We start from the raw sequence: 144,179 nt of genomic DNA on the forward strand, positions 1-144,179 counted from the left end.
CCTCTTAATCCTTCCCAAACAGTTCCACTAACTGGGGACCAAGCACTCAAACATTCAGGCATCTGGGGACCATTCTCATTCAAAACATCCCACCAACTAAACCTTTTACACTTATGTGGAAGAATGCAATTGACTATCATACTGTAAACCCCAGAGATTTTTTTCCCCTTAAATTTCAAATACTGGTTAATAGAAGCTCATCCTGAAATCTGTGTCAATCCATATCTACTGCTCAAGAAAAGTAATAAGGAAATATTAAGAGCTGAAATTTTCTTAGGTCATCAGAAAGAGCTAGTTTTCTTCTGTGTGTAGATGAGGCAAATTTTGTTTGGGATTACTTTTTGGAATCTGGTAATGAGAAATGGCTAAAATACATGATAGCATTTGTCTCAGAACTTCAATGAACTTCTATCATCTGCTGAAAAAAACCTAAGCTACATGTGTAATCAAACTGTAATAGGTTGGTTCACAGCAGTAGCTGCTAAGGGTCAACAGAAACACGAACAAGAATCAACAGGACCCAGATTCCCTTTCTCATCTCTGCCAATGAAGCAATCTGTCCTGGAATGTGGCTGCCATAAAGGAAGCTCTGGGCTCCATGTTCACCAGGAAATGAAAGAGGAAGGAAGGGAGAAAGAAAAAGGGGGAAAAAAGAAATAAGAAAATATCTTCCATGCCTTCTTTCATCACATTTATAAAAGGGAATATTGTTCTTGGGAGAAACCAGGAGAGCCAGGAGGTCTCAGGGATTCCAAGGTATAGAATGTGGCATGTTGTATAAGCTTTGTTTAAACAAGCAAAATAATGCAAGAAGAGATGGCCAGCATTTCTCCAGGACACGAGGCATTTAGATACCCAGTGTCCACCTTAAGGAAGCTTGAGCCTTCTACATAATGCAAAGTTTGAGACCTTTTGGATGTATTGCTTGCCCTCAGAGGAAAGAAAAAACCCTATACATTTATATTTGAAATTTAATAAAAGGTTACTGTCTTAGTGACCACCACAGAAAGCCCAAAAGGGGTCTATATAGGTGCTATAAAGTTAGAGTTAACCTTTTTTTTTTTTTTTTTTTTCTTGTTCATGGGAATTGCTGTGGCTCCAACAATTGTGGCGTTGTCTCAGTGGGCAAATGCTTCCCCCACATACATAAAAACATATGTTCAGATCCGCAGCATTCATGTAAAATCCAGGCATGGTGGTACATGCCTGTAATCTCAGTAATGGAGAAGGGAAAAGAACAAGATCCCAGAGTGGACTCCAGATTCCATGAAAGACCCTGTATCTAATAATGAAGTGGAGAGCAGTTGAGGGAGAAACCTGACATCAGCCCCTTGCCTCCACACACACTTGCACACACGTGCATGTGACAGACACAGGTACATACAGCGAAATGAGGAGAGCAACAGACAGAGACAGACATGTTGGTCATTGGACAATCACAGATCTACAGGTAAGTTAATAAGCATGATGCAGTAAATGATCAAAGCAACAGATACGGGTAAGAAATAATTCGTAAGTGACGGGGAAAGTGAAGAGCAGGTTTTATAGGAAATGAGATGGAATGCTTCTTTAACAAAAGAAGGTAGAGTTATAAGAGTCAAAAAACTTACCACTATTTTTAAATTGTGCTATGTTTTAAATAATCAAAAATTCAAAAAGATCATTCAGAAAGTGCAACAATGGAAAATAAATGTTTAAGCATTTTAAAAAGATGTTGGAGAGTCCTGGATCAAACAATTAGCTAATAAAAGTTCTTGGACAAAGAACTATAGACACCTAGGGGATGCAGAAGTAAGAGAAATGGTCTTTCCCAAGGAAGACCATATCAACTGTTTATCCAATACCAATACGGTCAGTCCTGAAAACATACACACACAAATAACATTATACAGACTGAGCAGATTGTACTTATGTATTTAGGAAAACACATGTACATACATAATGCATGTAATAAAAATGCATGAGAATATAGGCTATTAATTTGAAAGAGAGCAAGGAGGGGTATGTGGGTGGGTTTGTAAAGGGAAAGTGGCAAATGAAGTAACTATATTACAGTCTCAAAAAATAAAAGAAATACCTTTTCTAAAGTTCCTGCCAAAAAGAAAGAGGGGGAAAATAAAAGAGGGAGACACAGAGGAGTAAAGAGAAGTTATAAATAAAGTATTAAAAGTAACAATAATGTGAAATTCCTCAGACCCTGAGATCTGGGGAAAGCAACATAAAAGAAACAGAAAGGAAATATGCAAAGTACGGGGAGCTTCAAGAGTAAGCAGATAAAGAAATGCAAACCTACTTGTAGAAAGTTAAAAAGGAATAAGTGCTCAGGGCGTAATTTACGCAATGTATGTGTCACAGTGGAAGAATGTTGGATGTTTGGTCTTTACAGTCCCGTGATGCTATTTAGAATCATCTAGGAGCCAGGCCTCCTCCGGGTATGCTTGTGAGACTGAAGGGGGTGGGGCTGAGGGCCTACCCTCAAAGGAGGAAGCACATGGCACCCACTAGGCAGCCCAGGGATCAAAGGAAAAAGAAGTGAGGTTCTGCCTGCCTTACTCTTCCTCCCCTTCCAAAATCTTTGGATTTCGCAACAGCAGCAACTTTCCAGGGAGGTTCCAGACTTTCCGCATCTGCATGTACCCACTGAGACACCAGCTTCTTAGAGCAGCTACAGGGTTCTCTGTCTCTCCAGGGCTCAAAGGGCAGAGGGGCATTGTGGGACTAGCACGCTCTTAGCATGGGAGACAACCTAAGAAATCACACCACACACACACACACACACACACACACACACACACACACACACACGAGTCTGTTCCCACAGAGGACCCTGACCTTGAGTAGTTAGGAGATGGCGCATAACTGAAGCATAAATCTGAAGTCTCAGCACCTTGGAAGGCTGGTGGTGCAGCTCAGTAGAGCTGAGCCTACCTCCTGGGATGAATCTGAAAGAACAGACTGGAGGCTCTATGGTGTGTTGTCATTACACTGCGCCCCCTATCGCCCTATCACAGCATGGCTGTCTATTTCTTACCAAAACTAAACCTTAAATTTACCAGGCTTGTCACTGAGCTGTCCGGCCCAGTTTCTCTTTTCTCCGAAGGCCTTTTGTCTTCCTGTCGCCCTACCCCCACCCCCAATCCCCTCTCTCCCCAGGTCTGGTCTCCACCCTTACTTCTCTCTCTGCTCCCTCTCCTACCTTGTTTCCTCTCTTCACCCCGCTACATCTGTCTATTCTATTTCCCCTTCTGAGGGAGATTAAAGCACCCTCCCTTGGGTCCTCCTTGTTGCTTAGAAACCTAAGTCAGAATAGGCTTCTGGGAGGATATGAAGGAGACCCTAGCTGAGACTCCTAGTAGCAGGGGCCATGGAGAATGAAGAGGACACCCTCGAACTAGACAAGACTCTAGTGAAGTGGGGAGAGCACCGACCCAGCCACAGAAATTTCCTGCCTGGAGGACGTGCAGGGATAAAGACAGAGCAGATAGAACAGAGATTGAGGGAATGTCCAACCAATGCCTGGCCCAACCCTACAACCCAACCCCAGGGGAGAGAGCCAACCCCTGACACTGTTAACTATGCTCTGCTACATTTTCAGACAGGAGCCTAGCAAAGTTGTTCTTGAAGAGACTCCAACCTGCAGCGGTTCCAAATAGATGCTGAGAATCACTCACAGCCAAACACTGGGGGAGGCTTAGGGAGTCTTGTGGAAAAGTCAGGGGAAGGATAAAAGGACCTGGAGGTGACAGGTGCTCCACAAGAAGACCAACAGAGCCAACTAACCAGGGCCCAGAGGGACCTGTGGAGACTTAAGCACCAACCAAGGACCGTGCATGGACGGGACAAAGGCCCCCTACACAGATAATAGCCAACGAGCAGTTCAGTGTTCATGTGGGTCCTATAGTAAAGATAGCAGAGGGCTGTCTCTGATGTGGACTCTGTTGCCTGCTTTTTAATCACTTTTCCCTGACAAGACTGCCCTCCTGGGCCACAGGGGAAGAGGATGCACTCAGTCCTTTGTGACTTGATAAGTTGGGGTGGGAGTGGGGCTCCCTTTTCTGAGGAATAGGGGAAGGGGATGGATGAAGAGGGATGGTGGGTGGGACTGGGAGGAAAGCAGGGAGGGGGCTATGACTGGGATGTAAAGTAAATAAATAAATTAATTAATAATAATTAAAAAGGGATAAAACATTAAAATTAGTTTTCCTGGGCTATTTATTCCATAAATACTTTAAAAGTTGGTCATTACATTTTAAATATAATGAATACAGCTCTTCTGTGCATATGAGTTTATATATTTTATATAGGTTATATTTTAAATACAATAACTTAAAATTATTTCTACATATTTTTAAAGTTTAAAAACCATTACACACTAACTTCATTGGCTCGATTTCGAGGGGTTTGTTGTGAAAAAAAAAGATCTAGAGTAAAATGAACAGGATGGTTTCTACCGTGCATGGTAATTAAAATATTTGGCTAGAATGTTGTGGGGGGTGAGTTCTGGCAACCTAACTCAAACCTAAACATACCTGGGAAGAGGGAACCCAGGCTGGGGAATGGCTTCCATCATATTGGCCTGCTGGGCATTTTCCTGATTGCTAATTGATGCAGAAGCACTCAGCACCTGTGAGTGCTGCTACCCCTGAGCATGTGGGCCTGGGCTGTATAAGAAAGGGAGCTGACAAGCCAGGAACAAGAAGCCACGCAGCAGCAAGCAACCCTACAAGGTCTGTCTCTGCTTCCCTCCCAGCCTCTAGTTCCTGTTTTGAGTTCCCTCTGTGATGACAACAAGCTGTAATCCAAGTCAACCTTGTCCTCTCCTGGTGGCCTTTGGCTATGCGAAATATCAGCAACAGAGGAGCAAACTAGGACGCATGCTAACACAGTTTTCAGGAAGCGGCTTTGTCTGCGCTTGTGTTCCGCCTCTGTCTGCTCCCTTCTGAAACAGCCTTTGCCCAACAAAAACTACATCTCAAACCAGAATGTCATTTTTTATATATATATATATATTTTTTTTTTTTTTTCCAAGACAGGGTTTCTCTGTGTAGCCTTGGCTATTCTGGAACTAGCTCTGTAGACCAGGCTGGCCTCAGAATCCACCTGGGATTAAAGGCATACGCCACCACCACCTGTCTTCAAAACTTATTTTAATATTACTTCATTTCATACATATTTTTTTAATTTTTGCTTTAATTAATGGATAGTTAGCATATTTGAAATCTGTATATGTTAATGGTCAAAATGGGTTCTTTTTTTTTTCTTTAACTGTCTCTGAATCCAGTGACATTTCTTGGCAACGTTTTTCGTTTTCAACCTTATAAGCCACAAACTGGTAGTTTGCTGTGATGGGTTTCAGTGTTTCTGCAGCCTCTTCCAGCGTTAGGAGAGTGTGAGGACAAAGTTGCTTTTTTATTGAGATGAATTGAGTTCCTCTTCCTGAAGCATCCAGCGATCAAGCAAATGCTGTTTCAGAATCCCAAATACTCTTAATGGTGCTCATGGGGTCACACAGCTTGGAGACAGGAAGACCCACCTGGCCCTCCCGTGGCCCCTGGAGAGACTCAGTGGCCTTTTATTATGGGGAGAATCGTAAACTGAGGACATGGGCCACAATTTACCTCCCTGATTAGTGAAAACTAAAATGGCCTTTGATCCCTGCTTTAGCCTGGGGTGAAAAGGAAAAGATTCTAATTCACTGTGGTTAGGAGTATAAATTTATCTTAAGAGAGAGGCAGGGCCAACTATAAATTATTATATGTAACTATTACATATCTATTTCACATACAATATGTGTGCACAATATGTAGGACTACGTAGCGAGCACTACGCAGATCTTGCATTCCATCTGAATTACTGAGGAAGCTCATGATGAAAAGAGCTTCTGACAAAAAAGAAACACGTAAATCCCATCACTAAAGTTCTCTTTGGTAAGAGAGTCATTGTTTTGTCTTAATAATGGACCCTTGTGTGTATGGGCAAGGCCCTGGACAGTTTCATAATGACTGTAGATTTAGTTCTTAAAAACCTAAATCTTATTCAGTATGGCCATGGTACCTGGTCCTGTGGTGACTCTGAGTGTTTCATTTGGTAAGCAATCAAAAGGAAAATAAGTCTTAGTTGCCCTCAGATATTTAGAATACTACAGTCAGGAAGTAAGCTTTCTCAGGCTGTTACGGCCAATAGCATTTGGTCTTTTGTTAGATGTCTATAAACTAAGGATGTTAAAAAATTAGTGAACCCTCTCCCCAGAGATAACGTTCCTATGCACAAATAAAAACCAGTTTACATCAAATTTCAAGTGTCCATAGAATCGCTTCGCTGTGCATAATTTTAATTTTAATTTATTGGATAAACAGGGAATGTGAAAAGAATTTACTTCTAACACAGCACGCTTTTTGACAAGTGCTGATTTCTCCCCTCCGGGAATGGCTCAGTGAAGATGGCCAAGCACACTTTGGAACCAGACTGGCAGACATGTGACAAGGTGACCTCAGAGAGGACTTTAATATCCTATTATTAAATCTCAATAAAGATAATGTGTTTAATTCAATAATAGGAGAAATTGAAATACGTATTGTGATTGTGGAGCAGCCCTGTGCCACTGTCTACTCTGAGTGTCCTTTCTCTTGGTTAGGACATCTGCTTCAGGATAGTGGAGGGTCGCCCACACGGGTCCCTTTCCATCCCTAAACAGACTCACCCGGTAGTAAAAGCATTGGAAGATATGAAGTACACCACAGTGAAGAAAACAGCGAGAAAGCGACCGTGAAACTTGTACATTCTAGCAGAAGATAAAAGTTAAAGGGGGGGGGAGGGAGGGGGGGGAGAGGGAGAGCGGGAGGAAGAAGAACTAGAGCTCACAATGAATAGCGCAATAAGGGAGGAAAAAAGCTCCCGATGACAAGGTTGAAGAGAGAGTCAGTCTCCCGTGGGACTCGAGCGGCTTTGATGCAGGGGCTGGAAGGTGTGCAGAGAGTTGCTCCCTTCCACCCGGGCTAAGTGAGCCTCCTACCAGGCACTTAGCCACAGATGAAAATCACAGAAGCTTCTCCTTTCAGACCTGTCGTCTCTGGACAATCGACGCAACCAGAGGACAAAAACCTGCCAAGTGGCGTTTCCCCATTCCGCCATTTAGAGGCTTTCCCGTTTAACGGCCACTTACCCTGACGTGACTCTCCTGAACTTCACCACACCGTTTTCTTCCTCAGTGTGATCCGGAAACCAAGAATCAGCTTGGGCTGGCAGCAACTTGGAGAGGAAGGGGCAACAGAAATATTGTTTGTGTAACATAATAATAAAATCAAATTTCATCAGAGAGATGAAAGAAGATACGACGCCCACAAAATCAGAGTATATATTCATATAATATAATACTAATAATTCAAGAGGTCATGAATTTGAGACGAGGAATGGAGGTGTTAGAGTGGAGAGAGGAAGGGGAAATCGAATACTACGGTGTTTGTATATAAAAATTCTCAAAAAAATAAAGCAAATTAAAATAAGAAAAAGAATGGGGTGCTATGGAGAAGAAATGATAACTTCATACTAAGAACAACATTCGAAGATTAATTAATAGGATTATGCTAATAAAGAAGACATCATAGAATGCATGAAATAGATACATTTCAGTAAGGATTTGTCAGAAACTATAAAAGTAATGAAGTTTTTTGTTGTTGTTGTTGTTGTTTTTTGTTTTTTGTTTTTTTAATGCACAGCAAGTTTAGCACGTACTTTGAAACTAAAATAAGAAGGGAAGACTGTCAAGTCTCCTTCATGACTGAAGTCTCCCAGGCTGCTAGGTGGCTGGAATTCACAGCATGCCTGAAATCTCAGCGTGGAGAAAGGAAAGCTGTCCCCTGTCCTACGATAAGTTCCGTATGTAATAAGCACTGTCTCACAAGGGCTCAACTAACCTCTGCCACAAACCTTCACACTCTTTACTAGTGAGTACCATCCCTGCAGGCGGCAGGAAAGGATGCAGTTTCTTTCCATCGTTTGCTTTTTTTGTTTGTTTGCTTCCCCCCCCCCCCCCCTTCAAGCCAGGGCATCTCTGTATACCGCTGGCTGTCCTGGACCAAACTCTATAGACCAGGCTGGCCTCGAACTCAGAGATCCACCTGCCTCTGCCTTCTGAGTGCTAGGATTAAAGGCGTGCACTGCCACCACCAGCTGGCCAATGAGTACATTGTTTAGCTCAGCTGGGAAGTTCAGGTGATTCCTGTCCAAGCTGCAATTTTTGAAGCAACAAATGTGGCTATGAAATAATAATAATAATAATAATAATAATAATAATAATAATAATAATAATAATAATAATATCAATAAATCACAAGTAAGGTATCTCCGCTGTTACAAAGAAACTGAGCTTTCCAAGTGAGACAGGAGCGAAGGAAAAATAAGGGAATACACCATACTTGCATAATTGCATGGTGATTTTTTTCACTGGTTTAGAAACAACTACCTTTTTTTCCTACAGAATCTATCCATTATCCATGTTTGTGTCTAGAAGTTTGGGGTGGTAGGCTAAAGAAACCTTTAATTTTAAACTCAATAAAGGCTAAGCAGCTTTGTACTTCCAGGCCAAGAAATGACTGATTTGGTTTTAAGGCAACGGATAGTCATTTCACGGGTTCTCTGGACACTGGATACGGAAGGGAGCAAGAACGGCCGTCAGGGTTGGGAGGGACTCCAGGCTTCTGCCCAGCTATATAGCACTTGGCACCGCACCTGCACCTCCTCAGCAGCAAAATAAACCTGGCCTTTCTGATGTGGGTGGGGTGGCTCTGCCCCTTGCCAGCTGTGGCACTGGGTAAGCTAGCGGGACAGTGGTGGAGAGCTCGCCCTCGTGGTGTGGCTGCGGAGAGCTGGAGGGTTGACCAGCTCAGCTGCCACCCAGATCCAGGGCTTTGAGTTGGCCCAGCCCAATATCTACCCCATCTATGAACTGCTGGAAGGGGCCGTCCTCCTTATCCAAAGCGACAGGATCTCAATGACACAGGGCAACGACAGGGTGGGTATCCGAGAGGAGTGCCAAGGTTCCAGTGCTGGTCGTGTAGCGGAAGCCAGAGCCCTGGTACCAGGCCAATGATCCTATCGACCCATCCATAAGTGAACATTGAGATACAATCCTAGGAAGTTGCATCTTAAATTAGAGTTTTGCTTGGAGTGTTTGTGTTTGACAAACAGTAAAGAAATAACGGCCTGATCCTTCAGTGTTTCCAGTGGGTTTTTTTGCACTGACCACTAGAGGGCAAGACGATCTAGCAAATAAGAGTAAGTCCGATTTTACCCAACAGAGGGCAGAAACACCCACTCTAGGCAAAGGCGCCACTGTGTTCCACCAAGTCCCAGCTATTCGCAACTGCCTTTTCTTTTGGGGCTGATAGAAGAGAGCAGGGGAGTGGGAGGACAATCCTCTCAGTCAACAATTGGCTGCTGACTCTTCTGAAAACTATTAGGGAAGTAAGTTTAGTTAAACAATTTTATTTTTGTAGATTTAAGTAGTTTAAGACAGAAGTGAGAAAAGGGAAAGTTTCAAGTTAGAAGATAAATCTTCATAAAAGAGAAAACATGTGAAAAGTATTTCCAATCAAAGGGACCCAGTGTTCCGGCTTGCTTGCTTGCTATGTAAACACGAAGCATGGGTTTATCCTAGAAGTCTAAGTCTTGAATCTACTACATAAATAACCTCCAGGGAAATAAAGGAAGGCTAGCAGGGAAGAAGTTAGCAGAGGGAAAGCGCAGGGTCAGGAACCTCAGACGAGCACCTCCGTCAGTGACAAGGGGCAGCTTCCCTGAGGCTCGCCCTCAGTGAGCTCGGAGGAACCTTTACTGACCGGAGAGAGGTGGTTTTCAAGCGTGGACATGCCTGCCTTTCTCTACACTGACTTACCCCTGCTGCTCCAGATGCAAAGCTCAGCAGTGTCCCCTCTGTTCCAAGAACAGGAAGTACCTCTTCTTCCTATAGTGTAGAGGCGGAGAGGAGTTGTGCGCATGCGCACAAATGCATAGGCGCAGTCCTATGCAATTCTCACTAACAAGCTTACCAGAATAAAAATGAGGCTAAGTGGTGCTTTACGCCTTTAATCCCAGCACTGGAGAGGCAGAGGCAGGTGGATCTCTGTGAGTTCGAGGCTAGCCTGGTCTACAAAGAGAGTCTAGGACAGCCAGGGCTACACAGAGAAACCCTGTCTTGAAAAAACAAAAACAAAATAAAACAAACAAAAAAAGAGCTCAGTGAGAGATGATAGTTTATTTTCACTTTAAAAGTCTGTACCTTTTTGGTTACTTGCATAAATCATTACAACTGTTATTTGAATATATATTTTTACCCTTTCCTCAAAACAAACAAACAAATGAACAAAAGGACCCTTCTGTTAAAATTTTCTTTTTAAGAAAGAAAACCAGAGCTTGACTGGCAGGAGCATGACACGCTGCTCAGCGGCACTGTGGCACAGTGAGTAAATTAAGAATTTGAGACTAGACACTCAGAACCGTCTCTGACCCTCCCCTCGCCAGCCGCTGAGGGATGTCCAGTCCGCATCCAGAGAGGCAGGCCAGCCGCCAAGAAGCCTGGCTCAGGCCTTGGGAGTTCTCCCAGCCTTGTAAGCTGCTTTGGTTTTTATTGCACCGTCGGCCTAGCAAACATTTCCCTCATTCTTCACTCTTCATCAAGTCTGCTATCAAAACATTAGGCTTAGCTCTTCCTTGGGGGTCACCTAAAAATAATACGAAGTAACTTTGTGTGTGATCTCTGGTCGATCTGTCTTCTCACGGCAGTCCGAGCTTCCGAACCTAATATCGATAAAAGGAAAAGATAATTTTCCTCTCCTGCAAACTCAATGGGACCAATTTGGAGATACTTTACAGGGTTCTTTGACACTTTTTTTTAAGGCTTTTCCTCAAAAATTTTTCTCTCTCTCTCTCTCTCTCTTTCTCTCTCTCTCTCTGAATTATTAATTGATTGATTAATTGATTGATTGGCTTTACATCCCGGTCATAACCCCCTCCCTCCTCTCCTCCCGGCCCCACCCTTCCACTCTCTTCCTCTATTCTCCCTTCCCTTCCCCTCAAAAAAGGTGACCCCCCACCCCCACCCCAGCACATCAAGTCACATCAGGACTGAGTGAGTCCTCTTCCTGTGGCCTGGCAAGGCAGCCCAGCCAAGGGAAAGTGATAAACAAAAACAAAAACAAAAACAAAAACAAAAACAGGCAACAGAGTCCATGTCAAAGACAGCCTCTGCTACCTATAATAGAGGACCAACATGAAGACTAAGCTGCCCATCAGCTACATCTGTGTAGGGGGCCTAGGTCCAGTCCATGCACGGTCCCTGGTTGGTGCTTCAGTCTCCACAGGCCCCTCTGGGCCCTGGTTAGTTGGCTCTTTTGGTCTTCTCGTGGAGCTCATGGCACTTCCGGGTTCTTCTATCCATCTGCCCCGCCCACCCCCCACCCCCACTTTTCTACAGTCGGCCTATGCTTTGCCCCATGTTTGGCTGTGAGTCTCAGCATCTGTGTGGATACACTGCTGGGTGTAGCCTCTCAGAGGACATCTATGCTAGGCTGCTGTCTGAAAGCAGAGCAGAGGATCATTAACAGTGTGTGTGTGTGTGGGGGGGTGTTGTCTCTCTCCCATGGGGTGAGTCTCAGGTTGGGCCAGGCATTGGTTGGACATTCCCTCAATCTCTGCTCTATCCGGCTGTATCTCTGCACCATCCCATCCCCCCCACCCTCCGCTTATATTTTCCACATCTTCTTGTGGTTAATTTAAATGCTATGGCCTAATAAATTTTATTATTAGGCTATAATTACTACAGCGGTATTTTCTAACCCACTATATATCAATAAAAACACAGATACCTGTTACATTTCATTAGAACAAGCCTTTACCCGGGGCATGGCAGATATTAACCTTCTGAACTAGCTTTACCTCCCAGCCCCATCTCAGGCTACCTCCCATCCAAGATCCCAAAATACTTAATGTCCTCCATCTCTCCACCCACGCGGACCCAGCCACGTGCTCCTTTCCCGTGCTAACCCATGCTCCAGTCTGTTTTCTTCTCCACCGATCCTCTCTTGCTTCCTCTTCCTTTTCCTCTTGCCTCCTGGCCCTCCGCTTTTTCTGTTTCCCAAGATCCCCCGCTCCCCGAGCCCCTCCCCCCCCCCCCCCCCACCCCGCCCTTTTCCATACCTACCTTCTTCCAGCCCCGTCCTGGTTAGAGAGGCAAGGTTATGCAGCAATATTTGGGATAGACCAGAGTGTGCAGCAAGCAGACCTTGGGAGCCAGTAATTAGTGTCAAAATACATCAGACCAACTTCCGAGGACTTCCCAGGAGAGCAAGGTGGCTCAGTGATGAGGGTGTTGGCTGCTCTTACAGAGGGCCCAAGTTCAGTTCCCAGCACCCACATGGTGGCTCACAACCATCTGTAACTCCAGTTCCAGAGGTTTTGAGGCCCCCTCTTCTGACTTCCTCAGGCTACTGCATGCACGCAGTGTTCATATAGACAAGCAGGCACACAGAATCAGAAATGAAAGTAAAATTAAATTGTTAAATGACCTTTTCATTTTGGGCTGGAACTTTGACACATCTTTCTATTTCAAGATAGGTAGAAGTCATTCTCCTGTAATGGCATCAAACTATAATCACAAAAAAAATGAAGGGAAATCATCAATATTTGAACAACCATCAGGCATTGTTTTATAGCAGCTCTCCACCAACTGTTTGAGTTTATTCTAAATATATGCTGGTTTTCATTGGGAGAGCAAGCTGCATTTTATTATAATTCCATTCACTTTTCTGAAATCATTTTTAAGTACATGTGTTGATCTGCAATGACACATTTTAGAATTAGAACATACAGTGAAAAACAAATGAAAAAGTTTCTGAGTGCTTTCAAATGCCTTGCATTGATTACTCTTGAGACTCGGCAAAAATCAAGAAGCATGCCCAGGGAGTCTCAGACTTTTCAAAATGATGATATTTTACACATCCTACCGGTAATCTTAACACTCTTATTTAAATAGCCAAAATAAAGAAAATGCACCAAGTCCAGCAGTTCTTACAAAGAACCACAGCGTACAGTCAATAAAAACGCAGTTAAAAATTCAGGTTTCCCAGTAAGCCGACAGCCCTTCCTGGAATCATCGCAGGTGGACACCTGGAATCGCAGGTGGACACCTGGAATCATCGCAGGTGGACACCTGGAATCATCGCAAGTGGACACCTGGAATCATCGCAGGTGGACACCTGAAATCTCAGGTGAACACCTGGAATGATCGCAGGTGGACATCTGGAATCGCAGGTGGACACTGCCCATTTTAGCTCTTATTTTGCATTGAAAAAAAATGTTACACCTTGAGAGATCATTCTGGACTTACAGAACGTATACTGTATAAGCTCCCCAGTATGCGCTTTGTCTCATTTAAATTTCCCTTTTTTGTTCTCCTCTCTAAATGCACTGTGCCCATCGGTTTACTTTTATAGATGTTTACATTTTAAGTTAGCCTGCTTTTACAAGCAAGAACATAAAACACGGTTCTTTTTTTCTTCTTTCAGAGACTGTGTGACCTCATTCACTTAACGTTATGTATGCATTCTAAGTGCTTCCATATTCCTGCTAATTTTGTAATTTTTCTCTTTAGAGCTGAATAATATTCCATATTTATATATACCATATTTTCACTATCCACTCATTCATTGATGGACAACTAAGCTGGTTTTTATGTGACAGTAGGTACCTAGGAATATGAAATATCTATAAAAAACATTTACTGATATTTGTAAATAAATTTATTTTAAAATACACATTTAATATGTATATTATTTTACTATTTATTTAAAATAAAAGTAGCTGTGTTTACTAAGATAGTGTGGTTCCTTATATATTGGTTTAAAAAATTAAAGTTTGGTCAGGTATTTAATACTGTAGGGCATAGAGCGTCTTCAATACTTTCATAGTTGATTGATATCTTGATTTCATAATAATGGATGCTGAAAATATTGCTTTGCAAAAATAGATAAATAAAGATGGGGAGAAATGTTGGAAAAGTTGAAAATCCTGCTCTAATGCCAAGACAAAATTAATGCTTTTTTGGTTGTAGGAGTCAAGCCAGTAACTGAAACGACAATGCTTTTATGTTTAAATTCTAGCGCAGTGTGAGCTAGGACGGAGCAATTCAAGTCTTACGTTCTGAGGAACGGCGGTAGAAAGATTTTAAAGTCTTTGTTTTCATAATTAAGCAATTATGTTTCCCTAAGAGCAGAAAAGGTAGGGTGTGCAGAAAGACAGCGAAGTTCATAACATGCCAGCGACTTGAGTCCGCGTCAGTGTTTCTGGAGGCTTCCTCAGTATTGTGTGGCCTGACTGCGCACAGTGCACAGTGCGCATGTGCAGTGCATAGAGCAAAGGCTGGAGTGAAGCCGTGTGCCTAACATGAGCGAGCACTGTCAGCGACACCTCCGATTCATGGCATGTCTGAATTTGAATTAATTTTCAGTCACTGGTGCACTCAGAATCTTTCCTGCTGCTGTTTCGCCACCATCAGTCACGCTGCCCCGTACAGAGGCAGAGCTCGCGGCTTAAGAAGCGATAATCTACCTCCTGATTGCACTCTGATTCACTCCTCCACGGGGCCCTATTCTGAATCTTGATTCCGAACAGGAACATCAATGCTCCATCTCCTGAAACTGACATTCTCTCTTACTTCTCATCTTTCTAGTATTTTTCCTCCTGTTCCTAAATACTTGATGTGAAAAAGCCCAGGAGCCACAGGAAGACAGAGAGACCACCAGCAAATCCAAGGCTACCGAAGAAGCCTGAAACAGCAGTGTGCTGCCACCTCCTCCTGAAAAGCACATCTCTGTCAGTGTGACAGGAGGCACCGAAGTACATAAAATTTCCCATCTATGCACCACACACTGTCTAGAAAAGTGTGACTTATAGATGGCATCTTTTGTGGTTTTTAAGATTTGTTTTTATTTTTATGTGTATGGCTGTTTTGCCTGTATGTATGTATGTGTGTACACCATGTGCATGCCTGGTGCCCTGGAGGCCAAAAGAAGGTGTCAGATCCTCTGGAATTGAAGTGTCAGATGGTTGTCAGTGCTGGGTCCTCTAGTCCTGTACTCTTGACCCCTGAGCCATCTCTCCAGCCCCTATTTACTGTTTTAAATAATAGAAATCCAAATGCCAGTGTCCTGATATCACTTCTTTTTATCTTTTCTTCAGGTCTATGTAGTAGAGCAATCTTTTAGAAAAATCTGGAAATGGGGAAGCATGAAGACAAATTCATTCCCCGGAGCCCGCATAAAGCAGGCACACGGACCTGGAGGCCCGCTGCTGGGGAGGCAGCAACAGTGTCTGGAGCTCGCCAGCCAGCCATTCCAGCCAACGTAGGGAGCGCTGGGTGAAAAGAGGATGTCTCAGAACAGGTGGATGAGGCCAGTCAGAGGCCTCAGCAGGTAGACATGGGCACTTGCTATAGAACCCTGGCTACCTAGTTTGACCCCTGCAACTCACATGAAGTTAGAATAAGAACCAACCTCACAAAGTTGTCCTCTGCCTCCCACAGAATGTGCTGTCTCATGTGGAGCCCACACATACGGTGCACGCATGCGCAGTAATAGCACGCTATAAAATGTATTATTTAAAGGGTGGGGAACAGGCCTCCACACAGATGCACAGGCACCCATACATGCCCAAACACATAAACACACACAAATAAATCTGTCTTAGAAAGGTCCTCCAGGGAGTTTAGATCACTTATTTTATTAACTACTGACCTATTACTGCGTGGACGGGACATGTATCTTTTGAGCTATTCGAACACAGAGTTGATGCTCCTGAGCTCTGTTATCAAAGTGTCTGGGTTGTAGCCAAGCATTCTCATGTGCTTACAACACTGAGCCAGGAATTTGCTTTGCTTTCCTACAGTATGGGACCAAAGAAATTGTATCACAAAGCTACCAGGCTGCCCTTGTCGTTTGAATGCAAGGTGAGTCCCCCGACCCAGGCTCATATGCTTGAAAACTTGCTCTTCATTTGATGCTGCTGTTCTGGGAGGTTTGAGGATCCCTAGAAGGTAGGTGGGGTTTACCAAGAGCAGGAGTAAGCAGGACTTGAGGGTGACAGCCACTTTCTGCCTAAGCTCCCTGCTTGTGGAACCGCTGAGATGTAAGCAGGCGGAGTCAGGCCCCCCGGCCCCCGCTTCCACATCCGCAGGTCGCAAAGTGTGCTGGCCCACCAAGATGGACTGTGCCTAGTGAAACCATGGGCCAAGATAAATAATTATCCTCTTAAGCTGATTTATTCAGGTAGTTTAGCACTGCAGTCAAATAATAGAACTACTGAGGTACTAAACGTGGTACCAAGTATTTACTAAATGCCCTAAACACTGTCACTTGCATAAGCTTTATTTGTTCCTGTCTCTACTTCTTGCAATCAAAAGCCCAGAGGCGGTCTCAGTATCTGACTCACCCAATATTAAACTGGTGATCAGTTGGGAGCTGACCTGGAGCAATGGAATGCGCATCAAACAGAGGTGGTACTCTGGCGGAGGACGGGATAATCATCTCATTAATTAAGAGCTACGTGATCTTAAGCAAACCATTTAAGTGCTTGAGGCTCAGCCTTCTCATACGGAGAGAGGAGTGTATGCCTGTCACATACTTGTCATGGGAGTTAGAAGAGATCATTATAAGAAATTATTAAAAGCTATGAACACTGACCTGGGAAAGGTAAAATTTTCTTCACTTGGGACACAAAAAGAAAGTAAAAAAAAAATACCCTATTTGAATCTTCACATGTTCAGCCTGAATTCTCCTCACCTCTCTGAAGCCTTCCCTGCTTCTAAGCATCCATGGCCCCTGGGGGGTCATGATTTATTGCTCCGCTTTGTTTCCCTGTAGCAGGGTTCTCATCCGTCCTAATGCTGCAGCCCTTTAATACAGTTCCGCATGTTTGGTGACCCTGCCGCAGCCACGAAATTCTTTTTTGTTGCTACTTCATAACTGTAGTTTTGCTACTGTTATGAATCATAATGCAAGTGCCTGTGTTTTCCAAGGGTCTTAACCCATCCCTGTGAAAGGGTCCTTTGACCCCTCAGAGAGGTCGTGACCCACAGGTTGAGAACCACTGCCCTAGAGTAACCCCCTTTTCCTGCCTGGAAATCAATTGCTCACAGGTCTTACTTGCTCATGCTCAGCACCCATCTTAGAGACAAACACTGAATCATTCATGCTCAGCAAATAATCTTCTAATTATACAACTGGTTTTGAACCTGACTTGGATTTTACACACATATACACAAGTATCTCGTGTGTATGCACCATTTTGGTGCATTATTAAAATTAATATAAGACTATTTTGTAAAATAAAATAATAAGAAGCAACAGAAACAGCAGTTTATGTCTTTAAAGTATGTGTTTATTTTTTTTTCTATTAAAAAATATAGGGCTCTGGATCATGTGAAAATAAATGATTGGATATTTGAGGGAAGGAATAAGTTCTCTTAGCACTAATGATAGAATGATGGAATGAGCAGTCAAGGAAAAAAATCTTCCAACACCATTAATTTCTAAATATGTTGCCTTCAACATGGTTGTCTCCATTTACACAAGTGTTAGGTCGTCACAATTGAAAATGCCACGGCAACCTTCCAGAGACAAGCAGACATCTTTTTTTTTTACTGGGTAGATAAGAATTCCAGACTGCTGGTTTAGTTGGAGCTGCACATCAATCCACCAGGAAGACTGGGGAATGTGGAGAAGCCAAGGAGGGCCTTTTCCTCAGGAGTGTGGAGCTCGCGGAACACACTGCAAAGAAACTAGCTTCGAGTCAGACTGCGTTCTTCTTTGGCCCATCTTTCTAGAGGAGTTTATTGGTTATGTTGGCTACAACAAGAGACAGAGAAGGGCTTTTCTGGGCAAGCAGAAGGGAGGATGGAATGCTATTTAAACTAAACTTCCAGACTTGTTCTCAAGTGAAAACTCAGCCACTCTTGTGTGGACCCACACCAAGAGTATTGTGGCTTTTCTGCACGTGTCAGACTGCAGACCCTACACCCTGTGGTCCCCCACCTGTCTGTGGTCTCACGTGAGGCACAGAAGCTTGTAGTGCCACGACACCGTTTAGCAGAAACCCAGTCCTTACATCCAAGCAGAACATCCAATTTCTGTGGGAAATCCTGCTTTGTACATGAACAACATCAAACAAGCATTAAGAGATGCTTGCTTAAAGGTTCAAATCTTCGTGGATAATTGCGAAACAGATAATAGTCAATAAAATATAGGGTCTTATGATTTCAGTAACCACATGTTAGACTTCTCAAAAGCAATCCAGCTTCATGGCTAGACAAAAATTGTCAATATTTTAGTCAGCTAAGCTGAAAGAAAATCCAAACTGAAAATAACTTCAGTGTTGTTGGTGTATAGATGAAATGCATTATTACACATCTCTTCGAATACCACCTGTCTGATTTTTTTTTTTCTAAGTTGAGACAGGGATAGAGAGACGGCCAGTGGTTAAGAATGAATACTTCTCTTTCAAAAGAGCTGAGTTCAATTCTCAGGATTTCTATTGCTATGAAGAGACCACATGACCATGGCAGCTCTCATAAAAGAAAGCATTTACTAGGGGCTGGCTTATGGGTCCTGAGGTTTAATACATGATTATCATAGCAGGGAGCCTGGCAGCATGTAGGCAGACACATGGTACTGGAGAAGGAGCTGAGAGTTATACATCCAGATTGTTAGGCAGCAGGAAGAGAGAGAGTGACAGTGGGCCTGGCTTGAGCTCCCAGTGACATACTTCCTCCAACAAGGCCACATCGCCTAAGAGTGTCACTCCCTGTGGGCCTATGGTGGCCATTTTCATTCAAGCCACCACCCCAGCCCACATCAGGTGGCTCTCAGTTGTGCAGAAATCCAGCTGTGGAACATCCCACATCTCTGGCCTCCATGGGTGCCAACACTCATGTGCACCAACCACACACAGACACATACACACATGACATCTGTTCAATACAGAACTCATTAATGCTTAGTAAAATCTGAAAAGTAGCTATCAAGAGTGTAAAGACACTGGTCTCACTAAAATGCAGGTCTCCTCATCTCAATGTACCTTTATAAAAGCCCAGGCAGAGCTGGAGAGATGGCTCAGTGGTTAAAAGCATGGGCTGCTCTTTCCAGGGACCCGGGTTCGATTCCTAGCCCCCACACGGTGGCTCACAAACTTCTGCAACTCCAGTTCCAGAATGAATGCACTCTTGTGGTTTGCTCCTGAATCAGGCACACATGTGATGTACAGATATGCATGTAGATAAAACAGATGGGAATAAAATAATAAAACACAAATTAATAAAAAGCAGAAACATTACTGAGCGCTGCAAGTGTTGAGCGCATTTATGCTCTTTACATTTTCCCTTTAAACACCCACCACTGGTCAAAATATGTCTTTGTAGTAAACCTGTCTTAAGTGAGCAGAAAAGAGGTAAAAATGGTGGAAAGACTAGAAAAAAAAAAACCACTAGTGGCTGTGGGGTATGTAGAGAAAGTCAACTTGGCCATGAAGGAAGGGAGGCTCCCGACACTCATGAAAGGAAAAGAGCAAGTAGTAGAACTCAGTTTTATCACAAGATCAACCTATCCATTTATAAGGAATTTCCCAAGGGAGTTGTTTAAAATCACAATCAATGAAAAGATCTTTAAGGAAGAAAAAGGAAATGAATCACTTTAATTCGGCCCGATAAGGGCTTCTCTTTATTCTCTGTGTAATAGATTCTCCAGACTCTCCAAGGCCAGGTCTCCATAGTCAGCAAAGAGTGAAGTTGAGCAATTATTTGTTGAATTTTAATTTGAACAGCTGTAGATCAGAATAATTTAGGTCAATTATGATCAAGGATTCATGTCAGTGTGATGGCCTCAAGTATCTGAGTTAATGATCCCTCTCTCGGTGTAGTCCTGAAAAGAAAACTCAATAAGAGGTCAGAAGAACTTACTGACCCTTTTTCCTAGTCACCATCTGACTAGTAATTATTAATCTCCCTGAGTTATGGTCCATACTCTGAACTCCACAGAAAATATATACAGTGTAGCTGTTTGCTAAGCAATGAGGAATTATGCCATAAGCAAGTTTGTAAATATGAGATGCTAAGTGGCCAATAAATTTGTTGACATAGGTCAATAAATAAACTCTTGCCACTAAGCGTTAGGACCTAAGTTCAGTCCCTGGGACCCAAATGGTAGGAGGAAAGAACTGACTCCCACAAGTTGTCCTTTGACCTCCGTGGCTCATGTGGGTTCACACAGAGAGACGGGGGGGGGGGGGGGGGCAGGGAGAGAGAGAGATAACTAATAAATAAAAACTCTGAATGTGAAGCTGTGAAGTATCGTAAGACTGTGAACCCTCACACACCATTTTTACCCATCACCCTGTATTCAGGTTACATGAACATTTCTTTAATACGACAGTGAAGTACATATGGCCACAAAGGCAAGTCATACAATGTTAACACACAAAAGCAGGCCTGGGAAGGGGGTTTACCGGCTAAGAGCACTTACTCTTTTTCCAGAGAGGAGTAGGCTTCAACCACAAGCACTCACATGATGCCTCAGAGCAGTCTATAACTCCAGTTCTATCCAGGGGGATCCAATGCCCTCTTTTGTCTCATTGGCAACAGGCATGTCCGTGGTGCACAGACACATCAGAAAAATGATGTTCAAAAATACAAAAGTAGATGTATTCGAGAAGAAAAACACGATACAGAGGCACTTATTAGAGCATTTTTGAAAATGTGCATTTTTGAAAAAAATGATTTAGAATATTTTATAACATATAGTACAATAATATTAATGATAATGTACAATATTTTTATTTATACATAATGACTGGGCTTTCCCCCTGGTCAATGGAATAAAAACGAAGGGCTTTTTTTCCCCCCTTCAATTTATACATGCTAAAATATAATCTAACTAGCCTAGGAACCCAGTATGATCAGACTCATCTGCCACAAAAGTGGTTCTTTCACAAGTTGAAAATGACCTTGAGCTTGACTGGGGCTTAAACTGTGTGCCTCTGACCTGTGCTGCCTAATTAGGAACAATCATAATAGTATATTCTAAGAGTGGCCAATGGAAGCAAGGCTACCCAATCTTCTTAAGAAACTTCGAGTTTCCTTGACCGCTAAGCTACGCTAAATAGAACTAGAGCAGGGTGAAGCCACATGAGCCAACTCCCCAGACCCTGTGGATTTCCCCCCAACAGTTGCTGCTTGCAGCGCACAGGCATGTGACCTTAAAACAAAAGCATTATCACGAACGCCAGGAGGTAAAAGCAGCCCACAGTCCTTCAGTGGGAGTGGTCTCCTCTGGCCCTCTGCTGCTGCTTGCTGTTGCTTTTCTGTGTTTGCTTTTGGATTTACTTGTTGGATACAGGGAAGGAATGAGGCTCATGAGGACAAGTTTAGAACTGTCCCGAGGTGACGAGGACATCGTTATGCAACTAAAGTGCAGGAGGGCTTTTAGACCCTTTCAGCACCACTTCTTAGACAGGGATGAAGGGATAGTGCTATTTTATTTAAATATTAAGACTTCCGTTTTTCCGCCCTCTTGAAAGAGCACAGGCAGATATAATCATGATTGTTCATGTAAACACATTGTTAAGATCTACCTTGAGAGGAGGGTCTGCCTGAAAACAAACAAACAAACAAACAAACAAACAAACAAAAACTATATTCTAGTTTTAATGTTGATAATGTTTCATTGCCTGTGGGGTGTGTGTGTGTGTGTGTCTGTGTGTGTGTCTGTGTGTGTGTGTTGAGTATATGTATGTGTGCATATGTATGCAGAGGGGAGCACCCATATGTACACAACGTAGGCCAGAAGCTGGCATCAGGTTACTTCCTCTATCACTCTGACCCTTTTATTTATAACAAGAGTCTCTCATTGAACCTAGAGCTAGCCATTTCAGCTAGGCTGGCTGGACAGCAGGTCCCAGAATTTCTCTGTGCCCCCGGTACAGAAATCACAAGCATGCACCTCCATTCCCAGATTTTCATATGAACACCAGGGATCCAAACTCAGGCCCTCTCCTTGCATAGAAAGCCTTTTACTGACTTGGCCATCTCCCCAGTTCTCCTTAGCAATTCTATCTAGACATTTCGGTTATTAGGAAAACACAATTTTTTTCTATTAAAAATATTGACTTTTCTATCACAAACAACCTAGTATTACAGAGCTCTACTGAAAAGAAAAGGAAGCTGGGGCCAGAGAGATGGCTCAGCAGACAAAAGCCCTAGCTTGGCCAAGCTGACGCCCCCAGTGCAAACCTGTGACGTCACAGTGGGAAAAAAAAGCACAGATTTCTGAAAGTTGACTCCTAACTTCCACAAGGACCAAGGTACCTCTTGTACCCCACAAGCCCCCACATGCACTAACAACAACAATAGTAACAATTATAATTATTTTAAAAAAGAAAAAGAAACCTAAATGTACAAAATGATTTGAACAGCTTGAGATTCTCCCTCTGACTCGAGAGGAAAATGCATATTTACTCTTTCATCTTAAAGACTAGTATAACAATTATATGTGTTGTCACTTCCTGGAATGGAAAGGTGGACATCCTGGTATCTCTAAGTATCTGGCTCCTGTATGCCCATGTGCATGCTTCTTCATAAAGTAAAACAATGGCTGAAGGACAGTGCTCTTCTGTGTTGGTTAAAATAGACTTTTTAGTCTTGGGAGTAAAACAGGAGAAAGATTTAGGAATGTCGAGTCAAGTTGCAAACATAGAGAGCTAAAATCCACGCTGTGCCCACACGGGAAGCCAAGAAAACACAAGGAGTCAGCGGAGGAGCAGGGAGAGAAAAGGAGCTGAGATGCAGAGCCCCACAGAAGCCACGAACAGCAGAGGGACGTGGCTCGGACCCCACCTAGTTTTTTCTGTTTCCTCCTTTCACAAACCAAGGCAGCACTCAGCTGAGACAAGCCAACCTGGCAAAACCTCATAGTGCCCTCACCGTGGTCGCCGGGAAACAGATGTAGCAACGTTTTACCCGTTTCTTTTTTTGCCTTGGCGTGCCTGTTTTATAGAAATCTTTGCCCACAGGGCTGAGTATGTCTACTTGGATCAGTTGGTAAAGTGAACTGGCTCAGCTCATAAAGACACAAATGCTAATCTGGTAAAGTCAAATTCCTCATCAGAGGTTTACACTAACACTTCCAGGGACACATAAACCGCACGCACACACTGCCTTGGACTCCTCACAGCACTGGCTGTCAAAATAAGACATATTTATATCTTCTACTTTTAGAAGCAAAATGAGCTGGCTTTCAATTTAAAAAAAAAAAAAAAAAAAAGCTCATTATGTTGTTCCCTGGCTGTAAAATTTTATATATGCTTCTGTTAACAAAAGTTCAGCAATTGCAAAACAAAACAAAAAAAATCCCAACAGATTTCTTAACTCTCTTCCTTCAGCACGTATGTGAAACCATTGTGACAAATCACCTTCAGACTCTGTCCTCCTTCATCCAAAAATTCCCTAGATGAGACTATGCTAAATGTGAGAGTCTAGTGGTGTTTTCATACTTGCAGACATTTTTTACTTGTTGATTGGTTAGTTGGTTTTTGTTTGTTTGTTTGTTTGTTTGTTTTTTGAGCCAGGGTCTCTCATAGCCTACCTGGCTTGGGACTCACTAGGAAGCAAAGGCTAACCTTGAATGCCTATCCTCCTGCCTCTACCTTTAGGGTGCTGGGATTCCAGGTGCGTACCACCACACTTAGTTTTTCACATTATTTTAGTGGGTATGATCTCTTTTTTTTTTTTATATTCCCATGTGTTTCTTTAACCACGATGTTTATTGTGAAAAATGTCTGGTTATTCCAAGTCCATCCCTGTTATAAACAATACTCGGAGGAATCCCTGCGTGACCATATTAGCCATACTTTTTCCATCATTTGGGAGTCACCGCTTTAAGAGGATGTATTTGGCGTGATCCCCATGTCTAACGTCAGGCACATACTAACGTGGACTTCGACACGGTAACAGGTAGCTCTTGTTTTTAGAACATTTGACTTGCAAAAATGTCTAACACTGACAATAACATGAAAAAATTGATCTTTAGTACTAGGTAATCTAAATCAACATTTAGATAATATGAATTTATGTATATGGCAATGATTTCCAAATGAACAATGAATGAAGTTATAAAATGCAGCCTAATAAATGATCCATGTGAAACGCGAGGGAGGCTGAGCGTTTTAGACAAATGTTTTCGATTACTCATTGTACACATGACTGCAGAATCTGCTCTGTGCCAATTATCCAAGTTTATACAAAGAGATTGTTAGGCCATTCTTTCTAGCCGCAGATATAAGTGGGCTAAATATTTTTATGAACATTTCAGCCAAAACAAGAGACTGAAGCAGATGTAAGGCTAAAGCAGACATAAGGACCCAACCATGGCCCATCAGGCTGACATTTTAGAAATTTACAAAATTGTGAAACAGTGTCACTTTGTTTAAATATTTAATTTTGAAAATCTATATTTGAAAATATAAAAACTCCCCAGGAGGTTCAGAGATGGCTTGGCAGTGACAAACATAGCGCTCTACCAGAGGACTGGAGTGCCACTCTCAGTACAGTGGTATACAACCACCTGTTCCTCTGTGCCAGGAGATTTGATACTTCTGGTCTCTACCTGCCTCTGTGCCCATGTGTACATATACATATAGACAGACACAACTATACACATAATTTAAAAGTAGAATTAAACCTTAAATCTTTTTTCATAAACCAAGCATCAATGTTTAAAGGCACTAGATTTAATACTGTAATTTAAAATAAAATCGAAGCCATATTATAAGTTTTGAGTTTTTATTTCTCATAAGGCAAATATTTGTATGTAACATCTACATAAGCAAAGACCTCTGAGGTCTGGAAATAAGAATTCACACAGTGCTGAGTAGAAAGGTGCAGGACACCTAACAACATAATTCCCCACCCCCTACTTTCCCCATCCCCGACTCCCCCACCAACCCCCTCAACCCCTACTCCCCCAGCACCCCCTCCACTCAAAGAAGTGCAGCCTTGAAGTGTCTGGTGCTCCGAGAAGTCTCACAGACAATCCACAGCACTCCGGGTGAGTGATGGATGCCCAGGAATGTTTTTCTTCCATTTCCAAGTCTTGGACATTGTACAAATTTATCTTGACAGCATTTTTTAATTCATACTTGAGAGAATTTTTCAAATGTTCATTGAAGCTGAGTCCTTAAAGAACAATAAATAGGATCACATCTGCTTTAAACTATAGTTTATAGTTAGACTCTGTAAGCCAGATGACGATTGATTCTGAGATGCGTTTTTATAACAATAAACCGCAGAGCCACAAAGGGGAACCAGACACTCTCAATGTCGTTCCTCAAAACACTGACATCTTGAATTTAAAAAGAACAGGTCATCAATGATGGCATACTTATAGCAAGGCATAAAAAGGATGATAAGGAAAGCTGGCAAGGAGAGAGAGAGAGAGAGAGAGAGAGAGAGAGAGAGAGAGAGAGAGAGAGAGAGAGAGAGAGAGAGAGAGAGAGAGAGAGCAGTTTCCCTTCCCCTGATGGAGGTAGGACATCTGGCCACTTTAACGAAACATATGGAGCCTAAGCACTGGCTGAGCACTCCTCCTGTTGTCTTACAGAAACTCTAGAACTCAAAAGGCTACAGTTTCTTATTTTAAAGCAAACAGGAAGACAAGGGTTTTTTTAAACTATAAATTTCATGGTAGATTGAAACCACAGACCTGACTCTGAGGGCATGTCTACCATATTTATATGCCCAGCATTTACACTTCGTGACAGGCAGGAATGCCAGGTTATTAAGATATGGGTCCTAATAGTGGTAAATCTCCCGGAGCCTGAAAACAAAGGAGGTTAATGTAAGTTCTCTAAGATTAGCTAGTATTCAGTGGAGTGAATAGTAACCAGCAAAGAATGCACTTGTGAGAGCTCGGGGGCCAATTGTTTAAATCTTAAGTTAAGCCTAAATTTAAGCAAGCAATTTAAAGTCATGGGAAAAAAATCACTTGACAAGAAGCCCAGGTACACCTGTAGAGGTTATGGGATGACTAAGGCACACCCTTCCTTCCTACATACAACCAAAAGGACACATCTGGAGACTCAGTGCAGGCTCTGGGGACATTTAGGATTCTGCTAGTCGCTCATCAGTCTTCACCAGGCACTTCTGAGGAAGGGATTCATGACAGAGAAATGCCAATCAAGAAAGACGCTTTTGTCCTGGCACCTTTGCTAAGCACCCCCATCTTCACACCAAACAAAACAACACAGCTGACTTATCCAGCTGGCACAGGCAACATCAGGCCTGTCTGAAGACAGCAACACCAAGAAATGCAGGATTACAGGGCAGGAACAGGATTTCAGCTCAAACTGATTTACCTCTTTGGAGATCTCCCCCCCTCCCTCCCTCCCTCTCTCCTTCTTCCCCTTCTCTCTCCTCCCTACTCCCTCTCTCTCATTTCTCTTTCCTCTCTCTCACTTCTCTTCCTATCCCTCTTTTTTCTCATTTTCTTTTTTTCTCCTCTCTCGTTTTCTCTCTTCTTTGCTCCCTTCTCCATGTGCCTCCCTCTTTCTCTCATTTTCTCTCTCCTCTCTTATTTCTTCAATCTCTCTTTCTCTCTGTCACTTTCTCTCTCTAGTCCCCCCCCCCTTCCCTTTCCTTCCTCTTTTCTTTCTTCCTCTTTCTCTTTGCATCTTTCACCTAGCTTGTGTAAGTTACCAAAGAAGATGGGAAAACATAAAGAGCGGTCTGGGGAGGACCAGTTCCCGCTGAGCTTCGAGAAGAGAGTCTGCGGGTCAAAGCTATGGCAGAGCCTGCCAGGCTTGCGTATGTGGGCGATTTTGAACTTTACCCACAAGAAAATAACTTCTGTTTCTAGGAAGCAGGCCAATCTGAGGAAAAATCTGAGATTCATAGACACCAGTATGCATAAATATAAAAGCATATACACATGTGTGCGTACACACACATGTAACCATACACGCATGGGTGGGGACACACTCATACACATAGTCAACTTAACGCTCAGTAGGAAAAAGATCCTTATCGCAGAAAACAACCGTTGGAGGAGAAACACTTTTTTTCAAGTATGTGTGTGTGGATGGATGGATGGAAGGGATACCTACACAACAAGCTCCAAGCTTAGCTTAAAGGGGACATTTACAGGTATCACTTATGTCTGAGGGGAACAGCTGAGTTTGCCCCTAATTACCCACCTGTGCACACCAGCTTCAGGGTATCCAGCATTGCTGGTAGCACTGTTATTCCAAATCTTAGGTCTTTTCATAGCTCAGCGGGCAGGAGAGAGCCACATGGCACACTATATGTCATCTCAGCTTGGTTTCTCTTGCTGTGATAAAGACATCAACTTTTGGAGGAAAAACGCTTAGTTCATCTTATCCTTTTAGGTAATAGCCCCTCACTGAGGGAAATCAAGGCAGGAGCGTAGAGTCGGGAACTAAAGCACAGTCCAGGAGAGGTACTGCTCGTTGGTTTGCTCAGTCTGCTTTCATATACCAACCAGCACCACCTTTCCAAGCGTGGCCCTACCAACAACGAGCTGGGTCCTCCCCCCTCAATCATTAATCCAAAAATGCCCTATAAAAATTGCTTATAAGCAATCTGATTCAGGAAGTTTCTCAATTACGGTTCCTCTTCCAGTTAACTCTAGCTCATTTCAAGTTGAAAAATGAACCAGAACAAATGACTCCTTACCAGTTGACATACAAACATGTCCTGTTTATGCATCTGCAAGATCTCAACATTAGTGACACAACACGTCTTTTTTGTTTTTTAATGACCAAGTCTCTTAACTGTGAGCTAATGTAAAATGAAATATAAGTTAGATGCTTTGCTGCCCCAAGAGGGAAGAACCATGGCAAATTCACAACTAAATCAAAGCAAAACATCACTCCAAAGGTGCAAATAGCTTGATGTCTGAGACTCACCACCTTCCGCTCTCCGAAAGTCCTGGGCAGCTCCAGGCTCTGCCACTCATAGCTCACTGAGTTTGGTTGGAAGGCTCAAGTTGGTTCTATATCTGCTATTGTCTTTGGTGGTCATCCATGGTACTGGCTGTTAAGTCGCAAACCCTGGGACTAATGACTGAGGTACCCATTTAACATATCAAAACAGACATAGCCATCAGGTTCACTCAGCATCCTTTAGACCAGGATCCACCTGACTTCTGTACCCTGTACCCTACCCCGCGCTCCCAGCTTCTCCTCCCCCAGAGGGTCTTTACTATATAATCCGGACAGGTTGGTCCTTTCTCTCTCTCTCTCCATTTCTTATCTCCTCTCTGTAAGCTCAGGCTTTCTCTCTCTGCACCACTCCCACCACCCTACCACCCCTCCATGCTCCAGCCCCACCTCCATCCCTCACTTTTCTGTCTCCCTCCTCATGGCAACTTCACTGACCACCTTCCTGTGAATTTGGTGAACCCACCCCACAGCTGCCCACAATAAGCCTGCCTATATACTATAGTTTGTACTTAATTGGCTCATTTAGTCAGCCAGAGAATACCTATCAAATACCCCACATACCAATGTCTTAGGCAGGTTTCTATTACTGTGATAAAGACCATAGCCAAAATCAGACCGCAGGCAAAATCAACGAGGCAGCATTTCATCTTGAGTTTCTGGGTGATAGACTCTCGCTAAGGAAAATCTAGGCAGAAACTGATATCTGGACAGCAAACTGGAAGCAGGAACTGAAGCTGATGACGTGAAGGAGGACATCACACTGGCTTACACATCCCAGGACTACCTGCCCAGAGGAGACACCAAATCACAGATGGCTAAGATTTCCTACGTCAGTCATTAATCATGAAAACGTCCTACAGATGTTCCCGCAGGCAATTTGATGGCATCCTTATCCACTTTCCTGGATAACTAGCTAGCCTCACGCTGACAAAAATACCATGACACTTGGCTAAAGTAAAATCCCAAACTACTGTGGAGGGAAATGTTGAAGAAAGAGAAATAACGCTATTACTAGTGTCAAGCTTTAGTGATAGTGTGTGGGTAATGGCCGTAACAGTGTCTAAGCCATGGCTACTTACATACTAACAATATATACCCAAATTTTTCTTTAATGCAAAATGTAAAGTGCTTGGGTAATTGCAATTTAGAGGTAGGCAGGTTAATAGGACAGAAGGATTGCCACTAGCTACATGGTGGCTTCCACCAGGCATTTAAAAGTTTTATTTCCATAACTGTAAATTTAAACCTAAAACTTCTCACTTCACCATTTGTGGAGAATTTGTTGGGGTTGAATTATTTAAATATAAAAAAGGGCTTTAATCGAGTGAAGCAAAAAGCTGTCATGTAAAATACAAGCAGGATCTTGATTGACAATAGAGACCACCCTGATGCGCATATCTGTAAAGCTGGTAGCGGTTTTGTAACATCACGTTGATGCTCTACTTGATGTGTGTTTATGGGATCATGTATCTAAATAGGGTTATTAATGTCCAGCCCCTTGAGTTTCAAGATGCATTTCAATATTGCCTCTTTATGGAAAGTAGATGTCTGTTTTCTTTACAGTCTTTCATCTTAGGAAATAAAAACTACAATGCATAGTTTCCGTAATTCATCTCATGTAAATTAACACTTTGTTAGCTAAGACCAAAGCACTGTATTTACTGTATTTATTAGCTCATAGTAGAGACCAACATATTATATACAAAAGCATGTTGTTTGCAACATGAATACATTGCCCTGTGGGCTCAATTTTCTTAACCAATATATTTTATTACAACTTATTAACCGAGCATACGTCACTTATAACCCAACTAACCAAACCAATAGGAAAAGAGGATTAAGGAACACAATAACAAAACTGTAAGGATATCAGTTCTGAGGAGCGATTCTCCTGGCGTAATCAGCAGGATTTCTTCTCCTGGAACCTGGAGTAACCAGAACCCAGAACCTCAGCAGGAGCTGGAGCCCCGAAGCCTTCCCTCGAGCGGTTCTCTCTAGGAGCGTCTCAAAGTGCAGCGATGAACAGCCAAAACTATCTGAAGTCTCCCAAAAAGTCCTGCCTCCAGTTTCAGCTCATTTACATATCTCCTCCCAGAGTCTGTTCACGGGATCTTTTCAGCTGGCAACAATTAAGCTCCCGCAGGAGACGGTTGGTCCTCTAGTGGATTAACCTCACCTGCTCTCTCACAAGACTGTTCTGATCCCACACTTGGGAGCCTAAAAAACAGGTTGATCTCTCCTTCATTGCCCATATCCTTAGAGCACCCAAAATAATTGAAAAGAGTTCATTTGTTAAGAGATGATTTTAAAATTTTGGTGTTATGCCACCCCTACATCAGGCCAGGCTCAGGGAGAAAGTGGGTGGGGCAGAGAAAGTTTGAAACAACCGGAAGTAAGAAAGGGCTCCTGTAAAACAATACCTCTGGACACAGCAGGGCCAAGGCACCCAGGAATCTACAGTAGTAATGGTGTTTACAGAAGACCTGAGCAAGCTTAAGCCAGCCAACATCCCAGCATAGGTCAGAGAGGGGCCCATGAGACTTTACCGCTGGCTGAGGAGCTATGGCAGTTGATGGCTACTCCAGGAAGGAGATTAAATGTTTTTGCAGGAGTGTGGCCTCTGGCAAGTTGGCCATGCTCTACTGGATGGCCCCACACCCATTTCCAAAGCACTGATTGCACTTAATAAGATATGTGTGTGTATGTGTATATATATATATATATATATATATATATATATATATATATAGAGAGAGAGAGAGAGAGAGAGAGAGAGAGAGAGAGAGAGAGAGAAGATGGGGAGGAGGTAAGAGTTGGGGGTAGATATGATCAAAATACATCACATTCATGTACAAAAGTCTTATTTTTTTTTTAATTCTAGTGTTAAAAAGGCATTCATGAAGTGCATTGGGCACATCCTCAAGTTGTGTGGAGTTCATATTCAGCTTTTCACAAAAAGGGAATCATTTTAGTATTGGTGGTGGGTGTGTGGGGTTAATAGTAAGATACTCCATTAGGATGATTAAAACTCTCCTGAAGTCACTGTAGGTGTAAGGTTATTGTGTAATTCATATGCCAACTTCTGTGCTCCCCATACCTGGTTGCAAGCCTTGTTCTGAGAATCTCCTATCTCATTGTCATATAAACTCTGCTCCCCAACTGCCCCCCTGGATGCCAATAAAGTGGCTTACAGCCAATGGCTGAGAAGAGGAGGGACTAGGGCTGGACATCCTGACAGTGAAGGGAGGAGAAGTTGGAGAAGGAAGTAGAGGATTCAGCCACAGGCAGAGGTGCAGGAGAGATGAAGAAGATTCGGCTGGAGCAAAGAAAGAACTAAAAAGCAAGTCACTTGGGGAATTGGTCAAAGATGGAGTCAGGATAACACAGCAGGTTAAGAAACAGCGTTAAACTGCTCAGGGTTGGGTTGTAAAGCTCTGTAAACAAATATAAAGGAATCTCGGTAAACTAAGAGAAATAAACACTGGTTTATAAAAACAACCCTTCAGCATGTCATTTTTGTGTGTGTGTGTGTGTGTGTGTGTGTGTGTGGCACCATCTCATACTTCCAATTTATAGACACTAATGTATCTATGTGGACGTGTCTGTTACTACAGTTGGTGCTCCCTTACTGCGGGATCCACCTCTCTGGATGCAAGAAGCCTAGATCAACAGTACTGTGAGAAAGATTGTGTCTCTACTGAATGTACGGAGTTGCTATTGTCGTTACTTGTTACGTAAAACAACAACTGTTCACAAGCCCTTCCAGTCTGTTCGGCACTGGGAGTCCTCTAGAGATGACTTAAAATATGAGATGCAGATAGGTTATAAGCAAGCTCTGTGACATCCTACAGAAAGGGTCTGATCAACCTCGGCTCTCACAACACTGGGGGAAGATGTTCTAGAGCCAGTCCCCGTGGATATGGTGGCAAAACTGTCACCTTCAGATGCATAGAGTCAGAAGATGGCCTCGCCGTTCTGCAGCAGCATGTGGGGGGCTACTGCTGGTGTTATTCTCCAGGACAATTACATTCTGTTGTAAGAAAAGAGTAAGTGAGGTAGGAGGTGTGTGCTTCATCAGAGAGTATTAAAAATATTGCTCCTGATATTTAGTCAAAGAGTAATAGACATAATATAACCAGAGTATAGAAACAGATTGAGTTTAACCACACAGATTATGAATGAGGTCATGTGGTGCTCGTGGGCTGTGCCTCCAGGGGAACTGCCATAGGACCTGGCAAGGTGGAGCGTGTTCAGACCTCGGAATCTCAAACTTGAGATTTTTATTTGTTTTTTGTTTTTTGTTTTTTTTTTTTAAAGCTCATCCTAAAAATGAAAGGTGTGGGACAAAGCTCGCTCTCTGTTTCTGTGCCTGCACCAGGAGCACGTGACACAATCCCAGGATGGTTACAGGTGGTCAGTCACTTGTGTGAGCTTGTCACCTGTTATTTTCCCCAGGTAAATAGAGCATCGCCAGCACCCTAGTCCCAGCCAATGAGATGCATTCACCCCTAAGCCCCTCCCCACTGCCGAAGATTTATAAAGGCTCTGTTCACATGAAATAAAGCGAACCATCCATTTCATCAAAGGTCGTCTGAGACAGCTGTTTATTCCAAGTGGTAACACTGTAGAAAGAAGGGCACCCCTTTCTCCCCCAAAGAATTCATTATCAGATCCCCCAGACTTGACCGCCAGCTGTCAGTGCGGCACCACTGCCTGTTCCTGAAGCAGCCATTCTGTTTGCCTGAATCGGGTCAGGCTTCTGCGGCCACCTGTGTCAGTTTCAGAGCCCTAAGCTCTGCTGCCAACTGAAAGAGCAGTTAACACTTAGCTATGGAGACTTCTTTTTCTCCTGCGTCACCAACCAGATCGGAAATCCTGTGCACTCTGCTCAGTTCCTTGCTGCTTGTCTCCCAAGAAATCTCTTGTGTGAGGTTTGTTGTGCAGTGTGACTTGGCGGTATTCCTTGGCTCCGGATTGCCAGGACACCTCTCTGAGCAGAACTCTAACACTTTTTTTGCTGGGGAAAGATCGCCCTGCCTGAGCAGAACTGTTGCACTTGCACTGGGGGAAACCTTCCCCTGCGGCAGCCAGAACGGAGAGGTAACTCTTCTGTAGGGGAGCCCTTTATTTACAGGAAGTGTTCTGCATTATGGTTATCCACAATAGCTTCATTCATTCCTAAATTCAACTTTGGGATTGCTTCTGTTTTTCAAATGAAGATGCTGTGGGCATCCACATGTAAGTATCCACAGGAGAGTGTCTCATTATTGGGCAGCAGACCCTTGACGGGCATGCATGGTGTGTGTGTGTGTGTGTGTGTGTGTGTGTGTGTGTGTATGCTAGTGTACATGCACAATATACACATGCACACAGACGTGTTGATTCTCAGGAGCTGTTCACCATGTTCTGAGACAAGGTCTCTCACTGGGACCTGGGAATCTCCATCCTACTGCCAGACTTTGGGGGATTTCTTGACTCCATCTCCCCACGTTTTGGCAGATTCCTCAGAGTGAAATGGCTGAGTCATATAGCTTATGAATGTTTAATGATGCTAAGTGACGAATCTATCACACTTTTTTAAAGCAGTTTGCCATCTTACACTTTTGCCAGAAGTGTATTAAAGATGTAATTCTTCCCAAATACTTGCATGGTCAACTATTTTATTAGTTTTAGCCAAGCTAGCTTAGCAGCAGCTGAACTGTCTGTTTAATGTATTCAGTGGTCTAGCTGTTGCTTTCTGCTAAATTCAATGGTGTGTCTATGCATTTCTGGGAGATATGCAGGGTGACATGTGTGGTCTTCACCCTGGGATTCCTCCTTCTCCTGGTCCCGATCCTGCCCCTCAGTCGCCAGCTGCTCCTGTGTGATGCTGGGATCGAACAACTCTCGCTTTCTTCTAGAATCCTGTGTACACCATATTAACAGACTAAGTCATAAGCCAACGGTTCTTAACGTTCCTAATGCTGTGACCCTAGTGTTTTGCTGACCCCAAGCATAAATTATTTTGTTGCTACTTCATAACTGTAATTTTGCTACTGTTATGAACCATGATGTAAATATCTGATATACAGGATATCTGATCTATGATCCTCAGAAGGGGTTTCAACCCACGGCTTGAGAACCATTGTAAACACACATGATCATGGGCCAGACCTCCGCTCCAAGGGTGGGATCCTCATAAGATTTCATTTGCTTTTGGTTGTTTGTCATTTACTTTCTAATAAGTAATCATGATAACAATTACTTTTATTCAATTATGAAGTCCCCCCCCTCCCCCGCAAGCTGTTAGCCATTAATAGTTAGCGTCTTGTCTCCCCCTGCCCCTCTCTCTCAAGTTCATTGAATTAAATTTTTCCTAGAGTGGGTTTACTTTTCTTGCCAACCATTACATATTTAATCTACTATTTAATGGCTTAATTTTGTACTGCTGTATTAAAATTACTCATCTGGAAGTCAGTAATGGTGATTCCTCAGTAAGTTGAAAAGCACTGTGAGATGCTTATAGAATTCCATGCTGCTCGGCCACTTCCTAAGTCTATCAACCCCTGACTTCCAGCTTCAGTATCCAAGTTTAATCCTTTATTTTTTTTTTTTTACTTATAAATAAAAAATATTTAGGTAATATTTTTTAAAGATGGAGCTGCTAATCATATAAGGTTTGAAGTTTTGGATTGGGATATTTGTATTTACTGGGTGTTGGTAAGGAATAGGCATCTCTCTGTCTATTGAAATAATTGTTATAAAGCTTTCCAATGTACACAGATAGCTAAACTGCAAAGATGAAACTTGAGGTTTTTATGTATTTCCTCAAATACCTCTCAGTTGTCTTTTATCAGTTTCCTGATATAGTTTTTAAAATTCTTGTAAGGGGAGAGAGAGAGAGAGAGAGAGAGAGAGAGAGAGAGAGAGGAGTAGAGAGAGAGAGAGAATAGATAGACAATGGATACATAGATAGATAGACAGACAGACAGATAGATACAGAGACATAGACAGAGGGAGCTCATATAAGGGGAAGCCTATCCAAGAGAATATAACAGGGCATTTTTCATTTTTCAGGATCTGGCTTTCCCTTTGGAAAAGAAACACTTGCACCAATTAGATCTTGGAATTTACAGTGAGGTTTTTGTTTGTTTGTTTTTGTTTTTGTTGTTTTGTTGTTTTTGTGTGTGTGTTTTTTTGTTTGTTTGTTTGTTTTTGTAAGCCAGAATGGTCAAGTTGGCTCAAAGGGAAACTGTAGGCAAATTTATAGTGAATGTTTCACCCCAGGGTTTCAAGTCTATCAAAAGCCAGGGTTGAAGTTGAGCCACAAGTGGCTTAAGACAGCCGCTGCCTTCTCATCCTGAAACATTCCAGAAACTGGTAGTATGGGCACACTCCTGTGGCTTCCCATACGATCTTTAGTGACTCTCTGATAATTTATCAATATGCAGTTGAAGCTGGGCATGTTGGTGTGAGCCTGTAATCTCAGCACTTTGAAGGCTGAAGGCAGAACGATGGCAGGTTGGAGGCTAGCCCAGGTTATGTTATAAGATCCAGGCCAGCCTGGACTATGTAGACAGACTCTGTGTAAAATAAAAGCGCTCCACGGGTAAAGGTGTTCGCTGCTAGCCTGAGAGTCTGAGTCTGAAGGGGAGACCTGCCAGCTGCCCTCTGACCTCTTTGCCTGGGCCTTGGCTAGCGTTAGAAGGTTCATAATAAATAAGGTTCAATAAGTTAGAAAGGGGGAGGGAAGGAAGACTAAGGAAAAGCAAATAGACTGCAGAGTGACAGACTTGACTTGGTTTAATCTCCAATAAAAATTCCTAAAGTGCTCCCAACTTCACATGTGCTTATCACTAACTAATCAACCTGACAGGATGTGTACTGTGGGATGTCCAAGGCTCAGAATTAGACATGCAAAAATGTTCAGAGAACATGGAGTTACAGAGGAAAATCCTACATACAGGGACCGAAAAGAAGGGGAGAATGGGCTTGCTTGGAACCACCACAGAGGAAAGAGAGTTGGAAGGAGGGGTAGGAGTTTGTCCACGCAGAGGCAGAGAGCATACCGACTACATTCGTAGGAGGCTACGGTGGCCTCAAGAGCAGGAGAGCAGAGAAAGTTCTGGGGCCCCAGCCTCTGGGACCACCTACGGTGGAGCAAGGAAAGCAGAGTAAGGTTGCAACCTTAGATTCATTGCTCTCGCCATTTTTGAGATGGATGATCCTAGAATTAGTAAGAGTTGTTTAAAAGGTACAAAACTCCAATCAAGAACAGGAAGGAAATTCTCTGGAAACGTTTGTGGATGGAACGAGTGGGCAAGGATTATTAAAGGGAGGAAATGATGTAATCATGTCATTTATACATGATGTATATGCATATCACTATATAAATAAAAATAATATATATGTAATTATATCTAATCTCAACAACTAAAAGAAAATTATATTTTAAACAAATTTAAAGAAAATGAAAGTGTTGGGACAGAAGCAGATGGTAAAGCTTGGGCCTAAAACACCAGTACTTTGGCCAGTTTTGTGAAATAGTGTGTTAGAGACACCAGGTCAGATCGACTGCTGCCTTCCAAGGGAGCACACGGTTGATGTAAAGCATGAGCAAGAAGCCTAATGGTAAAGTCCAGCCTCCCAAATCTTAATGTCTTAGCTGACTTAGTTAAACGAGTGATTTTAACCTCAGGAAAAGTGTGGCCTGCTTGGAATGTCACTGGCAGCATCACTGTGCAGTTTCCAAAGCTGCAGGAGTTAGCTCAGCCTTCCAGGTACTTAATACCCCCTCTGTGTCTCCTCCATGCTGGTGTTGCAGGTGGCCACCAAGTCTGCCCAGCTTACGTGTGGGTTCTAAGGACCTGAGCTCTGGCCTTTCATGCTCCCTGCATGTATTTTATCATGGTGCTGTCTTCCCAGACCCTCGATTCTATGGTTTTTATATAGCACTCAGCGCTGCTATTTCCTTCTACCTTCATGATCTTGGCTCAATTAACAGCTAACATTTTCTGATAAGCTCAGTATTCACATGTAATTTTCCTTTGATTCATAATGTTGAAACTTCACAATTTTATCTGTTGGCAATTATGAATATGTAAGTTCATTAAATATTAAAGCAACGTCTTAATATGTACTGCAAATTTATTCCAAATATATTGCCTTTATTATATTTTATTTATATACATTTTTATTTTAATTCTATTTTAAAATATAAACACATCTTCTCTACTCATTTTATTATGTGTGTTATTTAAAAATTATTTATGTGATATAGATATTTTGTGCTGAACAGAAAATTCAGGATGTGTATCCAAGAAAACAGAGCAATCAAAAATCAATAAATGATCCAAATGCAAAAAGACACACACCACATGTTTTCCCTTGTACATGTGTGTGTATTTATATATTGCGAGGGGAACCAATGAGAGCAAACCATAGTTATACATATTCATGATGACATCATGATGAAATCCGTTACTTTGTATGCTAAACTAAATGATGATCAAAGAAACACTTAAAAATACAAGCGCTGGTAACATTAACTAAGAATTAAGAAGGCAGAAATCACAACCATTGCACTATGAACAAAGCTTCAGCCCATAAATCGCACTATGCACACAAGATAACTCATTTTATAATGGTTCATAATCTCTGCATATGTTCGTATTGCCATGCCCTTTGGGGTTTGTCAAGAATTTCAGTAGTGGTGCTGAGGAAAGTGGCAGCTCGGTGGCTTGGAGCTCCTGCCTCTCTTCGAAAGAACCTGGAACCTGGGTCCCAGTCCACTGCTGAGGTGGACCCTCTCACTGCTGCTTGTCATGCGAGCTCCTGAGGATCCACTGCCCTCTTCTTCCCTCCTTCAACACATACATGCAGCATACAGACGGCAGCACACACATGCAGAATACACATGTGCAGCACACACATACTGAATAAACACACATGCAGCACACATATGCACATACACGCTGCATACACACATGTAGCGCACACACACACACACACACATACAAATACACACACACACAAACACACACCTTTTAAAAATGTCTCAGCCTGGTTGCTTGGAAGGCTCAGATAAAACTCTTATTAAAAACCCTTCCACCCTGAAGCCTGCTGGCATTTCCTCATCCACTTTGTCATGTCCAGTGGTGTTGTCCTTGCTTAGCTCATGTTTGGGCAGTCATGTGGGAAAGGCTCTGTGGGTGTAGTTTCTGATATTACCAAGAGGCACACCCTCGCAGTGAACTCCCTGATCCTCTGACTCCTACAGTCTTTCTGCCCTGTCTTACACAGGTTCCCTGAACCTTAGGTGTGGGACTGTTTAGTAGGTGTTATCTCTTGGGGCTGGACTCCACAACTCTGCATTCTGATTTGTTGAGGCTTTCTGTAGTGGTCTCCAGCTGCTGGGAGGAGTGAAGGCGACACTTAGCTGTGGGTACAAGGACAAATGTTTAGAGTGCTGTTAGGGATCATGTCAGACACAAAGAACTACAAGCAACTGAAGAAAGCTGAGAGAGGACTGATCTTCACCCAGGAAGGTTGCCCAGTGCCAAATGGCCACCTGAAACATACATACAGTAACATTACACAGACTTAGAAGGCTATATATAGGAATATATATGTACTGAACATACATATGTACATGCAATAACAATTAATGAAAAAAGAGGCCATGAATTTGAAGAATATTTGGGAAGGGTAAATGGGAGGGGAGTTTAGAGAGGGGAAATGGAGGGGGAAATGTTGTAATTATTTAATAATCTAAAAATAATTTTTAAAACTATTGATAAGTAAATAATTTAGAGCAGGTCTGGAGAGACAACTCAGTGACTGCGAGCTGATTAAGACAGATCTTCCAGAGGTCCGTGTTCCATTCCCACCTCCCACGTGGTGTGGCTCCCACAGCCTGTATTTCCAGTCCCAAGGGATCTCGCTCTCCCTTGAGACCTGTCTACGCATCCTCTCCCTGAGCAATGTCAAGCAGCTACCAGGTTCAGCACACACCTGGGATTCCTGGAATGCCTCTCTATGTAAATGAGGCTTCTCAACCTTAGCCCTCCAGCCAATGACTTTTTCCCACACTGGAAATCCCTCCCCTTCCCCAAGGTTCTGTAGAATCCTCATTCACTTGGAATAAAGTTGAACTGCCTAGATGAAGCTGCTCCCGGAAGTCTGTCATTTTTGTTCTTGCTCACAGGCCCTCCGAATCCCCTGTTTGTCACTTCTACTCCCTTTGCTCTCACGGACTAACAATCCCCAGGTGGGAAGGGAGGGTCACAGTGAAAGAGCAGTAGCACCAGGAGGACCTGAAAGTGGAAAATTTCACACATTCCCTGGTTTGACATGTTGTAGCAAAAAAAAAGGGGGGGGCGGGGCGTGCACATACACACACACACACACACACACACACACACACACACACACACACACACACACACACCCTAAAGGCTATGTTTATGTGGTGTACACAAAAATTAAATGAATTTGGTGTCTAGGCTGTGCTCTGTGTCTCTAGTATTTCTCATTATATAACATATGCAAGGGTTTCAGAATTCTCCCAAATCCAAATCGTAAGTATTTCATAGAAGACATGCTGAGTCATGAGTTCTATACGTAGGAGTCTTAGAGGCAGACTGACAGAGGAAAGGAAGAAAATACAAAGATGGCCTCCTCTTCCTTTGTCCCTTCAATCTTTCCAGCAATAACTCTTTTCCTGGGCAGCTACATCTGACTCTTATGGCTAAAGATACCTTTTCTTCCCTTTCTCCATGTGATGGTTTTCAGGGTTTGGTTCCTTGTTAGTGGAAATGTTTAGGAAGGGTTAGGAGGTGTGGCCTTTGTAGAAGAATTTTAATCCAGCAACATGGCTGCACTGTCAAGAAGTCACATCCAAAGACCCAGGCCAGTGTGATCCATCTGGAATACAGACACACCCTTAGTACACACTTCTAATCCCAAACAATGATGTCTAATTGAGGGGCATACAAAGTGACAAATCAGAGGAAGATTTGACAGAATGAGTCAGAGATAGGATGTGCCTAACTTTCACAGGAAAGACCTGCTACTAAAGTAGCAGGCAGAGAGAGAACAAGGGACGTTGTGGCAACAGTACAGTAAAGTCTGGGAGTACAATACAATTCAGTGCTGTTGAGTTCATGCAGTTCAGTTCATGGAGCTCAGAGGCAGTTTTTCCAAGCAGAGAAATTCAGTGAGAAGTCAGAAAGAGAAGCCAGATTGAATCAGTCATCTTGGAGAGGATGTTTGGGGCCAAAACAGCTGAGATGAACCAGCCAGTCAGAGTTCAGAAACAGCTAGAAAGAGGGAGCTTAATCAGCAGTAAGTCTCAGAGGCTGAAAACTTTCTAAGCTTTGGTTAGCAGACGGAGGCTGGCAGCTAAAGCCTTCAAGGTCCACACTTGCAGATTAGATTGTATGGAGGCTAGAAGCTGACAGGCCTAGCGATATTTAGACAGACATTCTCTGTGGTCAGCCTAAGCCATGTATTAGTAAAGCTCTCATTTCTTCCACCCATCAGAGGAAAGAAAAAAAAACCAACATTTTTTACAGGACTTATGTGGTAAGTCTGGCCTTGTCTCTGGAGTGGGCTTTGAAATTTTAAAACCCATGACAGACCCAGTCTCTCTCTCTCTCTCTCTCTCTCTCTCTCTCTCTCTCTCTCTCTCTCTCTCTCTCTCTCTCATTTCTACATCTCTATCTTGCAGATAAGATATAAATTCTCAGCTACTGTTTCAGTGCCCATGTCTGACTGCCCTGACATTCCCAGCCATGAAGGTCTTGAACTAACCCACTGGAACTGTAAACAAGTGCCCAATCAAATGCTTTCTTCTATAATTTGCTTCAGCCCTGGTGTCATTTCACAGCAACAGACAGTAATTAAGACAGTCAAGGAAGGTTGCCTGCTCACATAGTGTCAGCAACACCAGTGGAGAATGTCTTCTTAAGGGCCTAGAACACGTTCGGTAGGGGCATCATGGACTCCACCAAACTCTTCCACTTAGTTCCTCCTGCTTGGGGAGTAGCTTTGAACGTGGTGACCGTTTCCATGACCTGAGGACTCTTTAGGAGATTGATGCATTATTCGTCATCAGCACTGGGTCAAACACCAAGGTAAGGCAATGGTTCCCCAAGTTGACTGCATATTACAGTCTCCAGAAGAGCTTTCCAAATCCCCATAGCTTAACCACACCCTAGACACGGTGGCTTCCAGTCTCTGAGGACAGGCACAGCATCGCCCTGCTTTGTTTTAAGATCGATTCCCAATATTCAAGCAAGCTTCAGATGGGAACCGCTAACCTAGGGGTTGAGTTCAACAAAATACGATAATTAATTGACATAACGTATTTTCCCATGAGATTGCACTAAATTCCTGCTGGTGACAAAAGAAACGTGTTTTCTTTTCTTAGTGTTGAGTGACCTACATTTCAGACATTGTATGAGGGCCTAGAAAGAAAATGCATTCCTTGAATTCATTTGGTGCATTTAAGAAAACTTCATCCTTCGGGAAGGTGAAAGTGTTAAGAGGCACTTTGGGTGCCCGTAGGCCAGTTGGGTTGTTTAGAATGCCTTATGGGTAGCGTCCAAGGTGCTCAAACAACTGCAATGCTCAAAAAATGTGAAACTCTTTTCTGCTTTTCTAAACAGTAGAGAAAATATCACCTTGGCATCCAAAGCTTTCCACCCTGCGCTGAGGATCAGACAGAGGGACAAGGACTCAGTGCTCACCAAGCAAACCATTCTGTGTGCAGACACAGAGATGGAGCGAACACACAATGCTCACCCTGAAAAGAGGATGAAACAAGATGTAAATTCATTTGAATCACTTGGAAAAGGCTAAATAAAAAAAAAAAAAAAAAAAGTTTTGAATGTTTGGGAAACAAGAAATCAGAATTTGAAGTGCCTTGATTGCATTCTTGCACATTCCGGTCTCCCAAATCAGAGGAAACTAAAAGCAGAGGATAAAAGCGAAGGGCAGTCGGCACACTTCCTCTGCATGATGAGGTATTCTCCTTAGTGAGCACCTGCTCCTGCAAGTAATTAGCTGAGTGTGATCTCAGAATGAAGGAACAATGCTAAGGAAAATAAGAACTGACCTGGGTCCACAGCTGCTCATTGAGGGAACACAGCCTGTGCCCCTGTAAGCCTGGGTCCTCCCATGCAAACAGCTCTGGGCTATGCCCAGCTAATGCAAACAGAAAGCGCAGTGCCTAGCTCAATTATCAGAATGTTTCAGGAGAAAATTATTCTTTCTTGTGTTTTCCATCTCATTTGCATACACAGCTTAAGATAATGTATTCACAGACACATCTCTTTTCTTTGTATTTTTCTTATAATTTTCATATGACCTGAGTAAATATTTGAGGGGAAAAATGCCCCTTGCTTAATCGCCATTTTATTACTTCATGTTCTTCCGATTGAAAGGAAAATACTGTATGGTCTGTTTTCTTTTTCTTTTTCTTTTATTTTAGAATCATGTACATACTGATCAATGCATTTGTTCAGTGAACAAATTTATATTATATACTAGACATCTGGATTACATTCAAGTGCAACAAATGAAAACGATGGGGATGTGGCGAGATGATTTGTCTATATAATTAATTTATTATTAATCTCCCTAGGTTTTTCCTCTTTCTCCCATAATAGGCAGTAGCCAGACGCACAGGTTCTTGGAGATTTTGCAGATTGGAAATGGAACATTCGATGCTTCTTTTGCAAACTGAAATGGTACTGGTTCTTCAGGTTGTAGTGTAGCTAGATAGAGCACGTGGCAAGGTCCAATTCGGAGACAGAAATGATTAGAATTTGAACTAATACATTTCACAGTCAAAATTACTCTGTTACTTGTAGCAGTGGCGCGACTTTGTGACTTTGTGTCGGAGAGAGGAAAACTCTAAAATAGAGGTCAGTGAACTTTATTCTATGAAAGACCACAGGATGGCAATAGTAGAGGCTTCCTAGAGCGTTCAGGCCCTGTTACAAAGCATCAGAGGCCAGAAAGAATGAGTGTGGCTGTGTTCCAGTGTCTTTACAGAAATTGTCACTGGACCATAGTCAAGAATCTCCCCCAACTCCTTGTTTTGTTTTTGTTTTTGTTTTTTTAAGCGAGACTCTGTAGCTCAGAGAGCATAGGAGGGGACTGTAAGAACAATCTGGGACAGGGACCCCCAGGCCTGCTGAAGAAAAGATGCTGCTGGTACCCAGGCCAGAGGAGGTTTTCGCTGAGCAAGCCAACACACCTTCTCAAGGAGGCAAGATGGGCATGGTGGGGTGTGCAGAGGGAGCGAGGCTAGGAGGCACAGCGAAGCTGTGGTGGGTTGACACCGCACAGTCTCCGGGTGTGGCTGGACAGAGCCTCTCGCAGGACTGACTGGCTGTGAATGAAGCAGGAAGTGATATCCTGATAGCAAGCAGGAAGCAGAAAAAGAGACGCCTTCCAATCTGAAACGGCCCTCTAGCGCCCCCTGCTGACAAGGTTAGTGCTAGGCTTGGTACACTGGAAGCGCCTCTATTACAAGGGTAGACATGCAAATGAGAGACAATAAATGAATGATTGCCACGCTCCATAACAACTCTAAACGTTACCAGACGAATCTTTGCCCCATAATCTCAGGTGGATTTTTCTACAGCAGCACAGTTTTGTTCAGCCCATTCTTCTCCACACAGCTAGGCATCGTTTGTTTAGTGAAACAATCACTTCCAGCTGTGAGGAGCTCCCAGGAGTCTGACCTTGTACTGAGCACTCCGGAGAGAAAAAGCCCAGTGATCCTCTGTTTTCTGGCCACAGAGGTCTCCACCATTGTGTCCAACACTGCTCTCCACAGGCTTTGCCTTCTCATGAGGGTTCAGGATTAGTATCAAGTTTTGGCTTGGCTAGCAGCACTTATGTTCACATTTTCTAAGGACCCAAACCTCGTCAATGATCAAAATAAGTTTCTGCCTTCCGGGGAGCTATCTCAGGTGTTTGCAATGGTGACTAACACAGAGGACTTATGGAGGTGGTGTGTGCAGGCTCTAGTGGCAGTGGCTGGGGCGTAGAAAGCTGCGCATGCGCTGTTTGCTCCTATCCCTTGCACACACCGAATGCAGCTTTTTTTCTGAGGTTCTGGTTTATTCCTAGAGGGAGCTCAGTAATACACTACATATTTCTAATATGGCATTACAAACATATGTAATGGTATTATAAACATATATAGTATAAACAGATAATATAGAATGTTCCAATAAGTATTTACAAAAATTGTCACTGGATCATAGGCAAGGACCCCTTTTTAAAGCAAGACCCTACAGCTCAGATAACTGATGATAGCTGTTTCAGAAGACTGCAAGACCGGGGAGAAGCAGCAAGGTTAAGCCCACTCTGGAACAAATAGGATGAGGAGAGATCTGGTCCCGATTCCAAAGCACGCCCCCAGCCTGCCTTGCCTAGGTCACTGCTCTAAGGCCATCCAGGAACCCATGGCTGAGGCCAGCAGTGCTAAACAGCTTAGGCACCCTGTAGGTCTCCCTCCGCTTAACCCATGGCATGCTACTGATTACAGAGGTTTAGGTCCTTAGTCATTTGGGTCTCTTGTTTTGGGACCTGCAAGAAGTCAGCACAGCCTTGCAAAAAAGTCCCATGACTGAGGAGACCGCTCATCTCAGAGGTGATAAGAGAGACAAGACAGGGATGTGAAGAGCATGCCCCCACTAACCCCCATCACTTACAGGTCAAAGCACCTCCCAATAGTGCCTGAAAACCAAGCCTTTAGAACACAGACCTTGGCAGGACGGCCATTAAGACCCAAACCATAGCATCTTCGTAGTATTCCAAGATAGTTATTATTCCCACTTCACAGATGGAACAACTGAGTCACAGCTATTAGGAGACTTTCCCAAAGTAAGCAGCAGTGATAAATGCAATGGAGGCACCGAAGCTTTAGCATCTTCACTAACGGCTCCAACAAGCAAATGGGATTGGAACCTGTATCTATTGTGAGATGTGAACATTTGAGTTGTATGTTTAATGTTGACTCAGTGACTATATAGTCAATTCTGCTAATATTGTAATTAATTCTATTTAGTCTTGCAAATTTATAAAGATGAAGAAAATGTCCACTTGGGATTTTACAACACCTTTGCATCTGTCAGATCTTTTCTTCTAAGTAATGGTTTGACTCTTATGTATGGGTCTGGGAGGTCATCAGCTGGGGCCGTGAATGTACTGGTTTGTGGGGAGCAGAGTGTCTCAAAGGAATGAGGAATGTAGTTGCTGTGGGCATTCTCGATACCAACCAAAAATGGTATCTCAGAGTCTAGGATTCTATATCAATGATACAGGATAGACACATAGATAGATAATAGATAGATAGATAGATAATAGATAAATAGATAAGAGATAATAAACAGACAAAGATAAAAAAGAGATAGATGATAGATAGAAATATGATAGGTAGATAGATAGATAGATAGATAGATAGATAGATAGACAAATGAAAAAGAGATAGGTGACAGATGATAGGTATATAGATCAATGATAGAGATAATAGATGATAAACAGATATAAGATAGGAAGATAGATAATGTGTAGATAAATAGGTAGCTAGATGATTGGTTGACTGACGATTGATAGATAGATATGTAAGAGGTTATCTAATAAAGCAACATATTTTTTAACTAGCTAACTCCCCAATGACTGACACAGAAAGACGGTGAGTTATCATTAAGCTGTAAGCACTATGCTGGCAGATTTTGAGCTACTCTAATCCTAGTAACTTTAAACCCACGTAAAAGCCAATCACTTGCCATTCCAGGTGCCTTCTGCTCCATCAATCTGTCCTTACAGCCATGTGCTCATCTCCATCCTGCCTCACAGAGACTCCTCTCTCTCTCTCTCTCTCTCTCTCTCTCTCTCTCTCTCTCTCTCTCTCTCTCTCTCTCCCTTTCTCTCTCTCTGGCTTCCTCTCCCCTGCTACCTCTTCTGCTCTCCCCCTATTCTCTCCTACCTTGAACCCAAAACCAGGAACCTAAAAGTCCACCTCCCTCTCTTCTACCCAGTCACAGGCTTCAGCCTCTCCCAAGTGCTAGATTGCAGGTGTGTACCACCACGTCCAGCTACCCCACTGTCCTCTTAGAGTCTACAATTGTGATATAGTCCCCAAAGAGGACAAATACAGAATTATAATGAAAAGTAACATTAACATCAAACTACATAATTTGAAAATTTCAAAATGACAACCGAGGAAGCTGACCTTTCCTGCTGGAAGATCACACTGAGTCTCCTAGAACTATTTGACAGATTAACAGTAGAAAAGCCATGGTGGAATGTGCTACTATGCCGAAGAAAGCATGGAAATCATATGCCAAGTATAAATAAATGGAACCCACAAAGGGCCAGATGGCTGAGGCTTAAATATTTTTTTTTTTTTTTTTTTTTTGTAGGAAAGAGGAATATGGCAGCTGTGGGAAGTTTTAGAGGGGTTGTAAATATAGACAGGTCTGCACTGTTAGCAAGAGTTTTCAAGAATCTGACCTATAGAAAGAAGTAATAAGTGATGAGGGAAGTTCCCTGAGTGGACTGAGAACAGCTTACACACTGGCAGTGGGAGTAGCCTGGGGCATCATGGGAGCAACACTGAGGAATCATGGGAGCAGCTCTGGGGGCATCTTGGGAGTATCACTGAGGCATCTTGGGAGCAGCACTGGGACATCATGGAAGCAGCACTGAGGCATTATGGGAGCAGCACTTGAGGCATCATGGGAGCACCATTGGGACATCATGGGAACAGCACTGGGGGCATCATGGGAGCAGCATTGGAGGCACCAGTGGAAACAGGCCTGAAAGCATCAATGGTAGCAGCATTGTGGGCATCCATGGAAGAAGCATTGGAAGTATCGATGGGAGCAGCCCTTGGAGTTTGGCCTACTGGAGACGTTAAGTCCACTGAGTAAACAATGTTAAAATGCTCTTGGGCTATATACAAACTAAATAGCTTTATACCTGACTGGGCTTGTGCCTCTCCATCACAGACCCAAGACCACCCTGTCCATAATAATCTCTGCTTGAGTGCACACAGGAGCCTCATATGCAATCTTCTAAAAACCTTCAGCATCTTACAATCTAAATCACAGAAAGATCAAAAGCCTCCAGCCAGTCTCTGATGTGGAAGCTGAGATGTGCCCATCTGATCCCTCTTTCCCCATCACTCCCATCAGAGCTTCTGAGACCCAGAGGCACCACGAACATTTCACGATTCCATTGACTTCTCTCTTCCGCTTCTGATGGCGGCAACTCTAGTCACATGAAGACATGCAGAGGGTCACAGTCATCGGATGCCACAGATTGTGAGATTTAAAACGAGGAGAATAGATTAGACCTGCTGTTATGGGGTCCTGAGAGACGGAGCTATGACTGGCTTTGGGAAGCTTAAAGAAAACAAAAATGCCCTTACCATTGAGACTCAACTCTCCAATGGGAGAGCAGGCTGTACAAAGACGTGAGCTGCCTTCAGCAATGAGGGTTCTATACAGATGCACACCTGCTGCAAAGTTAGTCAAGGGGTTGCAGATAGAAGGAATCTCTCGGGACGTGTAGTGTTCAGTCTCTATGGAAAATAAAGACTTCTCTTCACCGTTATCTTTCCAAATCTTTTCTGTTTCCTTTCTAATGTCCCAAGAGCCTCAGCAAAGATGACAAAGACCACTCAAACTGATGCTTTTAGTCCTCATGTCCTTTGCTTGCACCTCACGACTTGGCCCATGAAGACGCTAACAGGCATAATGTCCTCCTAAGAAAGAAAAAATAATATATTCATGTTAATCATTAATTAAAATGCTTTGATCAATTGGCATATTCTTCTCATATATCTGGCATGAGCATCTATATTGTATTCCAAAATATTAGCACACAGGCACGAAGCCCACAAAGTTGCTCCTATTAGTGATTAAAAAATAAAAATTACAGCATGTTACTGGGAGAAATTAGTTTCCAAACAGTTTGACTTTTCCATGGCATTTGACATATCAGGTTTTCTAGCTATTTTGAATTCACTTCTCACTAATGTTGGGCTGGTATGGCTTTGATTTCCAGCACCTGAGGAAACTACTTAAGATGCAGTATCTGTTGCAATAATGAAATAGTCCAGAAGTTAAATCTGCATCCTGGATTTACGAGCAACTCTTCAAATGGTCCAGCATAGGGCCTTTGCTTTGCTCACAGGCCACTTGAAGCATTGTAACATGACATGACCATGAAAATGCTTCAAGTTGTGTTTGTGAAATGGAATCACATAGGTGAGAAATTGGACACCAGAAGCATCGTTAACCATGGACAAGTGGTTTATTGTGCGTGACTTCAAGGGGAGCCTCTAAGTGATGCTTAGAAGAAGCAGGCATTCCCAGCCCCCGTCGCACAGTGGGAGCAGCCGTGAATGGTCGTGTGGAAGGTGGTGAAGGGAAGTTTAACTTTTACACCTGAAAATATGCTGCCAGATTTTCAGATTTCAGACTCCATAAACCAGGAAATGCTAAGACTGAATGTTTGAGAAAATGTAAGATAGGAGGAGCTAAAGGGAAATTACTGGATTGGAAAGAAAGCTCCTTCAGCCGGTCCTGTTTCCCTGCTAATCAGCAGTGATCCTGCAGAGAGCTTGGGCTTGACCTCTGAAAAGATGGAGAGAAAATAAATATGGTTACATGGGGCCAGAGAGTTCTTCCTAAGTTTTATGACTGAAAAAAAAAAAAAAAAAAAAAAAAAAAAAAAAAAGACCCAGCATTAATCGCACACAACCATCACTGGAGCTCTTATATGCTTCTTCCTTCTTGCTTTTTCTTATTATATTAATTTTCACATCAATTATAAAAATGAAATATTGCACAAATGTCAGTGTTTAGTGGTCAGTCAACTACAAATGGATAATTACTAATACATCAGGTTCATGCTGTCAATTTTCACATTGTGAAAATGGGATTAGTGTTCTCTCAGCTGCATTTGAATGTCTCATGTTTTACTCACCCCTCAACTTATTCACAATATATTATTTATTGAACACTTGACTTATGTTTTAGGAAAGAGTACAAGTAAGTCATACATGGTCATGAGCATTAGCACAGCTGTTGCTGTGTTGGAGTTCATATTCTAACCATGAGTGATAGAAAATGAACTCCGGGGTTCAGAGGAAACAGAAGCCATGCAGAGTCAAAGAGAGCTGTCAGCATTTACAAGCAGAAGCTGGAGATGTCCCTTCACACCGATGTGGTTTAGACGTCATTCGTTCCTCCATGTTTCGTTAGGAGTAGCTGCCGCAGGCCCGTGGCTTCAGGAAGCTTATAGATTTCAAAGCGGACCTGTAACCAAGAGCCTGCGGCCTTGAGAGCATGACCTTTCTCCAGGCTCTTCCATGTGAAACTTAAGGTCTTCCTTGACTACCAATACCCTTTTGCTATGCTTTAAGCTACCCGACTGGACCTAAGGCAGTGTAGATAGACAAGGGCTTCTCCATCTTCTTCACTCATGACATCTTTTTATGCAAGAGATTTTTATGTGACTGCATGCATAGGCATATGAAATAAGTATGTAAGAGGTATGTAAGTCAAATAATTATTTATAGAAAATCATGAAGAAATTTATTTCAAAATGACTCTTTGGTATAATTTATTAAAGACAGAATCAAATCTACATGCAAGTGGATATGCTGCCTTATTTTTACATAAAAAGCTAAATCTTGACTGGATATTTGATTCTGAGGGATACAGAGCCTCTTCAAACTTTTAAAAAGTTTAGCAATATTTTTAACTTTAAAATTGCCAGTGCTGTGAGTGCCACTTTACATAAACGCTGAGTATAAGATGGCAGAGGTATGTTTAGCGCCATTTCCGAAATCATTGGAGAATCTACCCTAATCCTATGTTGAGGTCATGAGTCACTTCCCTTCTTCCACCGTGTGATCTCCAGGGATGGAACCCGGGTTCTCAGAGTTGGCAGAAAGCACCTTCACCCCATAAGCCATCCCACTGTCTCACTTAATGATTTGTATGTGTGTGAAACTCAATACAGAAACTCAATCAGTGATTTTTTTTTTTTTTGAGCAAACATTCTAACACAATAGAATTCAAAGATATACTCATTTGATGGTTAAATTATAAAAAAAAAAAAAAACATGGTTGGAAAATCTTAAAACATTTTGTCTTTTGTAACTAAACCATTATATTCCTGTAAGAGCAGAAAACATACGTATGTAGTAATACACACATATAGTATCTTGAATTGAGCTGAGGTATGTCAGTGTTCATTAATGCCACGTGGTTGGATGCCATGCACAGCGTAAAACGCACATACGTGCTCAGAATCAAAGCTGCGGTGAAGGTGCATGGTACAACACAGGTGAGTACCACCAGAAACGCCTCAGAGTCATCACGCCTTTCATGTCGACTCAATCTGTAGTCGTTGAGAATTAAAAACCTTTATCTCCTGCTCACACATTGGTACCCAACCCCATTTGTGCAGTGGCAACCTATAGTGGATGAAGCTGAGTTCCAGAGAAGAGCTGCTTAGCTCGTTCTGTGGGGTCCCAACTGGATATAAAAAGATGGAGGATATGAGGATTTCTTTTTTTTAAATACACTTTATTAATTTATTCATATTACATCTCAATTGTTATCCCATCCCTTGTATCCTCCCATTTCTCCCTCCCTCCCACTTTCCCCTTACTCCCCTCCCCTATGACTGTGACTGAGGGGGACCTCCTCCCCCTATATATGCTCATAGGGTATCAAGTCTCTTCTTGGTAGCCTGCTATCCTTCCTCTGAGTGCCACCAGGCCTCCGCATCCAGGGGATGTGGTCAAATATGGGGCATCAGAGTTCGTGTGAAAGTCAGACCCCACTCTCCACTCAACTGTGGAGAACGTCCTGTCCGTTGGCTAGATCTGGGTATTTCATAGTTCATCTTCATCTCCTCAGGACTCTCTTTCCTGATCCTTAGAGTGACTGTTACATCCGCTTCATGGCTTATTACAAAGAGTAGATAACATGAGTACAGATACACTCTCATGCTGCTGGTGCCATGTAATAGTTTATCCCTTCTTTGTTTTCCAGTGGGATTGTTTTTTGTTTTGTTTTGTTTTGTTTTGTTGTTTTGTTGTTTTTCCCTTTCAAATCTCACTAGCATTACCTTTCTTTTCTGCCTCCCTCCCTCCTCTTCTCCATTCCTCCTTTCCCACTTCTCCCTTCTTTTATTTTTTTCTTATTATTTTCTTCCTTCCTTTTTTCTCCCCCTCTCCCTTCTTTTCTCCTCTACGCTCTCCTTTCTTTTATTTCTTTCTCTTATAAGACACTATAAAAAAAAAAAAAAAAAACCTGTCTTAGTCACTGTTCTATTGCTGTGAAGAGACACCATGACTCAGCAATTTGCTTGGGGGCGTCCCAGAGCAAATCATTAAAGCCTGGTACTGCCTTTGCCTCCTCTTTTGTAAGTAAGAGGTAAGAGTGTTCATCCATGGGAAGGTTCTGCTCAGTGCCTAGTACCTATGTGGTGCCCGAGTCATGAAGAGGAAACAGCAGCAACAACGAAGAGTAGACAGCTGCAGAATGAGGGGTGCAGTTATAAACTCTGTTTAAGAATCCAGCTAGTTTTCACAAATGCTTCCAGGATAGCTTTTGGTAGAAAGAGGCGCAGCAACAGCCACAAAGAAAGGACATTTGTTCTTGAGCCAATAAGCTGAATAAGTCAGAGATTTTTGTTCAGTCATTCCTATAGATAGGGCAGATATTAAAATGTATATGGCTGTGATATATATATATATATATATATATATATATACATATATATATATATGGTTATGGGAATGGCCGTGATACCACACTAATGCGGTAAAGGGATGTATTGGGGGTAAGTATGTTCCTCTTTTGTTGAGTCACACTAAAGGACACTAAGTAATAAGCGCTGCATGTACTTTATTATAATCCAAGCATCAAGTTTTTTGTGAATTTTTATAGAAGAAACAAGATGGGTCATAAATCGATAAATTGGGTAACAGACACATGAGAACCCTTCAAACTCATCATCTATGCTTTTGCAAGTATTTTTTTTTTTTTTAATTCTGCAGGTCTTGCCTCACAGTGTGATGTCCCCATGAAGCCATCACTGAGTAAATAAGGATGTGACACCAATATTAAAGAAGGGTACTGAGTTCCCTGCAATTCCGTACCCAAATGTTTCCCTCACTTACTGTGTTAGCAGCTCCGTATATAGGGGACCTTGGAAAGCTTCCTTTCCCTGTGTGAAATCAGTGGGAGTGGCAGGTAGAGTGCCTGTGATGTGGTCATTCACAGACAGCCCTAGCCTCCTCACTTGGCTCCACCAAAGCGTCTGAAATTCTAGCGTTCTTTCGAGATTTTTTTTTTTTTCAAGATTGGAGACACAGAAAGGAATTAGTCTTCATGAGCCTCTCCAGACTAAAGCAGCTCCCACGCGGTTACCTCAGCCTACGCATTCACAGCTGCTGTCACTTTACCTGCCTCCTGCATGTCTGTGTTTAATACCCCTCTACAGATGTCTTAATCTGCATTTAATTCCTGCTCAACTCCACTTTTCTCTTTTGCTCAGAGTTCCAAGCTCTTTAGGTATAGTCAGGTAGTTTCTTTATACCTACTGATGCTCGCCAAGCCACCACATTTACCATCATTAAGATTTCTGTCGCTGCGCCATTGTCTTCCTTTTCTGGGTCATTACACGGAAACACACGTGGAGGCAGCAGTGACAAGTTGCATTCTGCTAATTAATCAATGGAGAATAAGCTTTCTGATGCTAAAAGCCACATATTCCTGTCCAGGTGATGGTATGCATGTCACTCCGAGTTTACTCATGCATCTCATTATGACGTTCCATTACTATCCAAAAGAAATGTGGTTTGGGGCATATTTACGAAAAGGTTCGTTAAAAATGAAAAGGTAGAATAAAAGAAGAGCAGCAAATGGTAGCAAAGCCAGATTCTGTTCCCTGGATGATGGGGCATGGAAGGGGCGGGGTACCCTGGAGATGCACACTGATGTCTGACAATGTCTGTCACTGCCTCTAAGTATTGAAATAGCAGTGTATTTATATGCAGAAATAATTCAGGTTTTTTTTCCTGCTTACAGTTCACGAAACTGGTATGCTGGTTTAAAGTAGACACTAATATGTCATTCAGTGTTAAATACTGATATATCCAAGTAAAGACTGCTGATCCCAAAGATGTGAGGAGAAAGAACATCTACCCAAATTATCATCGTGGCCAAATTAAAAAAAAAGCAAGCCATTAATTAAAGGAAGCATTTTTTCTTTTTTTGTGTACATAGGCAGTCTCTCCCTAAAAGCGTGGTTCAAGAGATCAGCATTGGATGTGAGGAAGCCAAAGATTTTATAGCTCAGGGGTAGAGAGCTTCCAAGTGGGGAATTTGGTGGGCAAAAGAGGTGGGGTTACAGCACAATCTAGTCATGAGAACGTCCTGAAACAAAGACACGGTCACAAAGTGGTCCTAACGAGGTATATTTTGAAATAAAAGTAGGCTTGCAAGATGGTCATAATAGCTTTTTGAAACAAAGGCACGGTTGCCATTTCCTGAAAGAAGCAGCACAGAACCATGTGTACTTAAGGTTACAGGTGGGGCAGAGCCTAATCCTTGAGGAATACAGGGTTAATCATAAACTAGGAATAAACCTAGTTTGTTTTTTACTATAAGATGGCTTTCAAGCCTAAGATGGGGACAGGATGGTTCATCAAGACACTGTATCTATGTCTGTATTTCAATCAAAGGAAAATACATATTATATAGCATGACATTCCACACTGAAAAAGACCTGAAGAACAGCTACAAACACAAAAGGTACAATTGCATATAAATATTTGTTTATTGTATATCACATTGCATGTGAGTGCACACATATGTGTCCATGTGTATGTGTGTGCACATGAGTGTGAAATTCAGTTAGTATGATTTCCATAAACAAAGGATATATATATATATATATATATATATATATATATATATATACACACACACACACATACACACACACACACATACATACACACACACACACACACACAAGAATCAAAAATATATTAATTCCTGTGCATTTATGTATGAATAAAGCAAAGGAGAAGCCATTTCAGTCTGATCTAGCAGGCAGACCCCATGAAGAGAAGAAAAAAAATTTCAAACAGAGCTTGCTGATGGCCAAGCAGCTATCGACTGCTGTTTAAAATACCCCACTAAGTGCTGAGTAATCAAACAGCAGAGAAAACCTGCCTCTTTGCCACTGACCCCAGGTTTCTGCAAATTCCTCTGGAATACAATGACCAATTCTTTTGTTCTTTTATTTTTTTTTTTTAAAGCACTTTTAAAAAAATCAATTCCTTTTTTTAGCCTGGTATATGGTGCAATGGGCTTCGTGGTGGGATTTTCATGCAAACATGAGATTTGCTGATCCTTGTCTTAATTAGGGGTTCTACTGTTGTGTTAAAACACCACCACCACAACAACAACAAAAACAACTTGGGGAGGAAAGGGTTTATTTCACTCACTCACATGTAGCAGTTCATCATCTAAGGAAGTCAGGACAGGAACTCAAACAGGGCAGGAACCTGGAGGCAGGAGCATAGGCCACGGAGGGTGCTTGCTCCTCATGGTTTGCTCAGCCTGCTCTCATACAGAACCCGGGAAGGACCACCGGCCCAGAAATGACCACACCCATAATGGGCGGGGCCTCTCCATCAAATTAAATAAATGCCCGCCTCCCCCCCCCCCCCCCCCCAGGCAGGTTTGTCTCTAGCTTAGTCTCATGGAGGCGTTTTCTCAATTGAGGTTCCCTCCTCTCAGATGGCTCTAGCTTGTGACAAGTTGACATGAAAGGAACCAGGATAGTCCTGTTCCGGCGCTCGCCTTTCCCATTCTCCCTGAACTTGTGCCCTCTTCCTGCTGTTCTGTGCTCCACAGCCCCCACCACTAAGCTCTCCTCTTTTTTTTTTTTTTTTCCTACAGGCCCTAAGATGCCTAACTACTTTGCTCCCAAAAGGCACTCTCAATACCTTTGTGACTTTATCCTGAGGTCTCCAGTGACTGAAACCGCTGAGCTTTAATGGTTCGCCCATGTGCCTGATACAGATGCTGCTCACGTTCAGGTCTTCCTGTGAAATGCTGTACGTTTCCTGATACCGAGAAGTAATTCTTAGCCTTGTTCGCCTCGCCCCACCACTCAGCATACCTTCAGGTCTCTCACACCGGTTTCTCTTCAGCATTTCGCCCAGAACTCTGTACTCCTGCAGGGCCCCACAGGAGGAGTTCCTGGGCTCCGCTCTGAGAAGCATTGCATTAAGGATCCGGTCCCAGGGCTCCTGGCCATATTGCATTGCAAAAACAAGATTACCGACTGTGCCACAGCATGAGGCCAAGGCAGAAAGTGCATCATAAATAAAGAATAAAGCCACTGGGAGGCTTTCTATCCCCCAAAGCAAGGAGTAGCCTATGAGACTAACTTTCTATGGATCGCATTCAGCTGTTTCGAAATTTCTACAAAATACATTTTTTTTTCTCATTACAGCCTTACTTTACTATTGATGGGGCCTCAGCAGGTAGAGGAACTGTATACATAAACATCTCCCTGCCGTCATGTAGAAGCAGGGATCACAAAATGGCACACCACGCATCCTGGGGTCACAGCAATCAACAGTAGGGAGGTCAACTGAGCTGCCAAGAAGTGGAACCAGAGCCACCTTGAACAATGGACAGAAACTTCGTGCTCGCTTTCAAAATAGACACGGAGAGATGAGTTACAGACAACGGGAGGGTCTTCGCTGGATGATATGGCCGAAGAACTCGCCACCAGACCTGATAGACAGAGGTAGAACTGTGAGAGAGGAGGGAGCAAAAGAAGAAAACTGAGGGGACGGGGTTGTTTGGAGACAAGTCCTGAGCCTGCTGGGTTCCTTTTCCTTGCTAACCTATGCCACGCAAGTTCGCTTCAACACTTGAAATGGACACTCCTGCCCTAGCGCTTCTAACACATCCCTGGCTGCTGAGATGAGGTGTCCTTTCCTTCAGGAAGGCTCTGCGCTTCTCTCCTGCTGGGTGTCAGTGACCTCCTCTCCCCCGTGTAATGATCGCTACAGCCCAGTACAGCCTGCGATGACGTGGTCTTGGCTGACTGTGATGTAAGATCAAGGGTTGTCTTTGGTGCATTTCTGTCCCTGTAAGCTCTCAGTTTAGGGACATGCAGACTTCCCGGTTGTTACTCAATATCCATCCTCTCATGAACCCAACAGTCATCTTTTTAGCTCCCCCTTGAAAGCCAGCTGCACTTTCTTCTTCACTCACTGAGTCCTACTTCAGTTTGAGAAGCAACGATGTGGGTGTTTAAGAGAAAAGAAACACTGAACTAAATCTCTGAGTTGCTCTACAGTATTCTGGCAAAAACACAACAGCCAAAGATAGCTGGGCATCAGGCGGTAGCTCCTAGTTTCTGTGGAATCCCATATTTTTCAGTTTTCCCCTTTTGTCCCAGAACACGCATGTATGTGGTCTCCCTGGTCTCTAAAGGGAGGAGCCATTGCTCAGAGGAAGAAGCAATCCAAGCGTCAAGTCTACGGCTGTTTCCTTATTGCAGTTTGACGATGAAATGTATCCCGTGTAGCCAGGGCTGCAAGAAAGATGGTGGAAACTTTGGGAGGAGGGGTCGAAGTGGAGGGAGTGGCTTTGAAACTTTGAAACTTCTACCTGCTCCGGTTCATTTCCTCCTGTCTGCTTCCCATCTGCTGTGAGGTGAAGACTTGCCTCCAGCCGCCATGAGATTCTAAATCTCTTCAGTCCTATAACAACAGGGCCAAAGATTGTGGACTGAAAAAAAGCTTTTGCAACTCTGAACCAAAACAAGTCCCTCCTCCTCAAAGCTGTTAACGCCAAACACTTAGTCGCCATGACACAGAGCATCTTACGCGTCCTAGACTGACCATACAAGTCCCCCCCATACACATATTTTTACATGAGAAAAAGAAACATTTCTTAGTGCAACTATTGTACTTCGGCTTCTGCCTGGCAGCTGGATGGAGGAAACACGTCCCAGGACTGTTCATGGTCCAGTTACTCTTCCCCCATCTCCACTTTGTGCTCTAAAGAAGAATGTGTCTATATGGGATGCACATTTACCAAGTGGGGGGGGGGGTTGTGTTCCACCTGTGTGAAGGGGTGGGCAGCCCAAGCTTACTCATGGGTGTGACTATTATCCTCACAAAAGTTCTAGATCACTTGCAGTGAGACTGAAGGAAAATGCACAGAGAGAATAAGGGGAAAGTGTGTACTTAAGTACGGCGGACTGCCATGGTTAGTTAGGAGATTTGCGGGGAGGGGGCAGTTGTTGTCAAGGAAGGGTTGTTTGGGACATGAGAAAATGCCTCCATCGGTTTGGCCTATGGGCAAGACTGTGGAGTGTTTTCTTTATTGTTGAGAGATATCGGATAGCTCAGCTCACTATAGTTGGTGCCAGCGCTGGGCAGGTGGTCCAGAGTTGTATACAAACAAGCAAGCAAGCAAGAAAGCAAAACAAGCTGAGCAGGCCACAGAGAGCGAGCCAGTGAGCAGCACTCCGGCACTGTCTAGCGATTCTGCTTCAGCGCCTGCCTCCAGGCTGCTGCTTTGCCTGGGTCCCCGCCCTGACTCCCTCAACAATGGACCACCATCAGGACACATGAGCCAAATAAAACCCTTTCCTCCTCAAGTTGTTCTTAGTGGTGACATTTATCACAACAGGAAGCAAACAAGGACCCTGACTGAACGAAACCACATGCCATCACTGTTCCTGGTTGGTTTGTCCAGCGATGAATTACTGGACGTGTTGTGACCTACGTAAGGCTCCCAAAGAGCCGTACAAAAGATGAGAAATGGCCACTCTATTTGAATCATGTGTATTACGTTGAGAAGTGATTTCCAGGACAGCACAGTCTACAAGTTAAACCTTTTGGGCTCTGCCTTCAGACACACGTGTTCAAAGTCCAAGGTCCCCGACTTTGTGCCTCTGTGTCCATTCTCCATCCCCATAGCAACTACTTCATGGGAGAGCTCTGAAAATACACATGAAAACACTTGGAAAGCCCCCGGACTCATTTCTCAGCACTCAACAATCACAATGAAAAATTTTTTAATAACCTTTTTTTTTTCAGAGTTTACTATTCACTAGCCCTTATTGCAAACATTTTAAATGTGCACAAGGAGGGGGGTGATAGTTTAAGCATATGCAATTTTTTAAAGCAGCTACTTAGAAAAGGCACGTATTGATTTGTGATGTTTTGTTTGCCCTGGACAGGTAACATTGAGTGTGGCTGTTATAATTTGGGTTGGAATTCTTTCTTGTCCAGGGAGCTGCCTCTTCATCTGCTTCTTGTCTCAGCTGCCTAGAGCTTTCCTATGGTAAAGCTAGTTATGAAGACCTTTAACTACGAGGCGGCAGATGTGCTCACCTGTCCACTCCCTTTGTATCGAAGGATCACCTTTGTCACTTGGGCCTGAAGTGCTCAGCACTTGGTTGCTTGAGCGCTGGCTGTACCAGAGTCCTGGCCACAGCAAGGGAAACTCCTTGTTCAACGTGGGCACTCCATAAAAACAGAGTGGGCTAAAGGCTTCTCTTTTCTCGGGGCAGCATTCTCCTGGAGCCAGAGAAGTGATTAGATATTTATTGACCTTGTTTGCTTACAAATTCAGGTTTAGGCTGAGTCTCATCAAGAATCAAAACAAACAAACAAACAAACAAACAAACAAAAAAACCTGACTTTCTGGGAAAAGGTTCAGTTCTCAGAGCATCTTAGTAAGTTCTGTGCCAGGATGCTAAAGAAAAGAATAGGTCATTGTTTGTGATGGAGTACTGGTTGGAAGACCCAGAGGAAACATTTGACAGAATTAATGTCTTTTCCAAGGATCCTGGAGCTAGCTGGACATGCAGCTGAGTCATCAATGGGCTCAGAATAATGGCCATTTCGAATGTAAAGGCCTCCTCCCCAGGCCCTACTCCATAGAGAAGTGCGATAGGTAGACGTGGGCCAAAGAGCACATTTACTGCTTCATGTCTAGATTATAATCATTTCAGGGAGGATGAAGTAAAGAGGAAATCTTTAAAAGACCAGGAGATCAGCAGATTATCACTCTTTACCTGTTTCCACTTCAGTTTGACCCTTTTTTACTTGACAACAGACACTAAGATTTACTCTTATTGTGAAAGCCCCAAGTAAAATATGAACAGAAACGAGGACTCATGCTTAGTGTCCTGATCTCTGACACCACATACAGCACACATGCTCAGTGTCCTGAGCTCTGATGTGCACACACAGCACACATGCTCAGTGTCCTGAGCTCTGACACCACACACAGCACACATGCTCAGTGTCCTGAGCTCTGACACCACACACAGCACACATGCTCAGTGTCCTGAGCTCTGACACCACACACAGTACACATGCTCATTGTCCTGAGCTCTGATGTGCACATACAGCATGTGTGCTCAGTGTCCTGAGGTCTAATATCCACAAATAGTACATGTGCTCAGTGTCCTGAGCTCTGATATCCACAAATAGTACATGTGCTCAGTGTCCTGAGCTCTGATGTCCACATTTTAATGTACTCAAAGACATTTGAAGGTATTCTTCCCCCAGCTGAAATAGTGATTGGGGGACTTGTTCAGTTGGAAGGAGGGAACCTCAGTTGAGAAAATGCCTCCACCAGGCTGGTGGTGGGGAAGCCAGTGGCTTATTTTCTTTATTGGTGAATTTGATGTGGAAGAGCCCAGCTCACTGTGTGCAATGCCACCCCTGAGATGGTGGTCCTGAGTGCTATGACAAGGCAAGCTGAGGAAGTCACAAGGAGCAAGCCAGTAAGCAGCCCTCCTCCGTAGCTTCTCCATCAGTTCCTGCCTCCGGGTTCCTACCTTGGGTTCCTGCCCTGACTTCCCTGTATGTTGAAGGATAACCTGAGAGTTAAAAACTGAAATAAAACCTCCCACCTCCAAGATGCTTTTTGTCATTGTATTTTTTCACAGCAGCAGAAACCCTACTCAAAGCAAGACTTTAAGACTAACATCATTGAAAACAGTATTAAAAGATGTAAAACTAACTTCAATTGTTGTCTTGGAGGATTACTGTCTCTGCCTGGTATCCTATGCCTAGTTGAAATATGAAAAATAAGATGCAGGCAACAGACATGATATGGAAAACTTTTATTATCTGGGAAGAAATACCAGAGAGAGAGAGAGACAACTGATAAGAAAGAGGGACAAGGTGGGTTTGTGTTTTTATATACTCCTGGGCAGGGGCATGCCTAGTAGCAGGTAGGTAGTGACATCATAAGTTGCTAGGCAGACTTGGTCAGCATGCTAACATTGCTCCTTTTTCCTATAATTAAAAAATGAGGACATTTGATAGCTTTTCATGTAAGGTAGGTTGAAGTATATAAGCATAGGTTCATTGGAAGCAGCTCTTGGCTGCCATGCAAGGAGGGAGAGAGCGAGAGAGAGAGAGAGAGAGAGAGAGAGAGAGAGAGAGAGAGAGAGAGAGAGAGAGAGAACAAGAGAAGAGAAGAGAAACAAGGAAAACAAGCAGTAAGAAAGAATGACGAGGTGGCTTTGTCCTTTTATATACTCCTGAGCAGGGCCATATCTAGTGGCAGGTAGGTAATGATGTCATAGGCTGCTAGGCAGACTTGGGCAGTATGCTAACACTAGTCCTGAAAGGTTCTAGCCTCCTTACAATCTAACCTGGGCCTAGAATGTTTTCAGCCTCTGAGACTTACTGCTTAATAAGCTCACCCTTTCTTGTTGTTTCTGAGCTCTGGGCTGGCTGGTTCAACTCAGCTGTTCTGGGTCAAACTCCTCTCCCAGCTGACTTATTTAATCTGGCTTCTCTCTCTGCCTGGAATTGCTCTGCTTGGCCTCAAACTAACTTAGCAGTCTGCTCTAATCTCCTGGCTCTTTCTCATTTTTCTGGCTCATTCCATCTTCACCTGAGTTCTCTCTCTGCAGCCCATATCTCTATTACTGACCTGATAACACTGCCTCCTCTCTATTTCTCTGTGTTGCCCCTGAAGTAGCTTCCCTTTCTTTTCTCTTCTCATGAGAGTTGGGCGTATCCTATTCTGTCAGATTCTTCTCTGATTCGTTACTTTTTCTGCCACTCAATTAGACATCACTTTCAAACATGGATGCTTCCTTCTACAAACTAACTTTAACTTCGTTTGAGATTAAAGGTGTGCAGCAGCACCACCACCACGACGTGTGGATCTAAGCTTTTCTTTACCTGATACTTGCTCTATACCAGGCTACCCTTGCACTCAGATCTGTTCACCTCTGTCTCCTGGATTAAAGGCATGTTTGTATTCCAGCTGGATCACACAGACCCAGAAGGTCTTTGGATGTGATCTCTTGCTAGAGCAGCCATGTCCTGAATTAACTTTCCTCTACAAAAAGAATCCATTCACTTACTGCATAAGTCATACAAGGTCCGCTCTGGTCACTGTTATCATTGGTGCAACTAAAGACACAGGAATCTAGTGAGAGATCACAGCCATGAAGCACCGTCTTCACCTGTGTGGTCTTTGCATGACTTGGAAGAAATATTTTTAGGATTTGCCTCTGGCTTCCAAATGCCAAGCTACTATTTGTTAATTCTTTCTTAAGTAAATCACAACTAATTTTCACGTAGAGGACTCGAGATATAGCCCAAGTGCTAGCCTTACACTCATTTCAATACCCAGAAATCAGAAAAGAGAACCCCGAAACACAACATTCCCACACAGACACATACATACCATCCAAGGCAAGTGAATAGGCATGCACACGCTCACGTGATGCTCTGGGAATTGGCATGTTTCCATTACACAAAAAGAACTTTCGATAGGTTCACAATATATTAGAAACATGTAAACTTCCCAAAATAGGACTGATGGTGAATCCATGGCAAGCCTGACTTGGAATAAATGTGCCGAGACATCCTGACAACTTTCTGTAGTGTATTTCAAAGCCTTGCCCAAGAAACAGCCCCTGCATGCATACTAAAAGGTATCCAGGAGAGTGAGGTATTGGGTTTGGGTGGAAGCTGAGAAAATTTCCTTCAGAGATGGAAGCTTCAAAATGAAAGCACTCCTGTGTAGCGAGGGGAGGGCTGTCTCTGACATGCTTTTTTAAATCACCCCCCCTGGCAGGGCTGCCTTGCCAGGCCACAGAGGAAAAGGATGTGCTCGATCCTGATGCAACTTGAAGAGCTTGCGGGGAAGGCTCCCCCTTTTCAGAGGAATAAGAGAAGGGGGATGGGGAAGAGGGAAGGAGGGGGTAAGAATGGGAGGAGAGGAGGGATATCAAATGAACAAATAAGTACATTTATTTTTAAAAAAAATATGAAAGCTTTCTTTTCTGCATGCACAGGGAGGCGGCCGGTGTGGGAATCTGACCTGAGTTCCAGAAGGGATATTGTACACCATTTTTAAAAGAATAGGACACAAAGCGACGGGGAATAGGGTGGGCTGTTGCACTGACCGCTCATAGTAAACACGGGTGACTGGGCCTTACCCAGGCCACCTGGTTTTAGAACCCTTGACTCAGCTTTGTAGTCAGGTCCCCTCTTGGAACTTTGGCCCAGAATTGAGACAGATAAGGGAAGAAAGAAGTAGCCAAGCTGCCCATGGTCAGTTAAGTCAGGACAGGCAACACATTTACAACTTGTGTGCCCTGGTTTTGATAACCGGCAGCTTCCCTCTTTACCCTTTACTGGTTAACAGAGAAACATGAAACACCTGAAGGAGCAGGCTAGGCGCTGGCTCTGGGGTCTGGGAACATGAAGGAAGTGCTGTCCCTTGACAGTGAGACGGAGGTTGTTCCTGAGATGGCTGGCTCTGGCAGTTTGCTCCAAACAGAGGCAGACCTTGTGAAAGAAGGAATATAGACCATGTCAGAGATGCCTGTCCTAGCTAAGGGTCTTGTCAGCTCTTTCTTGAGAAGTTCCTGGAACGTGAAGACATGCTTTGCCACATTTGTTCTGTAAATGATTGTGTGGTCTTTGCTCTGCTACAAGAGACCAGTGGAGTTAGGAAAGGCAGGTAGACACGCAGGCACATTCGAGAGTTTCTATTAAGGTTCTTGTGTTTGAAGAAAACACGTTGCTATTGAAGTGTCTGATATATTGGACAACTCGTGTGGCCCTTGGAGAGGATGCTTCCTACCTCTTCAGCCGCAGAGAAAACTGGACCCAACTGGGAAGTTAAGAAGAATGGTAACAATCTTAAGTATTAAATTTGAGGCTGTCAAAAGAGCCAAAACTCTAAGAATGTAACATTGATATAATTCCTGACTGTGTCATTGTGGCGCCCGCGCCACCGCGGTACCAAGTCGAGGGCCGGGGACTGCGGATTTAACTCATGCGCGCGTGCGCACACACACACTAACACAGCGGGTCCTTCGTGCTAAGAGAGCAGCAGCCGCGGCATCAGTTTATTCTTCTCCCAGAGTTCCAAAGAGCCTTCTTATAGGCAGCAAAACAGGACGCCTCCTCCCAGGTGAAATCCCTCAAGAGGTGATTGCACACAGGAGGAAAAGTCTCGAGGAGGGGAGGGGTGCGTTCTCAGAGCAGTAACCATGACTAGCTAACCAAGATAAACACAGACATGGAAGCTGCTAGAGACAGGACATGAAACAGCAAGACAGGCAGGCAGCCCAGTCGGGCCTGGTTCCTACATGTCATGGTTCTGTAGATAGTATATTTGTATATGTGTGTAATAATATAAATGTATATGTCAAAAATTAAAAAAAAAACTGTTTAATAAAAAAAATCAAAAGCTAAAAAAATAAATAAAAAATAAAGTATTGAATTTGATTTCTTTTTTTTACAGACTATAGAAAGCCAAGTTTTCAGGGTGAGTATCTGTGCTGGTGTCTGTAGTGTTCACAGAACAGTGGCAGGGGAGTGGTGATGACGGAGAGTGTGAACTTTGCACTAACTACAGTAATGGCTACTTCCCAGCAGAGCTGACAGGAGGGGGCATCGCTGCTCTGTCTAATATACTATAGCTGTTGCTCCATCCAGATGTACCGGGCTGCTGTCAGTGCTGATGGGAAAAGGTCCATGGTTTAACTCAGGCAAAAATACAAAACTCTATACGCAGCAGAGTAATTCAAGCAAAAACAAAACAAAACAAAACAAAAAACAAAAAACAAAAAACCAGAAAATTCAAGCAAAAACAAACAAACAAAACAAAAAATCAAAAAAATCAAAAAACCAGGCTGACTCCGAAGCTATTGCCGGCGGCTTTTCTCAAAGGCTTTCAGATGGCAGTCAGACTTTTGGTATCTTACAGTTAATTTGGTGGTTGGTAAACTTCACCCTTCTCATGGGCTCCTTACCAAGGCATCTCCCCTTCCAAAATGCAAAAGCAAAGTGTCTGTCCTGGGAAGTTTACAGCCATGATGAATTCATTTTTACTTTTCTTGGATAGTATTCACGGCGGAGAGAGTCGCAGACAAGACCAACAAGAATGGAATATCCCAAGACAGGCAGTTTCAATGATGTGGTTCCAACAACGAGCTTGCCAGAGATCCCATGGCAAGTCCCATTACTGAGACACTTCCTGCCTGGGGGAAGAAAGTTTGGAAAGGCAATATATGCAAACGCGCCGTTGGTTCTGGGCCTCAGCTGACGTTCCTCCACGGCCTCTCTGACCCCCTCAGTTGAGCAGTTTAATTAAATGGATCAGAACAGTCATCGGTGGTTCCATTTTCAGTCTGGAAATAATGAGCCCGAGAATCCGTGAGACCTCCCAGACACCTCCTGCGTTGACGGACAGGTCTCGCTGCCGTCTGTCTTTCGCTATTTGGAATTGATGAGGCCTGCAGCCTTTGAGGGCTGATAGCCTCTCTTAACGTTTTGAGAGGTCCACGATTTGAAATGCCGCCTCCGTTTCCACCAGCTCTTAGTTGAGCCGTCGAGGAAATTGTAAAGGGGTGACGCTGCTGCTCCACACTCCCCGGGAGCATCTACCGCTCACTCACTCGGTTGCTGCGACTCTAACTGAGTAGCGTACTTAATTATCTGTGGGTGGCAGGTTATGTGGAGTCACCCTAGCTCATTAAGTGTGTGTTTCCCGCGTCCGAGTATACTATGAAACCATGGCTGGGTTTCCTTCTGGAGCTCAGAGTGTTTGGAGGGCCTTGCCTTGTTCTTTAAAGCCTGCCTGTTTCATATTTATGTTTGACCGATCACATTTCAAATGCAAAAAGCAAGCACAAAACGTGGTACCTAAAAAAGTTAAATCCAAACCATGCATCATTTGAACAAATTTCTGACGGACACAGTGGATTCGCTCAGCCCCCCACCCCCTCCTTCAAGGCCACAGAGGAATCCGTGTTCGCCCCTCCAGCTTCCATCACCTTGGCTCCTTGCAAAGGAGAATTCTTTGTGCATTACGAAATCGTAATGGACCCCACCTGTGGCTGAAAACAGTTAATTTGGGGTTTCAGTTCCTTTAAGCTGCACTACCATGCCTTGCCTGCCATCTCTCTTCCTACCTCCTATTTATTTTCAGTTACCTCCAAGATTAGCAAACTGATGGCGTTTACGTTCTCCTCAACAGGCGCTTTGCTATTAGATTCCATGAAAAGAAGCTGGCTGAGTCCTTCTAGTGCAAAAACACCAAGAAAGCAAATGGTCCTCTGCGCGACTGCTACTAATTTTCTGTATTCTGCGCATGTGTTTCAGACCACAGGGGTGGGCTGGAATCAAGCTAGACTGCTGCCCTTATTTTGGAAAGGGGAAGAGCTCCGAGTTAAGCTTTTCTAGTGCGAATTTTAAAACAAAGAAAATCTGCGCCCCCGCGCCCCCGCCCCGCCCCCTTTGTTCTTGTTTTAAAATTTCTAATTGTACATCTATTTCTGGCTTTTTAGGAAGGTTATAGCTCTGCGAGATCTGGAATCAGAACCTAATGTGACCTACATAAAAGAAACGCTCTGATTCCCTAATTAAACCAAGCTGCGGCTGCAGGCTCTGCAAATAGCTGCCAAAAACTCAGCCATTCAATCTTCCTCCAGGAATGCGGAGAGGAGGGGGGAGGGGCGGCGGGGAAGCGGAGGCCCGGGGAATGTCCTAGCTCACGTATTTGCTTTCCTGAGAGGGTCCTGCGTCCCAGGACATTCGTCTGGGGTTGGAAAGGGGGGGGGGGGGGGGGAGGGGGCTGGGGACCAGCAGGGGATGAAGAGAAAAACAGACTAAATGTTTTAACAGCTGCTCTATTTTTCTTCACCTATTTTGCCCAGGGATCTGATTTCCTTCGGGACGGGGTGGGAGCTCTCTGGGTCCCGACTCACCCAGCGGGGCCTGTTTACTCGGGAAGGCAATTGTCCTCTTTCCATCTTTGTATAAGTCCTTACTTTTGAGGAAACACAAAGTGGAAAGAAGAAACTGGGATCTCTACAGTTAAGGAAAATACAATACATCCGAATTTTAAGTAGAAACTAGGAGCAACGTAAATAAAATAAAATAAAAGTACATCCCCTCCCCAGTGATTCTTGGACAAGAAAATTGTTCTTCAGGAAAGATGCTCCTCAGTTCCACATAGCTCCCTCTCGCTGGATGTTGCAGAAGGTACGCTAATTGAGAAGGATTAAAAAGATGACGAAGCTCCTAAAATCGGAGGTAATAAAACAGATGCTGCTATGGGCCAAACATTCTGGGCTTCCAATACCAGAAAAAGGTCAAAACCTATTGGGGAAAGAGCATTGTTTATTTTTTCTGAAAAGCTTCTGTTCTGTCACTTGGGGGTTTGCTGTGGAGGGTTTCCCCACAGGAAACATTTCCGGAGGCAGCCCCTCCCCTCAGTTCGCTCCCAGGTACCACATCTAAATATGTGTACATTAGCGGGTAGTTCAGTCTATCAGAAACGCAAAGTTCCCCGAGGAGTCCCGTACAGTCAAGTGTAGCCTCCTTAACTGTTGCCAGCACTCAATTATTGAAGACTTGGGGAGACCCAGGTGACCTCAAAATGCAGTTCTCCTCAGGCTTTGTATTCACAGCATGCATTTGCTCCTCACTAGGGTCACACCCAGGGCAGGCAAGCCGCAGTATTTGTCAGGGTTTCGCCCTCCCACCTCTTCTTGCCCCCGTCCCTGCTTCAGCCCTCCCCGACAGCCAGAGACTCCAAACTTCTGTCTGAACAGAGCATTCGCAGCAGTTCGACACTTTGGCAAAGAAGCCTTCTGTGGCGGGCCCTTCTCACTCCCAGTTTCAGATCACTGCATTTCTTAAGCTTTGGACCACATACCTTCCTGCATCATCATAATTGTTAGGATTCTGCTTCAGTCCGCTTACCTATGATGTCATTGCTTACCTGCCACAGGAACATGGACCTGCCCAGGGCCATATAAAAGGACAAACTGTCCACATCGCCTCCCCCCCCCCCCCCCCACTCCTCTTCGTCTCTCTCCTCTCCCTTCTGTCTCTGTCTCTCTAGAGTGCCTCTTCCCCCTTTCCTTCTCCCGCTATGCTCATTTAATAAACTTTGTATAATATACTATCTGGTACCTTGTAACTATCATATTTTATTCTCATATATAAAACTGGTCAAATATATTTTAAAAATAATAATAAAATTGTGAGGTTCTCATCATTGTCTTTTAAAATATTTTTGTTTGTTTCTAGCGATTGAACCCAGAGCAATACGGTGGTGGTGGTGGTAGCAGGGTGTGTATGTGTGATATATGTTTGTGGGTACACATGCAAGTACATATGTACATATGTGTGCAGTACCTGCAGAGACCAGGAGAGGTCACTAGATGCCCTGGAGCTGGAGTTACAGGCAGTTGGGAAGCTGTGAGCTGCCCGACACAGGTTCCAAGACACAAACTCATGATGGAATAGCAAGTGCTCTTATCTATGGAGTGTACTACTTAGAAACAGGCCCACCCATCTTGTGTTCTTGAACTCTGTTACTGTAAGTTTCCTGGGTATGCTTTATCTTCCAGGACCCATTAGAAGCCTTAATGATAGCTTCCGAGACATGAATATTACTCATAATGTTATCTTGGAAGGTTACTTAATCTTGGTGGACTTGGCTGATTTTCCTAGTATTGTAAACAATGATACTATTACCACATATTATGTCTTTGTTTTGTAGTTTCAATAATGCAATGACTTTGCCAACCATTGGCTAATCTATCTATCTATCTATCTGTCTGTCTGTCTGTCTGTCTGTCTATCTATCTATCTGTCTATCTATCATCTATTACTATCTAAAGAAGTCTTAGTCCATATGCAGGAAGCCGTAGTGTAGATCAAGCCCCTGCCATTAGGGACTCACAAACAGGTGTGTGTGTGTGTGTGTGTGTGTGTGTGTGTGTGTGTGTGTCAGGGCTGGGGATAGATCTGAACCTTGGAGGGATTGCTGTATCAGAAAGGAAAAGCCACTTGAAAGTATTGGAAGGGCTAGGAGTAAGTGGCTGATTAATTTTGGCTGGACTCTCTGGAAAAAATAAGAAAGCTGGTTAGAAATTAAGAAAAAGACATTCATACCGAAGAGAACCATGTGTGTATATATAGATTAATAAAGCCAAGCCACAGAAACAAGAGAACAGAACCTTCTATGTAATGAGGGGGGGGGATGCAGGAAGAATGTGAGGGTGTGTGAGGGCCAGGCCAGCATCGCAGCAAGAAGTGGACTTTTGTAAAGCTCTAGAACTGGGAGACCAAAGACGATGACTGATGCTGGCTGAGCTCACATGGAGCCGGATGCTTTCCTATGTGGTTTGCAAAGGTTCTGTCTACAAATACACACACATAAAAGTAACTCTAAGATTTTTGTCGGGGGCGGGAAAATAGGCCCAGAGAAGGAAATAGTAGTGCTCCCCTCCATACTGTTAAAAAGCTGCAGAGTTAAGACCCAAACCCAGAACAACACACCTACAAATTCAGTGAGGTGAACTCTTTGCTTTTCACCCATACAGTTTGGACTCTGTTAGGAGTGCAAGGACTTGAGAAAAGAAGGAGAAGTCATGAAGTTCATTACATGGGATGCAACAGCAGGTGCAGAGACTAAAATTGGAGAGAGAATAAAAGGAGTAATCATGATTGGAGTATGGGACACACACACACACACACACACACACACACACACACACACACACCAACACACAAAACCCCCAGAGGCTTATATGCTGAGGACTTGGTTGTGAGCCACTGGCATTAAGAGGTAGGGTCTTAGCTCTAGGAGGTGTGTCATAGGGTAATATTTTGTGCCTGGCCCTTTTTTTTGTCTCTGCTTCCTGCCTGCTGTGTCCTGAGCTGTTTTGTTCTACCATGCTGCAGCCATCATGATAGCCTTCCATTTCCAAAGCATTGAAACCAGCAGACCATCAATTGAACTTCTGAGACGAAGGGCTAGAAAGCCTTATCCCTCTGCATTGTTGTTTTAGAAACAAAATGCCAGAGTAGGCCAGGCAAGGAACCCAGGAAAGCAGAGCACTAGAGAGAGGCTTCAGAAGTGGCCTGGCTCTATAGTTAAGCAGGTAACACCCTGAAGCCACGAGTTCATTGGGCACAAGCCATAGGTAAAGGGTTCTGCAATCCAGAGCCTGTGAGAGTCCTGGTGTCGTGTGTCTATCAGACTGTGGGAAACAGCAGGTAACCTTTTTGTAGGATTTTAAAGCACACAATCTTTGTTGGGTAAATTACTTTGTTTCTGATGAAGAAAACAGTCATGGGAGCATTTACTGTATGCAAGATGTAATTCAAAGTGAACTCTCTCATTCAAGGTTTTACCCCGAGATTTCTGGGTATTTTTTTTAATCTGTTGTGATCCCATGGCTGGTGAAAGAACTTTTTAACATAGATAAATATGTGTTAAAAGAGTCAAAACCTAGTTGTGATTTAAATATCAAAATGTGAAATAGCTTCTTACCTATTTTCAATACTGGGGTGGAGCTGCGTCAGATATTTTATTTCTGAGGTGAATTCCACAGTAGAATAACAAATGTTATGGGGTTTTTTTTGTTTTGTTTTGTTGTTTTGTTTGTTTGTTTGTTTTGCATTTTAAAGATGGAACTAATGTAAGGATAAAATCAGAACTTAAAGGAATAATGGTAGAAATCTATCAGGCTGTTTTTGGTGCTTGAGAATCCATGGTTCCAACATAGGTCAGCTGTGCAGTGAGGCTATCCCTGACACAAGTGCCACCAGACAGAGAGCAGATGGTGGAGTGGCCTCTGGTGAGTGTCTGCCCATCTCTGTCACTGTGCAGTGTTTGCACAGAGAAATGATCACCAGTCCCTAGCTTAATAACGAGATGATAGTGATAATGACCCTAATTGATTAGACTCCAGTTTTATGCCAGGCATTGTACAAATGCCTAACACGTGTTCTCATTTTGCCAGGGAAGAGGCTGTGTGGTGAAGACGCGTTGCCTCCACTTACAAGGTGAGGGCAGGAGTTCGAGAAGCTTGAGGAATGGTCCCAGCCAACGGTCACTTGCCACAGAAGTCGTATGAGTAGAGTTCAAGCACAGGCAAGTCAGACCCTTTTGCCTGCCACTCTCTTCTACCCAATGGAAGCATTCACCTCCGGCAGCGTGTTAGACACCATGGGGAGCGTTTGCCAAGCGCCAGCGTGCAGCCTTTCTCCCAGAGATTCTCCTGCCGTTAGTTTGGGATTAACCCAAGTGCCATTCTTTTTGAGAAGCTCCCTCAGACAAGGGGCAGCAACTCTGACAGACACAGAACTGTGTGACGCTACCATCAGTGCTAGGGTCGCTGAGGGACACGACTCAGAAAACTCTGCCTAGCTTGATTATTTGCCACCCAGAGTCATGCACACGCTTTCTGGAAGCAAATGAACAAAGCCCCATCTGGGTTAAAGAGACCAGGATACCACAGATAACATTGAAGTTAACTCCTGGCCTCAAAGAGAGGGTCAAGGCACAAGGTGTTTACGCATCGCTGGTGGTGTTCATTCAGCAATTGTCAACCCAGAACCCTAGGCAAGGTTTTTTCAACCAGAAAGAACATGGTGCTTAGGGATCCCATAGCATTAATTTAATCTTAAACCATAAACTCTGTCTTAATATATTTGAGTCATCTTTCGTACTTACCCTACAAGATACTTAAAGGAATTTATACGTTTCTGGAAAGGTAGCTTAAGCAGTTAAGATCAGCAGCTGACCTTCAAACAGTCCTGAGCCAATCCCCATACCTACGTGGCAGCTCACACTGTCTATCAACTCTAATCTTCTGGGGTCCGATGCCCTCTTCTGACCCAGTCACCATAGCCATACATATAAATAAAATTTTTTAAAAAAGAAATGTGCAAAAGGAAAGACCAATAGAGAATGACCAAGGGTAGAAAGCTCTAGTCCAGTCATAACAATTGCAAGTTCTGTGGGGCCATGTGGGGAGTCTAGAACACCAGACTCTAAGGAGGTGTGCCTAGTCCTGCTGCCGTTCTTCTGAGGAACATTTCTTTTGTCCTTGAGGAACAGCCTGTTGCAAAAATCTGAGGATTAGAACAGCTTGAGCACCCTGAATCTAAAGCAATCGAAAACATTTTGAATGCCAACATGATGCCGCCCAGTGAAAACTCCCATGCACCATCAGTAGACGGGTTTAAACATGCCCTATGCTGAAAATAGCGCATGTATTAACTTTGGGCCGTGCTTATAAGATGTGTATACAACATAAATTAATTTCATGTTTAGGCCAGAGTCCTTTCAATAAGATAACTCATTAAATATACAAGAACATTTTAAAACTTGGGAAATGTCAGTTCTAAAACTATTCCAGTCCCAAGCATTTCAGATAAGGGGCACTGGCTTTTAATTCATCTTTGTGAGTTTACTCTTTCTCGGTGCTGTAGACACCAACAGCTTTAGTTATGTGTCCCTTATATTCAGTAGACTGCCTGGCACAGGGAGCGGGTTTGAGAGAGCTTGTTTTGTTTATGAAAGATTTAATTTGTGGATGATTGCAAAAAGTATTATCGCATGCAGTTCGGAGTATATGAATGTAGTGCTGGAGAAAAAGGAATGACTCCAAAATTAAGAATAGGTATGGCTTTTGTAGAGGACGCAAGTTCAGTTCCAGGTACCAACATCAGGTGGCTCAAGCCACTTAGAACTCCAGCTCAGAGGACCCTTCAGCCACTGCTGGCCTGCACTGGCACATGCATACCCCATAATTAAAATAAAATCCCTAAGTATACGAATAGGTACGGACTTAAGGAACAATACATATACGTATACATCGCCCCGTATTGAAATTGAAAAGCTCTTCAACCCCTTTCCTTTGTTTCCTGACCCAGACCCAAACCATAAATATACCCAGTTCACACCTCTATGTTTTCAAAGCACAACCATACACAGGCAGATGAAGATGCTGAGAGACAGCATCAATGATTCCTCCAGGCCCTCTGGACCTGGCTCTTTCTAGCGCACAGGTGCCTCCCCGTCTACCAGAAGGCAAATCCAAGAGTGCTGGCCTCTTTTCCAGCCTTCTGACCACCAGGCCAGGAGGCAAAGGAAGTGACATTCACAGACTCCCATCAGAGTGAGTTTGTGTAATGACAGACACAGCCTGAAAAGAAAACAGGGGTCATCCCGACCCCTTTCCCTCACTTCTGCTCACAGATCTTAATCACATGAATTGTTTGGGATGAAAATATAGGTCGGAGATGAAAAGCATTGAGTTTGGACCCAGAATTCTGTCATTGGGCCCACGTTTTCTCATTGATCTGCTGTACGGCCTTGAGAAATTGATCTAACTTCTCAACAAGATGTTTCCTTATCTGGAAAGCCGAAATGAGAAGGTAGCGTGCTTCTGTAGGCTGCTACAGTGGTTCAAAAAAGGTTTGCCTGAGAAACACTTAGCATAAGCCCTGTCCATGCCTGCGATACCTGTTCCCGGAGAACTGAGCCCAGCCCAGGGGTGATTAAAGGTACATCCGCCATTATGGCAGCTATAGTCTGCTGAAGGGAGACTGAAGAACACCAATGGCAATGTAAAATGTACTGAATGTTGGCTGGAGAGAAAACGCACAGGACATCTAACCTATAAAAAACAGCCGAGGAAACAACAGAGATTTAAAACCATGAAATATACTGGCAGTATGTAGACATAACTGCAAAGTAAAAAGATCAAGTTTTCCTCCTCCTAATTTCATCTATTATAGACGTTAGAGGAACAGATAGATACATCGGATCTTTTAAAGGAATCGCTGAGCCAAAAATCCAAGCTGCAGTAATATCCACTAGACTCTCCAACTAACACCATAAGAAGGAACTACAGGTGGCAGTACATGCAAGCTTTCCCCAGAACTTGTATAACTCCAAGGTGGGACCAGGAGGCACTTTCCCTTAGAGGCATTTGATGCTGTCTCCGTTTCTGCTTGTGCCATGGCCAAATGTGAACAGCTAATACCAAGTACATTGTGTTAAATGGAGTTCCTGCTCACTCCTACAAAGACACACACACACGCACACACACGTGGAAAGGCTTTTAAAGTTTTACTTCATCAGTGAATATTACTAGCCAGTCTCTGTCACTTCAAGAAACGCATAGATATTGCACCAAACACTTCCTTCATCTTTTAAATGGCTTGGAAGATTTTTTTTTTGTAAACTAATCATAGATAATATATTTTGCACTAAAAGATATCAAATATCACTGTTTCAATATAAGCATAGCTGTGTAGAAGGAATGGAGTCCCTACAGAGACAGAATAGTGTTTATGAGATGACCCCAGCCCCACCCCAAAGCTTGGTTCAAGATGTTATGGGGACATCAGCCAGTCACACACAAACAAGCTGAGAAGGTTTCAGAAAGGCTCAACAGGAAATACTGAAGGTACAGCTGCACTCAGCAGCTCCAGCTGACGGGCTGCGGCACGCACTGCCCTGCGGCCGCTGGCACCGTCCCCTGCTTTCTGCCTGGCAGATCCCCAAGGAGAGTGTTAGCAGCCAAACAGGTTTGAGCTGTGAAACTGTGAGTTCATGTTATACACAGCATTTACATGAAATGAGGTGAACAGCGGTAAGCGGTGGCGAGGATTTGCCACGTGGGGGCAAAGAGCGTCTTAGGCCTCTTTTCCCAGTACCAGCTCCCTTCACGTTTATGCTTTGACTGTTTTTCCGTGTACCGCACACGAACTCAGGCTCTCTTTCCCAGAACTGCCCAGTATCTCATCTCAACTCTTGACTTCCTCTTTTGTTGAGTAGACAATATCCCTGGTTTTTTTTGTTTTTTGTTTTTTGTTTTTTAATCATTACAACTAATTAGATCTGGGAGGAACAGCATAGCAGAGTGATTTAAAAGGTGAAGTTAGAGCCCTGCTCAGTAGGTCCGAGACCTTGGATAAATGCTCTAATAGTTTTAAATGCTCTAAGTCTCCATCTCCCTGTATGGAAACTGGGGGCACGGGGGTGGGGGGGCGGGTGATGCTATTTTTGTGTGCGTCACAACTCTGCTGATAGAATTATGATCTAATGCACAGAGCACTTAGCAGACATTTGGCGCTGGATGGGGGGATCTTAAGGGAGCTTGCTTTCTTTAGGGCGTATAGTCAATTGATGGGTGACTTTGGAGGGATTATTCTGTGTGGTTAGGAGTCTAATAATATATCTGAACACAAAAACAATATCAACGTGCGTGTGTGTGTGTGTGTGTATGTGTGTGTGTTTAATTGAAGGTTTATAATATCCTTGCATTTATCACACATTGGGTCTGAATGTCTGCCAGTTTCCGATTATAAAACTTTAGTGTGGGTATGGATAAGTATAGGTCTACCTAGCACACATGAATATGGAGATATATTACAGCTTCAGCCTTTCCCTGCCTGGAGCCCCTTGGGATTTTTGACCCTATATCATGGAACAAGAGTCGGGGTTGGGGCCTCTACTTCTGCCCGGCTGAGCCTGCAATAATCCCCGCTTTCATTTCTCTTGTTGACTTCAGTAACAGGCCTGTCCTCATTTCCAGCTAACCACTCTAGTGTGTGTCAGGCCTCAGGTGGGAGCTGGTTTTCCAAGCAAAGTGCAGAAGAAACCAGCCCACTCAGGAATCATCTCTAAGCCAAGGAAACACTGACTTTACATATTTCAGACCATTAGTACAGTAACCAGTCGCCAGGAGTCTGTAAATCACTTGAAATACATGCTTTGGGCCCAGCTCTACCCATGTCTATCCAGGATTGCCAGCTAAACAATTAAATGTATTAAAAAAAACATTTCTCTGCTTTATCGTAACATACTTTATGAAAACACAAATAAAATATACAACTAGAGGATGTTATAGCTAGAAGGCAGATCATTTTTCTAAGACTGTATGAATGAGAACGTTAGTTTTAATGAAAGAAAACCAACCCAAACTTGTTTGGGGGGTGCTATTTTTGTTGGATTATAAAAGTTAAAAGCATAGCAATATACTGCCTTCAGACACAGGTGACTATAGGCAAGAAAGCAACAGTCCTAAAGGCAATTCTTAACTTATCGTATCTTTCTTCTTCTCCACCCCTCTGTACCCAGCTTTGTGTTAGATTCAGTGTCAGCCAGTATCTCCACATGGTAAGAAAGATGGTCCCTTACAGTTTTATGCCTTCATAATTATTTCAGCTTATATACTTTAAAGATAGAAAATAAGCTCACTCCCCACCCCTGGCCCCACCCCAGTCCATATAGTTTATGGTTTTATCCCTGGAGAACCCTTAGACTTGGAGATGTGGAAAATTCTGGAAGTCCTTAGGTGGAGTTAGTACTGGTAGCTGTGTGGCCAGCTTCTGTAGTAGGTTGGGAAAGGGGCTAGGAAAGTGGCCCTTCTTGCTTACTGCTCATTTGTTGACTTAGGGAGAAGAGATAACTCACCCAAGGGCAGTGAGCCCTGACAATCTCGGAAACAATTCTGCCTTTATGCCTCCTTTACTGCACTGAAGCTTCCTAACAATCAGGAGGCGGGAACAACAGGCGGCACCGGGAGGGTGCAGAGGGAGGGGGTGGCGTGCAGAGAAGCCAGATGTTATACAATGCCAGGACCACGTCCTTGGAAAGAGCTCAGCGCTCCTGTGCCTTGCTTTCTCCTTTTGTTGAGCATACACAAACAGCGCTGCCTAATGAGTTACACTGTTGCAAGGAGTAAGTAAAACACTGCATGTAAAGCATTTCAAAAGTGTCCAGCAGGTAAGGAGAGTGGGTGCTTTTGTCATTGCTATGACCGAATGCTTAGTAATAAACACTTTGGTGGTAAATCCTATTACTAAAAGCAGGTTGCACATACATTACACTACGTCATCTTCATAATAACTTAATGAGATAGACATGACCATCCTCAATTGACAGGAGGAAAAGCCAGGTGCGCAAGAAACTCAAAAACCTTCAGAAAATAAGCTCTGAGACAGGATTCAGGGCTCCAACTTCCATCTGTCAGGCAGCAGACCCAAGCTTTAATAACAGCAAACTCTGTGGGAAAAGGAAAAGGTTCAAAGAAAGTTATGTGAGCATCTGAATTAGATAGGGATCACCTCCCACTGAAGGGTTAAAGAAGCAAGCTACTGGTCTAGCTCCCGGTAGATTATATTTCAATCATTCCATTCCGCAAACATTTACTCTCGTGTGCCCATCCTACTGAAACACACAGAGAACAAAACCGACAACAGCTTGTTAACCCCACATTTGAATTGTAAAAGAGTAATTGGGCAATTTAGGCAAAGAGCTCTGAATGCCAAGATAAGAACAAAGGAACAGGGGTGTGGTGTACGGAGGAATATGGGCTGTGGCTGTGGTGTGTCTCACAGGATGTTACAAGGGGCAGGAGCAGTTGGCTATAAACGTGGCATACACACACACACACACACACACACACACACACACACACTAAGCATGGCTATATTGTACATGGAATATAGAAAAGTGCCACTAACATCATAGAAAGTGACAGTCACCAAGAGGAGGAAAAGAGGAAAAGTGTGGTTTTGCCCAAAGCACACATATCCATCTGTCCTGGCGTCTCCTCAAACTGGAATGACCTCTGTTTAATGACAGTGAACACATTCCCTTGTGTTAACTGTTGTGTTCTGTTCCACAAAAGTTCACTTGTAAGCCTTTTCTCTTCCTAGAGAAACACACCTCCGCTTAATTTTTCTCACCTTGATGACTTGGCTGTACTGATCTCAAGAAAATCTGTCGTTGGGAAAAAGACACAAAACGTCACTCATTACTTGTTAGGGTTAACACTAAGAACAAGTAATGAGTAAAGTTTGGAGTGGTAAACTTTAATATTATTCTTACAGACTAAAGATTGCCCTAGTTCTGGGCCTGCAGAGATGGCTCAGGGGTCACAAGTGCCTGCGGTTCTCCCAGAGGACCAGAATGTGATTTCCACAACAGGCAGCTCACAACCACCTGTAAATCCAGCTACAAGCAATGGGACGCTCTCTTCTGGCTTCCTGCACTCAGGTGGCATTTCCCCATCAGACAGAGACACATGAACATAAATAAATATTTAGCAACAATTTTAAAAAGATTACTCATTCTTATGACAGAAGGGGCCTGAGTGGGTTTGCCATAGTTTCTCATAAAAGTAAGAGGAAAAGCAATGATAGCTTGGGCTGAAATGTATTTCTTCATCCGTGGGTTAAAATCCCAGAATACTTCGCTGTGCAAGAAAGACACATTGTAGCAGAAGAAGGCGTGTTTCTAACAACTTCAATTTTAAAACAGACACGTTAGCATGCGTCTCCTCCCCCGGTAGTCAGTGTGAATGGTCTATCAATGTGGGTCTAGATCTAAGAGCGTGATACTGTCATGTGCTCACTTTAATGTGCTAGATTTCATTAAATATTTAAGCTCAAATAATCCCAGCTCATTTTGCAACTGAGAAAACTCAAGTTATCTGATTTGCTTCCGGATACATTGCTGGCTGGTGGCGCAGTCTAAACTAAGATCTGAGTTTTCTGATCCCACTCCCTGGAATGCTGTCCAATTTTATCAAAAAACTTCCATTTTCTCATTAACTACTTCTATGTTTCCACTTCTGTCATATTACTACAAAGCAGTGCTTAGCTAACTAACCAGTGCTTGGAGCAGCCCTCTCACTGTCAACCTTATTACCCAGCACTTAAGGAAACAGGCAAGAACACCCTGCCTCACAAACATTGCGTTAGAAGTCAGCCACGAGCAGCTCTGTGACCTGACTCGGGGTGACACTGATCTAGATTATTGTAGAGATGGCCTAGAAATCTGGATATAATCAATGATTTGCTGTATCTAAGCTACAAAGACAAAACTGTTGAACTAGCCACTATAAATGAGAATTCCAGAAAAGCATGGCATGGACTGGCACTCCCCCAATCAATGAAGTTACGGTGTTTTTCTTAGGAGTTGAGGACACACCCGTGTTCTGGGAATGAAGTTCCTCTCCCTCTATCTGGCACCTGGTTTCTCTCGTTCACACACAAAGACTCCACGCCTGCCAGCCACACCTGCTGCCCCACCCTGCCCTACACCTTTCACAATTGCCCCATATTCAGGGCCAAAGAGAGCCATCCCAACCAATCCAAGAACTACCTACGGTTTTAAGGTCGATTTCAAAATGGAAAGGGAAGGGTTTGTGCTGAATGAATAGCTCAGAGAGTGGTTGTATCATCTCCAGTTACTGAATAATAAATACAGAAGCACCAGGGTCATTCACTTCTATACAGCACCCTTGAGAAGAACGGGCAAGCAGTAGGAGAAAAGAAACATGCATGGCTGGGACATTTAGAGTTGATCACAACTACAATTTGTCCATTGCACTATCTTCTGGTGCCAGACTATTGTACCAAGTCAGTTTAAATAACGCTTACGGCCTACCTTGGAAGGAGCCAATAGAAACAGCCTTGAGTGTATTCCTAATTTCTGAGTGTTCATCTGGAAAATCTTCTGGAGTTCTATGTCCATAGAATTAAGTTATGACACATTTTTCCAGAGACTGCTCCAGGAAATCCTGGGAAAGTAATAAATGTCGATAAAAATGACAAATGGAACATGTCGTCTCCTAGATGGCTCAGACACTTCTAATTCCCGCTTGCCATGCTCCCGGTTACAAGATGGCATTCCGGAGGCTTAGTTTTCCATGATTTGGAACATGTGCTCTTTCAAGGTAGTAAAAACGGGTGCTGAAAGGTTGGGGGTGTCAATCATAGCTGAAAAGGACAGCCATATTCACTAAGGAAGGGAGATTGGGATCCACCCCTGCTGGTGACACCTAGCACAGACCCTGAAATCTGAGGCGCCGTCGAGTTGCTAATACATCAGCGACCAACAGCCACCTCTACACAAAAACCAGATTCCATGAATATTTGTTTTACACATCACTTTATTTAAAATTTAAAATTAAAATGTAAAAAAGTAAGACTTCTGAAAATTTTTTCATGCTTATGATAGGCTTCACTTCATTTATTTATTTATTTATTTATTTATTTATTTATTTATTTTGGCTTTTCGAGACAGAGTATCCTTAGCTGTCCTGAACTAACTTTGTAGACCAGGCTGCCCTCGAACTCACAGCAATCTGCCTGCCTCTGCCTCCTGAGTGCTGGGATTAAAGGCATGTGCCACCACCGCCCGGCTACGCTTTACTTCTGATTGCTCTATTTAAAGCTTCTTTTAGCCAAGAGTGAAAATTTAGCCCAAGTAACAAAGTTATATTCCATTTGCGGACACTTCATATTTTAGGACTGATGTGGCTTCGCTTGAGAGATGGTTCAGTACTTAAGAACACTGGCTTAGTCCTCCAGAGGTCCTGGGCTCAATTCCCAGTACCCACATGGTGGCTCACAACCATCTATAACCATAGCCTGTGAGATCCCATGCTCTCTTCTGGTATGTGGACGTATGTACACGCAGACAAAAACCCATATACATTAAATAAATAAATAAAAACCTTTAAAAAAAGATCGATGTGGTAGTGGTTGATTTCTGTTTTCTTTTTTTTTTTTTTTTTTATACAGTTGTATTATAATGCAGTATATAAGTGAAAAGATGATGCATACTATTTGAGTTAATCTGTTAACAAAATTGACTTAGGTATGCGTTAACCTAAATCATGTTTTCTTTTCTTTCTTCTTTTTTTTTTTTTTTTTTTTTTTTTTTTTTGGTTTTTTGAGACAGAATTTCTCTGTGTTAGCCTTGGCTGTCTTGGACTCACTTTGTAGACCAGGCTGGCCTCGAACTCACAGTGATCTGCCTGCCTCTGCCTCCCGAGTGCTGGGATTAAAGGCGTGCGCTACCACACCCAGCCATGTTTTCTTTATAGCAATGTCTTTTAAAACAAATGTGTTTGTTTTAAGAACATTTTCTAGTGAATATGGATTATATTCAGATTTAGTGGGTCTTGAAATATGAAGTCTTTATTTACGGAAAAATATAAGTTGTGGTAGACAAGATGGTTCAGTGGGTAAAGTCATTTCCCCCTTATGTGTGATGACCTGAGTTTAACCCTGGACACACATAGTGGGAGGAGAGGACCAACCACTACAAGCTGACCTTTGACCCCCTGCAAATTGACCTCTGACCCCACGTTCGTGCTGTGGTACACGTACACATGTACATACAACACAAATAAATAAACAAATGTAACGACTTTTAAAGCACTTCTAATGAGAATTTTCAGTGTCAGAATAATTCTTTCTTTGTATTTAACCTTCACTCTGAAGCAAACTGAGTATAGAAAAAAAAAAAAAAAAGCCACCCAAACCTTCCCCTTCATTAACAGAAGAAACCTTTTAAGCATACCTGCTGAGAACCACAAAAGTCATCAATTTTACAACATTCCAACTAAATCCAAACCTATTTTTCCTAAGCATCCTCATTAAACCGCAAAAGAGCAAAGAGAGCTACTCCAAACTCATCCCAGAAAACAAAGCCTATGAAGAGCATAATTATTTAGTTCTTCCTTTAAATCTCTCTGCCAAGACTCTGAACTGGATTAAGCATTCAGCACCTTGCGATTAAAGCTGAGTGTTCCTGTAGCCACCGCTGCACACATCCTCTCCTAATCAGAGGATTATCTTCCCAAGGAAGCAGATCAAAGCTTTATTTCCTTGTGGGTATCTGATAATAAAAGCCAAAGTTAAATCAACTTCTCATCACTTTTGCATCTATCCTTAAGCTACTGGTTCAAGAATAATCAGAATATGTAAGGGATGTAAGGTCAGGGAGAAGAAGAGGCAAAAAAAAAAAAAAAAAAAAAAAAAAAAAAAAAAAAAAGAAAGAAAGAAAGAAAAAGAAAGAAAAACCGCCCATCGAATTCCTCTCTCAACTGTTAAATCTGACAAGAGCACCCGGAACATCATGTGACCGCGCTCAGAATATAATCTTACTTAAATAAGGAGTTTGATTTAAAAAAAAAAAAAAAAAAAGAGGGAGCTGAGCAGAAATGACATAAAAATGTTCGCTTATACAAGCTACACTCACTCAGGTATTGAGTCGCAGTTCTCCATAAATTACAACGAAACTTTGGAACCCTCCACTGTTAACTCAGCAGGGAGTTCATTGTAAAGTAAGTAACGCAATATTGCAGCCAAAGTTAGGAAAATGACCTCCCAGATGGAAGAATTTGTATTTTTATCAATTAGAAATTGGCTGTTTAGTGTAACTATTAGGAAAAAATGCTCAGACCTTACGAAAATGAGTAAACACGAAGCCCAGGAGTGGTGTAGAAGTTTGCCTACGTCTGTATTTGTGCCCCCCCCCCCATGCTATTTCTTCCCGGTGCAGGACTGATGCCTTGAGCATTCCATGGGGAAGCATGCCTTGCTGCTGTGAGCATCCCCATAGACCCACCAAGGAAAACAGGAGTCTCTCTGCACTTAGCCAAATTGTAAACACTAAGCCGCATTTGATGAGCCAGCCTTCTGTTCCATATTAAGGGATAGATTTATTTTTGAATTGTTTCAATTCCCTTACTGGAAATTCCTTTATCAGCAGCATTTGTGAGCAATGACAAAAGCTTAACGATATTGAAGAGAGACATTCCAGAAAGAAACTTGTGGAAATAGAGTTATTTCCTCTGGGTATGCTTAAAGACTTCGAATCTTCAGAAGACTCATCTCTGCGTAGACTAAATAGTCAAAGCGAGGAGGAAACAGCATGAGGTTTAAAAAAGATTCCCCTCAAAGCTTGGAGACCTTAGAGCCAATATTTATGACATTATGAAAGCTCATGATAAAAACAAACAAAACAGAAGTTCTTCCAAACTTTGGTGATCTTTTAATCTGAATTTAATCAAGAGATGGTTAAAAACAAAAAAATAAGAAACTTTCAATGTAAAATCATTTGCATGAAAAGTAATATTTTGTAGAAATACTATAATTTTCTTTTAGAAGCATGTGGTTACAGTTTTAATAACACTGGAATAGTTAGAAAACTTACACAATTATATCTTTTCTGCAGTGTAACTACATAGTTCAGACACATTTGATATATTCAAGTGCCTGATGTGTTTACATTTCAATTATATTAACCATCCCATTATTAAATCAAGTTAGATGCACATCCAATTAATATTATTATAGAATATTTCTGTGTGTCTCTTTTACTAAATATGTATTAACTTGTTCATGTTAATGAGGCATATACACAAATGGTTTCCTTTGTAAACTTTCTAAGAGAAAAGAATATCTAATTATTCATCCCAGAAAACAAATCTACTGGCTATAAATTGCAACTTCCCATTGGGGACAATAAAAAGAGAAATTTAATTAATCTGTGACACTACTAAACTCTTACAACACACACACACACACACACACACACACACACACACACACACACATACACACACGTTTTGTGGATCATTATTTCTCAAATTACACCCATGCATACCCTCTCATGGTAATCCACACTGAGATCATGCCCAGAACTAGCCTGAGGCTGCATCTCTTCGACTTCGAAGTCAAGCCTGTGATCAGGCTGAACTCTGGGACTGTCAGTCATTCCATATTTTCAGTGCATAGAAAAGGGAGGAAGCATTTGACTATAGGGTTTGCTCTGTTTTATTTCCCTGCTTGCTGGCTTGTGAGGGCGAACCTTCCAGAAAACAAGCCTGGGAAAAAAGATAGATCTGTGCTGTTGGGCTTAGGGCTGGCAAATGCAGCTGATGTGTAGAGGAATTCTCGGCGTAAACAGGCACAGAAGCCCAGGTTATCCTCTACGTTGGTGATTTGTCTCCTCCCCTCTCATAAACCCTCACCTTTGAATCCAGACTACAGAGGGGAAACTAAATCGGCCTGTGGTGTTCATATTAGTTTCTCCCAGAGGAAGAAAGAAAAAGACCCGCACGTCTCTGTGATAATGCCGCTTTAACGACGAAGCATTCAGGCATCGAAATCATATAAAAGTCAGATTTCAGCTAGTGTCGACTCCTGCTGGCGGCACCATCGGTGGGGTGGGTAACTACCGGCAGGTTCCTCTTCCCGAGTATTTGTGCGTCCTAGGCATGGCGCACTAAGATTTTTCTCTCCATTAGTTCGTTTTATAGCTCAACAAGCTTATAGTGAAAACCGTATGCTTTCTCCTCGCAGTTGAGTATAAAGAGACTTTGGCAATGCTCTCCATATATGGCCTCTGGCAATCAAGAGCAATCATTGAACCCTGGGTTTTGCACTCTTAACCACTGGGCTACGCACTTTCTGAAAGTAGTCATGTGGCTCTCTGCAATACACACGTCGCAAAGTAAGATCCAATGTAGATTGTCCCATGGGCATCTGCTAAGTGTGTCTTTGTAGAACAAAAAGCATCACACATATCCACACGTGCTCAGTTTTCTGTCTTCATGTGCTTGATTATCGTTTGAGGCGTGTTTGGGCTATGTCTTTTCAGAGTCCTGCTATAATTCCCCGTGGTGTTTAAAAAGAAATCATCTTCAGTGTCTACTTTTATGTTATTCAAAGGAAAGCTTCCAAGCCACTATTAACGTTGCCTCTTTCTATTTTCCAAATCAGCCCACCTTTTATAATGCCCTTATGACTGTGTCATTAGCAATAACAGTGATTGATCTATCCTTCTTTCAGCCTTTGGGCATCTGCGCGAGCAAAACTTCCAGCCCAGACATTTTAAACGTTAAGCCTACCCTGGAACTCTGCTCAATAGATCTTTCACAGATTCCCCAGCCCCCAGCCCCAGAGAGTAAGAAAAGTCAGGCTGTGAGCAGGAAGTCACGGAGACAAGGCAGTTTCTAAGCTAAGACTCAGACTCAAAGCTGCTTTACTGTTGTCATGGCTACGAGTTCCACACGCCTAAAGTCACCGGTTTCTGAAAAGAATGATGCAGTGTCTAGCCTTACAGCTGGACATATAAACCACATTAGTCGGCCATGCCTCTCCCTGCTTTGTGGTTATTAGTGAAAAGAGCAATATATCACACACTCACTCGTGCAGGCGGCTGAACTGTGCACACACAGCTTTCCCAGGTCTGTAACTCATTTCCCCCCCAGCTCTCAAGAATAATAGGCTGAAATCATGGGAGTTGGGGGTGGGGGAGTGGTGTTCAAAACAATTTTGACAGAGACTTCAAATTCTTGAATTAAAGATAAACCAGAAAGCAATTTATAGTAGTTTTATGTAGTTGTGTTATCCGTGTTTTAAGTCACAGAGAAGGATTTATGCAAATTATGTACAAAATAGTTCAAAAACCTTATTGATTTGCGTGTGAGAAAAATGATTTTTTAAAAAATTAAATAAAGAGAGCATTTCAGAGACTAGATGCCTGCCTTGCCTGCTCCAGATGTGAAGGGAGGGGCTTGAGGAGAATGCTATTCCTTGCTCTCCATGTGATTAATTGAATGACCTAGGGGAAGTAATTTAACCCAGCCGTGTAAAAAGAAAACCCTCATTTACCCACCAGAACAGGGCGTCTAAGTAGCATCCACACCTGCACTATGACTTCACTGCCCCCTCACAAGTGCTGTTATGCATAAGCCAGATCCCCTCCCCCGCCCCCCCCCCCCGCACCCTCCCTCCCGCACCCCGTCGCTCCCCATCCCTTCTCACCAGCACCCACTGCTTTAAACTCCACAAATCTTACCAAACACAAAAATATTTCAGATTTCTCGTGGTCTTTCCCTCCATGCCTTTCTCCTATGTCTGCCGCACGTACTGAGAAAGCTCAAAACTGTGACGTCATTTCCTCTGCCTTTTGCGTTTCATGACCATAATCTATTGATGCTCCTTTTGAGGTGCTTGGAACTTTCATGCTGTCCACACAGCTGTCTAGAGCCTGCCTCTGTGGTCCCCAACTTGGACCTGTCCTCACTCACAGGCATCTGTCATCTAAAGAGACCACATCTCTGCTTTCATCATCGGCAATCAGTTTTAGTCACGCCTCCTTGTTAACAGGCTTTCGGCAACCAGTCTATATCACACCGCATGCATACGAGGTGCTGCCTCACCCCTTTGCTTACACATTGCCTCCCCTCTTCTCAGATGGTGTCCCTTCATTGAGCAAAGGCGTTTAGAGAGAGGCAAGTCCTTTTTAAGCAGGGATGCAGTCACTTTGAGCCTCTCAAGTTAACTTTTAAGAAACTGAATTAGGTCAAATACCGGAATCTCTGAATCCACATGAGGTAGAATTATTTGCAACCGAGAAGCTTCCAGATAAAATAAAATTACTTGGTCAATTGCGTGAATTCAGCTAAAACAAATGTTCTACCTATATCTCATGGTTTACTCTGGAACGCCTCTAATATGTTAGATGCCTGCTCCTTGGCCAATGGGTATAGGTAGGAGAAGGCCTTTGAAGATGCCTGTATGTTAAATGCATAGTATACCAAGGATTTTTTCTCATGTTTAAAACTTCTTAATAAAATGCACAATGACCCATTCAGATTTATGTTTTCTTTTCCCCCAAGCAGTAAGAAACAAGTTTAATTTGAAGGAAGCTCATGCTCTGCCTCCTGGCTACTGCAGTGAACGGTTTCCAATGGTCCAGTAGAGCATTAACAGGCTGTGGAACCCCTGAGAATGACTTTGCTTCTGCAGCTTTACCCACAAAATGAGTATTTTGAGAAGTGTTCATAAATATCCAAAGTTAGGGCACCAGACTTAGGTTTCCAAATATGTATGGGAGATAGGAAAACATTTACATGGTATAAAAATGCAAGTATATCTTATTTGAAAGTAATCTTTTGACGAGTTGGTCATTTACTGAACACACTACCTCACAATGGGCAAGAGTTACAAAGAATGATTTTTTTAATGAAGTATTATTTATCCTTAACATTATTATGTCAATGTGTTTAGACATAGACACAATAGATAGGGTAGCATATTTGTAACTAACAGAGAATGATTCGCTCTCTACCATCACTTGAAAAACAACAACAACAACAACAAAGAGTCAGTGATTTGAAAACATCCTGAGCAAATAAAATCAGAGACCCTAAATGGTAATTTACTGTCACTGTGTCATTGTGCTGCATTACCCAGAGACTGATTGACAGTTGCTCGGCGGGCTACATTCAGTGTTTCATGGTCTCGCTCTCCTCCTCACATTGGTTTTCTACTTACAAGAACTACCTTCCATCCCAGTATGCCTCCCGTGGGGGCATTTGGTGGGGGTTGGTGGTCAAAGAACCAAAAATGAATGGATGGGACATCAACAGGCAGACTGATGGAGGCTGCCCAAAATGTGACCCTCCCTCACATCCTGAATACTCACTTCAGGTCAGCTCACATAAGATAAGAGACTAGCAAACAGTTAAGCATGGTTAAGCGGGAATTCTGCTGAATAAAGGCGTGCCCGTTATACGACCATTGTTAGCATCAACATGCCCTCCATCCACATCAGTGTCTTCCCAGGCTTCCAGGACTCCTGGCTTAGGCAAACATGGAGAAATTGTGATGCTGTGGATCCCCTCTGTCACCTAAATTATTAGGACTGCAATCCTTCAGTAGGAACATATTACATTTACAAACCCCATTCCCACACGGCCCCTGCGCCCTCCAGTTGCCCTGGTCTCCATTTCTAGTCTTCGACACTTTGAGGAGTATCTACCAGCCATCGTCGCTTCCCCAGTGGCTCTCGGTGTTTCAAACCACTTTTATCTGCCACTCAACTTTCCATGCTGAGGCTGAGCTTCCTGACTGGGGCTCTGCACACCTGTCTTGTCTTCATCAAGAAACTGCAAGCTCTTGGCTGTTGCTGCTACAGGAGTGGGTTTCTCCCCTCTCTTCTCCCTTTGCTCATCAGCATAGCTTTAAATGGAACACAAGAAGAAACTGAAGACACTTCCTTGGGCCAGCCAGTTGGCCTGCAGCTGCTCCCCAGCGCTTTGCAGTCAAATGACAAGACTCTAAAGGCCCTGGACAGACTGAACACCCCTCAGCAGCAGAGGGCTCTCATGGCCTCCAGGGCCTACCTACAGGAAGCCTGGCACTGGTTTTCTCATCTAACTCCACCAGCCTTGAGATAGTTGATATAAGTCTAAACTACAGGGCGTGCTCTTGACACTTTAGTTGGGGAGTTTAGTATGACAGAATTATTTGCCTAAGTGACTAGAAAGAAGGCGGGAATTAATAGTGTAAAACCCCGGGGGCCTTCCCTGGGAGATCGTTGTTCAGAATCCTGCAGCTGAGCCACTTCTCTCTGTCTGCTCCTTAATCCCAAACAGAGGTTTTTGCCCAAATTTTGAACTAGATTAATTTTTGGAAAAGAAAATAAACGGAACTCTCTGCCCATCTGGAAGGGTTGATTAGAATACGACTGGATCAGTTGTGTGAGGACAGAAAGTCCCCCTTCCCCCTCCCCCCACGCCGCCCCTGCTTTCCCCGCCCCCTTCCCCTCGCCCCCAGAGACCTGAGCCCACAAACTCAGAAAAAGGAGGAAAGGAAGGACTACAGGTGCCAGGTATGGTTTCTTCCTAGCCACGGTGCTGTGCTTCTATTAAAGCAACGGCTGGGCTGCGTAAGCTCCTTAAACACATCCCGGAGTTGTTACACACAGAACTGTTTAGTTTGAAATAATGGGTAAGAGCAGACGCCTATTCTCGCCTTTACCACACGGGCACAGGACAACTTCCTTCAGCCAGTTCTTTCCTTCTACCATGTGGCTCCTTGGGAATCAAACTCATCAGTGGCAACAAGTCCGTTGGCACACTTGATGGTCTCATGGCCCCCATTTCTCAGTGTTTAAAGGTTTACAAAATTCTAATACTAGATAAATAATCTGGGTGATAGTCTTTGTTTGGAGTATGATTGTTGCCACTATGGGAAAAACGAAGTATACATTTCCCAAAATTAGCGGCCCTGCTCCTCCTATGGAGGAAATGTAGACGTATTTAACACAGTCAGAGCACGTTGGAGTTTCAAAGACTTTTAGAGGCGTGAATTTGATGCTCCTTGCGTGAGTCTGAGTGGCGATTATTACCTTTAGTTTACAGATGAGAAAGGTGACATATATTTACATGACTTGCCAGAGATCACAAGACGTTGCAGTAAAAGGCAAGACTGGGAAAGGGTATCAGCATTTCTTGCAGCTGAGCCAGTCTTCCTACCATGGTCTTTGCGTGTGGGTGTGCCTGCACGTGGTCCAGCCAGGAAAGCAAGCAAGCAAGGAGTCAAATCAGGGTGTCAAAGCCTAAAATCTAAACATAAACAAACTAGTTTATGTTATTTGTCTAACTTTTCTAAAAGTGGGAATTAAAATGCTACCCAATTTGCTGGTATTTAAAAATAAACTTTAAATTTAAAACTTTAAAACCAGTTATCTTTATTCATATAGTTAGTGTATTGAGCAGAAGGCAATATAGAAAATGCATGTAAGAGTTTTTAAATATTGTCTTTCGTGCCTGAAATTCTTCTCTCTGGGGACAATTTGGGGTTTGTGTTGTTTCCTTTCACCTTGCTGTATCCTGCTGCTGTTGGTTTTGTCAGGATCCGTCTGTTCTGGTTGGGCAGTCAACTGTAGTAAGTGACCAACACATCCTCTAGTCAGTTGCTTAGGTTACTCAGTCCCAGAAAATCATAAGAAAAGTAGAGCACCAGGAGACAGTTACTTTATCACTCTGTACTTCAGTCCAAAATCTTATGGAGTGAGGACAGACGTGGGTAAGGAAAGGAATTCTCAGTTTTCAGGCATCTGGTCCCATTTTTCTGGGAGGACAGATATGGAAAGCTGAGTCATGAACGTGTTTCTCAAATTCTTTGAAGACATTCACTCTAGGTGTCTGTGCCAGTCAGCACAGGCCCCATTAGGCTACCGTGACAGGTAGCTACTGAAAAATCTGTAGCTGGAAGCAACAGCATGCACGCTTTGTTTGCTCTTAGGGTGACCAAGAAGACTCGGCCAATGGCGGTCATTCAGAGATTCGCTGATGAAATTCTAAGAGAAGTGGGAGAGAAAAGACACATCCCCTTCCTCACAGACTCTCACTTGAGCCTTTTACCTACTGAAAGACGTAACCCCAGCGCAAGACCCTCCCCACAGACATTCCACAGCATTCCTCCATCAGCCAGGGTTTAATTTTTCTCGTCACCCGTAGCCAACTGTGATCTGTGAACTGTGAACTGTGATCTGACAATATTTAGTGGAAAAAAAATTCCATATTTTGAAACAGGCAGGCCACATTCGTGTAACGCTTATTACACTGTATTGTTACACCTTATCTGTTCCATTGTTGCTAACTTTTAGTGTCCCTAAGGTGTACATTCGACATCATCACAGGTATGGTGGAGAGGGGTGAAATATGTGGAATCTGGTGCTATCTGCGTGTTCAGGCATCCTGGAAGTTTTGAGCTCCATCTCCCGTAGAAAAGATGGACCACAGTATCCTAGTGAAGGTCCATGGACAAGCCTTTCAGAGAACGAGTACAAATCCACCCATACCAATGCTACCCCAGCTTTCTCTCTTAGCCCTATTCTTCTAGTGACAGGGACACAAACAGCCCAACATTTTGGGAGTCATATATCGAGGTTCTTGTTTTCCCTACTTGAAGTGAGATGTGATCAATAGTATTCCAACTGCACTCCCTAAAACTACCCTCACCAAACCTCTTGCTCCTTTCTCTGGAATCTTATACCAACAAAGAACTGGGGGAGGGTGGGAAGATAGATGGCTCTGCTGGTAAAAATGACATAAATATCCCGGAACCTGCACAAAAAGCCAGACGCACTGGCATGAATATGTAATGTTGCCAATCCTATGGTGAGATGAGAGACAGAGTCAAGAGACTTGCTTGCAAGGCTTCAACACCTAAAACTAGTAGTTTTTTTAAAAAATATACATTTGCAAGAGTCTGTCTTTGATTCTGACTCTCTCCTCGTGCTCTCCGCCCCCCCCCGTGTGTGTGTGTGTGTGTGTGTGTGTGTGTTTCTCTCTCTCTCCTCCCCTCTATAATAGCAAGAATGAGGAAGAAGGGAACATAATGGGAGGAGGAGGAGAAGAAGAGGAGGAAGAAGGAGGAGGAGGAGGAGTTGAAAGTTTAAAGGTCATGGAACTGGTTGTCAACTGTTCTGCTCTGATTTGTGGTATGGTCTGTCTGTTATTCACTTGAGCTTCTTGTATCTACCTTGTCAAATTTCTCAAAACCACAGTTTACCCTACCTACCCTTATATCGTCATCTGTGGCTATGCTTGCCCTATTTGAACTGCATTTCTCTGTTTCTGGTAGAATTCCAACGGCGCCCATCTAGCCCGTAGGATGGGCACTTGTCCCTGACTAGGTAGATTGAAGCTGATCATGACTGCTCCGGTCCCAGAGAGAGACCAAGGATAAGCACATGAGCTGACTTAAACTAACGAGGGCTCTTACTTGCCTAAAGGAAGTGAAACTTTTTCTCCTCCTCATAATTCTAAAGAGAAAAAAGACTCACTCCCCACGTCCCCCCTGACTCCCCCCGCCCCTTAATGAAAAGATGACACCAAAGGAATAGTCAAATGCTTCCATACCACAGAAACAATGGCCACTTAGTGTGTCTGAGCTTTGTATTCATTTCTTGAGCTGCTCGGTGAGACTACCCCTCTTTAAAAATAAATGATAGACTGCTCTGCCTGAGCACATTGCCCATCTTATTGATCTCTACGAAACATCTCCATCCGTTACAGCTCCTTCTCCAGCTATACATAACCCTAGACTACAAGATCTAGAATTTTCTAGAATCACCTGGACTAAATGCTTCCCCTCTCTTTGCCATCATCACCAGCGCAGAGATGCCTGCGGTAGGCCTTTCTCAAACTGTGAGGCTGGAAAAGTTAGGCATATTGGGTTTAGTCTAGAGAAGTGAGTGCTGGGCTCTATAATTTAAACCCAAGGAGGGAGCAAGCATATTCCATCGTAGACCGTTCGCTGGAGTGTTTCCTTCACACTCTGAGGGTCTTCCCACTTGTCCTAGCAGTGGCTCTTGTGTAGAACCCAGGGAGTTAAGAGGTGTGAGTGCACAGTCCAGGAAACAGGGCGTGGGGAAACTGACCAACCAGACCTGCAGGAGAAAGCTTGGGTTCCAAAGTATGAAGCAAGGGGATGTGGGTGGAGTCTGTACTGTACGCATTGAAGACCCATCTGTGCCACAAAGAACAAAGCCACCCACCCAAAAAGGAAAAAAGAAGAAGAAGAAAAAAAGGAAGGTTCTCACCTCCAGGGTGTACGCTGCTATTCCGTGACTCTCTGCCTGTGGTCTCTGAATCTGGGTCACAAGAGCCAATAAACTACTCCTATTTGCTCACATTAATTTAAGCTGGACTTCACACAGGGAAACAGAGCTATGCACCCACAGCTGTGGCCCTCACCCCGGGAATCAACACTGGCCTCCCATTTTTCTTCCCTTTGTCATATTTTATTTCTTGGGGGAAATTTTCTTCAATAAAAAACTTCTTAATGATTCATGTCAACTCTTGAAGAAGATCTAAGAACTATATTTACACTAAGTGTCTTTCTCTAAAGGCCCGGAGAAAAGCTCTTAACAAAAAGAAAGACTTCTGCCATTTTGTTTGTTTGCTTTGTTTGTTTTGTTGTTGTTGTTGTTTTTTACTGCAGAATATTATTTGAGGATCCATTCAGAATGGTTTATTTTCTTTCTTTCTTTCTTTTTTTAGATTTATGTATTTATTTATCATGTATAGCATTGTACCTGCATGTACACCTGCAGGCCAGAAGGGGGCATCAGATCAGGTCTATTTTCTTAACACTGCAGGCCCCGGTATAGAATCACAAAATTGTTAGGATGTGAAGAAAGTGAGAAATTTTGAGGGCTCATAGCACCTTGAGGTGTGTCACACCCAAAAACCTACAAAGGTCATTCGGTGCTTATGATCTTTGGAAAAACTATTTAGGACACAGAAGTACAATCTAATGAAACACAGAATATGGCAGTGAGTGGCTGGTGGGGTAGGGAGTGGGGCACAAGACTTTAAAGGGTGTGGAGCTGACTTCTAAATGGACATTTGCATTTGGGGGCGATAAGGAGGAGAATGAGTTTCTATCGTTCTGTTTTTATATTAGCTAAAGAGTGCAGTACATGAGAAGTACGTCAAAGAGACAACAGCCACAACACAGTGCTTCGCCAAAAGCTTCCTGAAACGCACCAGAGTTGTGCAGAAAGCATTACCTAGGAGTTGTACTTACTTTCCCTCCCTCTGCACCAGGAGCAGTAAATAAGTAATGTTCATATAATACATGTTCAAACAAACGGGTATGTTCCCCGACCCCAGAGCTCTCCCACCCTCCATCCCTCCCTCCCTCCCTAACCCCCTCCCTCGCTCCTGTCCTCCTTTCCTTACTTACTTCTTTCTTTCTTTTTTTCCATTTTGGTTTTTTGAGGCAGGGTCTCTCCGTGTAGCCTTGGATGTCCTGGACTCACTTTGTAGACCAGGCTATCCTCGAACTCACAGAGCTCCGCCTGCCTGTGCCTCCCTAAGTGCTGGGATTAAAGGTGTGTGCAGCAACCTGGCCTGGCCTGGCGTTGTTTCTTTTAAGAACCTGAATTATGAGTTTCCTTGTCCTGAGTGCACTGTTTAAAGGGAACTGAGTTTCAAGATTGCAATCCTTTACAACTGTGTTTCCCACGTAAAGGTTGCCAAATCAGAAAAGAAAGAAAAGGAAAGCTTACTCTCTCCAGCCTCATGTGAACGTGGCGTACGGTAAGTCTGCCCACTTAGCTCAGCGCTCCACTCTGCCGCCCCGGCTCTCAGTATATGCTGACTTCTTCAGAACTGCAGTCGGCCGGTGAACCTGCTGCAATTCCCTGGGGTCTCAGCCGACATAGTGAGTTCATATTCATTTGTCGGAAAGTATTCCTAATTCTAAGTCGTCTATTTTTCAGACAACAGTGATAAAAATGCTCTAGATTCCTTCTCCCCCCCCCCCCCCCAGTCTTTGTGATTCCTACTCTGAGTGAGCTAACTGGTCGTCAGAGTTCCTCACTAACCTAATTCAGCACCATTCTCTGGGAATGCCACTGTCCATCTTCTGGGACAGTGTCTAATAAAGTTTGCTTTAATTAGACTATTGCGGATTTGGTCTCTCTCCTAACAGCTTTCTGGTTTAACGTTGATATGAAGGAGCCTAGAGCTCATGTAAAACCATGTAAAAGATCTAGCACTCAGAAGCCTTCCAGGAGAGCCCGACTGCCTAAAAAAATGGGAGGAGGGTAAAAACGCTACCAGCTTCTGATTGATTTTTTTTTCCAAGAGAAAACAGTCAAATGTTAAATTATTAAATATTCACCAAATATTGTAATTAAAGTATGGGGGAAAGTTCTACAGGATAAACGGAGGTGAGGGGGACAGACTCATAGTCATAATTTAAGCTTCTTTTTATGTCTTTCTTACCAGAAAAAATAAACAAATTTGGCTCCTACTCCAACTTAATTCCTTTTCTTTACCAAGAACCTGTATTAATTGGGTTTGGGACCCTACTAAATAGAGAATAATTTCCCTAAGCCTTCTAAACACTATAGCTGGTTCCAAGGCCTTCACTTATAGGAGAGCCCTCAACCAACAAGCCTATCTCTACCCAGAACTCAGCCCATCTGAACAAGAAGTTAGGGGCCAGCTGCAAGTGGCAGAGAGTGTCAGGGAGACATTAAGAGTGAATGGATTTGAACCTGTGGCATTGGCTCATCTGACTGCACCATCAGGCTCTTTGCTGTGGGAGAACACTATGTAGCAGCCTGAAAAAGAAGGGGTCAGCCTGATGACTCAAAAGGTAAAGTCATCTGTCTTCAACACTGACGTAAATTCAGTCCCCAGGACCCGCATGGTAGAAAGAAAGGACCAGATGCTGCAAGTTGCTATCTGCCCTCCACTCACACAACACACTCCACATGGTCCCTACCCAACCCGGACACATAAGTAAATGTAATAGTTTTCTTCAGGCGCAGGGTGCATGGCCACTACTGGCACCTTCCCTCCTGAGGAGCTGTGATGGAGGCTTTTAACACCACAAAGTTCTCTGAAAGGAGCCATTGCCAGCACCAATCAAAATCATCCTGAGAAAAAGGAACGTTTCAAAATGGGCCCAGTGTTAGCAAACAGGGCTCATGTTAAGATGGTAATTTTAAAATCTTCTGATTTAAAGAATGATTATTATGCTATTCACGTTTCTGAAAAACGGAGAGAAGAACAGTTGATTTCATTTGATTGGGGCCCATAATACACCAGGCACTGTGCCGCTCACTGCAGAAACTAGCGTATTCACCGTGATGTGAATTCTACGAGCAAGCGCTGTGCTGCCCGTGTTATAAATGATGACACTGAGACTCGCTCTTAAATGGGCTCCCCGACACCAAGCATGCAGTAAACTATAGAACGCATTCTTCCTCGGGTCTCTTAGATTGCAACGCCTGAGACACAAGTCAGTGTCTAATATTATTTACGTGTCATGTGTTAATAAAGCAAAGCTGAACTTAAGAACATTTTTGATTTTGTGTGTGTGTGTGTGTGTGTGTGTGTGTGTGCACGCGCGCGCGCGCGCTTCTCAGTAGGTTGTGGTGCACATGTAGGGATCAGAGGACAACAAAGGAGTTGGTTCTCTATTCCTTCTGTGTGAAGTTTATGGATCAGTTCTGGGGATGTCGGGCTTGGCAGCAAGCCCTCTTACTAGTTGGACCATCTTGCTACCCAACATGTTAACATTTTTTAGGTTTCTATATAAACTGAGGATTTTGTCATTTTTTTTTCCTTGCAGAAGATGGCGAGGGGCCGCTCAGAAACAGAGGACAAGCTACCTTCACTCACGCACTATACAGACTTACTAAAGAGCATCCCTCCTTCACCTCCAGAAAGAATGAGGCTTCAAACCTGCATTGATTATAAAACTGGGCAAACTTATAATTTTGTGTGGTACACAATTTTTACACTGTTGTGGGTATACTTTCCCCATAATTTTCCTCATCAACAATACATCTATGAATAGCTTAGGAAAGAAACCACAAACACACACTTCGTTTGTTAAAAGAGGATAGTGAGAGTTTGGGGGAAAGTGAGTGGATTTGATGAGCTCACTGCCAGTTCTTGGAGCCTGGGTCTTGGATGACTCCATTTCAGTCAGTTTGGAAGCCGGTGTTCTAACAGGGCAGTTAGAACAGGTGAGTACAGTAATCCTCTTTCATCTGTACTTTTTTTTTTTCCGTTTTTTAAAATTTTAACTAGTTTCAAGTTGACTCTTTTAATTTTAATGGACAGTGCGTATTTTAGGAAAACATGAGAAGTGATTTATTTTACATCCTCGTTCGTTTAATGCTTCTTGTGCTAATCTATTCAAATTGCATACACTGTGAAAATAATCACATTTTATTTAATTTCCATCATGATGAAGATACTGAAATTCCACATGCTTTAAAATTAATTACCAAAGAATATAAATCAGCAGAAATCATATGACTAACGACTGCGCTGAAATGGGAAACAAATACATGTCATGGGTGTATACATTATGTATGTATGTAATTTATACATTATGAATGTTTCCACTTTCTTACCCCAGATTTTGTCAGCCCATCTACCCAACACACGCAGAACATAGAGGGCATTAGTCAAGTTCATTTTGCCTATTTTAGCCAAATGTAAGCCACAGCTGAATCTACCTTAAAATTATTGTAGCCCTAAAATTATTTCAATGTGAAAAGATAAAGCGTTGTATTTTACAGCTTGTGGCTTTGGTTCATGTGTAGTTAGTAGATATTTAAATGACTAGGGAGTATTATTTCACTGTGCAACGATATATATCACTTAGGCTAAGTGATGGCATGGCTGAGCTAGCGTTCCCTCTTAAGTGTTACGCAGACTTCCTACTCTCAAAGAGCAGGAGCAAGTAGGTAGCAGACTGAAGCCGCTTTTCAGGCATTCTAACTTAGTTTACTAGAGGTCCCTGCAACTAAATAACAGAGACAGACTAGGTCAAGCAATGGAAATGTATTCTGCCACAGTGCTGGAGGTGACTGGCTTGAGACCAGGTTGTCAGCACCGCTGGCTTCCTTTGAGAGCTTTGAGGATAACATTGGGCGAGGGCCCATCCCATTTATTCTCTTTTTCTGCCCTGGGGGCATCTTTCTTTTCGTCTTTCTATGCTGTTCTTCAATGTGTGCATGTGTGTTTGTGTATGTGTGTGTTTACGTGTGTGTGTGTGTGTGTGTGTGTGTGTGTGTGTGTGTGTGCGTGCGCACATGCGTGCGCGTGGGTGCACAAATGTCCTCTTTTGCCTGGATTAGGCCCAGCTGTATTACTTAGGGCCCACCCTCATGACCTCAGTGTCATTTAATTATCTTGATAAAAATGATCCCCAAACACAGCCACACTCTGAGGTAATGAGGAATGGAGCGCTACCTCATAAAACTGGAGCGGTGCACAGTCCCTCCCCCACGGTGTCCCTGCTCAGTTGTGAAGGTGTTGGCATTTTGCTTTCCTTTCACCGCTTTCAACTCGATTGTCCATGAATCCTTGGGCCTTTCTTCAAGACCTGGATCAGTTAATTCTTTGTTGCTGTGAACAAAAAATAATTCTGTAGTATGATCATCTTCATAGAGTGAATTTTTTTAACTGTCATTAAAAAAAATTTTTTTAACCAAGTTTTGCATAAATAGATGTGACAACAATCTCCCCAAAGTACAAGTGAAGTAGTTCTCTTCAGCTTTATGAAGATTTAGCAATGCTCCTGGTTTTTTTTTTTTTAATGCAATTATTCTTCAAAGTAATAAACATGACTCATTCTTTTATGGTTCTTAATCCATTTTTATGTATCTGCATAATATGTAGTTGATGAACTTTAATCAAATCTGAAGCAGGGGTCCCCTGGAGGCTGTTTTCAGGCTGGTTTTGCTGCAAACCTTGGTGAGGGAAGTTTGGTTAGGCCAGCTAACAGCGCATTTCCCTTTTAAATGCATGGGCTAATGAGAAGCCTGCCTGTGCTGGCTGGGCATAATGGCCTGGCCTCAGACACTGGTTGTCAAAGCGAACTACAAAGCATCCAAGATCCCAACGGCCAATGATTCCACGGGGTAACATGATTTAATTGAATAAGCTCTTGGCTTGGAAAACATAAATAGGAAACGAGGCAGCAAGAACAAGCACGCCTGTAAGTAAGCCATCTAGCCCGATTCTGGATACATTCCAGGAGATTACCACAGAGGCTTTGCTCATTCGCTCCTGAAGAACAGTTCAAGCCCAGCAATCGGTAAACAGTCAAGCAACTGACCGGTTCGACTCAAGACCCAAATATGACACTCGATTCCGTTTGCAGCAAAATGCCGTTGACACAGTGGAATTCTGCCCAGCGGGCCTCTCTGAAAGAGCATCATCTAGGGCAGCAGTTCTCAACCTGTGGGTCGTGACCCCATCAGGGGCGGAATGACTGTTTAACAGGAATAACGTATCAGATATCCTGCATATTAGATATTTACATTACAATTAATAACAGTAGAAAATTTACAATTGTGAAGCAGCAGCAAAATAATTCTGTGGTCGGGGGTCACCACAACATAAGGAGCAGTATTAAAGGGTCGCAGCATTAGGAAGGTTGAAGACCGCTGCATTCCCCATGAGCTACCATGTGCAATTCTCTCTCTTTTGTTTTCTTTCTTTGGACAAGGTCTTACTATGAAGCTCTGGTAGCCTGAGACTTGCTGTGTAAACCAAGCTAGCCTCAAACTCAGATCTTTGTGTGCTTCTGCCACCTGAGTACAGGGATTAAAGGTATGCTATAAATACTCTTAAAATCATTGTTTTGCCCACAGTACATTTTATTATGGAAATCTGTCTCCTTTATTTATTCTGTAGGCCAGGAAACCTTTTGCTGCTTTTTCTTTCAACTTTCGGTCACATTTTGTACTCTTTGAAAATAGAATAAAGGGGGTTGGAGAGATGGCTCAGAGTTTGTTAAACTCACTGTCTGTTCTTCCAAAGGTCCTGAGTTCAATTCTCAGCAACCACATGGTGGCTCACAAACTATCTGTAATGAGATCTGGTGCCTTCTTTTGGAGGGCAGGGACACATGCGGGCAGAGAGCTGTATAAATAATAAATAAATAAATATTAAAAAAAAAAAAAAAAAAGACGGTAGCAGGAGAGTTAGACTTGCCCCCAAGGACATGGGAATGAGAGAGCAAGCCCTGTCGTGATGACATGGGAAAGCAGGCCCTGCCCTGAGGACATGGTGGGGGGTGGGCACTGGGGGGGCAGGAGAACTGGCCCTGCCCCGGGAACACAGGAGCGGGAGAGCAGGTCCTGCCCTGAGGACAAGGGAGTGGGCCCTGAATTAGGGCTCTTAGTGGACCTCACCCCAACATCTACCCCATGTATGACCTGCTGGGACACATGAAGGGGCCGGACCTATAGATTCAAAGATTAAGAATCTCCTTGACACACAGCAACAGTGGGATATCTGACAGCAGTCCCAGTGAGTCCAGTAACAATAGTGTAGGCCTCAAACCAGAACCATGACTCATAACAATGAACATTTGAAAGTAAACATATGTGGCTATACTGTGTGATTCACTACAGCTTCTGTGACAAAAGTTTTTGTTTGTCTGTTTTATTTTACTGGGGCAGAGGAGAGAAATTTTGGTGCATGGTATGTAAATCATACAGTCAATAAAAGAAAAAAATAAAATAAAACAAAAAATATTGTATCAGAAAAAGAAAATAGAATAAGAATGAAATGAAAGAAAGTTTAAATTCTAAAGTCAGGGACTTCAACAGGAATTCCAAAGTCAGTTTTTCCAATTCTCTCCATTTTGGTTGTTGACGTGGGAGCAAGTATCCCACATAGATCCATGAGCATCTTGGAGAAGGGCTGATAGTCTTTTACATATTTGGTGTGCAGTGTATGTCAGTTGCAAGTGCTCCACTTCCTGTTGATAGAAGCATTCATTAGCAGCCTCAAGTGTGACAATATTTTCCCAACAGCAGGGAAATGTAAAGTTGGGTTATGGGTAACAGTTCTCTGTCATACAGAAAGGCCAGCACACGTATGGGACAAGGCCTGAGACTGTGAACAGATGCCAGTAACATCTTCGTGTCCCAATGTGCCTTGGCATTGATGGGGGGGGGGGGGCTATCTTCTCACTCTACTCACTCCCTTCGCAGTTCTTGAATGGAGTGTGGGCACACCCCAACTACACAAACACTCAGGTTCAGGTCCAAGGGCTGGGCATCCGTTTCCTTCAGTCTGCGCTTCTTCAAAAGTCTCATCTTCCTAGAAACACCCACTTCCAAATTTCTGGAAAAGTCTTTATCTTATTAGAGTGTGTGAATTCTTAAAAGTTTTGTATGGCAGCTGACCTTCATAAGGTTGTTTTGTTTGTTTATTTATTTTTACAGTTTCAATCTCTCTGTCCTATGGCAGATTTTTTACTTAGAATCGATAGAAACCTCTCCCACTTCAACACATATCATGCTTTCGTTTGCATATTCCTGAGCAAAGCACATATTGATCGAGCAGTCCTCTCCTGTGTATGATACTTTGACTGCTTCTCTTTCTCTTTGGGTGATAAGAATTTGACCTCCGACCTTACACGTGCTAAGCATGTGTTTTACCACCAAACTATACCCACAGCTCCTATCAACTCTTATTTTCAGTTTGACCTTTTCTTTGTAACACAGCTAACTGCTGCTGGTAGAAAATAACTTCAGCTCTCTCTCTCTCTCTCTCTCTCTCTCTCTCTCTCTCTCTCTCTCTCTCTCTCCCCGTGTGTGTGTGTGTGTGTGTGTGTGTGTGTGTGTGTGTGTGCGCGCGCGCACGCGCACGCATGTGTGTAATTGTTAAATGGAAATAGGAGGTTAATTAACTTAATTTCTTTGAGAAAAACAAATCCTACGAGTTAGACATTACTGTTCTGTGCCTTGCGTAATCAAAGACCATTCTTAAGAAAGAAAGGGCTGTTGAGTAATCACAGTGAATTTCTTTGGAGGTTGGTCTTGTGTGCTATGTATTCGGATGCTGATTTCTGTGCCTGGAGATCTGGTGGCATTGTCATTCCTATGCAGAATGTCTGGTCTCAATGTTGGGCAAGGACTACTCCCCAGTTATCTCTGATTGATTAATAAAGAAGCTGACTTAGACAATAACTGATCAAAGGAGACTTCTTTTCCCAGTCTGGGGGTCTCAGGTAGAGAAAAGAAGGAGAGAAGTGGCCATGAGGAAGACAAGGAGGAGTTTTCCATGAAGACAGAGGGTTATAGCAGAGGCCAAGGCAAGACTGAAATGTCAAGGAAAAGGGCGTGTGGCTGGGAGGCAGCCAGACTACCATAATTAGACCAGAACAAACGAATACCTGCCCAGTTATAGAATTTAAAGCTTGTTGAATCAATCTAATAATTCAGAGGATGCTGGTTACCACCTACAGAGAATGCTGGTTATCACCTACAAAGGATGCTGGTTATCACGTACAGAGGATGCTATTTATCACCTACAAAGGATGCTGGTTATCACCTATAGAGGGTGCTGGTTATCACCTACAGAGGATGCTGGTTATCACTTACAGAGGATGCTGGCTATAACCTATGAAAGATGCTGGTTATCATGTACAGAGGACGATAATCATTATCTACAAAGGATGCTGATTATCACCTACAGAGGATGCTGGTTATCATCTACAGAGGATGCTGGGTATTACGTACAAAGGATGCACTTGCTCACAGATCTTAGGTTGGATTCTCTGAAATTTAGTTATGTCATCTCTTTTCTTTTAAAGATTTATTTATTTATTATTATGTATACAATACTCTGCCTCCATGTTCACCTGCAGGCCAGAAGAGGGCATCGGAACTCATTATAGATGGTTGCGAGCCACCATGTGGTTGCTGGGAAATGAACTCAGGACCTCTGGAAGAGCAGCCAGTGCTCTTAACCTCTGAGCCTTCTCTCCAGCCCCATTACGTCATCTCTTAAAGGGATGTAACAACATTGTCTAGTACAGTTTCAACAACTCAATGGGCTGATATCTATAAATGCCTAGCAAACCATGACTCAATAAATCTGGGTTGATATTTTCTTAGTATAGTCCTTTTGGCTTTGTCAAAGGCTTCAGAACATTGGCAAACTAGGTCATTACATAACAGTACACTGAAGTGCATATATTGTTTGAAAATAAGATTCTATGTTGGAGTCAAATTGAAATAGCTCCCCAACTCTCAAATACAGAACAATTTGAGAAATACAGTAAATAAAGTGTTACTAGGCTAACACCCAAAATATAAAACAGATATGAATAGGTTGCTACAGAAATGATGATGGAGTAAACAAATAAAAGGACAAAAAAAACCCTTTATGAGAGAATTCCTAATAATATAAGCTGATAGATACTTGCTATGCTGGGCTAAGGCTCCTCACAGTTTAGTGTCAGCTGGATTTGGGATTTAGGAATTCTTTAGAAACACAGTGGGACAATGAGAAAAACAGTAACTTTGTAGTGTGGAAGTGTGGATAGAGACAACTATCAACAACTTCCAGTTGTTCTCAGCTGTCTCCTAACATGGTGGAGATGGCCATGTCATGTCTGTGGGTCTATCCCCAAATTCCATATCTTACACAACCATAAGAAAGGTATCCGGCAAATACCAATGAGGAATTATATTATATTATATTATTTTCTTTCTCCCTCCCTTTTCTTCCCTTTTCTTCCCCTCCCCCCAGGCCCTGTTCTGCTCTTGTGGGTATTTAGATACACACATATATACACATGGGTGAAGGCCAGAGTTGCTTGTCTTCTTCAATCATTCTCTACCTTATTTTTTGAGGCAGGATCTCTTGCCATCTGAGCTACGCTAACTGGTCCATGAGTTCCAGGACTCCATCTGTCTCTACATCCCCAGCTATGGGACTGTAGACCCAGCCACTGAGCCCAGCAATTTATGTGGGTGTTGGAGACCTGAGCTCACGTACTTACATTTGCGTGACTAGGGCTTTCCTTTCTTAGCTATCCTGAAGCCCAAGGAGACTGAGAAGACATGAGGAATAATTACAGTGGGAAGATGAACCTTGCAACACAGAGAGGGCACCCCTGGGACTGTATGAGGAGTAAGCAGTCTACAGACAAGTTAATAGCCTGCTACCATGCTGTCTCTTCAGTACGGACAAGTGCATCATGGCTCACAAATGCACAATGCTAGGATAAGCTGGATAGGCAGCATGGAAATGCCATTCAACGCTCTTAACTTTTCCGTCAATCCAAGAATAATTGCAAGATAAAATTTTTCCTTTAAAAATAAACCATTTTATGAGGCATCTCCCTCTATTAAGCAATTTCAAACACAAATAAAATGTGTATTTAAATAAAAAGACCCAGAAATTCTGTCTCTTCCTCTGGTTCATCTATGATATTGTAATGTGTGGTGTTTAGTGAAGTGGGGAGTCTAAACCAGCTCAACAAGCAGCATTACAATTCTTTCTGAAAGCCCAGATGAAACAAAATTATATAAGTATGTAAATAAAGTCTTAGTTTTAGCCAGGCAAAAAGTTTCTGGGTACACGAAGCCTAAATAAAAGATGAATCTTTTGTGAACTGTTTTCTCTAATCAAATCCACTCTGCCTGTAACTGTGAATGCAGTATGCTGAAGGAACTGATTGAAATTTGAAATATATAATCATTTTCATTATGACACATCGTGTATTATGCAGTCCTGCAGGGGAAGAAAAGAGGAGAGCAATGTGCTGGGCAACTTCATCTGTGGTTTTGACTTTCTGCTTTTTTTTTTTTTTTTTTTTTTTTTTAAGTATCAACATTTAGACTTGGTCCAGAAACTGTCAAAAAACTATTCAGCAGTATTCATGAAAACTCACAGGTGGCGCTTCTAACATAATGGGATAAGAGCTTCATAGGTGGGTGCTCCACTAAACACGTCCCTCTGCAGAAATGGTGCAGCTTGGAAGCATCCAAGTTGCCTTCCCACGGGTTCTGCACTTCTTATTCTTGTCCACCCGTTAAATAATGTCAGAAGCGTTCTTGCTCTGTGTTCAGCTGACGTGGACACTCTATCACACACATAACCTTTCGTCTTCCACATCAAAAAAGTTTAACTTTTCAGAGCCTAGAGAGATGCCTCAGAGGTTAAGAGCATGGACAGCTTTTCCAGAAGACCCAGACAGGTTTGGTTCCCAGCATCCACGTGGCTGCGCACAACTGCCTGTAACTACAGTCCCAGGGCACTGATATCCTCTGAGAGGATGAAACCTCAACAGAGATGTCTCCATAGTAAGGCATTTCCTTAATTAGTGATCAACGGGGGTAGGCCCAGCCCATTGTGAGTGGCCCTGGGTTCCATATGAAAGCAAGCCACGATGAGCAAGCCAGTAAGCAGCACCCCTCCATGGCCTCTGAATCAGCTCCTGCCTCCAGGTTCCTGGACTGTTTGAGTTTCCTGTCCTGACTTCCTTTGATGATGAATTGTGCTACGGACGAGTAAGCTGAGTAAACTAAACTCATTCCTCCCCAAGTTGCTTTGGTTATGGTGTTTCACAGTAATAGTAATCCTAAGACAACACCCATGCACATACACTTAAAAATATTTTTAAGAAATTAAAATTTAGAAAAATGCTTGAACTTTCAAGGTGTGTGTGTGTGTGTGTGTGTGTGTGTTGGAGTGGGTGATTTGTAGAGACCAGAAGAGAACACTGAGTCTCTTCCTCAATTGCTCTCTACCTTACTCTCTGAGACAAGAGTCTCTCACTGAACCCAGAACTTGCCTCATGGTTGCGCTAGGCTGGCTGGCCAGTGGGCCCCAGGGATCACCAGGACTGCAGAATGCATCATAGAACTACGCCGTTCTTAAGTGAAACAATTGCCTCACCCACTGAGTCATCTCTAGCCCCTGAACCACGTCTTGGGGAAAGGATGACCCCAGAGGCAAGAGTGAGCCTCTGAGGAGAAACATTCCTCTCCTAGCTGGGGGCTCACCCTTTGGGGACAAAAGCAGCCAGCTGGTTGCCTGTAGAGACACATGCTCACAAGACCGTATTTGCCTTTGAGACATAAATACAGCAGCCATTGATCTTAGAACCATATGGGTGATCTGAGCCTTAGAAAATGTAAACATAGCTGGAGGTTTGACCCTGCCACGGGGCTGCACCGAGAGCCGGGGCTTTCAGGAAGACAGTTTAAAGGCTGCAGCTTGAAAGGGGCAATTGTGTGTCTTTCTTTTCTTTCTTTCTTTCCTTTTTTCTTCACGTGGCAAATGCCTCAAACTTGAGAGAGTAAACCTGAGATTTTCAATAAGCCTGATTGAAATGGGAATGACTCACTCTTGCCTAACAGGTATAAGAACGGACTTTGAGAAACACGACCTGGATAGCTCATTTCACAACTTAAAGCTCCACATTAAATAAATATAACTCAGGTCACACAATGAAATGATGACTGAAGTTTTTCATTGGCATCCAGTTATTCCGTCAGGCACTTTGTCTGGGCCAAAGTAAACATGGCATGCATCTAGAAGGCTCCCATGTGTGTCAGGCCCACTCTAAGGACATAACCACATTTGTAGAATTTCTGTCTTATCAGATCATGACACAGGAGATCGCTGCTGGTGAAGGTGGGTGTTGTGTTGTCACCTCCTCACTCTCCATAAGAGAGTGCTGTTTGAAATTCAAAAGAAAAGCTGAGGTTAGCCTATTAGAATAATCTACGACTGGTGTTCTCTGTTCTTAGTGAGCTGTGAAGGCAGCCATTTCAGCAAGATGTCCAGCTGTGGTGTGAGATCTTGGAGGAGGTGAGAAAAACAAAGGGGATTTAAAAACAAAAACAAAAACAAAATAAAAGACACCTCTCTCCCAGGGCTTCAAAGGAAGCCATCACATTGTGGACAGTCTTCCAGAAAGCACAACCCCTATCCATTCTGTTCTGGGTTCAACCCAAAGTTCAAAAGGGAAGTGATGGATGGCTTGGAAGCTTTTGTAGTTAGTTAGAGAGAGAGAGGAGAGAGGAGAGAAAGAGAGCACTTCACATGCCCAGCGATGCCTTTTGTTCCAGATCATGTTGCCAGCTGGTCCCTCAAAGAGGGGAAAGCATTCACCCGACCCAGACCCCCTCTCCTTTGGGGAGGCGGCACCAGCTGCCTCATCACCCTGCAGTTACTGGCAGAGGAAGACGAAGACCTCACCTTCTCCCTCTGAAATCACAGGAAGGACTAGCTAAGCATTGAAATGCAGCTAATTGCTCAAACTGGGATGTGGCCAGAACCCCAGGGCTAGCAACGTATACTTCAGGGGTGTAGAGGGGGAAGCTTTAATGAAATAAGAAGAGATCTAAACATCGTATCAACGTAGACATCACAACGTACTCCCTGCTCACTCCAGCTTGGAACAGCTTGGAGGGAAAGTGGGAGGGAGAGACGCTGTGTGTCCTAGAATTCTAGCTCTCCCAGTGTGAGTGAGATCCTAGGTTGACTTTGCCTTACAACTAAAAACTTGGTTCTACCCAGCATGATAATTAAGAAAGAGTGCTGGCTTGAATTTCTTATTGATTTAATCTTAGCCCTCGGTTAAAATTCACAAGTTCCTATTTAAATGGGCCAAACTCATGAAGGGTATGTGAGGACCAGCTTTATGGAAGCCTGAAGCCCAGCCCTTGCTTGTTCTGCTTCCTCATAGCCCCACTGTGGAGTGTCCACGAGGCTTATTTCATTCAGTTCAGATAACATTTGTGGGCAAAGCGAATGCCAGGAGCTGCAAGCATCATAAAAACAGTATCAAAACCAAGAAATGTTCATGAGATAGTGAGGGCTATTAAGGGATTGAGATAGCTAGCCATTGGCACGAAGCCCCCAGGCTTTAAAGCTAACCCAGAGCTGGGAGCATTCGCCGCTGACTGGGTTGAGGAACCACAGCCAGATAGAGTACACAGAGTCCAGACGTGTATGGACAGGATGGTAGGTGGCATTGCTACCTGGAATAGATTTACCAGTGGGTGGCCCATCCTGTATCAGGAAAACTGGGATAAGAGATGCAGCAGGCAAGAACGTTGGAGGTCACTACTCACTCTCAATAACATAGTAGGTATCTAATGTGCTGTAGACATTGTGGATGATGTTAGGTGTGTTAGCGTTCAGAATGGGTGATTCTGTCGTGTCGTTCAGCGGGCCAGCAGGAGACCTGCCTTTATAGTCACATTCTGGTTTCCTCAGAAGGACCAGAGGTCAAACTTCTGAGTAGTCACAGAAGACAAGGGGGGCTAGAGGAGAACGGAGAGGAGGAGGAGGAGGAAGAGGAGGGAGTCAGGGTATGACTTAATCCTAATGGGTCTCCAGAAAAGGTCTATGGAGCCATTGGACGCCATTGCACTGTTCTTCATTCTGAACAAGCAAAGCTCTTGTGCCATTCAACAGGGATTTTTATAGATAGCCAACTACGCAGTGTTTTCTGTAAGGGTGTATCATTTGATGACATCATGGACATTCTCATTTGCATAGTTGGACTCTGAAGTGCCCACACGGTGATAAAATGACCTGATGCCTCATTCCTCAGAACATAACCCCACTCTTACATGACTACCTTGCATAGCTTCCCTGTAAATAAACCTTCTCTACCTTGGGTGAAGAATAAAATCACCTCAGATAGTGAACAAAAGATCAAAGTGATACCATGTAGTAGATCTGTAATTTCCATATAATTTATTAATTTTGTATTTAGTAAGAATATATTAGGTAATAAAAATTATAACAAGTCCTTTAGATGCCAAGTGTGGTCGTGGGGCGAGGTAGCACACACATGTTATCCCAGCACTTGGGAGGCAGAGGCAAGCAGATCTCTGTGAGTTTAAGGCCAGCCTGGTCTATAGAGTCCAGGACAGGCAAAGCTACACAGAGAAACCCTGTCTCAAAGAATTTAATTTTTTAAAAAAGTGTAGTTAATTCTATTGGACATTGATATAACTAGCTACCATGGAAAATGTAACACACGCCTCAACTTCCAGGTTTGCCTCTGACCTTCCTCTACTGGGATGATGGTCTAGTAATCTTGGAGTGCAATTTGGGTGCTTTCATAATGTTGTCTCACCTCATGATGTCATAGCACATAATCATGGGCACCAGAAGTTGGGCTAGACCCAGAGATCACAGTAGAGGTGGATTAAAGCAAAGGGCTTCACTGGGGAGGGACATTGAGTTACAGAGCCCCAAGTGACACAAGGCTAAATAGGACACTAGGAAGAAGAGAGGAGCCCAAAGTCTGAGACACTGGCTGCAACAAGAATGATGAGAGGTTGGATCTAAGACAGGCAGTTCCTGTGACAGTGGCAGAAGAGCTGCCCTGAAGGTCTAACTCCTCATTCCAGGCATCACGGGGAAACAAGGGCCAGGCAAGTTTTGAACCGTCAGTACAGGGTAAAGGTGAGAACAGATGTTCAAAACTGGACAGCAGGGGAGCAAAGACAAAAACTCACAGTGCTGCAGCAAGGATGGAGAGCGTGTGTTCTGCAAAGAAGAAGTTACAAGGATTCGGCTCTTCACAAGCCAGCAGCAGTTGCTCAGACAGGGAAGACACGACCAGCCTAGGGAGACTGGCTGGGCTTCCAGGAGCAGCTGCAGCAGATGAGGTCAAGCCCAACTTTATCAATCAGTCAGAGCATCATTTTCATCTGGTTCCTTGGTGGGACCAAGCAAGCCACAGCACCCCTGTCCCTATACTCTGGACCGCTATTCTGCACATCGTGGGGGAGGTGCCAGGAGCTATCTAATGCAATTATTTTTATTATTAGTTTCTATTTGGTTCACCATTCATCAACTACAATTATTTGTGGCTTCCTAAAAGTTCAGTGTCTTCTTCCTTTCTCAGAAAAACAACAACAACAAAAACATAAAATCTGCTTGAGGGTAGAGCTCAGTGGTTGAGCAAGAGTGAAACCTTTGATTCAATCTCCAGCCCTGGGAAAAACAACAAACAAATAAACAAACAAGTGCAGTAAATCTTTTTATTCAGTCAGGTAAGAAAGAACACAGTTGTATGGTCCCACTGAAATTATAAGCCCCTGCTATGATCCAGTACTTAATCACTGTTAAATATAAACTTACATGCTGAGGGCTCAGGTTGCATGGTTTTGTTGGGGAGTCTTAATCTCCCGTGTATTTATTTTCTCAGGTTTCCTAGCTTAGGAATTGCAGGAGATAGACTCAGCCACTCAACCACAAATTTAAGATTTGCCAGAGGACTAAGTTTCTGGCTGTTCGTGGAGCTTAGTTCTAAGCTCTGCAGCCCAGCAGCAGGCAGTTTTTAGTTGGCATCCCTTTGTTTATTCAGTTATTTGGGCACTGGTCATGGTGGTGGTGGTAGGAGTTTGTAAAAATCAGCTCTAAATTATAAAAGCAAACAAAACCCCAATCCTTGGATCAACCTGCCCCTGAATCACGTTGCTTTTATCTTTATACATGTTTTTTACGCATTACCAAACCAGCCATCACATAAGGTTACTGATTAAACATTTGGAATAAGTACGAGGATCATTAGTCCATAGACCAGCTGAATGATGAGGGGGCCTGTCTTAGACAGAGAGGGGCACTATGGGTAATTTCAACAAGTCTGTTTATTGTTCTGCATAGTTTATAGTCTTCAGTCTGGGTGTATTAATAATCCTTCCGAGTCACAGAGCACGTGGCTTAGGAGAACACAAAGCATTCTCTCAGTTCGTCTCTGCAACATCCCCATAAAAGCAGGAGGGTCAGGTATTCAGACAGGAAACCAAAGCAGACGCTAAATGACTTTCCCGGGGACATACGGTTAGCCACAGACAGAGCCATAACAAGAATGTGAGTCCCTTGACATCGAGGTCAGGGCTGGTGCCGTCGGACTGGTGCTTTTCAAAAGATGATCTGTGAAAGCTCCCGGCTTATGTGCGGGCTGGGGGCTCTGCAGCGAGGGTCCGCTGCCACGCCAAGCGGCTTCCACGCGTTGCTCTCTTGGCACCCATGTGTTCATTGTCTGAGATGTGACAAGAGCTGTAATGTTGCTGGTGTGGGGTCTCTCTTTAAAACACATATAAAACCAGACCTTTCCTTGAACCCTCTTTCTATTCCACGTCATTCTTCCTATTACCAACAGGATTGAGACCCACAGGCTACCAAGCTGGCTTATCTTCAAGCTAACTACTTAAATGTTGTTTTCAACACATAGTGAGTATAAATTAGTAGACACAGATTTTCTATTAGTGGAATTGTTCTTGAAGACCAGCTACTTATTCCGTCACTTCGACTCTAACACAGGCTTAATTCTTGCTCTCCAGTTTCATTTTGGGCATAAGTTTCCAAATCAGATGACTTCTTAGGAAACGTATTTAAGGACTTGAAATTTAGGCAATAAAACAAATCACTTGTTCCAGTAAACAGTGCCACACCCTTGCATTCTTCCATTTTAGAATCTAACTGCTGAGTTCAAGCCCAGTGCCCCCAGGGGGAAAAATCCTAAAATAAAACAAAATAAAATAAAATAAAAATAAAAAATAAATCAGAGAGAAGTTAGTACATGTGATGGAAAGAGGTTCCAAGTTTCCAGTGGGAGGTTCAGTCCACTCTTGAAGGGGTGTAGTCGGCTTTGAGATAATATGCGCTGCATTTCCGTTTCTCCCTCCCAAATCTATAACTTTGTATTCCTATCTTCGCTCTTGGCTCCAGATCTATTTTCTAATTGTGCAGTGGAGGCCATGCCTGTACACTAAACTCTGTAGAACCAAATTAGCTCAACGTTTCTTCCAAGTTTAGTGGCCAAGTTGTGTCACGAGAATTAAAACATGTTAGTCATGAAGCTTCCTGTGGCATTCTGTGCTCGCTAACTGCCATTGGTTCACGCATTTCATTAAAGAGTTCATTCAAGAATCCCTTGGAACATTTTAAAGGCATGGGGACACCAGAAATAGCCTAGTAAGGAACGGCAGCCATAGTCCGTGAGCTACGCCCCAGTTCTAATTCTCCCCTGAACAGAACTGTTTACAACCTCCTCTATTCTGTGGCGTCTCTCCTGGTGTCCCACAGCCAGATGAATTAGAATCTTCTCCTCCCAAATGCTCAGTGCCTTCTCACCGCCAGGACGGCAAAACTTGCGCAGTGGCGCTCTGTGGCCCTGCATGGCAGTGGTAGAGAACAGGCTTTGCACCCATAACTGGGGAGCCAGGGTTCTGTCAGCTTGACCGTCATAGACCCATTTTTTTTTTCCACTTCTCTCGTTGAATGAGAAAAGTGGATGAGAAACGAGTGCTTCTCAATGTCCTCTCCCATCTGAAAATGTTATACTTCAGTCAGCTGATATCTACCCCCAGCTAACAGAGCAATTGCTTTTCATATAGTGTGCTATTTCTTCTAATCCAACCTCCATTTTAAAAAGGAATTATCCTTCACCATTTCTTCCTCTTTAATTAAAATCATGTGCCTCGTGGTCATAAGTAGAGTTCATCTGATTATAGCACTCATGGAAGTCTGAACATTCGATTCTCTTGAATCAAGTATCTAATACCTAAAGGGGTTTAAAAGTATATACATTGTAAATTATGTATGATTACGTTAAGAAATGCAATTTCCATTGCAAGCTCCCATCTCTCCACATAATGTCTGAAAAATGCCCATTCTAGATAACACACATAGCTTTGTTTAAAGCTTAATTTCTCACAGATCAACCTGATCTGTTTGGGAGCATTGCTTTCTTGCTTATCCTCAATCCCCTTTCCTTCTCCTCTCTGCCCAGGTAGCTTTGGAGCAATAAGAAATGGCTAGAAAACACCACAGATGCCAGAGTGGGAGGTCACTCAGCTCTCTAAGCCTTCACCTGTGTTCTGAGCTGTGTCATTTTTCATAACCTTTTGGCGAAGGCTGCTTTTCCGTCGCCTCCATGTCATTGCTCCTCTGGTTTTGGCACACTTAGCTGTCCATGGCCTGACTGATGACTGTCAATTTGTCCTTTTAGCTCACCTTTCTGGACACTAAGATTTCTTCATGCCCCACCCTCCCCCTATGCCATGCATAGTCCATGAGGAAGCACAGTTGGGAAAGGGGGTCACAATGAACTCTTACAAACCAAATGTACACACGTGACTAATGTCATTTCTGCCTTTCTGGAGTCGCTCCATGTTTCTGTTAGGCAAGAATAGCTCGACCATCCAGAGACACCGAAATAATGGTGTCAGTCCAAAGCATGCTTGTGTTTATGACACGTTATGTTTTACCTACTTGAGGAAAACCTGTATTGTCCCCACTAGAGGAAAGCTGTGTCCCGACTGTGGCTGACTTTCCATAGTATCCTACTCTGCAAAGATAGTCTTCAAAACTGCCATATTTTCTATGCCTGATCATTCTGTACTGACTTTTTCTTCTTTAGCTCTTGCCAAAGAAGAAAAACATAGAAAATAAGCAGAGATTAAGAAAGAAGTGATTGCTATATTTTAGAGCTAGATACTATGAATATTTGTTACTAAATGAATATTTGAAGATTCAGGTTAATTCCAGTAGGATTGAGTGAATTACAGTGGTAATTCATGATAGTAGAAATCACTTAAAGCCAATATAATCTTCAATTATCTGTATAAATCGTAATGTCTATGCCCAGTGAGATGGCTTAGCTGGTAAAGGGCATGTATTGCCAAGCCTGAAGATCTGAGTTCCATCCCAGAGACCCTCACGGTGGAATGAGAGAATTAACTCCCACAAGCTGTCCTCTGACCTCCACATGCATGGCATGGCATGTGTGTGCTGCAACACATGCAATTAGAATGTTTAAAAAGCATTGTATGTAAAATGTAACAGTTTATCATCTATTGAGACTAGCATGAAAGATACAGAAATGTATAGTATATTGGAATAAATACAAGAGCTTCTCCTCTCCCATAAGAAAGCAGAGTAGTATTGGAAGTCTATGGAGTATCTGGCAATGAGGGAGCAGAGTATAAGAGTCACACTCCTACTTCCTGGTGTCAGCATCCTTGGTACATCCACATGGTCACATGAAAGGTTCTACACTTTGAAGAACCTTGTCATCCTCCGAGACCAATGTAGAATAAAGAATCATCTCCTAGTGAGTTTATACCTTTTATTCAGGAAAAGATGTTGATACAAACATCAGCATCCTTATTATTGTTTAGAAACATGCTGTAAGCTCTTCCCACCCTAAGACTTATAGCTGCAGAGAGATGGGTACAATAAACATTAATTTTCTTACCTTGGTAGATAAGATGCAAGAAAAATAAGGGTTATAATATTTTATTTTCTTCTTCTTCTTCTTCTTCTTCTTCTTCTTCTTCTTCTTCTTCTTCTTCTTCTTCTTCTTCTTCTTCTTCTTCCTCTTTTTTGGACAGCCTAGAAAACTCTTGAAATAAAGTACTCAATTCTGAGTTTCTGTTTTCACAGGAAACATATGATAAAACAGGTGTTGCAAAGGAAAACAAATTTAGCCTTAAGAAAAAAAATTTGAGCTGGGCGTGATGTCACACGCCTGTAGTCCCGGCACTCGAGAGGCAGAGGCAAGTGGATTGCTGTGAGCTCAAGGCCAGGCTGGTCTACAAAGCCAGTCCAAGACATCCCTGTCTACACAGAGAAACCCTGTCTCAAAAAAAGAAAGGAAAGAAGGAAGGAAAGGAAAGGAAAGAATGTCTATCTGGAAATACTTGAAGGACTACTACGAGAAGACTTCTCTTGAGTTGTTCAAAATGAAGAAAGATGGAATCTCAAAGTTCAATAACTCAATCCCGAATCCCAAATCCCAAATCCAAATTTCTGAGAGGAAAACATCCCACCAGATGAGCAAAAATCATTTGTCTTCCTCTCATTTTATCAAATGTGGCCAGACAAAACAAGAGTGAGTGCACCATAGACCTGTGAACAGGGAAGGCTGTCTCAAAGTAAGGCTTCCTGAAGGAAGTGGCAGCTTGGGGTATATTCAGTAAGCATTCCCGAGGTCTGCCTTCTGCCATTCATCTTCCTCTTTCTGAACTCTTCTCAAATATCAAAGACCAGACTTTGTGGAGCACTGCCCGATACTCAGCATCTACAGTACACTCACCATGCATGTCCACGATTTCATGTTCTATTGTTTACCTGCTCTGCTCAAGCCAAATGATTATTCTACCTTTTCCTCTGGAGTTTGTGCGACCATGGTTTGCCTAGGTCAACCCCAGCTTGCCTGTCGTGTTGCATACTTACGGGAAATACTTCCTTTATTCTTATGTTCTGGTTTAGATGACAAAGAAGTATCGGTCCTTCAACCTAAAGGTCCATTTCCTTATCAAACTTACTTTCCCAAACTCAACTATTGATATCTAGGAACTATGCCAACGTATTTTTATGTAAACTCTCCACTGACCTAATAAAATAAAGCAGGAGAAAGCAGGAGTCTTTCTCCTGACTCATGTGTCACTTTATTTGTTTCTCATTTGTATTATTTCTGGTGCTTTTTACAATATATCACAATGGAAACTTCTGGCTGTCCTTGCCTTCACTCAGACAAGCCAAAGTAACAATGAGAAGGGGTCTTGCTATACAAGGAGGTAAAGCTCAGCTGTGTTCAGGGAGTCCGGGCAGTCACCATGCTGCAGCTGTGTACCTTAAAGGCACCAAGAAACAAAATTTGTGTTGATGACCAAAAGCCCTGAAGGTCTAACTTGAACCTCATCTCAGTGTCATGATAGGAAATGGAAATGAGATCCTTTCTTCGTCGGTTCCGTTCTTGTCATGTCACTGTTAGCGTGGGACTGTGGTAGACACATCGATCGTGGTGGCACAGCTGGTACAGGCAGTGGTAGCTTTAAGTACTGTTCAGCCACCTCAGCCTTCCTTGCCTTTACTCACCGCCGCATTTCTGGTGCCTGGGAAATGGCACTACGTACTCACAGAACAGAGACCATTAAGAAACAGAGGCTCAGCATTGAACTGCCGCTTTGTCATCACCAGCTCTGGGTCCAGGGTCAAGTCTTCATTCCTTGCAAGTTCGTTTGCTCATACAAAACTCTAAAGCAGGATAGTGCACACGCCACAGAGTGCTTCTGAGAGTTAAAGAAGAGATGTATGTTGTAGGCTTTGCATGTTCAACCTCTGAATGCATATTTTTATCACCATCTGGCTTTAGTTCCACAACCTGTGTATCCCTGGGGACACATGGAATAAAGCTACAGATACACAAAGCAGTCCTTCAGAGTCCTAGAAATAGATATACTTTCAAATACATAAGTCTCGTTGCTTTTTTAAAAAACAATTAGAACTAATAGTATAAAATAGAAAACAACATGAAATCATTTTGAACACGGTAATTTCCTTTTTATGATATTCAAATCACTTTTATTTGGTTTTGCAATATTATATTATTTGAACATATTGCTACCTTCAAAAACACAATGAAATTGTTTGAAATATTTCTGTTTTACCTTTCTCAAGTGTCCTTGCTGGCTTAGCTATATGAACATGGCAATTTTCATTCTCTCACTTTACCAGTAAGGGCTAACATTTTAACTGCAATCAGACGACTCTAAATTCTAAATTCTCAAGGTGACCTCCACCTTTGAGAAGGGCCCTGCCTTCATCCAAACGAAGGGCTTTCTCGTTCTTAATAGGCCCTTTCAAATGTCTGTCACCGGCTAATCCCCATGACCTGTGTACCTGGCTGTAACAGTGAGGGCAGGATTGAATCCTGAGTCTGGGATGGCCGGTGCCGGGAGTCTGACTGCTCTGGCGTGCAAGGCTGGGTGTGAAGACTGCTCGAACTACAAGACAAAAGAGCTGAAGGTTTAGGCCATCAGGAGAGCCTCTGGGAAGTGACCAACCAAATCCCTAGCTTTTTATTGTACCGTCAATCAAAAGTGGCTGGGGCAGGAAGAGAAAGTTCAGGTACAAAGTCAAAGCGATTCAGCTGGCGGAGCTAACCATAACAAAGGTCAGAGCATCATCGGCTATGGAGCTCGGCCTGGAGTCCCGTCCCACCCTCACCCCCCACGCCCCCTCCCCCACCCCACTGGGTACTGAACTGGATCAGCTACCTCGCTGTCGGGAGCATCTGAGCTGCACTGAATGGGCAGGTCGTTTGTTAAGAGTCTAATGCTGCCGTTTTCCCCTTGTAGAACTGCTATGCCCATTACTTTAGGTTAGCACTCTATGTACAAATGTAAAGTTTGACTCAAATGCTACATTCTACGTCAAATTTTAAAGAGTGCCTTGCACACGTTAGGCTACCTGCTAATCGCTAGCAGCGCTCGGCATCACAACAGAAGGGCAGCACTTAGTACCAGGAGACGGCTAAGCTTCTCATTAAGGAGAGTGTGCTGCAAATTAGAAAAGGTTTAATAAAACATCTGTTAGTGAACCGCTGCGGGGTGGTGGGAATCAACTTGAAGACATCCAGAATTGAATTGCTTCCAAATCTAAGAATTGCAGGTCCTATACTCCAAAGGTTAAAGTGTATAGCATTAATGACATGAAAACTGTATTTTTTTTAGAGAGTCAATTTAGTCTATAAAGATTCCTGAAAATGAAATTCAAGCACTCCTCTGCTTGATGCAGAGCATTTTCTTAATTTTCTATGGATTTTTAAAAAAATTACATAATTGCAAATGTTCATTAGGATATAATTAAATAGCCCTGTTTCCCTAGTTACTAATATGTGCCAGGGTGCTGCAATTGTACAAGTAATTATGAAAGGAAAATATATGACTTGGCAAGCTTATGAAAATTATTCCAGATACAGAGAAGCTCCACTTTGGGGAAAAGACATTAAAATACAGCAGAGAAAAAAGAAGTCACATAATAAGATGCCTATAATAGAAGAATATAATAGGATCTGCTCACCATCCACAGAGGTCCAAGCGTTTGAAGATGTTTTATGCACTTTGCTTATGTATTGTACCTCTGATTTTGGCTAGCTCATGGCTCTGCCTCAAGTTTACTTTATGAAGATTAATGCAATTTATACATTATACTTTATTTTATGATATACTTAACAATAAGTAGAGAGTAATTAAGGCTGTGTGAGATCGAGGGAAAATGCCCAGAAACTAAATACCTTTTTAAAAACGTGTTCTTTGCATTTAATAGTATCTAAACTATTTAAACTGCTTAAATTAAATTAAAGTTAATAGAGTTTAATTAAAGTTACAGTCAAGGGAGAAATGTTCCCTCATAAAAAAAGAGAGAATGAGAAAGAGAGTGTGTTATGCTGGGGTCATGAGCATTTTCCTTATTCTCTATGAAGAACTCGCTTTTGGTTACTCAGGATTACATCCAGTCAACAGCTCCTGGAGGGACAGTGCTGTGTGAGAGCAGAACAGTCTTCTATTTCCACAGGTAAAATTTCCTGCTCAGAGACAAGCTCAAAGACAGTCTGACCTGTCCAACCAAAATTATATTGCTTTTCACATCTGAACGTGGTAAATAAAAAATGCCACACCTGCAACACGTGGTTCGTACAGATTCATATAGAAAAGAGCCTGGCTCGCTGATCCCCTCTCATGAGGACAAAGACGCCGCTTCCTAAGGCAAGTGAGAACTCGCAACAGAGTTTGTTTATTTTTCTGCAAGTCCTGCTATGGCAGGCTCAGTTCCTCCATGGACGGGAGCCAGCTTCTAACCTAAAAGGCAAAGGAAGCCAGGGGATGCTTTGAGCCCACAAAATGAGCCTGGCTGGCAGTGAGCAACCTTGTTCTCTGCTTCAGGCTCCGACTCCAGCTCTTTTCTTGTTCTTTTTTGAGGTAGAGTCTTGCTATGGTACCCATGCTGGTCCCCACCTCCTGAGCTTAGGTGAGTCTCCTACCTCAGCTTCTGGAATTAGCTGAGCCCTACTGCCACCTGCACTTAGTAGACTGTTACTTGGCTGACTTGGACAGTTACAGTTTTTGTCCAGGAACATGGATTAACCTGACATATGGGCCAAGTGTGCACTTTATTTCCTTAATAAATCAAATTCTAGAGGCTGGAGAGGTGGCTCGGGAGTTAAAAGCACTGGCTGCTCTTGCAGAGGACCTGGTTCAGTTCCCAGCAACCACATGGCAGCTCACAACCACTTATAACTACAGTAACAGGGTGTACAACATTTCTCTGACTTCCCTTGGCTTCTGCACAGACTTAGTGTCGCACACAAATAGTGTCTCACACACACACAAATAAATATAAATAAATAAATTAATTAATTATAATGCTTTTTAAAGAAAAAGAAATTCCAAATCTCTAGATCAACAATGTAGAATTAATTTCCAATGTAATTTCATTGAATATTTATTTTTATCATTATAGGTAAAATGCAGAAAAATTTTCTTTTTACTTTTCTTATGTATTTAAAATTCTTAACATCATATTTTTATTTCATGTATAATGAAACAATTTGCATGTTAAATACCTTTATAAAAGAATGATTCAAAATACATTTAAACAGAATAAAAAAAAAAAAAAGATAACTGGTTACACAATCCCTCCTCTGGAATCCATATTTTAAATAAGAATCACTTTTTCTAAGAGGGTCAATTTGACAGATGTATTCAGTGACCACTCATGTTGAGCTACTAGTGCACTGAGAGTCAGTGGAATGAAAAAAACAAGCCCAACTTGTATGGAGTTAAAAGTAGAAGAGAAGAGCTTTTTAGATAATAAAAATGAAAATAAATGTCAACTCGTTACCCACCCACACATAGCCAGATTGAGAGAACGTAAGATAACACTAAGGACTGCCAAACTATGAACTGAACTTGTTCTCCTGTTCTCCTGGGCTGGAGGAAATGACACAGAAGTCCTGCTGAATGACATCGGCGTGTCTGTAAGGATGACGAGAGAGTGACAGGAAGTCTGACCCTCGATGCACAGAAGCCGAACTGTCCAACTCCACTTCTTCTGTGGGCATCCTCCTGGAAGTATCTCAGCTCTTCCTTCGCAATCATTAGTGCAGCAAATATGCTTAGAAAGAGGTGCAATGCGATGTCTAGATAATGAATGAAAGAAGTAATTAACTAGCGAAACATTATACACTCCAGAGCTTTGCTCATTGCTTGACCAAAAACTCCAACTAAAACCAATTGCTTCTTTGGGTTACCTAGTACTTGAAGGGAGCAGAACAATTCCCTCATGTCTTAACAATAATAAGAAAAATGACCAAGTTCCTATTGTTATAATTAACTTTTAAAACAGACCTTAAAAGGAGTCTTTCAGTTTCCTTAAAATGACATGCACATTTTCAAACATGACTCTGTGATGGCCATGATCTTGTTATTACTTCCCAGACTCTTCTAGAAAGCGCACTGCGGTTGAGGCATCTTATTATCTATGTCAAAATCAGCAGCGGGCGAGTATTAAAAAACCGTGAAGAAATGTAATGCCGGCGATGCTTCTGACTGACGGGGTGAAGTTTTGGCAAGCTTCTTAGCTTCTCGGGGCCTCCATTTGTCTCTAAAAGCTATGCTCCATTGGGGCCTGTCGTAAGAACCACACGAGATGCATGTATGTTATAACGTACATTATCAACATAAGAAGTTTCTGCAATGATTGTGTAAACTATAACTCACAGGTTAAACCAGTTAGAGATTAGCTAATATCTAGGTAGAGAGCCATGTATCAAAAAAATAATATGAAACTTTGTGTATTCAGGTAGCTCTGATTCTATTTGCCTACAAAGTAAAGCCAATAACCGACATGTGGGACTTGATAAAACTAAAGTTTCTGCACAGCTAAAGAAACAATCAATCAGCTGGGTGTGGTGGCATATGCCTGTAATCCTAATACTCGAGGAAACAGAGGCAGGTGGATTTCTATGAGTTCAAGACCAGCCTGGTCTACAAAGTGAGTCCAGGACAGCCAAGGCTACATGAGAAACCAAAAGAAAAAAAAAAAGAAAAGAAAAGAAAAGAAAAACAAAACAAACAATCAGGTGAAAAGAAAGCACAAACAATGAGAGAGAATATTCACAGCTATATCTCTAAAAGAGGGTTAATATCCAGAATATATAAAGAATTTTTTAAAAAGTCAAACAAACAAAAGGACCATTTTTAAAAAATGGGCCTGTCACCTGCACATAAGTTTTCAAAAGAAGAAAACAATGTGGCTGCGAAATATAGAAAAAAAAATTATTCATCACTCTTAGCAATTAGGGAAATGAAAATCAGAACGACTGTGAGATTTCACCTCACACCAATCAGAACGTCATCCATTGGCCAATGAGACAACTGACAATAAACGCTGGTGGAGGCCTCATTTGCAGCGGATGGGACTGCAAACTAGTGTAGACACTAAGTGAACCAGTGTGGATAACTCTCAAATATATAAAAAGAAATCTACCACATTCCCCAGATATTTCACTCCTTGGCACGTGTCCAAAACACTTGACATCCTCTCCACAGAGGCTTCCCAAGAGTGTTCACCGCTGCCCTATTCACAATAGCTGAGACGTGGGAACAAGCCAAGTGTCCTACAGACGACAGATGGATAATGACAGTGCGGTACATACACACTGTGGAATACCATTCAGTTGTAAGAAAAATGAAATCAGGAATTTTGCAGGTAAATGGATAGAGTTAGATAAGGTCATATGGAGCGAGGTAACCTAGCCCCAGAAAGACAAACACTCCATGTTGTTTCTCACCAGAGGCTCCTACCTCCAAATATAAATACAAATCCTAGAGGAAATACAGAAAGCAGGAAAATAAAAAGAGACATCTGTCTGAAGATGGGGAGGGAAACAAGTGCATAAGAGGAGGGTAAAATAAGAGTAAGTTTGCCTGGAAAAGTCAAAAGGAAACATACTAATAACTATATACCTAAAGAAACTATAGCAAGCCTAAGTGTGTATTAATATACATATATCATTTAAATGAAAATTTCTCATCTGCGTTGACAATGCTCCCTCCACGGGCCAACGGCCATCTAACTAAAACCCCCAACACCAGCATGAAAAGCCTTCTTTTGAGTTGTTGGTCTGGATCACCCAAAAAGCTTCCAAAACATTACAGAGTATTGCTGTTGCTACTCCCAAGAGATGGAGGTAAATTGACTCCATATGCTTCAGAGCAAGGCCCAGAGGCCCCTGAGCTGGAACAAGCCTGAATGCCTAAACACCTCCTCTCTGAGGACTAGCTTTCATGGCACCATAAGGTACCTTCAAATTTGACAAAGGATGAAAGAAACCAAGTGTTATTCCCAGCTGTGAAGCCAGATCAATGACTCATATAGCACAGTGACCCTATGTGTGGACAAGGGATGACCACAAGGGCTCAACCCTACACAGAGAACTATAGGCAGCTAAGGAATTTTGAGAGTGGGAGAAATAGTCTCACCCAGGGAGTAGCATAAGAATTGGTTATCAAATACAAATGGCCAGACCTGAAAAACATACAAGTAATTTTATACAGATTCAGCAGTTTATATTTATGATTGTATACACACTTGTGTGTATATATACTAATATAAATGTGACAACAATTAATTGAAAAGAGGCCATGAAATTGAAAGAAAACAAGAAGGGCTATATGTGAGAATTTGGAGGGAGGAAAGAGAAAAGGAAAATAATTTAATTTGATTATATATATATATATTTTTTTTAAGTAGTTTTTTAAAGATAGCATGTATTCTTCAGTTTAACTGGCAGTATCTGTGAAATGGAAATCTTCCCTCCTTGTTTTCCTCAAGGAAGAAACTCCGCGAGATGTGTACTTTGGTCAGAAAGGACCTTATGAAGTGTTTATTTTATATTCACATTTATGGATGAGGAAAGAAGTTCAGGTTGGAATACACAATGAAGGTAAGAACATAGAGCCAGGCATGAAAATGGTGTGGGTCAGTTTTTTTTTTGTCAACTTGACACACCCTAGGTTCATGTGGGAAGAGGAAATCTCAGCTGAGAGAATGTCTCCTCGAAATTGGCTGGTGGGCAAATCTGCGGGAGCATTTTCTTGACTAATGATTGTTCTGTGAGGGCCTAGCCCATGGTGGGCAGTTCTCCTTGGAAGAGTAAGTAAGATAGCTGAGTATGAGCCTGGAAAGCAACCCAGTAAGTCGCATCCATTCCTTTCCTGCTCCCTGTCTCTAATAGCTGCCTGAGTTCCAGCCTTGATTGCCTTCAGTGGTTGACAAAGGAACACCTTCTTTTCCAAGGCAGTTTTGATGGGTGCTTTATTAGAACAACAGAAGGCTAAACAGAACAGGAGCAGGTGCACCATGTCCAAGCACTGGTGAGGCTGATACCGGAGGACTGCCAATTCCAAACCAGCCAGGCCTATATATCATGACCTCGCTTCAGACAGACAAACACCAGAGAACACACTCTTGTCCAAAACCAAGTGCACTCGTATCTTTAATGATTTAGGGGATATAAATGAGAAAGAACCATTGCATTGCCTGAGAGAGAGAAAGACTGCAGTAAATGTGGAGGTATAATATTATTTTTACGATATTATATTGAAATGTTAAAATTAAGTCATGGTTAAATCATTACCATACAGAAGTGACCTTGTGAGAAATAAAACCCAGGCGTATTTGCAAAAGCCCACCTGTTCTAATGACCCCACTGCACTGCTGTGTCTCCCTGCAACTCTCTTTGTTGATGAAGATGGTTTTTAATGAAGCAAGGCTGAGGGTTATTGATCTATAAAAGTCTTTATGATTCAGCTGCTGTGGAACTGTCTACAACACACCAGCCTCAGGGGAATGCCTTTCCACTGATGCCAAGTTCGTTCTTGGAAATTGCATGCCGGCTATCTGTTTGACAATAAATTGGTGTGTAAATCCCTTATGTGACACACACGCCCAGGCCTTTTATAATAACAAGCTGTGTATCTTAATGGCCAATTTGTCTTTTTGCTTTATTTCTTCTGAAAACTGGCCTTCATCATCACAGAGGTCACTCTAAAGAGATGGTATCTTGCTCTCTGTGAGCCACACCCATTCTATCCACCCAAGGCCTCCTGCCTCATACCCCTTACCAGAAAACATTTGCTCTCGTTCCATGTCTTTTTAGATAAACAAACATATTTTGAAGGGGTGTCATTCAAGGCCAAGCTCCAAAGCTTGTTTGAAGCCTGACCCCTCCACTGGGTTTGTCACTAACTCTGATACATTAAGCAAGTGACAGTTACTTCCCTGTTCCTCAGCCATAAAATCCTGTCCTAGTCACCAATCTACTGCTGTGAAGAGACACTGTGACCACAGCAACTCTTATTAAAAATTTTTATTTAACTGGGGCTGGATTACAGTTTCAGAGCTTTAGTCCATTATCATCATGGCGGGAAGCATGGCGGTGTCCAGGCAGACATGGTGCTGGAGAAGGTTCTATATCTATATACTGAGAATTCTATATCCACATACACATGCAGCAACAAAACAAAACAAAAAACAAACAAACAAACAAACAAACAAACAAAGCCAGTGCCATTGGGCCAGGCTTGGGCTGTTGAAAACTCAAAATATCTTAATTAACTGGAATTTCATATTGGCATTTAAGTCCATATCCTTTTCCTGTCTTGCTAATAAATAAACAGAAATTGAAAGAGCTTATGTAAATTTCCTGAACACACAGCCAGAAAAAACCTGAACTTAGGCTGGACTTGAGAAAAACAGGGGGGTAAAGGCTTTGTAGCAGACCCTCAAAGGTCTACTTGTGGACGCGTGGACATCTACACTGCTCTATAAATGTCTTGGATTTCTAAAAGACGCTCCATAGCGATTAATGGCTAACAGGGTTGGGACTGGAGAGATAGTTGAGTGGTTTAGGTCATTTGTTGCAACCATCTGTAACTCATTTCAGGAGACCCAATGCCCTCTTCTGATCTCCTCAAGTTCCAGGTGCACATACAGGCAGACAAACATTCATATGCATAAGCTAAAACAATATAAAAGCCATTTCAAAAATTGAATAACAGACTTTCTTCTAAATGACTGACACAGTATTTCTTGTTCTAATGGCGGGGTTATCTTAATAAACTTGTGTGGTTTTGCTTGTAGTGCAAGCAGAGGTGTGAAGGTAGAAGGACCATAAAACTGTCTTCGGTCTAGGAAGGGCTCATGGACCGATGAGGTTAAGATAAAGCTTTTCCTACTGCTGGGGCTCAGACTATGGTGCTGCTGCTTCTTCAACCTATGTATGCCACCCTTGTCATGTCCTTTCACCTGGGCTGTTATTTGTTGGTAAGCTGGAAGGTTAAGTTTCTCCTTTCAGTAGAATTTCACCTGAACAACTTACAGAATCACCTCCTCAAATCTCTACCCTGTATACATCACCAGTTCTCATAACTTTCAGGTCTTCCAGTTTTATAATGTGTTTACTTGTTTGCTGAAATAATAACAGTGCTTATTTGTGGGTTGGCAAGAGAATATGAAATGGGGATAGATAGATAGATAGATAGATAGATAGATAGATAGATAGATAGATGAATAGTAGAGTGATTAAATGTTGCTTCATGAATATTCAGCTCTCTGTCTTCAACAGCAACTGTTCTTTTTTTCACTATTATTACTACTTCAATTTTTGAGTCAAAGCTGGGTGGTGGCAGCAGCAGCAGCGGCAGTGGTGGCGGCAGCAGCGGCACACACCTTTAATCCCAGCGCTTGTAAGGCAGTTCAAGGCCAGCCTGGTCTAGAGAGAGAGAGAGAGAGAGAGAGAGAGAGAGAGAGAGAGATTCAAGACAGCCAGGGCTACATGGAGAAACCCTGTCTTGAGAAACCAAAAGAAAAAAGTGAGTCAAACTAAACAACTCTCTTCACTTAACTGAGAATATAGAAAATGGAGTAGGGGTTCACCTCAGTTGTATATCACCTGCATAGCATGCGTGATGGTCTGAATTTAACCCCCAGCACCTCATACATCTAAGGAAAAAGCGAACAATGTTAGTAGAACCATGAAAGAAAACAAAAAACAAAAACCAGGATGGACTAGGTTAAGTCACTAGAGATTTAAAAAAAAGGGGGGGCGACAACTCAATCAGAGGTCAAAATGAGACAAGTACTCTGTATTTCATCTCCCAAATAAGAGAATAATTGCCTAGGGAAATTGGCAATCTGGATCCAGATATAATAATAGGTTGGTGATGCCAACTTAACTTTTAAAGCTATGAACAAATGATTTAACAATCAAAAAGAAACCTGGAGCCCAAAGCTTTAAGCGCGCTAGGCGTCACCATCCCAACACAGAACATGCTGCCTAAACTTGTGCCCATGGAACCTGGCTAGTTCCCCCGAAGTTTCCCCTTGTCCCGTTTAACTGTAATGGAACAGGATGGACTGGGAGCCAGGAGGGTAGGTCCAAGCCAAGCATTAAGCAAGTTGGTTACAGAAACCAACATGTTTATGACATGAAGTTAAATCCAGAAAGGAACTGATTTCCTTCTTTTTTCAGAGAAGGTTGAGGAAGACAAGAACCCACAGAAGAGACTGAAGAAGCCATTGCAGCCAATGTACCAGAGAGTGTGCTAGATGGAATAAAAACACCCGTAGAAAGAGGAAACTATAAGGCACTATCTTCCTGACAGAGTTTTTCAGTCTTCCTTCATCAATTGACGTAATGAGGATAATTCGCCAGAGACAGACATGGAGGCCAGGGAATATTCCAGATTCGGTCAAAGTGACGCCACTAACCATCACCTGCATGTGCCTGTGCCTACAGTGGGTCATATGACGCACCTGCAGTGGGTCACGTGAACACAGGTTTCTATTTACCATGGGACAGCACAGAACTGTTTTAGTCACAACCTAAAACTTCAGAGAACAATGCTCTAAATTTGTGAGTAACAGAACAGGACAAAATTGGCTGGCCTCAGGGCCCAGGGATCTATGTGAATCCAGTATAGACCTTGCTCAGCTAGAGGGGTGCTGGCTAATAGCACAAAGCAATACTCCCTATATGTTACTTAAATCTTTCGAGTAAGCCGGGCGTGGTGGCGCATGTTTTTAATCCCAGCACTCAGGAGGCTGTGAGTTCGAGGCCAGCCTGGTCTACAAAGTGAGTCTAGGACAGCCCAGGCTACACAGAGAAACTCTGTCTCAAAAAACCAAAACCAAAACCGAAACCAAAAAATCTTTCTAGTAATAATTTTTAGGGTAATAGTGATGAAACAAAGTTTAGGAGTACATCTTATTTAACCTGGTAGATCCAGTACAGTCTCAGTTCAACAGATGGCCAATGGAAATGAATCAATACATATTTCCCACTCTTTTCCCCACACTGTCATCACTATATATTATATAACTTATATTCAAAGAATCTTGGTGTTAAATTCTCACTACTAATTCATGACCTGTACTTAGATTTGCAAACTTTACAGCTGGAAAAATAGGTTCATAAGCTCAAGTTATTTCAGACATATGTAAAAGTTCCAATAGTTTAACAGAATATTTGCTTTTAAATTGGAGTTGAAATTAATTAGAATTAAAAGCAATTGTTTCTGCTCCTCGGTCACACAGGTCACATTCTGAGGGCTGCAGAGCCCCATGTGGCTAATGGCTCCCATATGGACTGGCTCAGAAACTGAAACCAGAAATCTGAGGAGAGACTCTGGGAACCTAGTGGGAAGAAATTGCTTGCAAGACTGAATATCCATAAGTTTAGGGTGGTGTCCCCAAACCACTGAGTTCTGTCCCTTATTTCACAGTTGGTGGGCCACTGCCATGCTCATCATCGACATTAATTTATATATAATTCTACCACAGTTGAGGGCAAAAATTACCTTTGATAATTACTTTGTGATCCCCTACAATGCTTTCCAGACTGTGTTAAAAATGATTTATAAACGACAGTGTAGCTATTATGCTGATGAATTACATTGGAACCTGTAAAAACACATTAAGTGTGAGAAGCCACCAGTGGTTCAGATACCAATAACACAGGATCCCTGCACTGAGTAAGGCAACCACTCTCAAAGATGAGGAAAGAGGATCGGACACACAATTGGGACAAGCAAATCCTATGGAGAGTAGAGTAAAGGAAGCCTGAAATGGGTGTTATTGAGACAGAATGGAGGATACAAGACAGGTTGTGGCACAGGGAATAACCTACAGTGTTGAGAGTCAGTCCCCAGACTGGTAACTTTATAAGAGAGAGCAGCTTTTTAATAATAATAATAATAATAATAATAATAATAATAATAATAATAATAACAACAACAACAACAACAACAACTTCAACAATAATAATAGTAGTAGTAATAGTAACAGTAAAACAGAATTAAAGCAGCACTCAGAGAAAATGGATCCCTGGCTGTCCTGGAGGGGCAAACCTGCCTTGATGTCTCATTCACACCTGTGATAATGGGTGGACAGGAAGACGTTAGAAGACATGGCAGGATTGTTATTTCAAGACCAGACTGTGCCACACAGGGAGATTTGTCCCAAAACACCCAAAAATAAAAATTTAAAAACCAATACCATAGAAAGAGAAGATTCTGGAATTAGTTCCGCCCACACCGATCAAGGACTCACAGAACGACAGAATATACACTTCAACCTCTTTGTGGAGTTTCCCAGTGTAGCTGAACTCTAGCGCCGGGGGGGGGGGGGGGGGGGGGGCGGGCATAGAACTGGGTGAATCTGGCTCAAACATCATGGAGTAATTTGCACACTACAACTACAGGTATGGCCTAAGGCCTGAAGTAATTTCTGAAAAAAAAAATTACAACCCTGTTTCAATGTTAGTTTTCATGGATGAATCGCTCCTTCCAGCAGAGGAGGGGGTTGGTGCGGTTCTGAGACCTCTGACCCCTCCAACATGAATCCCGCTTGACAGTCTGCAAATAATTTAACTGTGAGACAGGCAGGGTTTGTAAAGGCGGTAATTTCCATCGTGGCCACTTTAAGGAATCTAAACATGCGTGAATAGACTGTGTGAGGAGAGGATGGTTTTCTTAGCCATTCTGCCAGGCAGTTGTCAATGATAAGAAAGACCCTCTTATTTGAGTATATATAATATACTCAATACAATACATGTATGTATGTATGTATGTATGTATGTATGCATGCTTTAAGCCCACTATTGAACCTAAGATTTTTGGGTAAGTATAGTCACTTCTTCTCACTGCATAGCTGCTGTGGTGTCACTAAACTCTGTTGTTAGAGAGACAGCAAGTTGTCTCCAGGTGACTTAGGACTCTCTTTTCTAGGTGCTCGGTCTTGGGCCAAATCTCAGCTGAACAATAACACTGAAGTTGGCTAGCAGAACACCACCAACCTTTGGGTCTCCACACTGTTTTCAGGACTCCTGCTCATGTCCTGACTGATCAAGGCCCCTCTAATAATGCTCTAGACCAGTGGTTCTCAACCAATGGGTGACAACTCTTTTAGCGGTCTAATGACCCTTTCACGGGGTCGCCTAAGACAACCGGAAAACACGGATATGTACATTACCATTCGTAAACAGTAGCAAAATTACAGTTATGAAGTAGCAGTGAGAATAATTCTATGGTTGGGGTCATCACAGCATGAGGAAGTGTTAGGAAGCTCCTAGAACCACTGCTCTAGATCTTCCTGAACTGGAACTTGCAATCTCTGTGACTCCCCGATAAGCCAAGCCTTCCTAAAAATGTCAGCTGCCCTCCCTCCTGTTTAAAAAAAAAAAAAAAAAAAGGTAACTACTCACTTGGTAATGCCTATATAAGATTAGAACGCATGGAAACCTTAAATCTTCATTTGCAGTAGGTAGGTAGTTTCAAAGAAAAATTAAGGCCACTGGGTTCCTTTGTATTCTCGTAGATGTACTGGTGGCACATTTTCTTCCCTTGCATCTGGAAATAAGTGAGCCCAAATGGCCATGTACACATTCAGCATGACTTATCTGCACAATGCACACGAGGTGACTCCATGAAACGCCCTCGGACACGATGCCAAAGGTTGGCAACACCAAGGTCAGTGTGTATGAAGTTCTCAAGGACGTCACTGTCAACCATGATAGACACACTAAGTATGAATTTCAATCCCACAGTTACTTACAATTAGCAAATGCAAATGAGGACACAGAGTTGAAAGCGGTCCACATGTCCTAGAAAAATCAGCGAAAGGCTTTATGGAAGGAAGTGAAAGCTGAACTGTGATTTACAGCAGGAGTTAAGGACTTTGATTTGCAGGTAACTGAGGGCGGGAGCAAAGCAGAGAGGGAGGTGGTCAGGGCAAGGCAGGAGAGGACAGGGACAGGCGAGAGTTTGACATTGACTGAGGGACTCAGGGGATCTTCGCCGGCCAAATAAAACTGGGGTAAAGAAATGGAGAGAATGACATGGAAAGTTCTTCCTGACCCCCTGAGGGAATATTCTCTTCAAAGTATGAAGAGAGTAACTAAAACAGAGGAAGTAGAATTTTCTGAAAGAATTTGAAATGAATTTACATCTAACCCCAATGGATCTAGTTAAAGAGTAACCTTACTTTCCTTCTTGGTGTCAAAATATCCAATTACTGGGGTTCCTTGAGAAGAATTTGCATATCTTTTTCTTTTTTTAGTATATAGGTATTGAAATAGTTTATAACCCTGACAATGGTTGTTAACAAGCCCAGTTTTCTTTTGGTTTAAATGTTATTAAAGATACCCAAAGAGAGCACTAAGGCCAGTTTTATGTTCTCTTTATAGCAAAACAGCAACATATAATCAGATACACTGTGTGGGAGTGTGTGTGTGTGTGTGTGTGTGTGTGTGTGTGTGTGTGTGTAGTGTGCATGGTGTGTGTGTGTGTGTCGTGTGAGTGGTGTGTGTGTCTGTGGTGTGAGTGGTGTGTGTGTGTGTGTGTGTGTGTGTGTGTGTGTGTGTGTGTGTGTGTGCGTCTGTACTCATTTCTTCCTCTCAGGTCCCTGGGGGAGGTTTTATGTGGGCCCCCACTTTCCAGATGAGGATGCTAGGTCACAGATAGGTGGAGTGCTACGCTCCAGACCACACAGCAGGGAGTGGCAGAGTGAGGATTAGGCCCAGAGGGCCTCTTCCGGCATCCCTGCATTTACTTGCTGTGCCGCAGTATTTCTAGCATGGAGATGGAAGCAGCAAAAAGCCCAACTTCTAACAGCACACATGGAAAATCTGAGCAGTTAAAGTTTTATTCCCCAGCAGCCTTGTGAGTCAAATGCCTATCAGTCATGTGAATCAAATGCCTATCTCATATTGCTCTCAGAGTCTGATACCAATTTGGCTGGCGAAAGATGGCATTCCTTGGGCTGACATGATGGCTCAGTTGGTAAAGGGGCTTGCTGCCTCAGCTGAGGATCTGAGACCAAGCCCTGAGACACAGGAAGTGGGAGCATAGAACACTCAGGGGAGTTGTTCTCTGACCTCCACACATGTGTACACACACACACATACACACACACACATACACACATGTACTACACATATACACACGCATACACATATACACACACATGCTACACACATACATAAATAAATAATAGATAAATGTAGCGTTTATAAATCACTTAAAGAGAATATTGGTGTCCCCAGGGTAACACAGGCTGCAAAGCCTCCCCTGTTCAAGCGTATGCCTCCAGCAGCCCGGGCACTGATAAAAGCCAGGTGGTTCCAAGCAGGGTCTTCTCAGCTCTGAATCGGGAAACGCTTCCATGCAGCCCCAGACTCCACGCAGCTCTGTCTTTGGCAAGGTTCCTTCCGCCTGTCTGTATATGTAGCATATTATATACACGTGATCACAGTATAATACTCGTTAAAAGGACAAATGGTGCTTACTGAGAGAAATTAGGTAAAACTTGTCATTTGTCTTGTGCAAATTGCTTTTTTGCTTGTATGGGGTCTCCTGACTGATCCACTAGTAAGAATTCTGTGTTGCATGAACATGCATGAACATACCTGAGAGATGTAATTTTACTTCTGAAACATAGAAATCAAAATGACACACACACCAGCATTTTGTTATAAGGAACGCAAGCACCTTTTTGGCAAAAAGAAAATGAAACACAAACATCCTACCAACAAATATAAAAAAGGGAAATTTTTAAAGCAAGTAGAATGTTATTAATATTTCCCAGAGTCAATAGCATGCTCAGGTGCAAAAAAGAAAAAAAAAAAACCTAAGGTAAAAATCAAAAGAAACAGTTGACAATTTTGGCTGTCTCTGCTCTGAGATCACTCGATCCTGCCACAAATCCAGATGACCTGGGTTCCATCACTAAACCACACAGAGCAGGAGAAAATGAACTTCCAAAGATTACTCTAGGTTCTTTTTCCCCATTGACAAGTAAATATCAAGATGCCTCATAGAACTATTGCAAAGACAACAATAAAATAATAATAAACACAATAATAAACAATGGACATAAGATAGGCTGTAGACAACTAATTTAAAAAAAAACCACTTTAAATGATAAGCTACGCAAATTCTATCATTGGCTCATAGTTTTATCAGAAAAGATGTTGTGTTTACTCTGTAAGAATTTCACTAGGATTGTATCAAAGTGGATACTTCCATTTTCCGGAGAGAAAACATTGCTTTGCTGGAACATGCTCCTCACACATGAAAAGTGGTCACAGTACAGGTGGCAAACAGTGGAGATGCGGGGGATGGTGAATGAGGGCAGAAGAGGGTACAGCGGGGGTGGGGCGGAGTGGAGGTCGGATGGAGCAGCCGAGGAGTTCATTATCCCAATGCCACACATTTGGTTTATGCGCTGGGAAGCCATCAACACAGAGCCAGCAGCTGTGGCAGCCCATCATGTTGATTTAATTAGCTTTGAAGATGTGTTCTGTGATCTCCATGTTGTACACTTGTGGAAGTTTACTCAGATGAATGGCAGAAGGCAGTTACACATGCTGCTGGAAGGCAGCACAATTGGAATTCATTAACAAAGATACAGGAAGAGAGAAAGAAAGAAAGAAAAAAGTATTCTTCCTGTGAAGGTCAACCATATCCTTTCTCTCCTTCCATTGTTTTAAAACCAAGAACCCCACAGGCTTCGGGAATTAGTGTTTGAGCTTGGCTCTCACTGCCGAGATTGGCCAAGACTAATTTGTCATGAGGATTACTTAGCCAGATCTCTCTGGCTAGTTCAGGCATTACTGCATTCATCATCAAAAAGAACTGTTGGTCATTTGTTTCTTAAAGTATACGCTTGGGACCATTAAAAAAAGTTGTAATCAACACAGCCAGAGAGATTGCTTGTCTTTCTGCCCAGTGTCAGCTTATCTATCACCAAATGTCCCTTTTATTTTTAATTTGGGATGATGGTTGGAATTTGAATACTGTAGTAATAATTCTTTTGAATTGGTTCTTGCATCAACCAGTCAGATCCTGAGTTCAAAGCATGAGTAATTGAATATTTAGAAAAATAGTCTTCCTGTATTGAAATTTTCTTCTTTTTTTAAATTCACCCAATATAGGTGTTTTAAATATTTTTCAACATATTCCTTTTTATTGCCTGTCCATACGCACCTTCTTGTATCACTTCCTGTCTAGGTATGCTTCATGTGTCCCAAGCATCAGTTGAAAACAAACAAAGGAAAAATTAACACGCAAGGTCACATTGTACAAAACTATTCTGTGTAAGTATTTCATACCAAACAGATCATTTTAAAACTACAAAAGAGCGGGAGAGACGTCTCAGTGGTTAAGAGCACTTATTCTTGCATGGGACCAAGGTTCAATTCCCAGTACCCACACAGCATCTCACAGCTATCCATAAAGACTCCATTTTCAGAAGGACCTGTTGCCCTCTTCTGACCACTGCATGCACCAGGCACATGGAACACATTTTATGTGTTTATTTTATGTGTACACATAAATAAATAAATATTTTAAAAATTAAAATGCAAGTGAGCGCGCACACACACACACACACACACACACACTATCCTGGAAGAAAATTTAAAAGAAAAATCTATTTGAAACTTTACATTGTTTAATTTTCATTCAACAGTACAAGTTTAATATTCTTGTGACCCAGATTCAAAACAATACAAAAAATTCAAACAATTAGTTCTTAGAATATTAATAACAAAGATAAAAGCCATGAAATTATTTTAAGGGAATTCTAGAATATTTCAATGTCTAAAAAAGCTTTGCAAATGATACCTATTGTTTTATAACACTTAACTTTCTAGCTTTAATTATACAATTTTATAGAAATGGAATCACATGGTTTATTTCAGAATGTATGGTGGCTCCTCTTTGTGGCTTCATGTCATTAAATTAACACAATGTTTTAGTCAGTGTTTCATTGCTGTGAAGAGACACCATGACCATGGCAACTCATAAGAGAAAACATTTCATTAGGGCTGACTTACAGTTCAGCGTTTCAGTCCACTACCATTATGGCAGGAATCACGGTGGTGCCCAGGCAGGCATGGTGCTGGAGAAGGAGCTGAGAGCTCCACATCCCAGACTGATAGGCAGCAGAAAGCTTTTGAATACTGAGAGCTCACCCCCAGTGACACAGTTCCTCCAAGGCCACACCTACTCCAACAAGGCCACACCTCCAATAATGCCTCTCCCTGTGAGTTTATGAAGGTCATTTTCAGCACATACAACTACCTCAGAGTTCACCCATGTTCATGAATGGTCCACGTTACCAATAGTTCACACTAGTCTGTGGCTGAGTACAAGCATGATCCCATATAACTGTACTATGACCCACGCGTTCATCTATTTAGGCATTAATGAACACCCAGGCGGCTTCCAATTGGCTTGCATTGCGGGTAAGGCTAAAAAACAAAACCAAAAGTTTCATGTATATATCTGGAAATATGCTTTCTTTCATGTGGGGATGATTCCTAGAAAGGGAAAGAGTGTATCGTGCTATGATGTTTTTATATCACAGCTGCACATCTTTGGTTTTTAAGACATGCCGCATGGCTACTGTTTGGTAAGGTCAGTCTTTGAATCCAGACACTTTAGAAAAGCTTTTTATAGAGGCCTTATTCACATTTCTCTTACGACTGTAGGGATGCTAAGTCTTCTTTTCATGCCCTCATTTGTCCTCTGTATTTTTCCTTTGTCTAATACCTGTTCAAATGGATTGCCCATTTCTTATTAAACATCCAGTGAGAAGAAATTTTGTTTAAAGTGGTACACCGTGTTCGCTTTGGCAGCACATATACTAAAACTGGAACGATACAGAGAAGATTAGCATGGCCCCTGCGCAAGGGTGATGTACAAATTGGTGAAGTGTTCCATATTTTTGCATCAAGATAGGAAAGATGTTTTCTTCAAGATGCCAAATATAAACAGCCAAAACATTAAGAATGTAACATTTATATAATTCCTGATTATGTCATGGTTCTTCTTGCTATAAGTAGTTTATTGTATATATGTGTAATAATATAAATGAATATGTAAAAAATAAAAAATATTTTTAAAAAGTAAAAAAAAAAAAATAAAGTGGTGCGTCTTAGAACTCTGCTTCGTTTAAAATGGCAAAACCTTTCTTTAAGAAGCTTACAGTTTTAAGTTTCATATTTAATACTGCAATGCACTTGAGCGTGTTTGTTAACACTGGTGCTCACAGTAGACGAGAGGTGGTTTCGTTTGTTTGTTTTTCCCCAAGTTTGTGGCTTGGAATTTTATTTTATTATATCTCCAATTGTTCAAGCAGCATTCACGTATTTGGGGAGTTAGGGCTTGCAGTGCTGGGACTCAAACCCAGGCCCTTACAAACACAGAAGACACTCCACAACTGCTGGGCTACAACCCCAGCCAAGAAGCATCATTCGTTTTTAAAAGTATATGTGTGTGTGTGTATGTGTGTGTGTGTGTGTGTGTGTGTGTATACACACACATATATATAATAGTGTGTATATACATACATACATACATACATACATACATACATACATACATACATACAACTGGGCTACCTTTGCCCTTTATTGGAAATTAATGACCAGTAAAATTTGGGTCAACTTCTAAATTCCCTATTCTCTTCCACTGACACATGTCTACCTTGACACCTGCACTGTAATGACATGCCTCTCCCAGCCTTGCAATAAATCTTGAATTATGTAACAAAAGCCATCCAATTGTCCTTTAGAGAAAGTGTTGACTGCAAGTTCTGTATACTTTTAAGTGAATTTTCTAATCAGTGTCTATGTTTCTTAGGAAGCCAGTCTGCTGGCATTTTTTACTCACTCACATTGTTCTGTTAAGTCAGTTTTTCAGTCTAGCTGTCTTTCTACTCTTTTCCTTGCCTTATTGCGTTGGCTGGCACCTGAAGAGCCCTGCTGACTAGCGTAGAGGCAGCAGCAGGGCCAGAGTTTGCCTCGCTTACGATCTGAGCAGCAGTCAGCCTCTCACCAGTGTGGCAGTGGCGGCAGGGTTTATGTAGATTATTTTTAGCAGGTTGATGACTCTCTTCTGTTCCAGTTTGATGATAACTTTTATGACTTAGCACTGGGTTTCTCTGAAGATGCTTTACGGTGGTACCTATCGAGCTAAGTATATCACAGACTGGATTTTCAGGTATTAATGATGAACCAGCCTGCTTCTATTCACAGGCTTGAAAGCCATCTAATAGTGAAGATGAACTAGATTCATTCCTCTTTATGATTAAATCTGTTTCTCAATGATTGGGCTATGACCCACCAGTAACCTTAACTACAAACGATTCTGTTCCAGGAAATGGCAACCATGGCTTTGTTGCAAAAGTGTGTTACAACCACCTTGCAAGCATGTCTTTGTTGCAGGAGGGTATTATGACCAACCTACTATGCTCATGTTCCCTTTCTGTTCCGTTTGCCTGTAAGAGGCCCCATTTGGAAACCCCCTACTCCTGAGCTATAAAAATCTTATCTCCCCCATGTCCAATACTGATCTTTCAAACCCCACCTTTAGGAAGAGATAGCTCATGTGCGCAAATTAAATAGCTTACTTTGGTAAGTTGCTGGCTTTAATTAACTTGGCCGTGATGATTTGGATCAGTGGTCTTTCTCTTGGAATGTGGGATTAGCATTAAAACAACACTTGATGTGACAGACCCTGTTTAATCATCTTTCCCTTAAAGCAGTAGGTTTGATTTGTTTATTTTCTTTTAAAGGTGTTTGTGGGCTCATCAGGCAAAGGAGGTTGCCACCAAGCCTGAGGACAGGAGTTTGCTCCCTGGAGCCCACCTGCTGGAGAAAGAGAGCTGACTCTTGCAAACAACCCTTTGATTTTCACATGTGTTTGGGTGTCCCATGGGAACACATGTATGTGTGCAGGTGCACGTGCATGCACACATTAAAAAACGTAAAGCTTTTAAAGGTTTGCACCTGGGTTTCTTAGTAACAAAGATGTATAGCTTCTTTTTCTGTAACGTTGAATTTGAGAATCTGTGGAACCAAGCCAATAGCAGCCTCATAGAATAGGTTAGCAAATTTTGGTCTTCTCTCACATTTTCTGTGTTCCTTTAAGGTTTTATTGTTTTCTACTGCAAGGTTTGGAAAAAGTCACTTAAGGAATCTGGTCGTTGGGCTTTTTGTGTGAAAAGTTTTTAAACCCCAGATTTGATTTCTTTCTCACTCTCAGGGCCATTAAAAGTTATATTTCTTTCTTTCTTTTCTTTTTGTTTTGTTTTTTGGAGAAAAAAGTTGTATTTCTTCTTGGGTGAGCCTTGGTGGGTCTGTGTCTGACAAAGAAGCCATGTGTTTCATCTAAGTTCCTAAAATTATATCTGTAACGTTATCCATTTAATACTTGCACACACTGCAATGACGTCACCTTTTGTTCTTTGTACAGATAGGTTGTGCCTTCTCCCTTTTTCTTATTACCTAGACTAGAATTTTATAAACTTTCTTGCTTGTCACAAAGAGCCAGCTCCTGATTTCATCCGTTTTTCTCTATTGCTTTTATGTTTCTAAAGTCAATGTGATCTTTCTGCTTTTTTGTTTTGCTTTCTTTTGTTTTCTTTTTTGGGGGACAGGGTAGGTTTGAAACAGGGCTGCTCTGTGTAGCCCTGACTGTCCTGGAACTCCCTGTGTAAACAAGCTGGCCTTGAACTAAAAAAATCTGCCTTTCTCTGCCTCCTGGGTGCTGGGATACAGGTTTATACCACCATTGCCTGGCTTTCAATAAGATCTTTCTTTGGCCCTTCTTATTCTCTTTCTTTTCCTTATTTTAATTTTATTTTTTTTCTTCCTCCTCCCCCCTCAACTTTATACTGTGGTAGCATTTAATTTTTATTAAGAACAATTCACTTTTAATTCCTTCTGCGACTCACTAATTATTTAGCAATGTTATTTGATCTCTGGCTACTTACAAACCATACAGATAACTTTTTGTGTGACAAGTTGTTTCATGGTCTAGAGTATGAATTCTTACTTTCCGTGTGTTCTCTGTGAACATGAAAATGGTATTTATTTCATGTTTGGCCTGGGAATGCCAACTGTGGTGCTGGTTGACAATATTGTTTAAGTCACCCATACTCATTTATTTATACTTTCTGATTCAGATGTTGAGAGAAAATATTAAAATCTTCAAGATAATTATATATTTGCCTATTTACCCTTGTAATCCTCATAGTTACTCCACTAACTTGTCTTGTGTTCAGAGAACTCCTTCATTAGAGACATTTTTTAATTCCTTTCTATGTTCTGTTTGGTATGTATGAATGTATGTATGTTTGTATGCATGCATGTACATATGAATGTATGTGTCAATAGATCTATTTATCTCCCTCCATTTCTGTCTCAACCTCACTGTATTCGGGGCAATATGTCCTGTGTTATTTTCTTGTTTCCATGTTCTGGGATTTGTTGCCTTTTCCTTTTGTGGATAATTAGAGCTTTCACCTGCTTAAGAAATGTCTCCGTGTCCCTTTCTTTTCATGTTTGCTTTTCTCCCTTCTAGGACTCCAATGTATAATCAGTGCTTGACTTTGTCCCAGAGTTCACTGATGTTTGGTTGACTTATTTTGTTACTAGTTTTTCTTTTCACAGTGCTATATATATATAGACTGAACCTGAAGTTTTATACGTGATTGGCAGGGAATCAATCACTGAGCTACCTAGCTACACCATAACCCTGTGCTCTCTGTCTCTAGGTCTCTCTGCCCGCTGCCCCCCTGCGTGTATGACACTTTCTATGGCTTTAGGTTTACAAATATTTCCTCTGCATAGGCTATCAAGTCTCATCTTGTTAGCCTGCTATCCTTCCTCTGAGTGCCACTGGGCCTCCCCATATAGAGGGGGAGGAGGTCCCCCTTAGTCACAGACCTAGGGGAGGGGAATAGGGTGAATGCAGGAGGGAGGGAGAAACGGGAGGATAATCTGAATAAATTAATTAAATAATTAAAAAACATTTCCTCTGCAAAATCTAATCTGCAAATTACATTGCATGTGTTGTTTCACTTTTAGGAATTGTATATTTTGTTTTCTATGTGGAAAAAAGTTGGGCAGGTAAAGCTATATATTTTTTAAAAAACAGCAAAAAGGACGAGGGTATAGACTTTGCTTTCCCCCTATAGAGATCCAACCTGTATAACGATGCTTTTTCTAGGTCTGCACCAAACTTTTCAGGCACGTGAAACATAATTGCAAGAGCTCTCTCAGTGCCTCTGCCTGCTAGTTCTTGGTTGCTTTACGCTAATTGATTTTTCTCCTCGTTATTGGTAATGTTTCTGTGTCTTTGCATGCCAGGTAACCTTTGATTGATTCCAGGGACTACACATTGGACCAAGTCAGGCCCAGACTTTAGTTTCCTGAAGGAATTGGAATGCTTTGTTCTGTGGTACGATTAAGTCACATGAAAACCAGTCTTTCTCAGCCTTTCTATTTAAAATGCACTAGTGAAAGTAGAAGCGCGTTTTAACTAAGGTTCATATTTCATATTCCTCACTAATAAGGAAACAGTTTTCTGAAGGGGTTTTTTTTTTTTTTTCCTTTTCTACCTATCGCCCCATGAATTATGAAGCCTTTGGGTCCAGTAGGAACTGAAGAATCTTCCCTCGCCTCAGGCGTTTCCTCATGAGTGTGCTCATTCAGAACTCAGATAAAAAAAAAAAAAAAGAGGCATGGAATTCTCCTCAGGTCTCTAAACTTTTTCCCATGCAACACTCGTTTCCCCACACTCCAGCATTTTAAACATCCCATCTCTGTCCTCTGAGGTCTATCTCACAATTTGGGGGACCCCTGAGCTTCTGCCTGCATCCTTCCTAGTTCCCTGAGGAATTGTCATCCAGCATGGCTAGGGCCCAGGGACCACTACACACGGCAGGGTAGCCCCGGGCTCTGCTCCTGTGTCTGGGTTAGAAGAGTTTGGAAATTGTATTTAGTATGTTAATGCTTCCAAACTTAGTTTAGAGCATATGTATATTAACTCACAAAGGTTCGTATCTTTCTTCACAGATAGAGAATGATTCAAGACTACGAGAACGATTAAGAATGAGCCAGAAACTCACTATGGAATTCCAACCCTTCTTTCCAAATACTTTATTCGTTAATGAAACTGTGAAAAACTAAAGTCTTTCTGTCTTATTTTTTTTTCCCCCCAGGAGCTGGGTCAGTGAGTAAAATATTGGTTGTGCGAGGATAAAGAACTGAGTTGGGATCCTAGAAACGAGTGACAGAGATCCGAAGTGCACACCTGCTGTGCTGAGGACAGCCCTTCCCACGCAACTCTTATAGTGTTCTCTGGGGAGAAGAAAAGGCAAGTAAGGGGACTGTCATATTTACTACATCGTCAGTCATGTGATCTGAAAGCAGATCCCACACTTTTTTTTTTTTTTTTTAATTATAAAAGAAAGTTTCAGTCTGATAGCGGATGTTTAAAAATGCCTAAATACAGCAAGAAGTGAGTGAAAACTCTAGTGCCTCTAAACTCTAGAGCCTTCTGGTGTTCTTAAGGCTATTCAGTAGGTGAACAAAAGAGAGAGAAGCCTGTCTCACCTCACCAGGAAAGCATGTAAGCAAAGGGCACTCCGCCTCCTTTCAAGAGAGTAGAATTTCAAAGGCTTAGAATCTGGTACGAAGGAGTGGAGCTCGGAAGAGGTGTCAACTGATACCACTGAAGTTAATTGGGAATTTGAGAAGGTGGAGTTGAAAAAAAGTAGTGTTGACTTATTCATTCATTCATTTACGTTTTGATGACTAATTTCATTTCTCTATTTAAAACATGATGACAAATTTGTGTGACAGAATGCTACGAGAGTGGGCTAATGAGTCTATTTTCCATACATTGCATACACACAAACATTCATACACACACGTGTGCTTGCACACGGATATATTTTTTTTTTTTTTTTTTTTTTTTTTTTTTGCAGCAGTGTGAGATGAACACTCAGAAGCGCCGTACTTGGATACGGTACTTGGTCTGAAATTATATTGTTATTTCCTACAAAAATCTCCTTCAATTTTGACAGTTTTAAGTTTGGAATTGAAGAACCACCATTTGGGTGGTTGAAATGGGTGAGTCTTGTTTCCTTAAGAGCATAGCAATGGTGGGACACAGTTACGATGCACTGTGTCTGAGTTGTAAGTGGTGTTCTGTTAAAAACTAATTACCTCAGGGAGGGAACGTTGCTGTCCATGATGGGGCAATGGCAGCTGCAGGATGTTTGAAACCAGAGCACAGAGGATGGAGGACACAGACAGCATGCTTCATTTGCTTAGGAAACAACCCATTTGTGCAGCGGTCCAGTGAGAACACAATCCTAACAAGTTAAACCCAAGTTCAGATTCTTTGGAATGCCTCCCCTCCCCTCTAGGACAGAAGGCAACATTCTGATAACAGGTATTACCAGCGTATGCAGCTCACTCAGCCGAATCATTGCTCGCTGGAGAGTAGAGTTATGTGACATATCAAGCAATATAAAATCCCAAATGATTTAGATTTACGAGACTCCTCCACAATGCCCAGGGATATGTCTTGTAGCTAAAATGCAAGATCAATTGACTTGAAAGAAAAAGGACTCACAAACAAAATGACAATCTTTTTTATTGGGTGAATCTCATGGCGGGGCTCAAAGAATCAAATACTGTTGAGTTACTTCAGGATATTTTGAGTGTGTCCTCTGGAATTTAATGAGTCTCTACCTCTAATTTAGACTGTCTCCTTGATAATTCTAAGGTGGCACACTGAGTGTCATTGCCTGTCATGCTAGGTGCCTCCTAAGATGTTGCTCTACCTAGTGATTTATTTACCAAGTGTCGCCAAGCTTGTGCCATATGGGTCTGTGTGATGCCGTGTCACCTCAACGAGAAGCAGAAGACGTGGTTCTCGTCGGCAGAACGTCCACCACAGAATGGGGAGACACATATCAAAACCAACAGTCAGGGTACCCATGGGGAACGTGTAAGAAAGCATGCAGGCAGACGACCCAAGGATCTCCTGGCTGACTCAAGTCCAGAGAGGAAAGTCGGAGTGTTTCTTAAAGGGGCCTGAGGAAGATGACTTGATGAGTGAGCTGGCCCTTATGCAGGAAACTTAATTCCGCTCATGGAAAATGCAGAGTGTGGAAATTACACAGTATTTTACAGACAATTGTGAAAACACTATGTGATGGGGGGAGGAAGTAGACAAGTAAACATATATGCTGTATATTGAACAGAGACACACAAATGTATTCTTTTATTCATCTTTTGATATGACAGAGACTGACTGGACTCAGGCTGGGTGGCACACACCTGAAATCCCAGCACTCAGGGTGGCAGAGTCATGTAGGTCAGGGTGAGTTCAAGGCCAGCTTGATCTACAAACCCAGTCCAGTACAGCCAAAGGAAAGAAAAAAAAAAAAATCAGAGATCAGAGACTAAACATAAGTTCAGGAAATTGAAAGCAAATCACTCTGTAAAATTACTCTTTCCAACAGAATGCAAAATAAGAAAGAAAGAAAAAAGAAGGGGGGAGCATAGGAATGGATGGGAGAGAGAAGGTGAGGACAGAGGAGAGGAGAGGAAGGGAGGAGAGGAGAGGAGGGCATAATTTAAAAAGAATGAGTACAGGGGAGCAAAACAGAAAGAAACAACCACACGACAAGAATACACCTCAGTTCTTGGACTATTTCAGAGCCTGCAGGAGATAAGCAGTCTGCAGACAACGTCTGATAAATTGAGTCAGGAGACAAAACCCAACTGAGCATTATTTACAAAGAGAGACCTTAAAGTTGTCTGGAGGGAGGAAAAGACCGTATGGAAACATTTTACACGAATACAAACAAAAGTAGCTTTAGGGGCTCCAGATTTAACACTGGAAAGAGGACAGGTAAAAACTAAGCAGGCAGCTAAGAGGAGAAATGTTTTAACCCAATAAAACTCAACAGTGCCGCACAGTCTTATGTCCTAAATTATAGCTTAGGAATTGTTTGATATATGAAAAAATGGACAGAAGTATAATAATACAATATTAACTCTGATTACTGGACTCATTTAAATTTATAGCCATTAAATTTATGCTTCTATGTGCTGTGAAAGGTATTAACATTTATTATGAAGACCAAAGTCATGAAGTCAGGAGACAAGTTGATTCTGAGTTATAGAAAAAAGGCTATCAAAAGAAAAAGATAAAAGTCCCCTGCTGTCTGTATTTATGGCTCAGCAGGAAGGCACTTGGCCTCAAACATTTGCCTGACATCCTAATCCCCACGTTCAGAGGCCACAGGGCAGAAGAAAAGAACCTAGGATGACAGGTTGTCCTCTGACCTCCACACATGTACACACGTGAGCGTGCATTAACACCGGAAAATAAAACATAGCTATTTTTTTCTTTAAGAAAAGAGATGGCATACTTAGAAAGCAGAAACTCCAAAAGGCATATATGAAGTAATCAAAAAACAAACATTAAAACGCATAACAATGGAGTTGTCCAGGCATGGTGGCACATAAGCAGGCTGATTGCTGTGAGTTCCAGACCAACTGAGGCTATATTTTGAGTGAGACCTTGTCTCAGAAAACCAAAACCAAAAAGAAACAAAAACAAAACAAAACAAAACAAAAAACAACAACAAAACAAACAAACAAACAAAAAACCACCATGGAGTTAACCAGGCCCTGCACGCGCGCGCGCGCACAAACACACACACACACACACACACACACACACACACACACACACACACACACACATGCCTCCTCCAACACCCCTGGGCATGGGAAAGAACAATTCTTAGAACACAAACAATATCTCAACAGAAATGAACCTTTGCAAAAGCATATAAACTCTTTCTGACCTAGAGAGAGAAGTCGTATGTAGACCAAGAGGCCACGTGTGTTGCAGATTAAGCATGAATGCAAGCATATGTGGACCAAGAGGCCACGTGTGTTTAGGATTAACATGGATGCAAGCACCCACACTTGCATAAACAGCAGCCAAATTCTTGGAATTCAAGAGAGGACGCAGAAAAGAATTTCACTCGCCCCCCTACTCCCGGACCCTGACCCCCCACAAAGAAAAATCCACACTGAGAAAAGATGGATTTTAAAACTATCTCCAGCATCCCTCCTCCTTCCCTGCAACTGTAGATTTATGAAATAATGGGGGGAAATGCCAAGGAGTCTCAAGAAATAAAGTTATGATTCAGGACTATATACACAGTGGAGTGGATAGAAAGGTGCGGGACGTTGCCAGAAAAATGAAATAGGTCTGAGCACGTCCGGTGGGCTCGTCTCTTAAAGCTATCACAAGGCAGCAGTAGTCTAAAAGGTTTACATCTGTTCTTTGATTTCGCTCTCATATGGTCCTAATAATAGAGGCCTTGGCTGTCATTTTAAAATGAAGAAGAGGCTGGAGAAAAGGCTCAGTGGATAAAGAGCTTCCCACACAAACCCAAGCATCCCCAGACCCTAGGTCAAGTTGGGTGTGTCCTCCACTGTGTGCATCTATAACCGAAGTGCTCTTGTGGTGAGATGGGAGACAGAGATAGGAGAATCCTCGGAAGCGCTGAAGAAAACTACGTAGCATAAGAAGAGGAGAGCAAAGGACTCACCCTCAAGTGTGGTAGAAGCTTGCCCTATGCCCTCCATGTATGTGCCACGGCACGTGTGTGCCTGCATTCGCAAGCAAACTTGTGCACACAAAAGCATGCACACACATTACACACATGCACGCATCACATTTTAAATGAAAACACTGAGACGTGGACCAAGTAACTTGCTCTTTCAGGCCTCTGTGCTTCCTGAGGCACTTAGCCTCTCCCTTGTGTTAGTTTTCCTCCTTTGACCCTCAGATGGACAGGATGACCATAACCTGTATCGTTGCTATTCTTCTGCCGTGAGCAGAATTTTAAGACAGGTGTAATTTATTCTCCTGGTTCAATTATTATTAAATGCCTCCTTTTGCTAACCAAGGTCTAGTCCTGGAAGCTTCTAGCCTCCTTACAATCTAACGTAGGCCTAGAACGTTTTAGCCTCTGAGACTTACTGCTTAATAAGCTCGCCCTTTCTTGTTCTTTCTGAGCTCTGGGCTGGCTGGTCCAACTCAGCTGTTCTGGCTCAAACTCCTCTCTCAGCTGACTGATTCAATCTGGCTTCTCTCTTGGCCCAGAATTGCTCTGCTTGGTTTCAAACTAACTCAGCAATCTGCTCTAATCTTCTGGCTTCTTCTCATTTTCTGGCTCATTCCATCTTCACCTGAGTTCTCCCCCCCACCCCCCCCCACCCCATCTCTCTCTCTCTCTGCATCCCATCTCTCTATTACTGCCCTGGTAAAACTGCCTCCTCTCTCTGTAAAACTGCCTCTTAAGCAGCTTCCCTTTCCTCTCTCTTCCTGTGACAGTTGGGTGTATCCTAGTCTGTCAAATCCTCTCTGATTCATCACCTTTTCTGCCACTCAATTAGACATCACTTTCAAACATGGGTGCTTCTTTCTACAAACTAACTTTACCTTCATTGTTTGGGATTAAAGGCGTGTGCCACCATGCCCGGACCTAAG

At 42.7% G+C, this 144,179-nt stretch overlaps 1 non-coding gene across 1 annotated transcript; it reads left to right on the plus strand.

The window, feature by feature from the left end:
* Positions 1-133,419: 133,419 nt before the first annotated feature.
* On the plus strand, positions 133,420-133,526 carry LOC127211092 (U6 spliceosomal RNA). The gene has a single exon (XR_007833376.1). It is a non-coding gene; the product is annotated as a U6 spliceosomal RNA (small nuclear RNA).
* The last annotated feature ends 10,653 nt before the right edge of the window (positions 133,527-144,179 follow it).

Source organism: Acomys russatus, chromosome 28, assembly GCF_903995435.1.
Source record: "Acomys russatus chromosome 28, mAcoRus1.1, whole genome shotgun sequence".
NCBI classification, from domain to species: domain Eukaryota; kingdom Metazoa; phylum Chordata; class Mammalia; order Rodentia; family Muridae; genus Acomys; species Acomys russatus.